The following is a 142300-nucleotide window of genomic DNA, read 5'->3' as shown; positions in this document are numbered from 1 at the left end:
TTCTGAGAATACCAAGTGTCGAGTAAAGGAAGCTGCGAAACACTATCATTTGAGAGGGAAGGCATCTACTTAGTTTCTGTTGGAAAATGATTTTCATTCTCAGAATTGTTCAGACCATTAAAGATTGTGGAAAAGTTCAGGAGTGTTTGGATGTATGCTAAGACATCAGGAATGTGTGAAGGAGTTGATTCAAGAACTGGGGTCAATCCAGTGCTCAGTATCATCTGGTGGCATTAATGAAAATGAAACCACTTGTCTTTAGTTGCACTAACTTGTGAGGAGAATGGAGAATGCTGCATTCAAGCAACTGCTCTATGTGAGCTTAAATGGGGAATACACAAACAGGGAGGGCAGAACAAATGTTTTGAAGATACAGTGAGGCAGTCTCCACCTGTGAACTATTGGGAAACACTTAGCCTGATCTACAGTAATCCTTAACAGAGGCTTTGGGAAAATATGGATCCAAACTGGCAGTTTGGAAAATAGGGGCAGGCTAAGTGCTTGGTTGTGTGGTGTTAAGATTTAATCAGGGAAGGCTTCCCAGAGGAGAAGAGATTGTGGGAGTGAGCCCAGTACTATAGACTTAGTCTACAAATAATCTGGACCACCTTACATCTGCCGGTTGGGAAATCCAGAGATCCCCGCTTAGTACAATGCTCTACACGTAGTAAGCACTCAAATATTATGAATTGATTGTTTCCCAATCACCTTTATTAGTGGGGTACATTGGCCAAGGCAAAGGAAAGTTTCAGAGAAGGAGATGCTGTCAGCATCACTGCAGTGCTTACCCTTCTGATGAGGGTGTTGGACCTGGGATAAATGTCCCTTTAGCCAAACCATTTAGATGCCCCAGGGAAATTTTCAATATCAGTACAGATTTAAAACGTGTCACTGACCCTCTATAATCTGGTTTTAACTCTCTTCACTCCCTGAGACCATTCTCTCCAAGGACATCAATGATCTCTTTCTTGACAAACCGAAGAACTCTATTCCATCCTAACCCTCCTCAGTCTTTAAGCCACCTTAAATGCGGCAGAGCATCCCCTTCTATAAACACCACCTAACTTAGTTTTTCTGAAAAGGTCTTCTCCTGGCTCTCCTTCTACCTCTCTGGCCAATCTCAGACTCTTTCACTGGCTCTTATTGTCAATATTAGTAATAACAGTATTTGTTAAGCCCTCACTATGTGCCAAACATATTAAGTCCTAGTACACTGTACTAAATCCTAGTTTAGACACAGGATAATCAGATCAGAAGGAGTCCTTGTCCCACATGGGGTTCACTGTATAAGCAGGTAGAAGAACAGGAGCTGAATCCGATGATGAGGAACCTGTGGCACAGAGAAGGTAAGTGACTTGCCCAAGGTCACACAGCAGGCAAGTGGCAGAACCGGGATCAGAACTTGGGTCTCCAGACCCTGGTTCTTTCCATTAGGCTGTACTGCTGGCAAGGCAGGAAAGTACTAAAATAAATTAGAGAGGAGAAGGATGGAAAAGGGGATACGTATCTGAATTAGTGAATTACTAATAGGGCATGTAAGATATGTATATAAGTGTTATGGGAGGTGTGAGACACTTTAGAGAGGAATAAGAGACCTCGTAGTCTTTACCACATCAGTAACTGGCTGCTGATCCTAGTTGTTAGACCAACGCAACATATTTGTATTCTGGGTTCTATTTTTAAACTTTGGTTTTGGCCTTGTTTTATTTTTTGGTTCCTTGGAGACAGAGTACAGATTCTTTAAAAATGTGTCTGGGGAAAATTAATCTTAAGGAAACCCCAACTCACACAAGTAAATAGCAACTATGTTTAGAAATGGCCCTGGTCAGAGGATAAATTTGTTATACAGTCAGGAATCTGCTGATAGAACAGAATTTGAACCCCAAGCCCACCATTCCAATTGAAAAATCACCTCTTCTATAAAGCCTTCTGGATTGCTCCTACCGAGCTCTGCTCCCCTCAGTCACGTTTATCAGAGAATATTATAGTGCTCTGTAAACAGTAAGTGCTCAGTTAATACGACTGAATGAATTCATGTCTCTGAAAATATAGGTTTCCTTTCTTTTGCATTTTTCAGATGATCATCCTAGGCCTCTGATCTTGGGCTTCTCAGATGAAGAGGTTCAAAGATGACTTTACTAATGGAGAGATCTTATCCATGAGACTGTGTTAAGGCTGATGATTGACTGACAGGTCCTTTTGAAGACACCTCAAATTGTCTAGTAGTTGCCAATCTAGTCGTTGCCAGAGCCCTGATGTGCTGAAGGTACCTCTGGACCAACAATCTAACACCAGGAAAGCCTGGCTTTTCATCTACTTTGTGCTCTCAACCAGATTCCTCTGAAGAACACCTTCTCCTTGTGAAGTGGAGAGGGAGCAGAAGCGTCTAACCCCAGGGAAACAGAGAAAGCAACTAGGTTGCCATTACCATATATATGTCTCTGTCTGTTCTATTGTGTCCTCTCCTTCAGTCATTTCACAAACCATTCCGTAAGTCAAGGCTGGCTGAGGAGCTCCCTGCCAGTTATCTTCCTGACAGATGGCTTTCCTAGGGTGAGGGAGCAGAAATACCTGCCAAGGACATTCCCTCAGAAGCACCATTCCCTCCAGGGAAAGATGCCAGTTAATGGGCTTGAGAGTGGATTGCAGAAAAAAGTCTCCATGGGAATTTCCCCACACATCCCTCTCAGAGACGGGAAATAGGAAAAATGTTCCTTCCCTTGGGCCCACCCCCTCCGTGTGAAATTTACACGTGATTTACATTCTATATGGAGTCTTCCTATGTTGACTTAGTAGTCTATTCTTACGCAGTTTCTGATGTAAAAGGGGACTGCTTCCCCAGAGATGACCATTCCTTGATTTCCCCTTTCTCTTTACCTCTTTATCTGCCCTGTCACTGAGCCAGCTCTGACACTGCCTAGCATAGACATTCTACATTCTCTTGGGGAAACTTCTAGCAAAGAAGTTTGTGTGGGGTCAGTACCAGGAGAAATGGGACAGGGTCATTCAGGAAGTAATGCCTGGCCAATACTGTCCCCTGAATAATAGTTTGGTTCTAGGAATCTTTTCCCTAAATAGATGTGTTTTGCCTTTGAAGACCAAGTGCATCACCTGTTCTGCCTTCAATTATTTTGTCTGAGTTATGCAAACTAAGGCTCAGAGTTGGAAGAACAGCAGGAGGACAGAATTAGATACATTGTTGCTGACTCTACAAAAAACTGATTAAGTTCGTGTCGGAAGGATTTTATATTGTCCCCTCCAACACACACACACCCATCCCACCTTCCATTGTGCCCTTCAAACCTCAGCTCTTGCAGTAACACTCTGTTTGTCCAATCCCTTGCCTCCTGCTGATGCGGAGGCTTGAGCTTCTGACAAGAGGGGAAATATTTCTGTAGCACGTCTCTGACACCTCACTCACCAGGCCCAGCCAGCTTGAATTGCTTGCTTTCCATTCCCTCAGCGGAAAGCTTATGCTGTGTGCTAACAGAGCTGTGATAAGAGGAAAGCTGTGCGCCAGTCTGTTTGGGACCCTGAGGACAAGTCCTCAAATTCCTTTGCAGACCTGCTGCCATCTGGGAAACAGCTCTGATTTCTAATGAAGAAGAAGCCACAGATAGAGTTGGGGGCAAAAGCTTTCAAATTTCCCCATCTTCAAAGCCCTACTAAAATTCTATCTCCTCCAGGAAGCCTTTCCTGACTAAGCTCTCATCTATCTGGGGCGTAGGATTCAGGGAACCTGGTTTCCAATTCTGCCTCGGCCATCTGCCTACTGTGTGACACTGGGCAAGTCATTTAAAGGGAAGCAGCGTGGCTCAGTGCAAAGAGCACGGGCTTGGGAGCCAGAGGTCATGGGTTCGTATCCCACCTCTGCCACTTGTCAGCTGTGTGACTGTGGGAAAGTCACTTAACTTCTCTGTGCCTCAGTTCCCTCATCTGTAAAATGGGGATTAAGACTGTGAGCCTCATGTGGGACAACCTGATTACCCTGTATCTACCCCAGCGCTTAGAACAGTGTTCTGCACATAGTAAGCACTTAACAAATACCAACATTATTATTTAACTTCTCTGTGCCTCAGTTAAACTCATCTGTAAAATGGGGATTTTCTGTTCTCCCTCTCCCTTGAACTGTGACCCCTTTGTGGGGCAGAGATGGTATCTGACCTTGTAGCTATAGCAGCTTGTAATATAGTGCTTGACACATAGTAAGCACTTTAAAAAAATCCCACAATTATTATTACTATTATTTCCCTCCTTACTTCATTTCCTATGCACTTGAGAGCTTAACCCCTAAGCACTTACCCACCCCCACAGCATTTATGTATATACCTTTTTACTTGGTTGCTTCCTCCTACCCATAATTTATTTTAAATGTCAGTCTTCCCCCACTAGATTATAAGATTCTTGAAGGCAGGGATCAGGTCTACTAACTCTACTGTACTCTCTCAAGAGCTTAGTTCAGTGTTTTACCTAGAGTAACTTAAAACTGCCTTCCTGAAAATGACTCTCCTTTTCGATCATTAACATTCTTCCTCCTTCCCACCCAGTCCCATTCCATCAACTGGTTTCTGGGTGTGGCCATGTCACCATTTTGTTAATTCAAGAGAATTGACAGGGTGAATATAGAAGGCAAGAGTGTGGTGAAACAGGATCAATGTATGTAGGACTAGGAATTAATGAAGCATCTTTGCTTTAAGAATCTCCAAACAGTAGGTAGGTATGTGACCCCCACATCCACAATCCCAGGAGGGGAAAGGATGGAAGATTACTGAGAGCTTGATAAATTTGAGATATTTTAGGACTAGACCTAAGGAAAGGACCTAATCCTGCCCATTAGAGAGTAAATTCCCAGTAACAGAGATTGTTTCTTGTGCTTCTATTGTACTTTCCCAAACATTCAGTACAGTGCATTGCCCTCAATAAATGTTCAATAAATACCATTATTACTCTAATCTCTAGACTGAGTAGGATCCTAGACTCACCTTCTCCTTGCATTCTCCACCCCCAGACTAGGCTACACATGAAACCATTCTGGTTGGATGGGGAAGTATTCTCTTTTTAAAAATGTCTGGGAAAAGTTATTTCCTAGGCCACATTAGCCACCTGTTCTTGTTCTAAAAATCCCTTCCAAAACAAAGTTCTCCTTAGGTCTTAGTCCCAGATCCATTCTAATGCAGCCCTAACTGGGCACTTAGGAGAGAACACCAAACCCTCTTAATTAAATCGGGAAAAGTATCGAGACTCTTCCTAAAGGAAGATAACATCCTGTGGAATAGTACACATGGGAAAATCACAGATCCTCCCCCAACAAAACAAAAATCTCACCAGCAATAGTTGGGAGCCCATATCCACTTTTCTCTCCACAGTTCAGTTTGCCCATATAACCGTACAACTAAAGAATATTACACATTAAGGACCCAATACAAACACATAAAGGCCCCGGTATAAAATCCCCCAATAGTAACGTAATCAGAGTCAACTAAAACAGACAAGGTAGTTTCAAGAACTGTGCTTGTACAACTCAGTAGAAACACTAGAATACTGTTACTAAGATCCAACTAAATCTTGGAATATCAAGTCACAATGCATTAACAATGGTAAGTGGGTTTGAATTACCCAGAAAAAGAGGGATATAAATAAATAGGAAGGTATATTTTATTAATATGAAATATTTAAAGTATAAGAATTATTTTGATAGGATGGGTGTTGCTAAACCCTATTCTTTTTAATTTAGCTCTTTTTACATGCTGCCTGTGACAAAATGAGTAATTCAAGGAAATGAAAGAGTTGACATACTTACTGTACAAGATTCTTGGTTCAAAACCATGTATCTGCATTGAAGACTCCAAGAATGGCTGGGACAGAGAGATGTAGGCCACACCTTGGTCTCATTTCCAAAGGAATACATCCTCTTAACTAAAAAACAACAGATGCTAAGTCACATCTAATTTGCATGATCATTCATTTAATGGTAAGATGCCCAGAAATCTCCCACAAATGATGCTCATTTCTGTGTCAACAACTCCCAGTTTCTGTGTCAGGTCAAAAAAGCCCAGCAAACCTCTACCTGGGAGCATCTAGTTTTGACTGTATTATTGCTCTAACTAGCATTCCCATAACCACCTGAGGCTCATTGGCAATCCACTGCACGAAGGGAAGTTTTCCTTCAGAGTTGATGTCAATGTGTTTTCACTTAGAAACATAGTTTTCCCTCTGCTTTTCATAGCCCCAGAACTCCAGATACAGTGAAGCTTAAAAACTATTTCCAGGCAAAATCATGGTGGGTTTTGAAGGGTTTTTTTTCCTCCTTTTCTCTTTATTCGTTTACTAAGTATGTTAACCAATGTAATGTGTCATTCTGGGGCTGGCAATTTGAGGTGCTAAGATGGTATTTATGACTATGGATTGTTTTGACAACCCAATATAGGGAAGTAAAGTGGAGGCGGAAGCTATTGTTCAGATTCCCACGACTTCAAGAAATAACTCTTCTATTTAGATGGCAAAGGTGGAGAGTGAAGAATGGTGCTTGTTGCATATTTTTTAAGTAAGTGGGTAACTTTAAGGGGGCATAAATGGTGATTATACACCATCATCGATATTAATAATTTAATTATGATTAGGTAACATTGTGCCTGATTTTATTAAAATTTTCATTATAAAATTAATTCAGTATATTTAATTTTTCATGATAATTGTGTATATGCATAAAAACAGAGTTTACTGTCTGACATAAGGATATCAAAGTATTTTGCAACTGTTAACACAAATGTTTCTGCTTATTGTTGTATTCTCCCAAATGCTCAGTACAGTGCTCGGCACACAGTAAATGCTCAATAAATACTATTGAATGAACAAATGAAGAAATGAGGAATAGCAAGTGAGAGTCTTCCTGGGATGATTAACAGGGTGTAATTTCCAATGATACATAAATATGCATCACACTGTAGATTGGAAATTTGCTTCCCAAAAGCCCTTGTCCTTAGTGAAAACTCTCTGATGAATAAAAATCAGGAAAGCTCGAAGCAAAGCTGAAAGGGTAATGCTGATTGATATGCCTGGTGAGACCACTTAAGAACAGCCTGACAAACAGAAGTCAACTGGAAACACTGTAAATTCAATTTCATCGCTCACAGTCTTTATCATCTGATATACAAGGGCTTCAAGCTGGTTAAACAAAAAACAAAAAACTTTGTTTCCAGAACAGACCAACCCCTCCCTTAAAAAAAAATTATCAAGGGAATTTGCCATAAACAAAGGAACTTTCTCTCAGTAAACTTGTGACTGGCTCCAGTGCTTGGTTACATGGCCACGTAAGATCACAGTGCCACTTGAATAACATGTTGAGAATTTCCTGCCTTAGAGCCAGTCAGGCATTACTTACAAAGATATAACTATATGAAAAATAATGGAAAATGTTCAACCAGGAAAAGGCTCAACAGTTCAGAATCTTGCTGCTGGAATAGGACAGTTTTATCTGCCCTTTGGAGAGAAAAGGCCAAATATAAACTCCTGAATTTATATTAGTGAAGCATTGTGGCAAATTAAGTAGACATGAGCAGCTACCACTTTCATTTTCCTTTTTTGGGAATTTCAGAATGCACGGCATTCCACTTCATGTCCTATTTTTAATTCGGCTTGAGGGAAAACCGGAAAATGAAAAAAAAGTCTTAGTATCTTCAAACAAAACTGACCCCTGGGAATTTGGAAAAAGTATTTTCAGATATGAAAATAAACTCTTGCCACTTTATTCTTCCTTAAAAATCTCAGTAAATCTGAATGATACCCTTCTAAGTGGTGAGGACTGATAGGTGCTAATCCAGACTGTAAACTCGTCGTGGGCAGGGAATGTGTCTCCCAAGCACTTGTGGGACAAGGACTGTGTTCAACCAAATTATTTTACTTGCACATGGTTCAGAGTAAGTGCTTAAATAAATACCATGATTATTTATCTACATTTTGTCAAGGAAGCAAAAATGAGTGACAGTTTCCAACTTTGCTTTTTTGTTCTGAAAATTTCATATCTTCTTATTCTATGTTATGAACTAAAATGATATTGGATTTGAGACTATGCATTGTTATGCTATTTAAGCACTTACTATGTTCCAGTCACTGTACTAAGCACTGGGGTAGATACAAGGTAATCAGGTTGGACACAGTCCATGTTCCACATGTCCCCATTTTACAGATGAGGCACAGAGAAGTTGTGTGACTTGCCCAAGGTCACACGGCAGATGTGGTGAAACCAGGATTAGAATCCAGATCCTCTGACTTGCAGGCCTGTGCATTATTCATCTGACAGTGTTATATTGAGGTTGGTTCAGAGGACTGTCTCTAGAACTTAGCTAATGGTTGGCAAAGTTTCCCTTCTGTGGCTTGATTCCTAACCACGTTCTTCCTCAAGCTGACTGTTAATCCTCAGGGCTGTGCTGATTCGTCCAAACTATCCTGGTTTGCTAGCATGTCTTTCCGTGTGGGCTTCAGGACAATCTAGGAGTTTCTGGATGATGGGTCTCAGTTTGTTGAGCTGGAAAAGTTTCCATGTGGACAGAAGTATATTTTGATAATGAGTTTCAGGTTTCTCACTGCAAACTTGAACATGACTGCGTAAAGAGAGAAATCAGATTTTTATTCAGCACTGTTTCCTTGTTTAGGAAGACAGAAGAGGACTTATTAAAATTTTAGGACTCTCATTCTGAGGACAAAGTGTCCCAAAAGAGAATGGGGTTGGGGCAAATGGAGTCAACCCAAAAAGGAATCATGCAGGAGAACTGTGGAAGCCCTGGCAAGGAAACGGACATTAAAGGAAGTGGAGTGGGCATGGAATTTGACAGCAACCCTTACTGGTGGAAAAAATACTTTGCCAAACTTCCTGCCCACAACAAGCTTATAGTCTAGAGAGGGAGTCAGACATTAATGTAAATAAATACATTGTTGATCTGTACATAAGTCATAGAAAAAAAACCAAGAAACTTCTGATCTGCCCTAAATCCATCTTGTTACATTTTGAGCCCATTTCTACTAGCTTTGATCTCCAAAGAGATAGAGAATAGCTGATAGGGTCCCTCCCAGAACTGGGGCTTGAACCCAGTTACTTTTAGCATCTCGAAGTGAGTGCTTAAGTGCTTAACTTAATGTTTATGGAGCATCCACAGCATATACAGAGCTAGCGAGGACAAACAGGGGCATGATCCAAGGGATCTAAAGTTTAGTCCTGTTGGTGTTTGAAAAAGAGCCTCCTTATTTCCAAATATTTAAGGAATCTGAATGAATAGGAAGTGACTTGGGAGATAAAATCCTGTTTATCCAAGGAACAGTCACAGAAGCTATAAGCCTCAACCCCAACTTCAGAAGACCCTAGGTGGTGAGGGTATGGCAGTCTTTGTCCTGCTCCTGTCTTGGCTTCTCAGGGTTCTGCCACATAACTTGGGTACTAAATTGTTGGGAATGTCAAAGGGTCCTGAGAGGGAAGAGGGAGAAGTTATTGGAGGAAAGTGACACTACAGAATTGCTGCCCTGTTCTTTGATGTCACTAGGAGTTATCTGTGTCTCTATCTGTCCTGCCACGCTGATGCGGTGGCAGTTTTAAATTTTGAGTGCTAGAGTGAAAAGTGGGTAACGATTTTAGGAGAGATGAAGACTGGGAGGAACGGACTTCCCTGCTGTTAGGCCAGAAGTCCACCGTTTTGGATATTTTCTGGTCTGGTAGGAAACTTTCAGGTCTTGTCTTTGAGCTGGTCTAGGAGCCCAGCTCGAAAAAGCTGAGGGGACGGTTTCCCCTACTGTCCCTGTGAAAGTAGGGAGGCCCTGGAGGGAACAAGTCCAAAATGAACTTTTCAATTGTGAAAAGATCACGGGATGGGAAGTCAGAAGACCTAGGTTCTATATCCATTGTGTGACCTTGGGCAACTCACTTAAGCTCTCTGGACTTCAGGTTCCTCATCTGTAAACTGGGGATGAGAGTTTTTGATCTGATTATCTTGTATCTACCAATCCTTTGGAGGCACTGTGGAGGAGTAATGGGGAAATAGTTGTCAAACCTTTGGAGTCAAACTTGATTTGAGAGACCTTTCGGGAGCACTTACGTACTGGCAAACTCCTAAGCAAACGCCTCAAAAGCATGATCCTTAATGAGAGGGCTACATTTAAATGCAGCTGCAATTTATAAGGTTTGTTGGCATTTTTGTTAACATATTTTCCTCATTAGTCATGTCCAGCTTGTTCCATTGTTTATTTTTCAAGGATTGTTTCCAGAGAATGGAAGGCAAACTCAATGGAAACCTGGTTAGAATCATATTACCGTGGGGTTTTTTTTAATCTTTTCAAAAAACCTCCTTTGATATAGATTGAAAACTAGTGAATTGGAAGCTCCCTGAAAGAAATGGAGCATACAGTAAAATGAACCATCTGTGAGCAGTGTGAGATTATTAGGGTATGAAGTGAACCTGAGATCACTGATGGTGTCAGCCAGCAGGGAGGAGTAGTCATATAAATCAATTAAGATTGGAATAATTAATGGTCGAAAGAAAAAAACACTGACCAGAAAACACATGGGCTGCTTTTGTCATAATTCTGTGGTTCTTCTCATCAACACCTTCCCATTAGCATCCCGTTTCCTCCCATTCTCCTTCCCCGCCCCCACCGACCCTCACTATTAACTAAATATAAAGCAAATCCATTTTTCCCTCCCCCCCCCAGACTACAAAATCAACTCCTCAGCCTTCTCTAGGTCCTGGGGGCTCTAGTGGGGTCATGAGGTCCTCAGTAATGAATCCATTACGAACTTTACAATGATGTTTTTTATTATTATTGACAATAAAAAAATTGTGGGATTAAGCACATTACTAGGTGCCAAGTGATCAATCGTATTTATCAAGTGCTTACCGTGCAGAGCACTGTAGTAAACACTTGAGTCCTGTCCTAAGTGCTGGGGTAGATACAATATAATCAGATCAAAACTCTTTTATCCCCATCTTACAAATGAAGAACTTGAAGTCCAGAGAGGCTAAGTGACTTGCCCAAAGTCACACAGAGGGTGAGTGACAGAGATGAATTTAGAGCCCAGGTCTCCTGACTTTCAGTCCCAGGCTCTTTTCTCTAGAACACAGATGAAAAGATCACTTTGGACTTGTTCCTTCCAGGGCCTCCCCCTTTTGAAGAAATTGTCCCTATTCATTCAATCGTATTTATTGAGCGCTTACTGTGCAGTAGTCCTTTAGACAGGGAAGTGACACAATACCTATATGCCTGTTTTCTCAGGGAGGGTCTGCTCTTGAACAGGAAAGTTTGTTCCCAGAAATCTCCCTACTGATGGTGGTCTTCTCTACCTTCTTAGATCCTACCAACTCCTTGTCTGCTTCTTGGTCCTTCCTTTTTATCTGCTCTTTTGACCTGCCAAGCTCTATTTTGGACAGAGTCCTATCATTTGATTCGTGTATAGCTTAGAGGAAAGAGAAGGGACTAGCAGTCAGGAGAGCTGAATTCTAGTCCCAGCTCTTGTCTGTTGTATGACCTTGGACATAGTCATTTAACCTCTCTGGGCCTCAGTTTCTTCATTTATAAAATGGGGGGATAAGGTACCTGCTCTCTTTACCTCTCAGATGCCTGTGGAACAAGAACTGTGACTGATCTGATTACCTCGTTTCCACCCCAGAGTTAACCATAGTGCTTGCCCTATAATACATGTTTTATAAACACCATTATCATTATTATTATTATCACCATATCAGTAGTTTAAAATAGCCAAGAACTGCAAGACAGGATATTTCTTACTTGAATGTATCGAGGCAAAGGTGCTTAAGCCAGACACTTTCACCATAGTTTGCAGGTTTCTCATTATTATTTTATAAAGAGTCTGAGTGCCCGTGAAAAGTGTTGTCATCTTAGCACCCAGAGGGAGCTCTGGGAAATAGTCAATTTAAGTTCTTGGGAAATTTGGCGTGAAACAAAAGCAGATTTCTAATTTACCCTCAGCTCTCTAATCACGCCTACTAAAGTACATATTATTTGGCATCCATGTTACTAATTAGAAAGTAAGAAGACAAAACATCATTCCTTTCTTTTGCCCTTCAGCGGGATAATCTAATTCTTATATAGACGAGCCAAAATGGCCTTGCACCCTTTCTAATAGATCTGAAGGTTTTTCATGTTTGGTCTTGGATTGACTCAGTCAATCAATGGTATTTATTGAGCACTTACTGGGTGCACAGTATTGCATTAAGCTCTTAGGAGAGTTCAACAGACTGTAAGTAGTCACGATTCCTGCCATCATGGAATTTACACTCTAGTGTTTTGAATGAAGTGGCATGTCCTAATAATAATTATTACTATTATTATTATGGCATTTAAGTGCTCACTATGTGCCAGGCACTGTACTGACCTTCTGACTCCCAGGCCCGTGCTCTATCCACTACGCCAGTGGTGGAAGTCAGAAGGTCCTGGGTTCTAATCCCAGCTCTGCCACTTGTCCGCTGCATGACCTTGGACAAGTCACTTAACTTTTCTGTGCCTCAGTTACCTCATCTGTAAAATGTAGATGAAGACTCAGAACCTTTTGTGGGACAGGAGCTCTGTTCAACCTGATTATCTTCTATATACCTGAGTACTAAGTTCAGTGTAAAAAATATATATTTTTAATGCTACTTAAGTGCTTTCTATGTAGTAGGCACTGTACTAACCACTGGGGTAGATCTTGTGATAACCAGGTTGAACACAGTCCATGTCCCATATGGGGCTCACAAATCCTAATCCTCTTTTTATAAATGAAGTAACTGGCACAGTCAAGTAATTTGCCCAAGATCACACAGCAAAGTGGAGGAGCTGGGACTAGAACCCAGGTCTTCTGACTCCCAGGCCTATCCCTTTCCAGGAGACCACTCTGCTACTCAGTGAGTGAGGTTGATCCTGACAAACCACTCCCACGCTTTCAGAGATAACAGTTTCACCCCACATTTACGTGACTTCTCCCCCACGATCATTTGGACACATTCCCAACATGGTGGAACACCTGATGAAGTCTAACCCACCAAAATGAATTTTACATTCCCTGCCCATTGTAGAAATGACCAATACGTGACCTCAAACAACTCGGTCCCCCTGTGTCTCAATTTCCTCAAGTGCAAAATGGGGGTAGTGACCTCAGGGTACTTGAGGTCATTAAGCAGTAATGGCTGTTTGCCCTTTAGAAAAATGGTCAGGGAAGTAATTTTTAAGTGCAAAGCCCAATTATGACGTGGCTGATGCTCTATCATTTGATAGCAAAGATCTCGTTTAAGTGTGCCTGGCCTACATTCTCTGTAAAAGCGGAAATCCAATTCTCTGGTTTCTGAAGCACTTTTTTCTAAAAGTGTCCATCTTCCGCAAAGCTTTGGTAAGTACAATCAATTTAAATTTAGGAAGAGTGTTTTATTTTCCCTTTCGATTCTTTTCAGGAAACTATTACTCTCGAAATCAAGCAACACCTTTGGCTCTTGAGCAGCAAGGAAGATTTTATAAAAATACATGCTACAGCTGTTTGGGGGAGCTAATATTTTGCACTTATAAGTCACTTTTCATCTATGGATCTTACAGCACTGCGTAAACATTAATTAAACCTCACAGGTAGGCAAAGTATTATTATCCCTATTTTACAAAGGAAGAAGCAGACACCAAATGGTTCCTTGAATTGCTTGAGGCTGTAGAGTAAGTCAGTCGTTGAGCTGCAGTTTACAAGAGTAAAGTTTACAAGTTTACAAGAGGAAACTTGTCTTTGAAAGTGACCTTAGGAGGTGGGTTGAGGTGAACGTTGACTATATAGCATACTTTAATATGACTTGTGTTATTGTTATATTAATGGCAGTTAAATTAATATACATAATTAGCTAGAGGTCTTAGTGAACTCGGGATATAATATAGGCTGCTTGTTGGGAAGGGACTGGGTGGGAGGAGAATTACCTAGGGAGGCAGGATTGGAGGAAGAGTTTGCCAATCCCAATGCCTTGGCGGTATTTTATTCATAGAGAAACAAGTTGGTCACACTCAGTCAATCGAGTAATCAAACGATGGTATTTATTGAGCGCTTACTATGTGCACAGCGGGAAACTGAGTGCTTCCTTTGAACTTGACTTTCCTCTGGAATTACTTCGGAACAGAGGCTTCAAGGATGCATTTCTTAAAGAAATTTGGATTGACTTTTTGTTCTTGTTCCATTTAGCTAGTTCTGGTGGTTCTTGAAAAATTCAGTGTTGGCAAGTGAATTCTTGTCTCCATGTGGTTGCTTGGGTTGCATTTTAATTGGAACTGAGTGTAGGAGAGACCAGTGGTAGCATCCAATCTGATCCGATTCAATACCCGTTCTTCCTCCTATTTAGACTGTATGTTCCTTGTGGGACAAGAACTGTGCCCAATGTGATTACCTTGTATCTATCCCAGTGCTTAGTACAATGCTTGGCACATAGTGTGTGCTTAACAGATATTACTATTATTATTCACACAAAGCAGACTTCCTGCCGCTTTGTCTGCAGGCTCAGATTCTCCAGGAGAAGTGCAGGCAGCCATATAGCTCAAAGTTTGAATTCTCTTTCCAAAAGCTGAGGTCCAACTTTCAGACAGTGAACCTTTAGTAATCGTATCTCTTGAGCATCTACTATATGCAGAGCACTGTAACTCAGTGCTGGGAAAAATACATGGGGGAGAATTAGACACTGTCTCCCACACCTATGGGAATAAAGGAAGGGGGAAAATAAGGATAAGAAAGGGAGGATTGGTGATGGACCTATTAAAAAAGCTAAAATGATAAAATTACAGCACATCATAGATGGTAAGGAAAATGCAAACCCAACTAGAGTAGTGAGGTACTGTGGTTAAAGTAGCAGAATTTCAGGTTCCTCCTACCTCAGAATCTAAAATTCACGATAGTCCCAGCAACAGAGCAAAAGCCTTTCCAACATTCTAAAATTTTGAGGAAATACAGCCACTGCTGACACGTCCCCACCCTGATAATATTTGTTATTATTATTGCTACTGATAGTTATAATAATAGTAGCTTTTACTAAACACTTGTTATCTATACCAAGTACTGTACTAAGCACTGGGTAGATTCCAGGGAATCAGGTTGACACAAACCTTGTCCCATATGGGGCTAACGATCTAAGTAGGAGGGGGACAGGGCATTGAATCCCCATTTTACAGATTTTAAGGAACTAGCTCAAGGTCACACAGCAGCTAAGTAGCAGAACTGGGATTAGAAAGCCGTTACTCTTTCCACTAGGCCATGCTACTCCTCAGGTCAGGAGTGAACAGGGCCAATCAGTGGCATTCACTGAGAGCCTACTATATACACAGCATGGTACTAAGCGCTGGGGAGAGTACAATAGAGTTAGCAGACACCGTCCCTGTCATCAAGGACCTAAAAATCTAGTGGGAGAGACAGAGTCTGAAATGGTTGACAGGTAGGAAGAAGAGAAGTAGATTTATAAAAGAGTTAGGGCTTAATAGCTGGAAATGCAAGTCAAGATGCATGGAAGGTGAGACTGGTTGTAAGTAGTTGAAGCAGAAAGGAAGTCAGAATCGACCCCCAAATTGAAAAGATAAAACAGTTTTTCCCTCACTGGGCTGTGATTTCCTGGCTGATGCTTCTTTCTCAGTCAATGTGGATTATCAATGCATGAAAAAGCTATCTAGAGTGCAAGTTGCTTCTTTCCTTCAAGGGGAAGGCCCTTCTGTACACAATCAACTGGTCACTGAGTTGGAACACAGGCAGAAGAACACACCCTGTGTATCACAAGGCTGAAGGAACTAAGACTGCACTTTATGGGATTCAACGGAGTATCTATTCTGGGCCACCTAGTTCTGGTGCCAAACTGGGGCCTGGGCATATATAGTTCACTCTCGATTAGCCCAGTTCAAATGTAAGCTCAGGTAAAAACACAGATAATTGGAAAAACTTGAATAGAGACCACATTTATAACCCAGCCAACCAACACAGTAAAGTATTATGTGCCGTATTGTACTATACTGTACTGGGGCTTTTTTCATTTTCTGGCACAAATGTATTGATTTAGTCTCTATATGCATTTTTTAAAAAATGAACAGTGAAATGAGATTCAGAAATTTGAAACAAATCCTTTCAGAAAAATTGTTATGGATAACCCACAGTCAGATCACTGAGAGTATGGAATACACTTAATAAAGCATAAGAACAAGATCTCTGTCTGAGTAGGTAGTAAAGATTTCTACCTACCCAGTGACCTTTTGATCCTTAGCTGAACTTCTACTGGCCATCAAAATGCACATTTAACCTTACTGATAACTAAGCCAAGCGGCTCATTAAATCACTACCTTCTGAAGTAACTGCAACTGACTTTAGGTAGTCGACTTCTCCCTGGGATAATATTGCTCTGATACTTTCCAGAGGAAGAAAACCTAGGAATCAATCAATCAGTGGTATTTCAATCAATAAATAGGATTTATGGAGCACTGCACTATGGGATTGGGAGAGTACAATATAGTAGAGTTGGTAGCATGTTCCCTGCCCACAAGGAGTTTATCCTTTAGAAGAGGAGACAGACACTGAAATAGTTATGGATGTATACACAAGTGGTGTAGGGCTGAGGGTCGGGTGAAGAAAGGGTACAATCCAAGAGCAAGGATGATGCAGAAGGCAGAGGGAGTAAGGGAAATGAGGGCTTAGGGAAGGCTTCTTAGAGGAGATGTGATTTTAATAAGGCTTTGAAGGTAAGGAGAGGCATTATTTGTCGGATATGAAGCAGGGGAGGGAGTTCCAGGCCAGAAGCAAGAAAGAAAGTCTTCTTAAACCAAGAAAAAGATTCTAGACGAAACATAAAAAGAAACCAGGCAGGAAGAATTCATTTGCAATGTTGATTTTCTTGCGACAGGATGCCTTTATCCCCAGATGAGTCCAAATAGGAACTGTGGATTCACGTACTGGAACGTTTTTCCACACCACCCAGATGCTTCATTCGTTCACTCATTCAGTCGTATTTATTCTTTGGCTTGGTTCAGCGCTTACAAATGTTATCTTGAGGCTGGGCTGGATTCCGATTGCAAGGCAAGTAGAGAGACACAAGTCTCATCTTGTAGGAATGACTATCATAAAACATTTGACAAGGACACAAATGAACAGAGAGAAATCGGTCAGTCTGCAGGATTTATGGAGCATGAACTATGTTTGAGGACATATGGAAAAAAGATCACTCAGGTGCTGACAATGCAAATCGAAAGAGGAGTATTACCAAAAATCTTCAAAAAGTGAGGAATTGGGGCTAAGTAACCAGAATTTCTGGGTTAAAATCAAGCTGATTAGTAGGAGTAACATAATCGTGGTATTTATAGAACATATACCAAGTGTAATTCACTGTATTAACCACTTGGAAAAGTACAACCAAAGCTAATCCGAGATAAGAGTCTTGTTGATAAGGAGGAGAAGGACATAAAAACTATTTACAGATGGTGGGAATCAGAATAAACAATTCAACGGATGATGGAATATGCATATTTGTACAAATGACTTCGTTGGGTACAGAAATACAGGCTACAAAAAATAAATACAAAATGAATAGTCAAAAACTACCACTGGGGTTATGCCCTTGAACTAAGCATGGTCTGGTTATCCTGCCTCAGGCTCAACAGACAATACAAGTGGTAAGAGCTCCTACTGCACTTCTGAGCAGCACAGTCTCCCACCGTGTCCAATTCCTTCCTCTGCATTCTTTCCCAGTGCTTAGTACAGTGCTCTGCACAAAGTAAGCACCCAGTAGATACTATCAATACTACTACCGTTTTGTAAGGGTTTGTTGTCTACTAGTGAGGAAACTGCCCACTTAAAGGGCAACAGACACAATTCTCTTCTGAACCTATAGGTAGTAGGGGAGGTTGGCCAATTTATAGCATTTTTTCCTACCTACTTCCCATTTAGAGTCAATACTGCATTCCAAAATGGGGTTCTTTCTGAAACCCCCAGGCACCAAATTCCACCTTTTACTCTTCAGGAAGAGAATGACTGAATCCCTTGCAGAGAGCTTTGGTTTAGCACATCCAGGATACCCTGTCATTTGGGCTGGGAATATGTCCCCTTCTCTCCCCCTACTATCACCAGCATACTATTGCACCCTTTCTATTTTCTGCCGCTGGCTGGCATTCACCCTGGGATCTCTGAACTTTTTTCACGTCTCCTGCAAGCTCCTGGATCTGGCTTTTCTCTTCTCTCAGGAAACCTCTGTTTTGAGATTTCCCTCCAGGGCCCCAATAGCTGCCCACAGTCTCCAGGGAGGAGAAGGAGAAGGGGGAACCCCTTCTCCTCCTCCCTCTCCAGCATTCTGGATCAGGAATTTCTGCACCCTTCTCCCAAACTCCACAGTCTTCAGATCTGGGGCTTTCTGCCTCCCTGTCACCCCTCCAATCAATGCTCCACGGCATAGCGGCTCTCCTTCTCTGCTGCCCAGGCGTGGTGTTAGCATTTAGGGGAGGAAATGGTGGGAGTATTCAAATTGTTCAAATAAATAGATCTAGGGTTATGCCACTGAGGCTGGTGAACCAAGGAATCCCATGCCACAAAAGGATGAAACAGCTCCAAAGATATTTCTGATTCACAGAAACTATTATTTAAAGCGAAATTCTGTTCTTCCTAGGATGGCAGGTGGTGACCCTAGAATTCTATTTTCCTTGCATGCACAGAAATCATTTAATGAAGGTTCTTCATGCAATGGGAGGTGGCATTTTCAGATAAGAAATCTGTTCACTGAAACCAGCGGGAGAGAGACGGCTCCCTTCCCAAAGGCTCAGAAAGATAAGAGTTTGCAGACAGTAAAAAAAATAATCAATTTCAAGTCCCTAGCAGTCCATTAAACATTTAAGTCTCCAATATAAATGTAAGTTTTGTAAATAAAAATCAAAGGTCCACTGCCTAATGTAAATTTGCTTAACAATTATGGCAAACACCATTGTGGGGACTATTCAAAGCAAATGGTTAATAGACACTGTCTAAACTCCAACTGTTCTGACTTTTGAGGTTTCTATTTGATGCAACTACCAGATTTCTATTTGATGCAACTACCAGAATCTTCCTTCGGCCTGAGCGTAATTGCTCAATTTTGGGCCACACAGAGAACTATGCGAAGCATTTCAGTATGGCATTTCCCCAAGAAGATGTGCAACTGCCCTTTGGCTTTGAGCAACAAGAAATGTCACAGGGCCAAATCTGTGTTACCTAGAGATAGCGGACCCCTTAGAAGAATTCAGAAGCACTCAACTTTGTACTGTGCCTTCCACCTTTGAGGGAGGATTAATTTGCAATAATCAGTGTCTTGAAATGCCTCACAGACATTGACAAAATGACAGCTTCCTGAAAGATCACGTAGGTGAGAAACAGAGTTGTAGAAACCTTCATATACGTACATTATTATATTTAAGTGATGCATATTTGTTAGAGAATGACTAAATTCCCCGGGCATAGTACACCATAGGTCACACGCGCATCTTCGCTTTTTCTGATTGTATCATCACAGGTTTTTGTAGACCATCATCTTGTTAAAATAATAACGGTATCTGTTAAACCCTATACTGTGTGTCAAGCACTGTGTTAAGAAGCAGAGCCGATAACAGTATAGTCAGACTTTGTCCGTGTCCCACGTGGGGCTCACAGTCTAAAGGGGAGGGAGAACTGGCCTTAAATCCCCATTTTACAGAGAGGAACCTGAGGCACAGAAAAGTCAAATGACTTGCCCATAGTCACACAACAGGCAGGGTCATTAAAACCGGTCTCTCCTGACTCCTAATCCCGTGTTCCTTCCTCTAGGCCGTGGGCATGCGAAGTTAGACTTTCTGTCACAGGTACACGCGTATACGATCCGAGGCCAACACAACCACGGGGATGGTCCGTAGTATAAACACAAGCACAGCGTTCGGAGATGGAGGTGCGTGTGTGTGGGAGGGGCTGGTCAGAGTAGCTTGAGGGGTGGAGGGTGATCTTACAGAGTAGAAGAGGGAAAGGTTGCCAAAATGTGAATGAGAAGGGGGGAACGTAGGGAGGAATCGGGGGTTATTGAGTTTGGGGCTGGCAGACTGACAGATAGGTGAGACCAGGGTTATTGGAGCTCAGGGGAAGTGAGCAGGAATGGGGTTACTGGAGGTTTGGGAGAAATGGGGCGCCTTGGCCACACTCCCAAGCCTGCTCCCATAGGAAGTGGAATTGAGGATGCAGCAATGGCGGCCTGGTAAGCGGTCACAGGGAAGACTGTCACTGGCTCCCTCAGAGCCACTGTGATCTCAGCTGTGCACCCTCCAAACCCGGGACCACAGCAGGTGGGAGAGGAGCATCTTAGGGGGTGGGGAAGGCCTCCTCATCTCCCTTCCCCCACCCAAGCCTTCCTAGTCAGTCACAGCATGAGAGCGACCTGCAAACCAATCACAATTCTTTGTGATGACCCAGACAGTCACTCTCTCCTCTTTTATATATATAGATGATGCTAATAAACCTGTTGTCTTGGTTACTGAGCATCCCGTTTTTTTACTCATGTATTACATAGTAAAAAAAAAAATCCCAGTTCTTCTCAGGGTTTAATCTAATCTAATTCAGGTCTTTCTTCCTTTATATTTTATTTCCAGCCCAGATTCTCCAGGCCTTCCCTGGAGAGCCTTTATTAGACAACATTTTGCAAAATGCTCTGATGGGATTTTCTCCATTGCAGCTTGTTCAGTCTGTGGAATATAAAAAAGAAGTGTCTCACCTCTCGTTATACAGGAACTCAAGTGAATTTTCAGAGTTTTGAAAAGTGTTGCATGGACGATATTGAGATTATTGTCTGTTTCCTAGTTATATTTACTAAACATACTACACAAAAAGCCACTCAGGGAGATCCCTCATATTTATTTGACTGGTCCTGTGATGCTGCTTCATGATGTTCAAGCAATAGTATTTACTGAACGCTTACTGTGTGCAGCATGCAATACTAAGCGCTGGGGAGAGTACAATATAACAGGTAGTAGACACCTTCCCCTGTCCACAAAGAGCTTGCCCTCTAGACGTTGTTATATACTTGTGTGGTTATAGCTGTCTTTCTGTCTCACGCCTTTGCGAAGACTGTCCTTGGCTTTGTTGAGCTTATTACAGTGCTTGCTACATAGGAAGCACTTAACAAATACCACAATAATAATAATAACTATTATTATTATTGCTTCCACTCACTGGAAGTAGAAGAGAAACCTGCTTTTTTTTTTTTAAGAAATTTCCTGACAGAAAAATCGGTTGGCTTTTTTTTTCCTGATACAATCCAGATACAGCTGTTTTGACATCTCAGTCAAGAGCAAAGAGACTTTTAAAGGAACTGCTTCAGCAACATTTGCTGCGTTTGTATCTGAAATGTAGAAGCCTCTTTACAGGTGTCCCCTGCCCTCTCTCTTCTCGTAAATTTATCTTTTGGGCTATTATTCTCAAGGTCATTATACTGCTCAGGCACAGGAAGCAAGATAGCCTTTCTCTATTCACTGGTGACCTTAAAGAAGCCTTTACCAAATTTAGATTAAAAGGCAGTCTGCCACAAGCCACTGTCAGAAAAATCTATAGAACAGTTGTTTTTGAACATCCCATCCCTATAATCCTCTAACTCTGGATAAAATAAACCTGTAACAGCTGGACTAAGCTATGAATTGAAAAAGCTGCCCATCATGTAACGTAGGCTAAGGGATGCTTGTGCTGTAAAATTAAAAAGTCATTTTATTATTATGACTAGTAATAATAATAATAACTACCGCTGTGTTAAGCACTTACTATGTGCCGGGCACTGTACTACATTGGGGTGGAAACAATATGAACAGATAAGACATAGTCCCTATCTCACGTGAGCCTCACAGACTAAAGGGGAGGGCAAATAGACATCTTATCCCCATTTTAGAGATGAGGAAATGGAAGGATGGAGACCTGCCCAAGGTCACATAGCAGGGAAGCAGCAGAGCAGCCAAAGCAAGAACAGTGGTGGTATAGAGCCAGGAAGCAAGCTGGTTTGTTCCTTTTCCATTTCCTTCTCTGCTTTCACCATCATCATCTTCATCACAGTACTGATGAATTTATTTATTGAGTGTCCACTGTATGCAGACCGCTGTTCCCACATTTGGAAGCAGAGTTCCCAATGGAAAGAGCACAGGCCTGGGGGTCAGAGGATCCGGGCTGTAATCCCAGCTCTGCCATATACCTGTTGTCTGTCCCTGGGCAAGTCACTTAACCTCCCTGTACCTTGGTTGCCTCATCTGTAGAATGGGGACTCATTCTAGACTGTGAGTCCCATCTGGGACAGGGACTGTGTCCAACCTGATAAATTATATCTGCCCCGTGCTTAACAAATATAATGATAATAACAATAATAATAACTCTGTTTCCACTCTTCTGGCCTTTGGGGGTAAGCCAGGGAACCACCCAAACAATCAGTCAATGGTATTTATTGAGAACTTACTGTGTGCAGAGTTCTGTACTAAGCCCTTGCCCAGAGAGAAACACAGCCGAGGACAGGAAAGGCCTGTCTGTCACAGAAGACTTGCTGACATCTGGCTTCCTGGGGTGGCCTTTATGTTAGCAAAAATGTTTCCCAGCCCTTGATATATTTCTTCTGTCTGCACCACGCTCTCCTCCCAAATGACGATTTGGCCCTGAGGACTGAGCATTAGGTGCATACCATTCAGGTTCAGGTGAGGGATAGATGTTTCGTGCAGGAAATCATTCATTCATTCATTCATTCATTCAATAGTATTTATTGAGCGCAGAGCACTGTACTAAGCACTTTGAATGTACAATTCGGCAACAGATAGAGACCATCCCTGCCCAATGAAGGGCTCACAGTCTAATCGGGGGAGACAGACGGACAAAAACAAGACAACATAATCACGATAAATAGAATCAAGGGGATGTACACCTCATTCCACGTTCAGTTCTGGGCCCAGGAGCCAAGAGTCAAACGTGGGAGAGCAGGCGAGTCATCTGATCTTTTCCTGATCTACAGATCCCATGAACACGGCCCTGCCTCTGAGAACGGCAACCTTCCTCCAAGAGGGTTTGTCGCCGGCAGGCCTGTGAGGGCTGGTTATGGGAGAAGAAATACTGCTCGAAGTGGGGTGGAATTATTCAATATCTATAGAAGGTTGTGAGGTCTGACCCCCTCATGACCACAATGGATGGTTGCAGCGCAGCTCGTCACAATACAGGGCTTCGGAGACTTAACGCGGACCTGAAAGAGAGGGTTGAAGGGAGTGACTAGGAGAACGGAAAAGGAAAGCTGAGTGATGCACTTCCATTTTGAAAAATGGTTGGAATTTGTCAGCTATTTCCTGTGTTTGCCATTTTCTGTTTCTACTTAGACTGTGAGCCCCATGTGGGAAAGGGACTGTGTCCGACCTCTATAACGTGTATCTATCCCAGCACTTAAAACAGTGCTTGGCAGTTAGTAAGCACTCAACAAATGTAATAATAAGAATAATGCATCTGGAGCCATGGTTAATCTACATCTCCCTGAGGCCTGGCAGGATTGTATTTCCAAGTTTTCTGTCTCTTTCTTTCTCTCTCTTAGACTTCCCCTTCTACCCTCACCATGCTTCACACACCCCTCCTTCCTGCCCCACACTAATTTGCAAAGCTTCCACCTCCATGACCTAAATCCTTTGGAAATCTAGCCCTTGGCAACTACCAGCCCTATAATTATGGTCTTTCATTAAGTGTCTACTATGTGTGAAAGGACAGGACTCAGCACTGGAGTAGATGGAAAGTAATCAGAACAGACATATTCCCGTCCCACCTGGGGCTCACAATCTAGGAGGCACAGAGCAGATATCTGTCCCCAGTTTACAGATGAATAATAATAATAATAATGTTGGTATTTGTTAAGCGCTTACTATGTGCCGAGCACTGTTCTAAGCGCTGGGGTAGACATAGGGGAATCAGGTTGTCCCACATGGGGCTCACAGTCTTAATCCCCATTTTACAGATGAGGGAACTGAGGCACAGAGAAGTTAAGTGACTCGCCCACAGTCACACAGCCAACAAGTGGCAGAGCTGGGATTCGAACTCATGAACCCTGACTCCAAAGCCCGTGCTCTTTCCACTGAGCCACGCTGCTTACAGGGATAGAAGGGCCTAATGGATAGAGCACGGGATCTGGAGGCCAGAGGACCTGGCTGCTAATCCCAGCTCTGCCCCCCTGTCTGCTTTGTGACCTCGAACAGGTTACTTAACCTCTCTGGGCCTCAGTTATCTCATTTATAAAATGGGGATGAACTACTCTTCAATACAATAACAGGCAGGAAAACAAAAACATTCTGTTCATTGTGGGCAGGGAATGTTTCTGTTTATTGTTCTACTGTGCTCCCCAAAGCGGTTGGTACAGTGCTCTGCACAACGTAAGCACTCAGTGAATACGACTGACTGACCGACACTTAGAAATGCACTCAACTACCTCCGAAAAAGGGCAGTTTCCACACTTTCGAGGAAACAGAAAAATATCCTTTCCTGATAAACAGCAACACTCTCTTTTAAGAGAGTAATGTCAGAAAGCCATATCATGAAACACTACTGATGTAAATAAAAATCATACCTGGGCCACTTAGGAGAAGCAGCGTGGCCTACTGGAAAGAGCACGAGCCTAGGAGTCAGAAGATCTGAGTTCTAATCCCTGCTCTGCCAATTGCTTGCTGTGTGACCTGGGGGAAGTCATTAACTATTCTGTGCCTCAGTTTCCTCAACTGTAAAATGGGGATTAAATACCTGTTCTTCCTCCTTCAGCGTGGCTCAGTGGAAAGAGTACAGGCTTGGGAGTCAGAGTTCATGGGTTCGAATCCCGACTCTGCCACTTGTCAGCTGTGTGACTGTGGGCAAGTCACTTAACTTCTTCTCTGTGCCTCAGTTCCCTCATCTGTAAAATGGGGATTAACTGTGAGTCTCACGTGGTACAACCTGATTACCCTGTATCTACCCCAGCGCTTAGAACAGTGCTCTGCACATAGTAAGCACTTAACAAATACCAACATTATTATTAATGGTATTTGTTAAGTGTTTACCATGTGCCAAGCACTGTTCTAAGCGCTGGAGTATATACTAGATAATCAGGTTGTCCCATGTGGGACTCACAGTCTTAATCCCCATTTTACAGATGAGGTAACTGAGGCACAGAGAAGTGAAGTAACTCGCCTACAGCATCGCTAAAATCCGCCCTTTCCTCTCCATTCAAACTCCTACCACATTACTCCAAGCATTTATCCTCTCCCGCCTTGATTAGGATATCAGCCTCCACACTGACCTCCCTGCCTCCTGTCCTTCCCCACTCCAGTCCATCCTTCACTCTGCTGCTCAGATCATTTTCCTAAAAAAACATTCAGTCTGTATTTCCCCACTCCTCAAGAACCTCCAAGGGTTGCTCATCCACCTCCGCATTCTACAAAAGAGAGAGCTGACACACGGAGAGGTTAAGTGATTTGTCCCAATCACACGGCCGATCAGCCACACAGCTGAGATTCGGACTTAAGTACCCTGACTCCCAGAACCCCTTCCACTACGTATTTAAATCACTTGCTCTTCCTTCCCAGCTTTTTGTAGCCTTTTCAGTTTAGTGGGTTGAAATGAAGAACTTTCTTTCCATCCTCTCTTCTTCGGTAGCAGGCCTCCTATCAATTAATCAGTGGTATTTATTGATTGCTTACTATGTGCAGAGCACTGTAGTAAGGGCTTGTGGACTAGGATACTCCTAGTACTTTGAATTCCCATTTTAGTTAGCCTCAATCTATCCCGATTTTCCCAAATATGCATATAGTCAGTACTTCTGCTTTTAGTATCTTGCAGGATCAAGTACGTGGTTTTCTACCAGAGTTGTCTAAATACTATAGAGTTGTCCCTGGGTTCAAAAATGACCCAGCTGGTGATGAGATTGTATTCATGAGGGTGAGTGTCACACTACTAACACAACTTCTATGCCTTGCCACACCTAAACTGCCACAACCTGTAGCATTGAGTCCACTCAGTTAAACATTATCTCACCAGGGTCTCCCCAGTTTCTTAGTGCTGCTTTCTGGATGGTGGTTATTATTAGCCCAAGAATACCATCTTCCAGACAGGATTTTAAATGCCAAAATTTCCTCTCCTAAATAATCAATCGTATTTATTGAGCACTTACTGTGTGCAGGGCACTGTACTAAGTACTTGGGAGAGAACAATATAACAGAGTTGGTAGACGTGTTTCCTGCCCACAAGGACCTTACAGTAGAGAAGGAAATAAAGAACCCTTCTCCGACCTCTCTGAAAAAAGGAAAATAAAACTAAACACCCAATTACTCCCTAGATTGGAGTGTTCGAAAGGAGACTTTGTAGGGTGGGGGAAATGACCTGCTGGGCCTTTAGCCGGTCCTTCTTAAGAAAGGAACATTCCAGGGGTGAAAAATTGCTCTGTTAAACCAGAGTTACGAAGCAGGTGCTGCATGGATGGTTTAGTGACCAACGAAACGGGTAAGTTGGAAGGGATGGCAAAATTGCTCCATTTTCGTTAGAATTCTGTGGAGAGATCCCGACTTTCCATTTCCTCAGATCTCGCCATCACCCCCACCTCACTCTTCCATCCCAAGTGTCTGGGACTGTGCTAAGGCCCCCACAGATGTTCAGTAAAAACTCGAAAATCGATAGATGCAAGAAATTGTGGTGGGGGGAAAAAAGAGCGAGACAGAGAGGGGAGGGACGGTTGGAGGCCTGGGTAGACCGAGAAGATCCCGTAATCCCGTAATTCTTTCGGGGTGGATGGAATGGGCAAAACTAGAGGGGAATTGAGGGAGAGGGAGAAGCAGTGTGGTTTAGTGGATGGACCTGGGGGTCGGAAGGACCCGAGTTCTTATTTCTGGTTCTGCCATCTGTCTGCCGTGTGACCTCAGGGGAAGTCGCTTAACTTCTCTGTGTCCCAGTGACCTCATCTGTCAAACGGGGATTAAGACCGATAGCCCCATGTGGGATAGGGACTGTGTCCAACCTGCCCAGCTCGTAACTCCTCCAGCGTTTGGGAGAGGGGTGAGGAGAGAGAGATGTCTAAGGGAAAACGCTCCTCCCTCAACCGAACAAAAGGGAAGGGATTTCTTCTGTCTCCAAAGACATCTCTTATGCCCGCTCTGGGGTTGGGCTGGGGCGGGTGAGCGCCATAATGGTGCCCGGGTCGACCCGCATCCTTAATGCGGGATTGGACGGAGCGGCCGGCCAGCCCACCGTGGCGGCCAAAGTGCCTTCCACAGCCACGCTCCCGCCCCATCCTAATGTGGAACGGCTGCTGTCCCTTTCCTAAGAGGCGTTGTTGGTGGCCGGGACGGAGGGAGCCGGTCCCGCCCCTCAGGGCCGCCCTTTCCCTCAGGCGGGCCGCTCCCCTCCCTCAGGCAGGCGGCCTTTCCTTCAGACAGGCCTCCCCTTCTTCAGGCGGGCCGCCCCTCCCTCAGGCAGGGCTCTCCTCTCTCAGACAGCCGCCCTCCCCTCTGACAGGTCTCCCCTCCTTCAGGCGGGCCGCCCCTTCCCTCAGCCGGCCGGCTCCCCTCCATCGGGCGGTCTGTCTTGTCCCTCAGGAGGCCACCCCTCTCAAGCAGGCCTCTTCTCCCTCAGGCAGGGCTCCCCCCTCTCAGGCAGACGCTCTCCCCTCAGACAGGTCTCCCCTCCTTCAGGGACACCGCCCCTTTCCTCAGTCGGCCCGCTCCCCTCTCTCGGGTGGGCTGTCCTGTCCTTCAGGCGGGCTGCCCTTTCCCTCAGGCGGGCCGCCCCTCTCTCCAGCAGGCCTCTTCTCCCTCAGGCAGGGGTCCCCTCTCTCAGACAGACGCCCTCCCCTCAGACAGGTCTCCCCTCCTTCGGGGGGGCCGCCTTTTCCCTCAGCCGGCCCTCTCCCCTCCCTCGTGTGGGCTGTCCTGTCCTTCAGGCGGGCCGCCCCTCTCTCCAGCAGGCCTCTTCTCCTTCAGTCGAGCCGCCCCTTCCTCAAGCAGGCCTTTTCTCCCTCAGGCAGGCCTTCCCTCTCTCAGACAGACGCCCTCCCCTCAGACAGGGCTCCCCTCCTCCTTCAGGCGGGCCGCCCCTTCCCTCAGCCGGCCCGCTCCCCTCCATCGCGCGGTCTGTCCTGTCCTTCGGGCGGGCCTTTTCTCCCTCAGGCAGGGTTCCCCTCTCTGCCAGAGCGCCCTCCCCACAGGCGGGCCGCCCCTCTCTCAGGCGGGCCGCCCCTCTCTCAAACCACCCGCCCCTCCCTCAGACGGGCCACTCCTTCCCTCAGCCGGCCCTGTCCCCTCCCTCGGGCGGGCCTCCCTCTCCCTCGAGCGGGCCACACCTTCCCTCAGCCAGCCGTCTTCCCCTCCTTCAGAGAGGCCTCTTCTCCCTCAAACGGGCCACATCTTCCTTCCTTCCTTCCTTCCTTCCCCACGTCCCGCCCTCCCCTCAAACGGGCGTCCCCTCCCTGAGACGGGCCGCCCCTCTCTGACAGCCCCCTCCACCCCTGAGCGGGGCCTCGGGGCTCCGACGAGGCAGAGGCGGGCGCCGCCCCCGCGGCCCGTGTTTGCGGAGGGCGAGTGGAAGGGAGGAGGGGTCGGTCTGTCTATCTATCTGTCTGTCTGTCTGTCTGTCGGTGTGCCCGTTTTCCCGGGCCGGGCGAGGCGGCGGCTGGATGCCCGGCGGCCCGGCCGGACGCGCATCTGAGCGGCAAGAGGGCGAGGGCGGCCCCGGGGGCCTGTCCATCCGTCCTCCCGCCCGGCCGGGCGGCCGGTCCTCGCGGCCCTGACTTCACCTTCAGGGGGGCAGCCATGACCCGGACAGACTAGCGGGAGCGGCTCCGACGCCGGCCCGGCCTCCCCGGCCGCCCCGCCCCGCCCCTCCCCTCCATCCTCCCTCCCTCCCGGCTCCGCTCCTCTCCTGTCCGCTCCCGTCCGCTGTGGGCCCGCCCTCGGTGTCGGCGGGCCGGAGGGAGCCCGGCCCGGCCCGGCCCCCGCCGCCTCAGTCCCCTCTAGCCGGCGGCCACCCCCCGGCCCGACCCCGCCGCACCGACAAAATGTCGGCCCGGACGCCATTGCCAACGGTGAACGAGCGGGATACGGAGAACGTGAGTCACTGAAGCCGTGGGGGCGGCTGATGCCCCTGCTCCCCCTTCTGCTCCCCCCTCCTCCGCATACTCACTCTCCGCCCTCTCCTTATTCCCCCTTCCCCCCTGCTCCCCTCCCCTCCCTTCTTTTCCCTCCCACTTCTCCCCCTTCCATCTTCCCACTTCTCTCCCCCCTCCCTCTTCCCACTTCTCCCCTTTCCATCTTCCCACTTCTCCCCTTTCCATCTTCCCACTTCTCCCCTTGCCATCTTCCCACTTCTCCCCTTGCCATCTTCCCACTGCTCCCCCTTCCATCTTCCCACTGCTCCCCCTTCCATCTTCCCACTGCTCCCCCTTCCATCTTCCCACTGCTCCCCCTTCCATCTTCCCACTGCTCCCCCTTCCATCTTCCCACTGCTCCCCTTTCCATCTTCCCACTGCTCCCCTTTCCATCTTCCCACTGCTCCCCTTTCCATCTTCCCACTGCTCCCCTTTCCATCTTCCCACTGCTCCCCTTTCCATCTTCCCACTGCTCCCCCTTCCATCTTCCCACTGCTCCCCCTTCCATCTTCCCACTGCTCCCCTTTCCATCTTCCCACTGCTCCCCCTTCCATCTTCCCACTGCTCCCCCTTCCATCTTCCCACTGCTCCCCCTTCCATCTTCTCACTTCTCTCCTCTCCTTCCTCCCACTTCTCTCCCCCCTCTCTCTTCCCACTTCTCTCCCCCCTCCCTCTTCCCACTTCTCTCCCCCTCCCTCTTCTCTCCCCCCTCCCTCTTCTCTCCCCCTCCTTCTTCCCATTTCTCTCCCCCTCCCTCCTCCCACTTCTCTCCCCCTTTCCCCTTCTCACTTCCTTCTATTCCATCCCTCCACTTTCTCCTTTGTGTGTGTGTGTGTGTAGATGATGGGGGGCCCACCTACCACCCCTGCCCCCTTCCTCCTATAGACATTTCAGTTTTTGGGACTCAGGGGAAGGGGCTGTAAATGGGAGATGAGAGCCATCTAGACTGTAGTACAGGGATGTCAGAAAATGAGATCTATACAAGAGCTTTTGTAACTCGACATATTGAAAGCATGTTTGTGTTAATGCTACAGATGATATAACCTACCTTCTTTCTCTTTATTCTCCATACACACACAGACACACATATACACACACATATCCTCCCGCTCCCCCCCCCCCATTTCTTTCTACCTCCACCACCCATTGCCCAGAGAAATTACCCGTTGTAACATCGGTTGCATTGGAATATTTTTTAATATACAGGGAAGAAGGGAAAGTGGAATAAAAACAACAGTGTGGGGGGTGTATGTATGTGTTTGTGCGCATTGAAATGTACAGATTTCTTGGCCTTGGGATTGGAGCAGAATATTTTAAAGCCATATAAGACCAGTAATGCTTTCAGTCTCCTAATCAAGGCGCTTGATTAGGATTTGATTAGGGATTTTTTGGGGTCAGTTTTTACTTAAATCCCTCTCCCGTTCGGTATGTCATTATTGGAAAGATTTTTCCATTGTCATTAGGTATGTGTCAGTGATCAAACTGTCCTCTCGGGAATATTTCTGAAGGTGCAGCCTTCTATAATGAATAAACTCGCGAAAACCAAAAGAGCTGTCATTGCTCCACCTTCTTCGGGAATATCATATTCGTTTTTCAAGTGTGTTTGGTCCTACAAAGAGCACAAAGATAATGGCGTTTCCTGTAGACTTTTTCCTGATTCATTGACTAACTCTGCTTTAGCAAATCACTGCTAGTTACTTCATTTGCAGTTCATATTAGACCATTTATTAGCAACCTCATTGCGATTTGGTCAATTGTCATTTGTATTTTTAACGTGCTTTGAGATGCTGAGAGAAGAAATTAAGAAAATATTACTATTAAAATCACAATTATTATTGAATTATGTTTAATGCATATTTTCTGACCAGTTTTATTGAAATGAGGTTTAGATTGTGAGGAGAGGGGCAAGAGGATAGGATTTAAAAAAAAAGTTTAGTTTTTTTGTAGTGCCTTAGATGTTAGTTTTGGTTGTTTAGTCTAATGGGCTCAGAGTATCCCTGCCTAAATTCCATCGATAGGTAAGATAAGACAGGAGGATCATTTTTCTTGTAGCGAAATAGTTTTTGTTACCAGGTTGAGGCAAGGTAAATAATTTGCTGTAGTCCATCTTCTGTTGAAAGTAACTGGACATTTTCTGCCAGGGTTTGAATAATGTTGCTGCCCCTAGTTCTTGAAAGGATTCTTGTTATAAAAATCAGTCATTGGTATTTATTGAGCCCCTACTGTGCACAGAGCACTGTGTTAAGCACTTGAGAAAGTACAGTACAACAGAGTCGGTCGACACAATTCCTGCCCACAGGCAGCTGCCAGTTCACATTCATCCACGCACGGTAATAATAATAATAATAATGTTGGTATTTGTTAAGCACTTACTATGTGCCGAGCACTGTTCTAAGCGCTGGGGTAGACATAGGGGAATCAGGTTGTCCCACGTGGGGCTCACAGTCTTAATCCCCATTTTACAGATGAGCGAACTGAGGCACAGAGAAGTTAAGTGACTTGCCCAGAGTCACACAGCCGACAAGTGGCAGAGCTGGGATTCGAACTCATGAGCCCTGACTCCAAAGCCCGTGCTCTTTCCACTGAGCCACGCTGCTTCTCAGAATGGTGTCCCGAGGAATGTCGGTTTGTTTAAAGTCCAACAAATCCATTTTTAAATTAAGCGAAATTATACCAACAGGTGTACGATAACTTGGTTAAAATTTGCGTACTTTAAGGAAAATATAATATACATATTTTAAAATTAAGATGTGATGAGAAGAGCCCATAAGGGTAATTTTGTCCTAATGCTGTACTAAAATCTTACCAGAGCAGTTATACTGCAAAATGCAGTGCATAGTTTTAATTATGCCAAAGAAGATGGTTGAATAAAGGATTGAGTAAATTCTTCCATCCTCCTTTTCCTCCCTCTACTCTCATTTTTTCCCCAGTTGCTAAGAAATTAACCAGTATGATTTCAACTCTAGGGCCATTCTTAAATCAACTAATCCTTTTCTTCCTCCTAAAAATATTTGCCAATAAATGAAATCTATTCTTATTTCTCCCAAGTTCCCCCGAAACGGTTTTGTTACGTATGTTTAGTGTTTTTGCCAAGTGAATAGTTATACATTTCTGCTATAGATATCTTCATTCAGTTTAAATCCTTTGAAGAATAGTTGTTGTGAGAAGGTCCCAATTGTTCAAGTAGGCAAAAAAGAATCCCCAAGCATTTTGAAACCTTCAAGGTCAGTTGGGGTTTTGTAATTGAATATGATGATGGAGTTTGGTTACCCATTTTAGAAGTAGAAAATTAACGAAAACTCCTAGGAAAGCATGCTTTTGTATTTTGTGTCCTTTTCCACATTGGCTCCTAGGCAAGCACGTTTTTATATTTTGTGTCCTTTTCCACATTTTTATAGACTCTTGGTTTGCCATGTTTGGGTTAATTCTGTGTCCTTGTGAACTTGAGATTTGGGGAGGCATTGTGTTTTTCCTTTCAAATATTTTGAGTGTGTATGTACTTTTTAAAAAATATTTTCTTTAGTTGAAGGGCTTGTGTGCATATTGTTCCTAATAGGATATAAATAGTTAAATGCAAATACCGTAATTAGTCTCCCAGGCAGTGAAGCCCAGAACAGGAATTTGCTTAGGCCAAACCCTGATTTTTAGTGACTTTTCCATTTCCTAAACAATGTGCATTTAAAAGATTTCCCTCACAATATAGCAAATATGCTGTATGTGATTGCTTTATATGGTTATGTATCTGCACCCAGGCTGTACTTTTAAAAAGAGGTTGATTCCATGGAAAAAACGGACAATTTAATAAAATAATATTAAATAGAACAAAAGGCGGTGAGTGAATAGACTATATTGGTTTCTCACAGGTACTCTGCTAGTGGGCAGAGTTCCTTTGGGGGCAGGACCAGTTGGCCGTGAATAGTGGGGAGAAAAGGCTAGATGACCTTAGGTGAGAGAGAGAGCTTGAGCAAAAGATCAACAGAAATGTTTGAAGAAAGAAACAGTGGTGTGCAAGCCCATGTATACAGCCATGTGTGCCTGCAGATTTAATGCAACACAAGTTTTCCCTAAACATTTCGGGCTAGAATGCAGTGGCAGAATTAGAGAACGCTCTTCTGACAGCGGGAGCCTGTCTGGAGACAGCGGGGCATCGTGATTTTGGAAGAAACGGTTGTGTGCGTTTTTCATGCCAGATACGGTGAGCATACCATGCTAAATTTCCCTAATCTGGGGTTCTGGGAGAATGCAACCCCTGCATTTTAGGAGAACTGGGTGTACCTTCAGATTCCCAAAGATGAACCCCTTTTCTCCCCCCCCACCCCAAGAGAGGGGGACACACTCTCATTTTCTCTCTGTCTCTCTTGCTCTTTGTCTCTCTCACAATCCCCCAGAGAGAGAGAGGCCCTCTCACGCACTCACCAAGATAGTCCACCCCTTCATCTGTTGGTCACCTCAGTCAGAGGAGAGAGACAGTGGAGATCACATTTATCCCTACTCCTCCCCCCCCCCCCACATTCCATTTTGATAACTCGCCTCCTCACTCAGGGCTGGAGATGCCACTGCTGATGCTGGCAGAGGTTGCTCTCTGGGGTTTCCAATTCTTGGGGGAACTGTGCCCAGAGACCCATCAGCCTAATCTAGCACTTATGGACTTATTTGCACACATCCTTAGTCAGTGTCAGTCAGTATATTTATCGAGTGTTACTGTGTGCGGAGGACGATACTAAGCGCTTGAGAAAGTACAATATAACAGACGCGTTCCCTGCCCACAAGGAGCCTTCAGTCTAGTTGAGGAGACGGACGTTAATATAAATAAATAAACTTACAGATATGTGCATCAGTGTTATGGACTGGGAGGGGGGACGAATAAAGGGTGCAAGTCAAGGAGACGCAGAGGGAGTGGAGAAGAAGGGAGGGCTTAGTCAGGGAAGGCCTCTTGGAGGAGATGTGCTTTGAAGGAGGGGACAGTCATTGTCAGGAAGAGGGAGGGTGTTCCAGGCCAGAGGCAGGACGTGGCGAGAGGTCGAGCTGCAAGGTAGACGAGATGGAGGTACAGTGAGAAGATTGGCATTAGAGAAACGAAGCGTGCGGGCTGGGATGTAGTAGGAGAGTAGCAAGGTGTGGTAGGAGGGCCAGGGGAATTAAGGTAGGGAGTTTCTGTTTGATGAGGAAGTGGATGGGCAACCACTGGAGGTTCTTGAGGAGTAGGGAAATGTGACCTGAACATTTTTGGAGAAAAATGATCTGGACAGCCGAGTGAAGTTTGAACTGGAAGGGGGAGAGATAGGAGGCAGGGAAGCCGGCAAGGTGGCTGATGAAGTAATCCAGGCGGGATAGGATAAGGGCTTGGATTAATGTGGTAGCAGTTTGATGGAGAGGAAAGGGTGGATCCTAGCGGTGTTGTGGAGGTCAAACGGACAGGATTTAGTGATGGATTGAATATGTGGGTTGAATTAGAACCTACGTACTTCTGGCATTCAATTGTCTGTTCAGTTCACTACTTTGATAACTTTGTCAATATTTTCGCCTGTCACCCCCATTAGAGTGTAAGTTTCTTGTGGGCAGGAATGTCAATTTTGGTACTTAAGTGCTTAGTAGAGTGCAATGAACCTAGCTTAATAAATACTACTGCTTACTCGCTCACACTGTTCTGGTTTGGAACTCCCTCTCTCCCCACATCAGATAGACCCCAGCTCTCCCCAACTTCAAAGCCCTCCCTAAAATCCCATCTCCAAAAAAAAACAAAACTTTCCTTGATTTTTCCCAGCCCCTTGAGCCATATTATCCCTTCAGCCAACTCACTATCCTCATCGATGGTATTTATTGAGTGCTTACTATGTGCAGAACATTTTACTGAACACTTAGGGGAATGCAGTACAACAGAGTCGGCAGACACATTCCCTGCTCACAACCATCTTAGTCTAGAAGGGGAGACAGACATTAAGCAACACTCAATAAATACGATTGATCAGGGCAATTGTGGGTGACAATGTAAGGTTCCTGTCCAGTGACTCCTTCCCCTCCACCCATCTCTGCCTCATGTTCGGTTGTCAGAATCCAAAATATTTCCACTTGTAGTACCAGCCAGAAAAAGTTTCCTTTCCACATTCGGTCAAAGCTTTTCCTTGTCTTGGGTATACTCTACATCTTAGCACCATATTCAGGGTAGAGATGTATAAAATAAGCAAAACTAAGGACGTGTCAGGCAATACAAGCTTATTTATTTTGTCTTCATATATAACTTCATTTAATGTTCTTTATTAGCTCTCCTAGCTAAGAATCACTTAATGATAATCCTGTAAATTAGGCATTTCAAACCTTGAGCCAGTGGCACAGAAGAGCCGGCTATTAAGATGGGAGCATGAGGAAAGGGAGAGATCCGGGTCACTACCAGAAGGCCAGCTCCTTGCTGCCATTACTGAAGCCTTCTATAGTGGTAATTTATTAGTATAGTAGTAATTTATTGAGTGCCTCCCTTAGAGTGCACTGTACTAGTTCCTTGGGAAGTGGAGAAAAATGAAGTGTCCCATTCTTTGTTGCCTTAGGGATGTGAACTCTAACAGGGGAGACAAACACATTCACAAAATAAATCAAAAGGTCAGTCAATCAGTGATATTTACTGAGTGCTCGCTGTGTGCCAAGCCCTGGACTAGGTGTGTGTATGTATACTTGAGTACCAAGAAGAGTATTTTCCCGTGGTCTTCAAATCACTGGTGTCTTCAGCTAGGTAGATGCAAATCAGAATAGCGGTGGGGTGGGAGGATAACTCTGTAACCACTGTAGACCCTTGGTGCCTTGGTATCTACAGGTGTTCAGGGACTGAGAGTCAGGGTGCATCCCTGTTCAGTCTGGACATTTAGGGGACTTTCCTGAGCCCATTGCAGTCTTTATGGGAGACTCCTGGAATAGCCTAATACCTCCCTCCTTCTCCCCACCACCCAGATCTTGGTTCAAAGAACGGTCAGTCAAGCAATGTTATTTATTGAGCCTTTTTTTGTGACAGGCACATACTGAACCCTTCCAGTGGCCCATAGCCTCAAAAGTTGGCAGGTTTGGGGGTTTTAGCTTTTGGGTGACCAATAGGTAACTTGATGTTGGCCAACCAGTGGGCAGCTGGGGGTCTTCCCCAACTTCTGGGAAAGTGACAGTTTGTTTTTCATATTACAGTGCAGTTTTGTGAGACACTTCCAATTCTTTCTAGTCTTTTTTTTCCCTTTGTTTCCGCCTCTTTTTTTTTAAGATGAGGAACTCGCCAATTGTATATCTTGGCTGAATTCCAGGCAGGTAATTGAGTGGTACAGTGAAAACAAAACTTATTTTTCATCTACTTAAGGGAGTGAGTGACACTTAGATTTTCTCACACTTTCAAATTTTATAGCATTTATTTTTGTTAGATCTATTAAATGCAGTCATGGCTTGAAGGCCTCTAGGGCAATGAATAAAAATACTTAAACTAAATTAAATCCAGTGGTTTAAAGCTTAAGCCCCTGTACTTTCCTGGTGAAGACGCGTGTGTACACTAGGAGTGTCGAGAACTTAAAACTACAATTTGGAGTCACGATTACAAAGGCGAAATCCAGAGTGGGATTTTCGAGTTTGGTTTTTTGGTTACAGATATGACTCTTTAGTGAAGGGATGGGACTGAATTTTCAGTTTTACGTTCCTATGTTCAAGGGTTACCTGGGTTATAATATTCAAAAATTTGATTTCCTGAAAGAATGCACTTCCCTGAACTGTCTCAGAAAATTTAAATTTTTGTCTTGTCTTTATTCAGAGTTTTGTTCAAGTATGTATACAACACAGTCACATATTCTGTGTGATTGAAAATGATGCTGACAGTGAAATTTGACGACGGTTGGCTGGACAGGCCAGTGCAGGACAGACAGTCCTGCCTCTAATGCATAGACAGATATTGTATTCTGTACTGTTTGGTTTGTTTTCGGTGCCTGACCTCATTTTCACTTTTACTTCTCTGTCACGATCCTTGCCGGACACAAGATTTTTTGTGCATTAGGTTAAATGGGGGAGATAGTTGATCTTTGTTGCTTTTTTTTATATGGATATAGTTCCCAATTGTATGTATTTTTGACATTAATCTCCTCTTACCTACTTTTATATATCTAAAATTCAGTATGTGCCTTTAACTAGTTTTATAAAAATTTACACCAGTAGCTTAAAGTGCAAAAAAATAATAATCTGCAAGTGTTAATGGCATATCATTGTGGACACTGGGGTATAGAGTTTCTATCCATTTTCTCTATTTTGTATGATTTTTACAAGGAATCAGTCTGTCCTCCCCTGAGTATCTTTATCTTTATCTTTCTCTCTGACCTCCCTTCCTCCTCTCTCGCCTCGCTCCGGTCTATTCTTCACTCCGCTGCCCGGCTCATCTTCCTGCAGAAACGATCTGGGCATGTCACTGCCCTTCTTAAACAACTCCAGTGGTTGCCTATCGACCTCCGCTCCAAACAAAAACTCCTCACTCTAGGCTTCAAGGCTCTCCATCACCTTGCCCCTTCCTACCTCTCCTCCCTTCTCTCTTTCTACCGCCCACCCCGCACGCTCCGCTCCTCTGCCGCCCACCTCCTCGCCGTCCCTCGGTCTCGCCTATCCCGCCGTCGACCCCCGGGTCACGTCCTCTCCCGCGGTCCCGGAACGCCCCTCCCTCCTCACCTCCGCCAAACTGATTCTCTTTCCCTCTTCAAAACCTTACTTAAAAATCACCTCCTCCAAGAGGCCTTCCCAGACTGAGCTCCTCTTCCCCCTCTACTCCCTCTGCCATCCCCCCTTTACCTCTCCGCAGCTAAAGCCTCATTTTCCCCTTTTCCCTCTGCTCCTCCACCTCTCCCTTCCCATCCCCACAGCACTGTACCCGTCCGCTCAACTGTATATATTTTCGTTACCCTATTTATTTTGTTAATGAATTGTACATCGCCTTGATTCTATTTAGTTGCCATTGTTTTTATGAGATGTTCTTCCCCTTGACGCTGTTTAGTGCCATTGTTCTTGTCTGTCCGTCTCCCCCGATTAGACTGTAAGCCCATCAAACGGCAGGGACTGTCTCTATCTGTTGCCGACTTGTTCATCCCAAGCGCTTAGTACAGTGCTCTGCACATAGTAAGCGCTCAATAAATACTATTGAATGAATGAATGAATGAATCTTTTTTTTTTCCGGGATTACTGGCCCGTGTCTTGATTAAACTTTGGTACCCCTCTAGTTCTTTTGGGTTTTGGAAGATATTGACAGTGCATCACCTGATTTGGTGCACAGCCTTTCATAAATGATGAGACCCAGGTGTTAATTTGTTTCCAAGGTTTTCACTGATAATCACCTCCCATACTGTCACCCCTCATGGTACAAGTCCAAGTGTTTGCCATATTAGTTCCCATAAAACACTGGGTTCCCTACAGCTAACCTCCACCTCTGTCAAATCTACCTCACAGCTGCTTAAATTGGAAGCGTAATTCTATATCCCAGTGCCTTTTGAACTAAGCACAATGGGATTGTTCCCTGGCTTCATACCCATAGTAGTTTACCTGCAGTGAAAGAGCAAAGTGTTCTCTGTGGTGAGAACTCAAGCTTTATTTCATCACTCTTGGCACTTAAGAAGTGTTTATATATGGGCATCCTTTGGACTTGTAACAATTGCTTCCTGAAAACCGCATCTTAAGTCAAAACGTTGTAAGGCAGAACCAATTTTCTCCAAGGAACAATGTTATAAATAGGGGGTCGGTTGATAATCAAGGTCAAATATGCTATTTTTACCAAAATTACCCAGGATTGTGTACTCCAGTTTTTTATAAATGATCATAGTGTGTTTTTATCAAGTTAAGTTCCTTTATGAACTTCTTTGGTATTTAAATGAACATGTTGACTCTCCTTCCTGGTGATTCCATCTGATGATCAGGTAATCCCCCTCCTCTGACCCTTTTCAGACTGCCTCCCTGCCCTCTTTACATTTTGTTCCTTTCCCTCCCCCATTTCCCAACTGAATTTAGAGAACAGTTTTCTCATTTCCACACAGACCCCAGCGTAGTACCGAACCGGAGCTGGTAGATTGACCGAGGAGGCTAGTGTTGTAAAGTTGAACCCAAAGCATTGTAAAGTGGAAACTAAATTTAGAAGCATTATTAGTGGCTTTCATTCTTATTCAAAATGTTCTAAGCTAAGGACTGCCTGCCCGTGGAAAATAAATGTGACTTTGTCCATTGAGATTTTAGGTGAGCGGCATAAGAATTGTTACATTTAATTAAATGTGAGAGAAGGTGGACCAGAAGTTTCATGGTTACAGAGCAGTTTGAAATTGCAACTAATATTGCAAATTCCTGGTTAGAAAAGCAAATTCCCAAAAGTTGTGAGTACCATACCCTAAGGCGTGTGAAGTGATAATGGAAGGTTGTGATTTGAGAGAGGCCATTCCTAATTATTCTGGCTCTGATTGCCCATACTCGGCTCATTTCTGCTTCAGGAACAGACATTTATTCAGAGCACCTTCAATCAGTCAATCAGTGGTATTACTGAGCGCTTCCTGTGTGCAGAGCGCTGTAGTAAGCTCTTGGAATACTACAGTACCACAGAGTTGGAAGTCACCTTCCTGTTCATAAGGAGCATATGGTCTAGAGGTGCCTTTTCATGTTGAGTGTGAAGCAAAGCTGGAACGGTTAGAGGAAGCATATTTTGTTCCCAGGATTTTCTGACTTGGGATAAATGGCCTGGCCTTCCAAGGAGCCATTTGGAGGGAAGGGACTTAAGAGAGTTAGTGACAGGAGACAGTGCCCAGCTGATGTTTTAGCTTACAGCCCCCTGCTGCTGTTGTCCGGCTCAGTACCAGGCATCCCAGGGTCCTGGCCTTCAATCTGACCATTCCAGTCGCAGGACCAAAAGCAAGACTTCTGGTGGTTTTGCCAGCCTTCACCCTGGACCTTTATCCAGTCATGGTGAACGATGCATTAATGAGTCAGTGGTAAGTGGGTTCGGTGCAGATAATTACAATTCAGCATGAAAGGTTACAAATCACTTAAGTTGATATTGTGCAGTGTACATTCAGTAACGTTTCTGAGTTCATGTCCCGATTGTCCCAAAGTCTGATGAGTTGAGTGCCACCCAGGATTAATGGCAGGGTGGCATTTTGTCCCTCTCTGCCCCCACCCCCTCTGGACTCTAAAGATTGCCTAGTGTAACTGTGGTTGTGGGGTAGTGAATGTGGATGGGGGGTGAAAAGGCCTGAAATAGAGCCTGTCAGTCTAACTGGAGTTGCTGCCAGGTTTCCACCTCCAAGCAGCCTTGGGGATTCAGGCAGACAGGATCAATGCTTGTGGAGCCACTTACCCTGGCACAGTGCAATCTGTAGACTGATGTATGTTAGCTTTGCTTAGTGCATTTGAGTGCCCAGAGCAGAATTTTCTACAGGAAAACCCTCTTCAAAAGATGTGCTTAGCCTGGCAAATGGGGTTGGAGTGGTCGCTCAGGAAAAGGAGCATTGGAAGTCCTTAACTCTTTTAGTCAGTACCGAACGTGTCACGGATGTCCTTTAGGCATAAACTAGAAAAAGTGTCCATTTCTCCCACTAATTCATCACGTTGGAGATGGCTGGCCGGCTCCCAGACACCTTCACGATCTTCGACTGTGGGCAAAGTGGGGCTGTGTGCCGTGTGCTCCTGCCGGATACAGTGGTCAGTCGTTATCCAAGATGACGCTTCTGACCGAAGCTTTCCTGTGGGTGCCGTTGTCCCTGAGGCTTCGCTTTACCTCTTCCTGAAAATGTTCTCTCCGTCCCCCTTGCTCTCTTCCCAATTCAGCTCCTATATAACTTCCTAAGCTGCATTGAGGGGGATCGTAGCCTCAGTGCTGGTAAACTGACTTCATTCCAGGATTTTGATGTTTGTGAGCACCACCGCTGCAACCTAAGGGAGAAGGGTGGGGGAAACCAGTGCTGAGAGGGTGTGGACGATGTGCCGGTGGAGGAACCCTGTTATCCTATTATAGAGGTGCATTAGCTGGTCACATCACTTCCAGAGTTCAGGTAGGAGTGGAAGCTTGGAGGGAATAGGGAGAAGCCTAGTCGGGGGGATGATGGGATTGGGACAGAGGCTTGTCTAAAGGAGTCTAGAGGGGATGGAGGGAGGAAGAGAGATCGGGTGATTGCCAAAGTGATGGCCCCTGATGGAGAGGTTAGTGGGAACTGCCTTTTTTTTTAATGTGGGTGGGGATTGGGCAGGTATACCAGCCTGGTACTTTAAATTGCACTGCTTCCATCTCACTTGCAATTTCACTGTTGGAAAGCAACAATATCGGTATCTGTAGCTTTCGTTCTGCCATGATAATGAGTATTGTTCCCTTTCTGATGTCCTAAAGATTTCCATAAGTTGTTCTTTATTTCTCCTGTCTCACCATAATAAGATTTGCTTGGGGATGGGGGGAGGGAAATGATCAAATCACTCTCCAGAAACCAATTCCTGTATAATAAGGAGAAAATCTTAGCAATAAGCAACAGCCTAGCCTTAGAAATTTCACCCTCTGCTCTTGAAATCCCGACTGAGGTGAATTCAGTTTCGACTCTGCAGATTCAATGCCCGGGAAAAAGTCACTGTCGATTTTAGTAGAGGTTTAAGGAAATAGGTAATATTGGAACTGGGACCTGTGTTCCTGGGGCAGGCTAGCCAATGGGCCCCTCTACCTTGGGACCCTCCCACCTTAAATGGCTCTTCCCTACCTGGGCCATTAGTGGTGGCAGAGGAGGGAGGGGAGTGGGGAGGTTTACCTTTGCTCTCGGCTGCTATAATGTTCACTGGCTGCTAGCGCTGCTGTTCCAGGACCAAAGGATGCCCCAATGCCCCCCTCCCATTGGGGCTCTCATGGCAGGGGCTCTGCCTGCCACAGCTTCCCCAAGCATATAAATGGAAGTTTGCTCTTGATTATACAGTTGTTTTCTCAGAGTGATGGTTTTTATCATGCTAATCCCAGACTGTGTTAACCTCAAAGCAAATATATGTATCCCATCTAGTCTTCTCCAATCTTTTGTCTTCCTCGCTTCCTCCCGACCCACAGTTTTGATCTTTTAACCTTTTCTCTTCCCTCTTAACTACTCTCTTCCAAGATGTATAGCGTGATCTAGGGATTTAGACATCAGAAATCCCCACAGCCCTTGTGTATATATGTACATATCTATAATTCTGTTTATATTAATGCCTGTTCACTTGTTCTGATGTGTGTATATGTCTATAATTCTATTTATTTATATTGATGCTATTGATGCCCATTTACTTGTTTTGATGTCTTTCTCCCCGTTCTAGACTGTGAGCCTGTTGTGGGCAGGGATTCTCTCTCTCTTAGCTGAATTGTACTTTCCAAGCACTTAGCACAGTACTTGGCACACAGTAAGCGTTCAATAAATACGGTTGAATGAATGAAGTCACTGATTCCTTTACCTACTGGGACGTTGGGTGAATGGTTTGATTCCTGCTAATGGTTAGTTTCTTTATCTTGTATTTATTTAGGTGATGGGAACGAAAAGAGGCTTGACCGTGCCGTGAGGGTTATCTGATATCTGGATTTTTAATATTTTTTGCCGTTAGAGTAAACAAATTGTGAAGCACAGTGAAAATTGGTTTAATTATCCCTCCAGCATTTGTGTTCATGTTACAGTTATTTTGATAAATTCTTACTCTAAAAAGAATTCCATCCATCTTCCTATATAGACTAGCTTTTCAATCATTTGTCCTTTGGAAAAGGCTAAAGTTGTCATTACATTGCCATATCATTTTGTCATTATTTGAGTACAATCTAATCTACCTCTTTGCTGAAAGGAGAAAGGTCTTATGATTTTAGAATGTCCCGTCAAAAATGTCAGACGAGCCCTGGTCATGTCACTGCTAGTGTTTGGTGAGTTGGGCAGGGACACAAATCGGACCCTAGACTGTGTATGGGAATGTTATCTCTGGTTGTTATGCAGACTTAAAGATGTCTTTGGCCTAGCCCGTTTCTCTTTTAATGTGGCAACGCATCTGTCCTCAAAAGACTGATTTTCCGAAGATCAGATCTGATGCCGGGCGGCATGTTTTGTGTCACAAGTTTCCAAGCACCTTTGTCAATGGAGCACACTTTGGAATCGGTTTGTACCTTTTCCACTCTCCACCTCTGAAGTGTGTCCTGGTGCTAAGTTCTCCATAAAAGATTTTCTGGGATACCCAGTTATTGTTCATCCAAACTCAGTTTCTGCACTTTTGCAGCTAAGCTCTTGTCATCATTGTCTTAGTGTCTGCCATCCTGCTCTCCTTGGTTTTCGGGGTGAGTTCTAATTGTTTTATTCCAACTCTCCACCTTAGCAAATGCAGAGGGGATTGGTTATTTTATTTGCCATTGGTATGGTGTCTGCCTCACCAACATATAATAATACTGGGGCAATAGCAGTATGGTAAATGACAGTCTTCGCCTTTAGGCTGACTCTTTAATTTACAGAGCTCATACTCCACCTTGCCAAATTCTGGTAACGCCAGTATGTCTTTTGAGTATGTAGTTAGAGAAGCAGCGTGGCTCAGCGGAAAGAGCCTGGGCTTGGGAGTCAGAGGCCATGAGTTCAAATTCCAGCTCTGCCACTTGTCAGCTGTGTGACCGTGGGCGAGTCGCTTCACTTCTCTGTGCCTCAATTACCTCATCTGTAAAATGGGGATTAGCTGTGAGCCTCACGTGGGACAACCTGATTACCCTGTATCTACCCCAGCACTTAGAACAGTGCTCTGCACATAGTAAGTGCTTAACAAATACCAACATTATTATTATTGTGAGGTTGTCATCTGTAATGGTATTTCATGAGAGCATGCTGCCCAGATAGTGGAATTTTTCGGCAGCTTCAAGCTGCCATCCGTCCCTGGATGCCATCAGAATAGGTGCTGTGGTGTTAGCTTTCAGGACTTCGATCTTTTTCAGAGTGCTTTTAAGTGATTAGCAGCTCATGCAAAACATCCAGTAAGCAATAAGTGCTGGCAGCTACTGCATATCGTCTGCCAGTTGCAGTTCTTGGGGGAATCTCTGCCACCTTTGTCTTCGTACGAAATTACCGCAAATTTGAGAGGTGGTCGTGTAGTCGGTATTGTATGTAGACCCCCATTTTCCAGACCTTTGAATGTATCGGTCAGCAAGGCAAGGAATGATACAGGGGGGAAGAACGCAGACTCGCTTGAAGTCGTTTGTGACAGCAAAACGGGTAGGGAAACAGCCTTCGTCAAGAACACTGTCATCAGCCTGGAATGACCTTGTAAAGTGGATATTTTTTTGGATAGCCAAACTTTCAAAGAATGGCCCACAAGCCATCTCTATTTACTGAATCGGAAGCTTCTGTGAGATCCGTGAAGACTAGGTATGCGGCCTGGTGTGCACTCTGCATTTTTTCTGTAGCTGTCTAGTGTCAAAGATCATGTCACTAGTACTGGGTCCAGATTGAAAGCCGCATTGGCTCTCAGGAAGTATTTTTTTTCTGCCAGCTGGTCTATTGGATGGTCTTACATTACTCTGGCTAGCAGTGGCCGGGAGAGAAATCCCATGACAGTTGATGGCCCTGCCTCTTCTACAGATGGCCAACGCATGCATCGTTGAACTCCTGTGACAGTTCTTCCCATTCCCAGATAATGCACAATAGATCTCCAAGCTTTCCGGTGAGCTTGTGCCCGCCATAACTGTTCAACTCCACAGATGTGCCATCTATACCAGTGGCTGATCTGCTGATCCACTGAAACGTGGATCAGTAGCCTTCAGCACTTCTGACGTGGTTGAGGGAAGAGAGATTTGTTTAATGGTAGGAAACTGCTCCAGATCACCTGGGCAACAGAATGAGGGGTGGATTTGAGCAGGGAGAAGCAGGAGAACCCTAAACTCTAGTTTTCTGTGCCCCCTGAGCGGATGGATTTATTTCCTTCACGTCTAGCTTATGTGATGTTTTGAAGTAAGCTGTGATATTTCAAGCTGAATGAAAGCACATGTACTTTTTATGTTTGCATCTTTATTGTGGCCTGGACCAATATTTGCATCTGAGTTCTTTTCTCATCCCACTTTTTTGTTCTAAGTGGTCCTTATTATAGTCTCATTGCAGCATTAATGAGCTAAATTGAACTTGGACCCTCTAGGGACTCTAAGGCTAGCTAAAAGCCTCTGACCGTCAACAAGATCTTTGGCCCCTAGATTTGAATCGGCCAGCTTCTGCCTATAAATCCTAAACAGTGTTCCTTCTAAGGTGAGATGCAGCATGGCCTAATGGAAAGAACACAGGCCTGGGAGTCAGAGGACCTGGGTTCTAATCCCAGCTCTGCCATTTGTCTGCTTTGTGACCGTGGGCAAGTCACTTCATTTTTCTAGGCTTCAGTACCCCCATCTGCAAAATGGGGATTCAGTTCCTGTTCTCCTTTCTACTTAGACTGTGAGCCCCATGTGGGACTGATTAATTTGTCTCTCCCCCAGCACTTAGTGCAGTCCTTGGCATGTAATAAGGACTTAATAAATTCCATATAAAAGGATGCACCAGGATTAATCAGTAAATCACATTTATTGAGTTTATACTGGGTGGAGAGCACTCTACTAAGCACTTGGGAAAATAAAATAGAATTAGTGGACATGATTCCATGCCCTCAAAGAGCTTTCAGTCTAGTTGGGGGGCAAATATTAAATGAAATTTCAGAGTGGAAGAATGGAAGGGAACTACATTCGTGAGTTAATACTTAAGCAATAAGGTATGTGGGATAAGTACACAGTGCTATAGGAAGTGGTGAGTAGTTAAGTGCTTAGAAGGCACAGAAGACTCAAGCAGGCACAAAGGCGTTTTATTGTTGAAATTGCTGTGCATCAAAAACACCAGGGTGGGGAACACGGGGAGGTGGTGACGCAATAGGACGGGCCTCAAGAGTCAACACCCATGTTACATCAAAATGCGAAAGATCCCTGAATGTTTTCAAAGAAGAATGGCTTTCAGTATGTATCCAGACAGCCACCATCACAGTTTCACGAAGGAGACTGTTGACATTGGGCTACCTTTTTTCACCATTTTCTGTAGGTTTTGAGACCAGCATTTTAACTGCATTCATGTAGATGTATTTATGTAGTAGGAAACTTGGAATAGGTTAATTCATGGAATCTAGAGAGACTCGCGGGGGAAAAGATGGTTGAAATTAGGAATTTGCCGTAACAAATCTAGAGCAAAGTGAATGTGCTCTTTGCTGTAAGAATGAAGATAATGCAGCCAGTATAACCAGTGCATATCATTTGGCAACATCTTAGGCTTTCAAGTAGCTAGAGAAGTAAAAACTAGTCATTTGAAATTGAGCAGTGAATCAGTGCTCCAGTTCAAAGTGACTGAAAAATTTGCAAAAGCTAAGATTTGAATCGTAATCATCAGTGCACATTGCAGTGCAAAAAAAGTTAATCCTATACAATGACATCATCCTGACCTCTATACTTAATCACAAGCTTGTATTTTTTAGCCAATTGATGATTTGCAACACTCAGTGTATTATGGATACAATTAAACATGAATCATAAATTGGACTTTTGGTGACGCATATGTAAATCAGCACCTCATCAATGCTTGGAAAGCAAAATGGATTTGCAGTATTACTTGGACAGACCATACCACATCTAATGAAAATAGCTGCCTAGCCCATGCTTGGAAACTTGTGCCATTGAGAAAAGTAGTTGAATTTTTCAAATGGTTTGTGCAATGGACAGTAGTTTATCAGTGAAGAAAATCTGAAGATTTTGCTAATGTTTTGGAAATTACATTGTGGTACTAAATATATGGATTATACAAAGCATCTGAGGGCTAATCTTGAGATGGGGAGAGTGAGAGAGTCCTCTGCAAGAAAATTGATGGAAGAGAAGAGGGGGAAGATAGGCCAAGGGGACCCAGGTGGCTTGAGGAAGGACAAGCGATTCTAATGTAGATCTCTGCCGATTTAAAATAAGGTTATGGGTAGAGGAAAATCCTTTCCACGCCCCCTTTACCTTGATATTCATGGCAAAGTGTACCCTTGAAAATAAATTCTTTATTGGTAATAGTTGTAGTAGTAATATCCATTAAGTGCTTACTGTGTGCAGAGCACTGTACTAGGCACTGGGAAAAGATAAGCAGGTGGGAATTAGATGTGGTCCCAGTCCCCATCGGAGGTGTTTACAGTCTACAAGCCTATAGGGCTCCCAGTTCTAGAACTCTCACTCAACCCTAAACTGACAAAGTCTTGCAGTTAAATCCAACAGACCCGGTGGGATTAGGTTGTGACAAGAATGCTGGAAATTCATGTAGGATTATATGTTTCTGTCTGGCTCTCTAGGCCCTCACTGTGCTCCTTCAAGATTCCTCTGTGACTAGTTTAGTCTCTTCAGACATGAAATTAGGATACTCATTGGAACTCCCCAGATCATGTTTTTCTGGCTGCCTTCGTAATAGCCATTAGCCGTAGATAACTGTGTTCTCAATATCCTTAGATGCCCTGTTAATAGGAGGATTAGAAATTTGGGTTGATAAACTGGAATGGTCTCCTTTACATTAGTTGTAGAGAATCAATCAAGCAGGGGTATCTATTGAAGGCTTACTAGGTGCAGAGCACTGTATTAAGCACTTGGGAAGAAAGTACAGTAGATAAGAAAACTTGGAGGCCAACAAAATATTCTTCTCATCTCGTCTCTTTTTCTAAAGAAAGTTGTAAACATTAGGAAAGCGTCCAGGTAGAAGAAAATGCATGAGTTCTGCTTTTCATTGTTTTGAAAATGAAGTTTGAAAGCTCCCTTACCTTAGAGCTCTAAAAAAAAATTCTTGATATCAAAAATGTCCTTTGTCAGATTGACTCTTTGGAATGATTAAAATGCAGGTCTAAGAGGGAATGTTGGTTGTGTTGAGAATTGTTGTGAAAGAACCAAGAATGCCTTTTAAAAACCAAATGATTTTTGAAAAAGCATATGATAGAAAAGAGGAGCCGCTATATGTCTTTGAAAAACATTTTTCATTTGCAAATTTCATCTTTTCTGAAGATGGAAATGATTTATCCACCTGAATTTAAGTGAAACAGGTGGAAATCTTTTTTTTAAAATCTATAGCAGCCACCTTGCATCTTGTGCAATAATTTCTGGCTAATTTCATTCTTAGTCAAAAATCATATCATAAAGTGTCTTTTTAAAAAATCTTGTACATTTGCTAACCTAAATCTTTCTTTCATTTTTCTTTCAGCATACATCTGTGGATGGATACACCGAACCACACATCCAGCCTACAAAATCAAGTAGGCAAAATGTCCCCCGGTGTAGAAACTCCATTGCATCAACAACAGATGAGCAACCTCACATTGGCAATTATCGTTTGCTAAAAACGATAGGAAAAGGAAACTTTGCAAAGGTGAAATTAGCAAGACATGTTCTTACAGGTAGAGAGGTAAGTTTGTATTAAGGATTTTTACTGCATTTCCTCAAGTCATTCGTGTACCTGCTTTTAAAAGCTTTACTGTTACTCCTTTGATGGGGTCTTCATTGCTGAAAATGGCAAAATAGACTAGACTATAACTTATGAGAGTTTTGTTTTGAATTTGGGCATTTTTAAAAGGTTAAGGTAAAATATCAAAAAAGAATTTCCTAAAATTCCTTGACACCCACAAAAATAGGATTCCATTTAAAAATACAAGCATCTGCTTTTAGTGGTGATGGTGAATAAGGGTAAAATTAGAACATGCATTGTAGATGACGGTATGTATTTGGTTATGTTTCAGTTCAAATAATTTTCTCTTTTATTTAAAAACATAATCTTTTTTCAGCTCTAAGGAGGCCTTAATTTGCTGGGGTTTGCCGGAGCTCAGCCTCGATCCTTCTTAGGTGTACGTTTGCTCAGAACCTTCTTTCAGAGGGGGAAACTAGAAGAAGAGCTAGTACCTGGAGCTCTAGAACTCCTTCCAGTTCAAATTGTCCTATATTAGTAATTTCTGGGATTTATTAAGTGTTTTCTATGAACCAAAGCAGTGCACCGAGAGTTAGGTAAAGGTTGGTCAGATTAGACACAGCTCCACTTCCCCACAGGGCTCACAGTTTAAGAGATTGGGAGAACAGGTATGTTTTCTCCTGACTTGCAGATGATGAACTGAAACCCCAAGAGGTTGGGAGATACCCAAGGTCAGACAGCAGGGCAGTTTCAGGGTGGGTAGTATTGGGATTAGAACCCAGGTTCCTGCCTCCCAGATCCGGGCTTTTTCTAGTTGACCACACTATTCCCTTACCTGCAGATGCAAAGACAAAGAAAAGCACACAGGTATTTCACATATTGGGTCTGAGGCATTGATTTTATTCCCATCTTGTCACCTATGCATTTAACTGCAGGTTAAAAGGACTGGTTTGTATTGAATTAAGTAGTGATTTTGCTGGTTTGGTGTGGATAGAACATGGTGGTAGAATTAGGTAACATTCTTGCAGTAGGGCATGTCTACATGATGCAGTATTGAAAGAACATGATGCAGTACAGAAAGAAATAGTATTTTAGACTTCCACAAAACTCAATCTCTAAATACTGTGCTACAGATGTGGCTGTCTTTGCTTTCTTGAAGAACCCCCACATTAAAGAAATTTTTCACCATGTCAATGGTGTTTATTGAGTGCTCACTATTTAATTTTGCAGGTTGCTGTGAAAATAATAGATAAGACTCAGCTAAATCCTACCAGTCTACAAAAAGTAAGTATTTTTCTTACGAGTACAGATTATCAGAATTATTTTTCTGCCTGTGGTGACATTTTAATGATTTACTTTGAGTGTAACTCCCATTGAGTTGTCCCCAGTACCTCAGTTGCTAGGAGAAAGATATATAAAGTATTTGTCATGTATCATGATGAAATAATGTGTGATTTTTATAAAAATAATTTGAAATCTCTTCCCTTCAGATGCATAGTCCACTGCCATGAACCTTTATTATTCAGCAGCGACCTATTAATAGAAGGATTTAAAAATAATAATGTATTTCCCCTGAGCAGTATGAGTGGGAGGTCATTCTAAATTTAATTTTAGGTACCCATATTTCATACTTTTAATAATGCATATTTATTTTAATTGTATTCCAATAGAGTATCTCAAAAACTATTTAAAATTGCTCTGCACATAGCTTGTTTGCCTTATCAAATTTGTTAAAATCGCTTTGGCCCGAAATCTCTCTTAGGCATCATGTATTTCATATCTTTTGAAAATGTGTTTATTCAAAGGTGCCAAGCCAGAGAAGTTTTGGACTTGGATAGTATTTTTGCAGAATCACCCGATGATTAAGAATATTAAGTTGTCTTGTTGGGAGTTTCATGAAGCTTTCTATTTCTACAAGATGATGCAGCGTGGCTCAGTGGAAAGAGCCAGGGCTTGGGAGTCAGAGGTCGGGGGTTCGAATCCTCGCTCTGCCACTTGTCAGCTGTGTGACCGTGGGCAAGTCACTTAACTTCTCTGTGCCTCAGTTACCTCATCTGGAAAATGGGGATTAACTGTGAGCCTCACATGGGACAACCTGATGACCCTGTATCTACCCCAGTGCTTAGAACAGTGCTCTGCCCCTAGTAAGTGCTTAACAAATACCAACATTATTATTATTATTACTCTCAATTCCTGGTGGTGGTTGTATTATGGCCTGGAAGACTAGACTTTTTTTTTTCCTTTTGTGACCAAAATCTAAATATGTCCCTATTTTATAGTTTTACAGCCAACATTTTTAAAGCTGCCCTTCGGTAGTCTTGTGTCACTTCTCACCTAAGCTAGACTTGGGCAGACAGTTCCACACCAAGTTCTCATGCCCGGTCCACAAGACTCTGCTTACACTGTGAGCGTCAAAGCCTCCTTCCCCTCCCCTTTCTGTCTTTCACGCGGCCATCTGGAAGAGGCCCATTTCATTGGCCAGATATGATGTTGTCCAGAGTGAAGCTGGCCCTTGTCCCTTCCTCAGTTCCTTGAAAAGGGCCATCCTTCTTGGCCCCGGGGTGTTGTGACTAGAGCAGCTACCACAGCTTCCATGGCAGTTCTGGGAGCTGAGGTAGGAGAATGAGAAATTTAAAAAATGAGATGAAAGAAGAGCAGATGAACATCTCCCGGGGGTTGGGGGTGGGGAGGGGAAGGGACAGCTGACTTTCCAGTCTCTTACTTTTAGCCTTTGCTGAAAATAAAGTTCTTGGGTTAATGAAAACCAGTGTGGGGCTACAGCTGCAGAAAAGGTCCCTGCCATTTGCAGAGGGACTGAAGAGGCTTTTAAGACTCTTCTTAATAAATGGCTGTGGAAGAGTTTGTTTTTTTTTAGCCTTTAGCCATTTGCGAAGTGGCCCTGCCTGCTTTAGAGGCTCTAGCCATTTGCAATAAAGCTGGGGCAGCTTTGGGGATTCTGGCCATTTGTCAAATTATATTGATAGAGATATGTTGATGATTGGGCTTCCTGGTGTTTGATTTCGATCTTTGAATTGTTGATTATCTGACTTTACCAGTGGTCTTTAAATGCTTCGTTTTAGGAAGTTTGGAACTTTCCCGGTTTTTGTTTCTTAAAAACCAGTATCCTCCTGAATCAGTCGATCCATAGCACTTACTGTGTGCAGAGCACTGTGTGAAATGTTTGGGATATTTCCATACCTGAGATTAAGGAGCCAGGACTCTCGAGAGCCTACGGCATGAGGCATGTGGAAGGAAGAGAGTCCTGGGGAGCAGACTCCAGCTTGACAGAAGGCTATGTTTGCGGGGGAGGATAAGACCCTGCTTATGGAGCTTCTTCCCAGTGTGGACCACCTGGAATAAGGCCTTGCTGGCCTAGGAGTCACTGGTGTCAGGGCGGTAGCCAAAATGTTTTGGGATTTGTCCCTACCTGCTGATGAACGGCAATGACAGAAACTTTCCCCTCGGTCATGTCCTCTTGTCTCAGTGGCTGCCTGTGAGACATGTTAATGCATAGGAACGTATCCCGATTTCTCTGGCCAATCTCAGTGTTGAGTAAACATTCAAAATTTCCTACGTACAATATGGTGACAGTGGTTGCTAAACATGGGGGTGAATGTGAGTGGAAAAACTGTTGCATCACTAGTCAGTCCCAGCATACTGTGTCTGTGTAAATAAATACCGTCCGCTGGCTTGTGGCTGCAGTCACCACTGTCATTTCGCGGTGCAGACTTCAAACTGCAGATTTAAAAAAATTTTTTTTTTTGATTAATGATTTGACCAGAGCTGGAGAGTCAACCCATTCACAGATTCTGGAACATGTTTGCTTAGTGCTCTGCAATGTTAGTGCTCTGCAACAATGAGGTTGCGCATTATTCTGCAGCATGGTAAATGTTTTAAAAGTTGTTATTTCTCACCTGGCCTAGTGGAAAGAGCGTGGCCTAGTGGAAAGAACATGGGCCTGGGAGGAGAGGGCCTGGGTTCAAATCCCACCTCTGCCCCTTGCCTGTCCTGTGACCTTGGGCAAGTTACTTAGTCGATAGTATTTATCGAATGCTTACTGTATTCAGAACACTGAACTAATAAGAACTAGGGAGAGTACTTAATTTACCTTTTCCCCTGTTTCTTCATCTGCCAAAAATAGGGATTCAATACCTGTTCTCCCTCCTCCTTAGAAAGCGAGACCAATGTGGGAGAGGAACTGTCTGACTTGATTATCTTGTATCTAACCTAGTGCTTAATACAGCACATGACTGTTGTTGTTATACCTCAAGGAAAGTACAGAAATTCCCTAAAAATAGAAATCAACTGCATAACAAACCAAATATGGGCTTCTCCCTTTCACTACTGAAAACACTGATTTTTGTATTGCAGCTCTTTAGAAAAGGCTTGAGAATGGCTTTATACATAATAGTGGGCCAATATTGATAGTGAGCAGCATGGTCTTTGACCCATTCAGAAGACCAGAATACAATTTTGCACAGTTTTAATCTGGTTATTAACCCGAGACAAGGTCTTTAATGCTGATACTGCATCTTATAGCCAAAATTTTAATAGTATATGGCTGGAAAAATATTCCATGTACTTTAAACAGCAATGGGATGCTTCAGTTTTCATACTGAAGGACAATCCTTTGTTCTGATAATTCCCACTAGGCGTGTGGTTCCATTAGTAAGCGTTGTATGGTGGATTGGTGTTCATCTGGGAGTGTGAAATAATTTAATGGAATAGTGCACTCAGAAATTGTCTGCCTGAAAAATGTCCTGTACTTGAAGGCATCAGGAACAAAGCATTTTGGGATGATTAAAAGAATTGTTAAAGTTCCAAATTTTGCAAAATTGGTCAACCAAAGAAAATTGACTTTTTTTAAATCCCAAATTGCCTCTAAGCCTTTTAAAATTGTTCTTCAGCTACTTCTATCAGCAGTGAAAGAACACAACTTGTTCTTTGGAGTCTCTTGATGCTATTTTCAAGCTACAACTTGGCACTTCAAGCAGTTAAAATGAGAGGACTCATCTTGAAAATAGGGATGAGAGGGCAGTCATTTGTTATACTTAAGATTGTATTTTCCTTTGTGGCTACTGAACTATCGTGTAACATTACAGATGTTATCTGATGATATCAAGCTATAGTGTTCAATTTTACTGAAATAAATATTTAGCAGTTTGCCACCATAATATTAAAATGTAGTCTGTTTTCACTTTAATGAATACCTGCATAGCTTTGCAATATGCATTTTATCTGTTCAATCCTTGATCCTTCAATTCCACTCTACATTATATAAAAAAAGTATAGGCACCTCTTTAATATTTTATTTATGGAGTACTTTATAATGCCATTTTTTCTTATTTGGAAAGTCAGTATCTTGTTTTTAAAGAAGTATCTCTTTTTATATTAATAGTGGAATTATTAGTGCATGTGGTTTGGAACGGTTTAAATTGGTGAGGTAGAAAAAACCTGCCTCTTGAAATTCATCTTATTTATGAAAAATTCTACCAAGTCCCTGTCAGCACAGTGCAGAACTCGTGAGTTAAGGCAGATGGATCCTAGAAGGGAGGGAAGGAGAAGTCAAGATGGTGACTCTCCCAGTGGCTCAAGGTGGCAATTGTGAATTTTTTGCTACTGCGCTTCTTGTTGGTCTCCAGATCTAGGGAAGCCCAGCAAAAATTGAAATAGCAGAGGCAGGAGAAGGTATGAACACCGACTCCAACCACAGCTGCCGCGATCCCAGCACCTGGTTCTCTAGGGCTTGGTTCTCTACTGGGAGCCTGGCTGAAAGAAAAAGTAAGATCAGTGGACACAAGGGAGGGTCTAAGTCAGTTGTATTTACTGAGCACTTACAGTGTGCAATGCACTCTATTAAGCATTTGGGAGAGTACAATACAGTAAACAGACACATTCCCTGCCCTGGCTGGAATTTGTCTTACCTACTCCTGCTTCTCCTGGTCTGGGTGGCGGCAAAAGAATCAGATTTGAAAAAGTCTTTGCCTCCTTTTCCTCGTCCTTCCCTTCCATTTGTTTCTTCCTAATTTGGGAGAAACATTGGACAGTACTAATATTTTTAATTATATCAAAATAGCTTACTTAGTAATTGGGGGATCAGTTAATATTTAGTTGTGCTCTTTACAAATAAACATATTGGAAAAATGATAGCTACTTCACCCTTCAGAAATAGAGGTGCCATAGGGAGAAAGAATTTGAAGAAGTGGCTTATTCATTCTTTTTATGGGAGAGAGTATTGGTGATTTCTTGTTTGAGAGAACCCTGAGAACTTATCACTCTTCCTTTAATTTTCTTCACCACTTTTCAGTTGAGGGATTTTTGTAATGGATCACAACAGGACTTTAAGCATGTAGGTTTGGAAGATTAAAAGCTCTTGAAAGACATCCTTCAATTTTTTTGCATGAAAATACTAAAAAATGATATTAGAATTTCTTAATGGCATCATTTGTCTTAGTGAGCAAGAAATCTAAAACATTTCCATATTATTCTTGCTTTAAATAAGTAAGTAGCCCAATTACGATAACTGTGAAGCACTTTTTCTTTCAGTGTTGTTTTTAATTACTCAACAGGCCAGAAATATAAATGGATTGAGGAGACATTATCAAATTGTACTCACTTAGATGAGTGGTTTTTTTTTAACTTCATGTGTGTAATAGTCTAGGTGTACTAATTTAAGGCAATCGAAGTTATTTTACAGGTCAGATTCTAAGGAAACTAACCAAATATGCAAAGTCTGGTAGAATTTAAGAAGTAGGTTGAATGTTTCCCCAGTCTACTAGGACTAGTTTGTTTTTATTGGTTTGGAGACAAACTCCTCACCTCAAATGCAATCATGTCCTGAAGTAACTTCAGAAATATACTAATTTTCTTTTTCCTTCAACAGTTGTTTCGAGAGGTACGAATAATGAAGATATTGAATCATCCCAATATAGGTAGGAATTTTCGTTTGGGGGGAGATTCTTAGAGATTAACTCACAGAGCTATTAAGTTTATGGGCCTGAAAAATAATTTGAGTTAATTGTTGGGGTTTGGGTGGGGACTGACACTTCTTATGGCTATATACTGGGAAAGATGGTGAGAACAACCCTGCCACTTAGGAAAAGAATCAGCCAGTGTCTCCCGCAGAAGCTGACACCTTACCTTTCGATAGCATTTTTTAGAAGCACCACTATGGCCACAACACTAACTTCTGGTGAGAACAATCCTAAATCTGGCTGTGTTTACTCTAATAGGCCCCCTTAACCAATAAGTCAAATGGATAGAGTTGTCCTGGACAACAGCGACCTCAGATAAGGCAGTTCCTGACCACATTTGGTGCTTTTTCTCCTTGCCCCACTGTGATGACCACTTAACGTGGCAGGCAGAGGTAGAGGGCAAGTGGGGAAGCGGGTAGGGGGAACTAGGCCCAAAATGAAGGTGGAGGGAGGGAATTCCCCCTTCTGACACTTTTTGTCCTTCCTTCCGATGTCCTCTTTCCCAGGGCTCACAACAGGGAATTCCCCCTTGGTCTGGGCCCAGTTGAACACCTTGACTCCATGGCAGTGTGTTTCTAGCTGTTGCTGCCTTTGTCCTCCATCTTGGAACTCCCCTGAGCCCACTGGATCCCAAGGGTATGCCACAACATTCCAGTGTGCCTTGGGACTCAAGAATTTCCAATAGTCCTGTGGGAGCATGTATCTGTGCTCAGGGATGCTCCCATGTAAAAGAAAATACCATTCTGGAATTTAGTATCTTATCACGCAAAGAGCAGTCTGAACAGCTGTCTCTGAACCTCACCCAACTTCTGGTTGGAGGAAAGCAGAATGGCCCTGCTCAATGGGCTTGGAACTTGTCCCAGATTGTATTCCCATCACCAGCCTGTGTATTTCCAAATGCTGATATTTGTGTTAAATTTTTAGTTCTTGATTATTTTTAGTTTTTATATTAAATACAATAGCAAAATGTAAACTCCTTGCAGGCAGAGAACATGGGTCTAACTCTCTTATTTTGTACTCTCCCAAGTGCTTAGTAAGGTGCTCTGCTCACAATAAGCACTCATAGATGAATGGTTGACTGAAATAATAGCCTTTTGGATAATTTCTGTTGTTTTTATTACACTACTACAAACTCATATTGCGTATGAAAGCTTAAACGTTTTCAGAATCTTTGAACAGGAAGGTTGGTTTTCTGAAAAAATAATTTGAATTCTGATCTTGTGAAACTAGATATTAAAAATTCTTATTGAATTTTATTCAATGTGCACCTGCATACTTTCTGATGGCGTTTTGTTCACATGATCTGTACTTTGGTCACTTTTAATTTTCAGCCTGTTAAAGTTCTGTGTGGCATATTCTGATTTTGAAGGTGGTTATAAAATTATATGTTTCATTTATTCTTTCAGTGAAACTATTTGAAGTTATTGAAACGGAGAAGACACTATATTTAGTAATGGAGTATGCTAGTGGAGGTAAGTGTGATTTGAAAAAAATGCAAAAACTATTCTTTTGAACAAAGATGAGCCCATAAGAGTTACATTTTGTCTCTTTGGTTGCAGTTGAGTTTATATTTGACTACGGATACATTTTTCATTCTTCTGTTGCATAGGCCTCTTACCTCTTCCTGTAATCTCATAAGAGGTTTTTTGAAACAGTATTAGAAGCTACTATTTTTCCTGTGTTTTTGCTTTTTGAACCACCTCCCATCATTTGAGGGATTCAGATAATAATTCAAAATTGTTTTATGAAGTTAGCCATTTTCTATATCAGTTTCTTAAAACAGGGATTAAATACAGTATGCTTCTGGAATTTAGCTTGTTTTTAAGTAATCTACTGATGAAAACTTGGTTTAATGTTTCCAAATGAAAGGACAGTATATAATTTTAAAACTAATACCAAATAAAGTTTTTGTTTAAAGACAAAAATGAGATTGCCTAGGTCAAGTTGTTTGAGACAAAGGGAGGGAGGAAGGAAGGAATTGTGTGTGATTGTATTTTACTACAATAGTTATTTTTGGAAAAAAAGGTTTTGCTGACCACTGTTAATGATCAAATAAAAATCAGTGAGACAACAGTGCAACGAATGGGTGATTACATTTCTCACCTAGATTAGATAATAGTTATTTTTGTGAAGGAGACAAATTAACAGACTAAACTGGCATCCAACATGCCATTTTCTAGAAACGAAATCTTTTGGATAATCCTGAAGTTCCAGATAGAGTGACCGATTTAAGTTAAGTTAAATAATAGTTTCCTGGGAATTTTAAAAAGTCAAATAGAGAAGCATTATTTAGAAAATTCTTATATTGAGGATTGACATTCCATAACTAGATCTGTTGAGACAGGTCTGTCTTTTCAGTTAATACTCTAGCAGGCCCATGAGTGTTGATGCAAGTAAGAATTGTGAAGGTTGGCACTTACAAATGAGTAATGCTTTGAAATTAAATAATTCAAAGCAATGAGAAGGTATAGGATTTTTTCTTTGATTTTAAAAATTGCTCAGTAGATAAATGGACTAAAAGGGAAGCCAAAGTAAATTAAAATAGTTGATATAACTTATCTATATCTATTGGTTTTAATGAGGAGGAAATAGTCCAGTACCTTTCATGTTATGGGTATGATTTAGCAGTATCCAAGTAATTTGAAAATATATCAATTTAACATAACACTGGCGAGATTTACTGATTCTCACCATGGTCTTGGCTTAAAGACTGAATTTCTTCATCTGTGATTAGTAGGATTTTAAGATGAAAATAATTCAGCAAAATAAAATAAAGTAAAATATTCATGTGTAAAAATATTGACAGTTAAAGTTAATCTTTTGTTAATTGAATATTAGAGTGGATTTGTTTTGGTTGATTTATATTTTACTGGAAGTATGGATCTGTGCAGTTGATTTTCTGATCGAGAGTCACTGCTTTGCCAGTAAATACCTAACATCATTGTTAAAAATGAGAATGTAAAATTAAAATACTAAGCTTAGATCTAAAATCACATATATTAGATCAAACGTCTGCAAGTGGGCCTTTGAAATAAGTCTGTATTTTCTTTCTGTCATCAGAGGTGAGCTTTGAGGGTAATTGGTTTGATCCATTTTCCTTGTATTTACCTTAGTGCTTAGTTCAGTGCTTTGCACACAGTAAGTGCTTATTAAATTCCATAACTGCTACTACTAGAAAGTAGAAAGGGGTGGGCTTGGTAAAAGGTCCTAATCCCCACTCTAGACTGTAAACTCCTTATGGGCAGGGAGCATGTCTATCAACTCTGTGATAATGTGCTCATCCAAGCACATAGTGCAGTGCTCTGCACACAGTAAGCACTCCAGATATATGATGGCTTGATTGATAATTGCATTGGTAAATGCAGGTGTGGAGGATGGGTGAAAAGCTTTTTTGGATCCAAGTATTTTTTTTTATAACTTTTCAAGGCTGGGCTCATAGGAACATATAAAATATTATCACCCTTGGGTTTTGTCACTATCAGTTCAGAAACCCAATGCTGAGAAAACTTGAATAAAGTGATCAGAAGTGTGCATTATGCACACTTGGTTCCAGGACAGGAGACCATCATAGTTCCAAGCTAGTCATAGGAAAGAGATACAGGTCCAAATCATGGTGAGCCCAGAAGTTCTCTGGCCTACGGTGGCCACCGTCAAATTCAGACCCGGCCTATCCAAAGGACTCCAGGGAGAGCTTGCGAGACCTAGCTCCTCCACGTGCGCCTGGACTGAAGCCCACATGAGAACAGACTTGATGGGACCCATGATTATACGGACTGGGGTTTACCAGCCTGATCTCAAGGCTCTCCCCAGTCCAGACCCATAAATTTGGGGAGAAGTGATGAGGCAAACTCTCATCACCTCTGTTTTTCTTGCCAGCCCATGATTATGTGTTACCTGATGCAAAGTTTTTGAAATATGTTGATTTTGATTTGTCTCACAGCCTTCTGACACTGTTTTGTGTTCTATTTTTAATCTGATTTTGCTAGATACTTAGACTAACCATATCATTATATATTATAGAGTAACCCTTTCATCCAATTTTTCTTAGATGGTCATCTTCTGACATTATCCAGTATGTTGCAAATTGCAACAACTTTTTGACCTAACCTATTTGCTTGGAAAGGATGTTATTTTTAGTTTCTCCTCAGTCCTTCCTCAACACAATATTCCAGGAATAATAGTGCTTTAAAGAAGTGGACAAGAAGATTACTCTCCTAGAACACATACCAAAATATTTCAATATATTGAGTACCTGTTTCGTAACTAAGCACCTAAAATATTTTTCTTCTTTTTTTTTTTTTGGTATGCTGCTGGCAGACTCAAGCATGAAAACCATGTAACTAGCTTTGTTTACAAAATAATAATAATAATAATTCAGGCCAACCACTGATGAAACTTTACTAGGGAAGCCAGAACTTTCTATATTTAATGTTGCTCATAGGACAAAATGCCCTGGCAAGCTTTCCTTATTAATTTATTCATCCCTTTATTTAAAATAAAATGTAAGTTGCTGATTACTTTTAAAAACAGCAGGCAGTTTTTCACTCGAGTATATTAATTTATAGATCAATGTTATTATAAGACAATTTTTTAAAAGGAGGCTGAAAGATTTCTTTTAAAAATTTCTTGATATTGCATATATACATAAATTGAAAAAAAATGTTTATTTCACTGCCTGCTTTACCTTTCTGATTCAGGAGAAGTATTTGATTACTTAGTTGCCCATGGAAGAATGAAAGAGAAAGAGGCTCGTGCAAAATTTAGGCAGGTATGGAAAGAAGTTACTTTTATTTTCCTCATATTTTTAATGATGAACAATGGACAATATCAAGCATAAGCTTTAAAATGCAAAAGACGTATTTTTAAATGAAAAATTCCTTCACTAAGATTGTTTTATAAAAACATGACAAAACTTGAAGAACATATCTCGTTCCCAAATATAAATTAAAAATGTTTCAAATTGCTATTTTAAAGCCTCTGATAGTCTGAAGGTGCTGTATTTGTGTGGCTGTGATTTACCTTGTTAGAAGGTACATTTTCATCTTGAGGGTGATCCTTCAAGTGGCCTCTTGTGCAATTGTCATAAATAGAATACAGAGCTAGATGGACACCTTGTGTTCTCCAACTCTACACGATTCATCTTGTTAACTCTGAACAATTTGGAATGTAGACAAGACACCTAATCCCGATGCTCTACTATTTTACATATTGCAATGAAGCATTTAAGATTGTGGCATTGGCTTTTAAAAATGGAATCTTGAATTCCATATATACTTAGCTGAACTGGTGAAAATCCCCTGCTTCTAACGGGTTTTACTGAACTTGGCAGTTTTGTCTATAAATTGTTTATAAGTATATTTGAGTATTCTATATGTATACAAAATTGCCCTCTTTGAGGATGTCATGGCTGATGGTTTAGTGTCTCTCTGCTTGGTTAAGAAGAAGGAAAAGCTGACCAGTCCTGTTTACCCTGGAAAAAGCTGGGTTTGGGATCTTCTATGAAGGGTTAATGTGATAAGGAATATAACAACTTTAACTTGAGCTCAGATTGTTGCTCATATCCAGTTAATGTTTAGATTCCGCTATTCTTGTTTGTTGAATTAGCTTTTCTGTAGGTAAAATATAGGTGTTTTGTATGCTCCGTTTTACAGTTTAGTGTAGAAGTACAGTAACTATGATTAAATACCAAATTAATTACAAATTCCTCCGTAAAATTAGCATAAGGTTGGAAAAAAATTAATGAAGAGAAATGCTTCCCAGATATTTTATTGCAGTAGACTTGATGGCCTTCATAAAAACTTGACTTGAGAATTCTTCTATTAGATGCATTCGTTTTGAGAGACGAGGCTACCTTCCCTAGTAAGAGAAGCAAAAAGAGCCCTTCGCCGATCCAGGCATTCAAAAGGAATTAAGGAGATGTGAAATCTGTCCAGCATCCCAAAGTGAACTCTGCCTGAGTGCTTTGAAGAGTAGTGAAACGTTTCTGCTAACATACTATTTTTTATTGGAGGTATAGTTGTTAAAAATACTAAAAGGAAAATCAAATGGAGATTTAAACTGGAAAACCCCCAGAGATCACCAACCCCACTTCTCTGGCCTACCTTCTCATAAGCTTAATTAGGTAATGAAGATTCTTCTTACCATGTGGAGCCTGCTTTTGAGAGCTGGAAGAAGACAACCTCAGGGGCCCAGAATTAAGAAAAAGAAAGAGGTTTTGTCTTTTCCTCGGCTAAAGAGAACTCTGGGGGCCTGGCTCCAGCTAGAAGAACCACTTACTGTTGCAGAAAATAGTCAGTGCCTTTGGTTCCTGGAAAATGTAGTTTCTCTTTTCTCTGCAATTCCGTTTGGCAACTTTCAACAGGACCTCTCACTGAAGACTAACTGTAATGTAGCACAGTCTGACAGCTTTCTAGCAGGTATTACTTGTAGCATTATTAAAGCTTACCCTTTTGAACATTAATTAAAAACATATAGTCATGTCCCCAAAGCAGGTACTTAATATCATTTTGATTGTTTCTGTTAAAAGTTTGTATTTTCATTTCTCAATTTGGATAGAACGCAGTGGAAGACGAATATTTTGTGCCATAATGCTGCCTTGATTTGGTCATAACACAGTTGACCTGTGCCAGAAATGCCTTCATTAGCAATTACAAGTGTTTAAGGTTCAGTTTTACCATATGTTTACAGGAAAGAGTGACCTTTAAGCAGTTACAGATTAATTCTCTGGAAAATGCTAATGAACGGATGTGGTGTTTCTGGTTCAGAAACATAATGCAGACTTTTTAAACTTGAAAAAAATGCCCCCTCCATGTACTATTTCAATTTTTCTCAGACTACCTTCCCCCAACCTCTTGATTTCCACTGCAACAGTGATTGACACAATGTAGGTGTGTGTATACACATGGGGGTGTGAGTGTGTGAATATACTCATGGATTTTCAGTAAAGCAGTGATGACTATTTCTTAAATATCTTTTTCTTTGGGTTTGCTTATTGACCCTGGTTCTCACAATAAGTGGATTACTGGTAGATATTCAGCAAAAATCTCTTGATTTCCTATATGCTGGGATTTAGTTCGTTTCTTGTTGATTATCTTTGTCATTTTAGATGTCATTTAGATGTGACAGGATTTTGTACGTTGAGTTGCATTTTCTTCACTTTTTAAATTTTCTTTCTTTGCCATTATAAAACTTGACTTGCCATCCAGTAACCAGTTGGAAAAGCATGACTTCTCCTGAAGTCAAGTATTTTAAATTTTCTACTGGGAAAGTGCTAGGTTAAAAGTAATGTTTCTTCCAAAAACATTTAGGATAACTGCTCTGATTTGTTCCTTTGATTCTCCAGTATGCAGTTCTGAGTGGGGTCCATTATTTTCATCGATGAAATTCCTCAAGCGTTAATTTTAAGCAGAAGGTCCCTAGGTATTTTATAAAGTGTAAACTGAATTGTATTTTCCCTTGCAATAAATACCCTGGGAAATAGGAGGCAGATATTTTTCTGACAGTGGATCATATTAGGTCCAGAGATCATTGGCCAAGCAACCATCACGTTCCAGCAGTCTCAAGCACTTGTGAATTTACTCTATGCTGTGGGGGTGTTCAGGGGAATACTGAACCTACTCTCCTCTCCACTTGGAAAAATCCAGTTTCAATCATCTCACTCAAGGCACTAACACCTCCTGCCTTCTTTTGACGATCTCTGGTTATCTCTGACAAGGACCAGAGTGAGAATTTTATTGCAGCTTCAGGGTATTTTATGAAGTCTTCAGCAGTAAGGAAATGTCTTTTACATAGGATAAAAAAGAGAAGTGTAGAATTGAGCAGAAATTACTTTATCTAGAACTGATGATTCTTGCATTTCAATTTACTGCCCTCTTCTAATCCTGTCCTCATAAGTACTTTCTGAATCTGTCCTGGCCTTGCCCTTCTTCACACCCCCTTTTCCCCTCTTACTGATCTGGGGAGAGAGGGGAGACGGCTGTGTACGGCTAAATGGCAGGAGGGGATGAAATGAGAAAACTCATTATAGAACAGATCCCACACCTTGACAATGCCGGAGGATTGTACGTTCTCAAGCTGCTTGAAAGATGATAAAATTACATTTTTCATGAAGTCATGAAAAAGCGATCTATCCACTTATTTAAGACCAATTCATTGAGCATTCTCGGGAATAAGTCAGGTCAAGAAATTTTGAGAAGTCATTCATTTTGTCATTTTTTATTCCCTCTGTCCTACCATTTTAAAATCCTTTCTCTACGATTGCCAGCTAATGAAAGCATTAAGATATATTTTCATTTTATATTTTCAAGTTCCAAGTTAAACCAGGTATTAAAATTATCTGTTTCTCAAAGAATCCTTACCCAAATTTTAATGTGATGCTATAGATTAAAACAATATTTAATCTAGACATTTCTCGTATGCTCTGTTCATAATTAGATTTTTACTAAGCATTATAAATGCCACTTCAATAGGCATAGAGCTACACGGCTACTATTCATGAGGTCGCTGCTATCATTTTGTAAATGAGACAGGCAGAGAGAAATTAAATACCTCCCTCAGTCAAGTGAATTAATAGCAAATCTGGGACTAGAATTCCTGCCTTCTTTGTTTCCGAATCATTCAATCCACTCCCTGCTACTAGAAACATTTTTAGAGCAAGTTATTGTTTCAGGACTTAATGCGCTTTTCAGGATGTATGCCTATGAACAAATTATTGGACAAGGTCGAATTACCATTGAAGAAATTTGGGCATTTGACCATTGACCTACAGAGTAGTGTAATCTTTGCGTAGGGGTAGAAAATCAGTGGAAGAAGAGCACCCTATCACTTCATGTTGTAAAGCAAAAGTTCATCCCTGGAAACGTTGTTGGGTAGGGACTGTATCTGTTGCCAAATTGTACTTTCCAAGTGCTTAGTACAGTGTTCTGCACACAGTAAGCACTCAATAAATACGACTGAATGAAAGCCCCACTCCCACAAATCCCACCTCTTGAAAAAGTCTTTAGCCAGTCATCTAGCATCCTGGCAGTGTCACTGGCCTACCGAGTAAAGAGTAGCCCTGCCCCGGTGTTAGATTTTAATTTATTCTTGTAAAAATCTTTGTTTCACCATTCTGGCACAGGCCAGTTCAGGCTTGTGGTGGGTCCTGAGCAATGAAAGTCCAGGAGGGATCCTACATCAAATTTGCTTTCTCACAGGTGTACGCCCTTCCTTCCCTGCCAGACCTGACCGGGGCTTAGTTCAGGTTAGATTGGCAGCCGTGGTTAGGAGAGTGTGTTGAAGGAGATGTTCAAGGTGCCCTCCCAACCTGGATGGCCTGATAATTAACTGAAGATGAGAAGCAGTATCGAGTGGATTAGAGCATGAACCTGGGAGGCAGAAAGACATGGGTTCTAATCCCAGCTCCACCACTTGTCTCAAGACCTGTGTGACCATGGGCATGTCATCTCACTTCTCTGTGCCTCAGTTTCCTCAAATGTAAAATGGTGAATAAGACTGTAAGCCCCATGTGGCTCGAGGACAGTGTCCAACCTGATTATGATTACCTTGTATCTACCCCAGTACTTAGTACAGTGCATGACACGTAGTAAGCGCCTAACAAATACCATTTAAGAAAAAAAAGTTGGAAAATGTTTACCCTGAGCTCATCTGCTGTGTCTCCTGTAAAATAATTTTCTCTGAATCTGTGTATATTATTTGGGGATTTTGTAGATTGATTCTGGAGCTTTAAGTCTGAAAATACACAACCACGTTTTATGACTATAGACCCTAACCCTAGTTGTTTAAAAATTTTTTAAAAATTTAGATTAAAAAAAAGTAGAAGACAAGTACGTATAGTCAGGTAACTAGGAACAGTCTGCAGGGTTATCGTGTGCAAAGGAATAACTGTGGGAGAATGTTTGCATCCATAAGTCATTGAAAACGTGTGTTTCAGATTGTGTCTGCTGTACAGTACTGTCATCAGAAGTGCATTGTTCATCGTGATCTTAAGGTAAGCAAGATTACACTACTATGCTTAGAACAGTACTTGGCACATAGTAAGTGCTTAAATACCGTTATTATTATTATTATATCTTAAAAATCCAAATGTAATTAATAATTCATCTTTTGCCTATTTCTGTCACAGATAAGGAGCCCATAATCGGGTGTGAAATATAATGCTCTACTACTGTAGCCGTTAACGTTCGAATTGGTTCCCAGAAAATAGTGTTCAGGGAAAGAGTGCTAACTAAATGTAATTTCCCATAGAGGACAATGTGATGTGAACTAATGCATTAAAGTACATTCTCAAGATCCAAAGAATTTTCAGAAAATATTAATATACTAAACAATATATTTACAAGATCAAATAATGTAAATATGTGCAAATACAAATTTTTAAGTGAAATGTTTTTGTGTACATGGGTAAATACAGTACTTCATTTTCTAAGTGTTATCTCTTTCATACCGTATTCATCAAGAAGGTACATTTTACCAAGAGAATAGATACCTGTCATGTGTATGTTTTATCATTATCTAATAGAAAAGGGATTTAATCACTGTAAAGATTCAGTCAAAATACCTCAAAGGAAAGGGAATTGTTTATGGCAAGATACACTTTGCAGTGCATGAAAAAATAGCACTATCAAGAAAGATTACTAAAAAAAGCATGATATAAAGGCATGGTCACACTTGTAAACACAGTGTTTTGGTAGAACAGAAAAAGGAAGTTCTTAAATTATGAAATTTGGGATATTTTCAAATTACACAAATGTGTTTTCTGTAGCTTTATTTTATAAAAGTGTAATTTTTTTCCTCAGTACATTGTTCATGTTTTATCCTTAATATCTCTTTCCTAGGCAGAAAACCTTCTCCTGGATGCGGACATGAATATAAAAATAGCAGACTTTGGTTTTAGTAATGAATTTACTATTGGAAACAAATTGGACACTTTCTGTGGAAGCCCACCCTATGCTGCTCCTGAACTTTTCCAAGGAAAGAAATATGATGGACCAGAAGTGGATGTATGGAGCCTTGGAGTCATTCTTTATACATTAGTCAGTGGGTCACTGCCATTTGATGGGCAGAATCTAAAGGTAACAGTAAGATTGAGATGTCGTTTTCATTTTTAGACTCTTCAGCATCAGTAGTTACGTGACTCTCTTTTTCTTTTTCTTTGAAAAGGAATTACGGGAACGAGTCTTACGAGGAAAATATCGTATTCCATTTTATATGTCCACAGACTGTGAAAATCTTCTCAAAAAATTATTGGTACTGAATCCTGTAAAACGAGGGAGCTTAGCAGTGAGTATTTTACATTTTGGGGCCCCAACTTCAAAGTATTAAGTGTAAGAGCACCAGTGAAAAGGTGTTTCTACTGTTGACATTTTCTAGAAAAATCGACAACCATCTGATTGTGACTAATGTTGACACCCCCCTCTGCCAGTCTCCCGGAGCATGTATTTGTGTTCTTGATTCAATTTCCTCCCTCGTTATATACCCCTGCATTACTGGACCCTCCGTGATGATAGGAAACAGACTTCAGAGAGTGGTCTTCCTCACAGTTGCTGATGGCAGTTCTTGGTTGTGTAATTTTCTGGCTACAGGTTAATACACAACCTTGAGCTTCTTCTATCTGCTTTTCAGTCCCGTAAATGGTTTACTGTGAAGATAAACCTCTTCTTCACGTCTGCTTGAGCGTTTGCTTCTAGACACAGTCATCAGCATATAGGAATTCCTGTATGAGTGATTTCAAGGGCTTTGAGTAACACTCAGAAGCTATCAAGTTTCCTTGAGGATTGGAACCTTTTTCTGACATGTTTCCAGGTTGCTTATATTGTCATCACACAAGGTTGTACAGGAATAGGCTTAATACACAGCCTTCTGTATTCCATTGTTGAGAGGAAAAGATCAGAGAAGACCTTTTAAGATTTGGATATGGGAAGCCATATCCGTTGGCAGTAATTTTAGGATCTTGAAAACTTCTCAAGGCAGCCCAACCTTTTTTCATAGTTACTAAAACTCTGGCTCATATCAAATGCCTTTGCATGGTTTATAAATATAGTAATAATAATGACATTTAAGTGCTTACTATGTGCCAAGCTCTATATTAAGCATTGGGATAGACATAATGCAATCAAATCAGATACAGTCCCTGTCCTACATTGGGCTCCCTGTGTAGGGTAGAGAGAAAAAATGAGCATTTAATCCCCCTTTTACAGATGAAGGAACCGAGGCACAGAGAAGTAAAGTGACTTGTCCAGTCACAGCGGTCTGATCTTTGCCGCACACCAGCCAGGAGCAGTGTCAGGAACCCCATCATGTCCACTGGGCTTCTCTGAGTAGCAAAACATTTGCAGTTCTAGAAGCACATGTTTAACCATGCTATTCACTAGTCGATCCAGAAAGATCCTGCGTAAGAGCTTGCCGGTATCAAAAGCAGTAAGATCCCACAGTTTCTGCAGTCAACTCTGTTTTTTATTCTTGATGTTAACTGTGGGTCTTTATAATCCTGTAGCATTTTCTTGGTTGCGGAAGAGCCTTTTTAGGAGTTGAGAGGAATATCTCTCCCTGCTAGTAGATCTTGGATGGTATGCTATCCCATCTGCTTTCTAGGCCATTATTCATGACTGATTGCAATGGAGGCTTACTAAGTGTTGGAGTGAAAGCCATGTCTTCACACATTGGCGGGGATTTTTTTGGAGGGGGTGCGGGGTTATTTTGGAAAAGCTTTAGATAGGTGGAATAGCAAACAGCTTGTGTTTGGTGTGGAAAGTAATAGTGGTTACTGGGGCTGCCATTTGTGTTGAATGAATGATAACAGAACGCCCCAGCAGCTTGCTACATGTTGGGCAGCAGTGGGGTGACTGAAATACTATTGAATGAATGAATGAATGAATGAATGAAAACAAGGGGGCAGAGTAAATGCTCTAGGAATGCCTCACACAGAGAAGCATGACACGTATGAATGAGGGAAGACACGTATGGCAGACAGATCAGCCTGGCATATTGTGCTCCGGAAAGGAGTGGCAGATTTTGAGAGGCTGAAGCAGAACCGAAACAGCGCCAGGTCCTGCCTAAAGCAGATACAACAGAGAACCATTTTTGTGGGTGCGGGAGGTAGTGGAGACCGTTGGTCCCAACAGAGGAATCATTTACATATATGAAGGACAACCACTACTTGATCCTTTGAGCCACTGCAGACCTATGGACAGGAGGCATGCGCCATAGATCGAGTCATCATTAGATACAAGGAAAGCTATAAATATGTGTGTGTCTGGATTTGAGAGAGAAGATGGGCAAACAAATGTTTTCCACCACCCTCAGAGTAATCATCATTAATGTCATGTAAAATTAAAGACACTTATTCATAAGACAGTAGAATTTTGATTGATAATGCTTCATGTGTTTTACTGTTGTCAGCTTATATTTTCCTTCTAAGAATTTTATATCCCCATTTTGTTTTTCAAATCATTTTATGTTCTTTTCCTAGTGAACCTTGCTACCCTTGAAAATTGCTGTCGTGATTCCCAGGGTCTAAGTGATTGTCTCCTCCTACTCCATTTCTGCATATAGTTCTGCATCTTTGTCCTCCTTTGTCCACCCAAAAGGAATCAGCCCTATAAATAAATTTAAAAGATACATGAGCCCCCCTTTCCCCATGAAGGCACACTATTAATAAAATGACTAAAATTATTTTATTACTTACTTGCCCGGCATCAGTTGTTCTCAATTTGAGTGAGTACGAACGTGACTCCTTATTTCCAAGCTACATAAATCTCTCTGTACATGAGTGATTTCCCCCAAAAATATTCCTAGTTCTCTCCTGTAGCTCAGTTCCTCATGATTTCTACCCAGGAGGATTTTTCCTTTTGGTGAGAGTGTGATGTATTTTTCTGTGATTCCATGCCACAAGAGTATTTCTTGAAAGAAGTAACAATGGGCATTCTGTAGTTTGTGAATCTTCAGAGATAAAAGGAATTTTTAAATAGAATTATAGATGCATACATAAGTGCTGTGGGGTGGGAGGGAGGGGCAAAGGGAGCGAGTCGAGGGTGACACAAAAGGGAAGGGGAGCTGAGGAACAGGGGAGAAGGCTTCTTGGAGAAGGTGTGCCTTCAGTAGGGCTTTGAAGTGAAGAAGAGTGATTGGCGGATTAGAGGAGGAGAGGGCGTTCCAGGACAGGCAAGATTGAGGCACAGGGAGAAGGTTAACACCAGAGGAGTGGAGAATGTGGACTGGGAGGTAGAAGGAGAGAAGGGAAGTGAAGTAAGAAAGGGCAAAAAGTGCTGGAGAGCTTTGAAGTTGAAGTAAAAAAAAAATTGAAGGTTGATTTCAGTTTGTTATTTGCTCAGCTCGCTTTGGCCTGCTCTAATGCTCATTGTAGCACTCACTTTTAACCCTATGTGTATGTGTGTTAAGAGGGTGGCTAACTTTAAATCAATTAGGAGCTGAAAAAAAGTAGGAGACTAGTAATGAGGCATGCTGCCCACCAGAATCCCTAATGTTCTCCTTCCGCAGTGCTTAAAACAGTGCTTGGCACATAGTAAGTGCTTAACAAATACCATCATTATTATAGCCAAGAAGAGCAGAGCTAGGGATTGTTCCATGGTCCTACTTTAACTGAACTACTTTTACTTAGAACATTAAGTTCAGAGGAAAAGATTCAGAGCTGCCATCCAGCGACACTACTCTGATTTTTCTCTGGCTTGTCCTGATCACAATGTTCTTGGGATGGTTGTTGCTGACTTAGGAGCATTTTTCCCGTCTACCTGCCATGCTCATGGAAAGGCAACCGTATGGCAGCTTATGCACATTAAGCATATGCATATCCATAAGCAGTATCACCCTCCCCCTTTAAGAAAAAAAAACACCAAACACGTCACTACTAAAACTGGATAGGAAGGAGCTGGAAGGTTTTGACTGTATTTGAACAGGTGATAGTGACTCGTGTGGCAAGGTTGATTACCGTTATTTTGTTTTACAACCAGATATATTATACTGTGTAAACTATCCATAGCTTGTTGGCTAAGCTGTTCCATAATTTTGTAAAATTCACAGACCTACCTGTGAGTTGAGCGGGTGCATTTCTTGTTCCTAATTTAAAATTGAAATCATAAAACTGATGAAATCTTCATATTAAAAAGTAATGTAATGTTCATTCTCTAGCAAATAATGAAAGATCGGTGGATGAATGTTGGTCATGAAGAAGAAGAATTAAAGCCATATCTTGAGCCCGAGCCAGATTTCAATGATACAAAACGAATAGGTAAGCATTTCCAGGCGATGCTGACTCTAAAGTTGTGTTGCAAAGAAAACCACTTCAATAAGACGATCACAATAAAAATGTATTTACTCTATGTGTGCTATGTTTAATGGGAAATTATTCAGTAAAATATCTTCCCTTAAGGTTTCTCTTTTCTGTTTCAGTGTTGTCTTCACCCTTCACCTACATTTTTCTGCCTCCACAGCTTAGTGTACCTGTCTCAACTCATAAATTTCTTTGCTCTCACTCTCTTCTACTCTCACTGCTGTCTTCAACCTCTTTCATTCCTCTGGCTCCTTCTCAGCCTTGGAACATGTTCGAGCCTCCCCAATATTGAAGAAAATATTCATTTTTAATCTCACCATAATCTTCAGTTACCTCCCCCTTTCCCATTTTTGTCTAAGCTCTTTAAACGGATAGACACCCACTGGCTTCACTTCCCCTCTTCCAGTTAAGTTTGGACTTTGTATTCCTTCAGTCCCTTGAGACCACTCTCACTTAACTCTTTAGTGACCTCCTTCGTGCCTATTCTAATGATCTGTTCTTCATTCCAAGCCTCCTTGATATCTCTCCACTCGTTTAAACATGGTTGTCTGCGTACTCCTCCTGGAAACACTTTTTAACCTTGGCAAAAGCCAAAACATTTGTTCTCTGGTTTTCACCCTATTTTTCTGACTGTTCCTTGCTCAGTTTCTATTAACCTCACACAAGCATATCTACAACAGAACTCATCTTCCCTCCCTAAACCTTCTACTCTCCCCAGCTTTCCTACTCTATCACCCCCTGGCAAGTTTGGGGTCATCTTTAATTCTTCTATTTTCCCTCCCACATTCAGTCTGTGGCGAGCCTTACCGTTTCTGCCTTTGTATTACTTGGAACTTCTTCTTCCTCCCCACGCATAAGCCACTACCCCAGTTCTCTCTCAGCCTCTTTGCTAATCCCCCTGACTCCACTTTCATCTTTAACCTACCCTACCCTCCATCTTTGCAAAGCACCAAATTCCCTTATTTAAGACTCTCCAAATGGCTCCCCATTGCTTTTCACATAAAACAAATTTTCCTGATGCTTAATTTCAAGCATTTTTATTTCTGGATTCTTCTTACCTAACTGCCACTCTCTCCCCTGTTGCAATATCTTAGTTTACACTCTCTCTGCCTCCCCCAGTACATCTCCCAAATTGTCTCTTGTCCTTGGCTTTCTTCCTCTGACTGATTGTTCATGCCATGCCTCTCCCCTGTTTCAAAGCCCTCCTGGAAGACCCCCCTGCCCCTGAGAGGCATTCCTTGATCAATCCTCAGTGATTCTGGGCCTGCTATCCACTCAGTCACTTCAGTATTCGTATATCATCATCATCAGTGTTATTTGAGTGCTTACTGAGTGCAGAGCATTATAATAATAATGTAATAATGTTGGTATTTCTTAAGCGCTAACTATGTGCTGAGCACTGGCGTAGATACAGGGTAATCAGGTTGTCCCACGTGAGCCTCACAGTCTTCATCCCCGTTTTACAGATGAGGTAACTGAGGCACAGAGAAGTCAAGTGACTTCCTCAAAGTCATATAGGTGGCGGAGCCGGGATTAGAACCCATGACCTCTGACTCCTAAGCCCGTGCTCTTTCCACTGAGCCATGCTCAATAAAGCTGGTAGACACGTATGCCGCCCATAATGACCTTATGGTCTAGAAGATCACCTTATGAAATCATTTCTTCTTTTTACTTCCCCTTGTGCTTGTGTTTATTTTTGCCGATGGTCTTAATTATTTTTCTTCAAAACCATGTGTCTATTTGTTTCCTCCATTAGATTATTCCTCTTGAACTCAGGGTCCATGTCTTTTAGTCCTTCTGTGTACTTGCTAAGTGCAAGCATGTAATAGGCCCGCGGCAAATACGTTTGATGCCAAAGATGTTGATATGTTCATGCATGGTGTAGGGGAAGACCACTGGTCTGGAAACCGGAGGACCTGGGTTCAAGTTCAAGCTCTGCCACTAGCGTGCTGTGTGTGACCTTGGCCAAGTCACTTATAACCCAGTTTCAGTTTCCTCATCTGCAAAATGGGGATAGTAATTCCTGCCTTTCTACATACGTTGCAAAATTGCTATGAGAACAAAAGTTAGATAAATAATGTGAGTGCGTGTCGAGGAGAAAAGCCCCATGCAAAAACAGAAGTATTAATATCACTGCGCTTTAAGTCGATGCTTCCCAGTATCTAAATTTAGGGGGACACCGGTTTTGGGTCATTCTGTCTTGTCTTCTAATACACTGGAGTCTAGAACCAAATGCACTCATGCTGCACTTAACAATGGCAAACACCCTAGAATTTGGAGCTACTCTCCAGGTTTTAACTGTGCTTATGTGGGTTTGTTTCCAAGCTTGGTAATGAGCCCACGTAACAAAAGCTAGGGATGTTAGAGTATTAGTTCTAATCATTTCTCTTTTAATTTATGTTTATCTAAAGATAATGTCAGTTAATATTGATTTTTATGACTTTTTCTTTAGACATTATGGTCACTATGGGTTTTTCAAGGGAGGAGATAAATGAATCATTAATAAATCAGAAATATAATGAAGTCATGGCTACTTACCTGCTTTTGGGTAGAAAACCACCTGAAGTAAGTATTTCATCTTTGATTATTTGTTCTATTAATATCATTACCTCTATTAGTACTGTAATAATGTAGTGAGTTTCTGTCAATTCTGTCGAATAAATTGTTCTCTCCCAAGTGGTTAATACAGAGCTCTGTGCATTAAATACTCTTGATTGATTAGCATCCAAGTGACTTTTAGAGATCATCTGAGTCTTGCTTACCGAAATTTGCGCCTCAATGCTGTACTTTTGAATTGTGCATTATTTTGCATTGTAAGTACGTGATTAGTGCTGGCAACATGTTTTACATCATTTTGATTTGGAAAGAAAGAAATGTACTGGAATTTATGGAAAATAATGTATGAACCAATTCCTCAGCCTTGTGAACTGTGGTTCAAGTTATGGGGATGTTTCAGTTTTATTGACCTTTTTTAAGGGGGCAGTAAAAGGCATTTTATAGCTATAACTACACAGCTCTTTGCTCATCCCTACAACTTCATGATTGAGACTTCCTCTGACCTGCCATTGCCTTTATTTCAATAACAGATGCACTTCAGTGCATGACACGCTCTACGCTTCCTAAACAGGCATATAGGTTAGATTTTTATCCCTTTTCTGTAAAATGGATACCACAGTACTGTAATGCCAGTTGTGGTTCATTCATTCAGTAGTATTTACTGAGCGCTTACTGTGTGCAGAGCACTGTACTAAGTGTTTGGAATGTGGTGTTAAGGAAAGTATGTTACCTATTGGCAGAACCAGAACTTGATTACAGTATTTCTTCCTATACGATCTCCTCAGGGGATATATTGCAAATGTTTCGTCCCGAGGAGTCTAAGAGCACAGGTCCCATAGGAGGAAAGGTCATTTTCTCTTTGTAAAATCTTCCCACTTGAAATGATTTCCTATCTGTGATACTAAATAGTCAGTGCTTTGGGTTTTTGTTCCTTATACAAAACTCTCCCTTACCTGTCCATTTCCATATCCAAAATAGGTTTGGAACTGAGGGTAAAATGCCTCAGTTAAGTTGGCCCGGATATTAAGGGGATTGATAAAGTGAATTCTGAATAATGGGTTTCACTTTATAAAAACCATCACCTTCCATTTATCCTTTCCTTTCCTGTACTACTCCTCTTGTTGCAGACTACTTGTTGGCTATTAAGTACTTGCTATGTGCTTTTCCCCTCCCCATTAGCAGAGGTACCAGAACTCCATTCCTGGATGTGAAACATACAGATTAGTGCTTTAAACGTTGGACAGTGGAAAATTTGATTGGCAGGCTAGGAAGCCCAAAGCTACTGCAATTTAAGACACCATTGTCATTATTGTCCCGCTGCTGCTTTCTGCTGCTCCTATCCCACTTTACACTTAGCTTACTTACTTGGTGAGAAGTAAGAAGGTGTGGGCAAATGAGGGTGACATCTTAGAAGCCAGATTTCTTTGGTAATTATTGTGGCACTAAAATGGCATGATAATGAAGCAGATCTGCATGCTACCGATTTTGGATCACTTTAAAATAAAATCTTAATGGCCTTTCTCTTTATGCTAATAGTTTGAAGGAAGTGAGTCTATGTCCAGTGGTAACCTGTGCCTAAGATCCCGACCCAGCAGTGATCTCAACAACAGTTCGATTCAGTCTCCTGCTCACCTGAAGGTCCAACGGAGTATATCCGCAAATCAGAAGCAACGACGTTTCAGTGATCATGGTAGGGGTGACATTCAAACAAAGTAAAATGTACAATTTTGATTTTGAGTATGCAGTGTTCCTTAAACTTGACTGGCTTATCTCATTTTTTGGTATTTGTTAGGTGCTTACTATGTGCAGGCACCATATTAAACACTGCAGTAGGTACAAGATAATCAGGCTGGACACAGTCTCTGTCCCACCTAGGGCTCACAGTCTAAATCTCCATTTTACAGATGAGGTAACTGAGGCCCAGAGAAGTTAAGTGACTTGCCCAAGGTCATACAGCAGACAAGTGGTGGAGCCAGGATTAAAACCCAAATCCTCTGAATCCCTGGCCCATGCTCTTTCCACTAGGCTACGCAGTTTCTCTCTCTACACTTGGATTGTGCGCCTCATCCCTCGCTTCACAAATAGTTTATACTATCAAGAGTGGCAAAATATTTTTTTTTTCATTTTAGTACTATTTCTGAGTACTAGCTAATTTATCAATAATAAAACACTGTTATGGATCAGTAATCTTGGAGTAGAAATTTGTAAGAACTAATTGCTTTTTACTTGTTTCTATTTTGGAGGAATTTAGTTAAAGCCATTTTTATATTGTTTTGAATATTAGTTCTTTAATAAATGAATAACATGGTGCTTTTTAAGGCTTTTTTTTTCAAGGATCTGCTTTTGTTTTCACCATTTCCCAGAGAGAGGGTAAGGCAAGAGTCATTTAGATCATTTCAAAGATGAGGAAACTGATCACAGAGACGTTAGGTAATTTGCTTGAGATCACACAGCTGAAACTAGAATCTAGGATTTTTGTCTCCTAGATACCCACATTCTTTCGGTTGGACCTTGCGGCTCCCTTTGAAGCTAAGGATCCACAGATTTACTGTTTTACTTCAAAGTATGGACTGTTTACATTTAGAGATTTGGTGACACTGAATCTTGTGAACTGAAGATTAAAAATAGTTACCTTAAGAAACCAGACAAAAGACAATTGGTGTGGTATTTTAAAATGCCTCAGTTTTCTTTTGTGAACACCAGCATCTGCTTCCCTAGTATCTTGGGACTAAAAGCCACTCTTCATCTGCCCCTGAGCCGAGCAGGAGTGCTGCATCGAGGTTTTGTCCTTGGGAGGCTGTCCTCTTACCAGATGTCTGCTAGCTTCTTTGCCTCCCATTGCCCCTTAACTTTATCATACGTAGAAAAGTATAATAGATAGTGGGCGGAAAAGAATTGAACTATATAAATACCTGATTGATTCAGTGTATAAAAATGCATCCGTTTCAGTAGAGTATGAGTATATAACCCTTAGCTATATACGGCCTGCCTTAAAGTGGCCCATAAAATTTTAGCTTTTAAAATTAGAGGTAATTAGCACAAATCTATATAAAAAAGAACATAATGAAGGGCTCTTCTGAATTTTTTGTAGTTACATCGCTTGAAGTAAAAGTACGTGATTTGCAAATGATTTAAATGAGAGAGGCTTTCAACTCGAAAGGAAATCTCCTTTGAGTTGTTTGCAGAGGAAAACGTTGCAGTTGTTTTTCAGCTGATAAGGCATTATTTCACTTTATAGCCGGTCCAGCCATCCCTCCTGCTGTATCGTATACAAAAAGGTCCCAGGCAAACAGCGTGGAGAGTGAGCAGAAAGAGGAATGGGACAAAGACGTATCACGTAAACTTAGCAGCACTACAGTTGGATCCAAAGGGGAGATGGCCGTAAGTCCTCTTGTAGGACCAGAAAGAAAAAAGTCTACAATTCCAAGCGTGAGTGTATGTTCGTTACAACTATCAGGAAGTACTGTGGTCATTACTTTAAAGACTGTTGTTCAAAGTTGAGGAAACTTTTGTTCTTGAGTAATCACTATTGTTGGCTTTTATTGAGGGTCTGCTGTGGGCCGAGCACTGTACTAGGTGCTCAGAAGCACAATAGAATTACAAGTCACGGTCCCTGCCCTTTTAAATATCACTGGGTTTTAATAAAGGAAAAATATTGGCCTAGAGAAGTTGTACAGAAAAAATAGAGGAACTTCAAAAGCTTGCTGGTTTTTCCTTCAGTTTCACATATATTACTTGGGATCATCTGAACTGCTTATTTGAACAGACGCTTTGTTTAGGGACAAGGTAATAGGATATCCCACTGTCAGAAAGGCGTGCTCTAAAATTGTGTCCTAGTAGTGGTGGTGATTTGTGCAGCTCCATGCACACTCTCTCTCCTGGTCCCCTAGAACCAACAGCAAAACATTGAGAGATGGCTGATCTGAGTGAGGTGTACCGTCTACAAGCTCTAGACTGTGAGCTCATTGTAGACAGGGAACATGTCTCCCAACTCTGTTACATTGTACTCTTCCAAATGCTTAGTACAGTGCTCTGCACACTAAGCGCTTCAAAGCGTACAGTTGACTTTGACCATGAGACAGAATATCTCTGTGTCTCCTGCAGCAGCAGACACTACTGGGACTTCCTCTGCAACTTAGACAGTTGTAGAGTGTGGAGCTCACATCCTCCTTGTGGAGCATTGGAGTCTCTTGCATATTCAAAAATAGTGCCATCTGCTGATTTAACTATTTACCAAAAAACCATTGCATTAGAGATAGTGGGAGACCTGTTACTTCACAGGCGGACAACTACAGCAAAAAGGTTTTGCGCTAATTAGAAATAAAAAGGTGAAAGAGAAACAACACGGTGTTTATTGAAAGGGAAATGTACAGGTCCTCATATACAAGTTGTATGAACTAGTGTACCATTCAACCATTTTAAAAACTGGACAAGAACCTCATTCTAGGAAGTGAAAACTAAGGTACTATCAGATTGACTGTACCAGAGATCAACATAAGCAGTGTTATAGCAAAGATTGTATCCTAGACAACTGTACTATAACAATCTTGGCCCTGCCACTTGCCTGCTGTGTGACCTTGGGCAAGTTAATTAACTATTCTGTGCCTCAGTTTCCTCATCTACAAAATGGGGATTCAGTGCATGTTCTCCCTCTTACCTGGACAAGTGGGACAGGGACCATGTCCAAATTGATTTTCTTGTTATCTACCCCAGTACTTTGTACAGTGCTTGGCACATAGTAAGCCCATACTTCAAAAAAAAGAAAGAGAAAACACTATATAAGGTAGGAAAGGAAACACATGGTTGTTATTACCCTATTTTACAGATGAGGAAACTGAGTCACAGAAAAGTTGTGACTTGGCCAAGTTTGTATAACAGACCAGAGACTGATTAGAACTAGAATCTAGGTCTCCTGATTCCCACATCCATGCTCTTACCTCCTGCCTGCCTCTCTAGAAAGAATTTGAAAATATTTGATGTGAATTTTGAAAGAATACTGAAATGCTTTTCATGACAAGTTTAAAAGTTACTTGTGTTCCGATTTTCCCAAAAACACAATTGAAATTGAAAATGACCTGTTTTCCCATCATACAGAACAATGTATTTCCTGGTGGTGGCATGACTAGAAGGAACACATATGTATGTGAACGTACTACTGATCGCTATTCAGTAATACAGAATGGAAAAGATAGCAGGTATGAAGACCGAAAAAAATGGAAGTACGTATAGAAGAATGAGGAATCCATATTAATGCATTCTCAATTCATTGGTCTAGCACAGTGAGTTGAGCTCTCCTGTCCAGCAGAAGATGAATTGTTGGCTTCATTTTGGGTGATAAAGAGTGAATGTCCCACCTCTTAGCTCTCCCTCAGCACCTCTGACATTTTCACTTTAGGCTGGGATGTATTAAGCATTTTGTAGAAATTGTTTATAATCCTTTATAATTCAATGAGACGGATCTGCAACGTAAATCACCATTCTGATCCAGAGGGTTGGTTTTTGTAATGAGATTTTTCGACTCTGTGTCTAGACTTAACCCAATAGTGCTCAACTAGAACAGAGACATTTGATGCTGATGTCTGGAGGGCTCAAATCCATTGGTGACAAGCTAGGCTGCATGAGTCCATTCAGGAGCTTCTATAACATACATTTGGTGGGTTCTGAGTGTTCTCCTCCCCACATTGTACCTATTTTAATCCCTACCGAGAGTATCCATTTGTTGAACGTCAATAGGCTAAATTGATAAAGGGATAAGATCCTGGCTATTAATATACTAGTGTTGGTACTCTATAATACCAGATGATATTTTAACTCTATGGCTACACATATCAGAATGACTTTATGGTAGAAGATGGGACATTCTGTAGAGGGTGTGTCCATGGAGTTGCTATAGGTCGGAAATGACTCTGGCATTTGCGGGAGAGAAGATATTTTAGAAGCATTTTTGTGAGGTTCATCATCTCTTTAAGAACAATTAGCCACGGTGGCTTAGGATCCTGATCTTCGGTTAGTAATTGTTACAGTTCTTGGGTCTACTAGGTAAAGCATTTTATTTTGTAACACATTAAATGTTAACGGGAAATTGATTTCATATTTACTCAGTTAAGCCTGTAGGCAGCCAGCTAAAATAATAGCTTTTCTGTGGTAACTGATGATGAAATTATGCTGACGCGAATACAGCATTAATTATGTTCCTTAGTCATCAGTAACTGTACGCTAGTTTCAGAGTGTTTGCTACCGACGGTTTTATTCAGTTTTGTTGAAATGCAGTGTTTGATTCTAGAGTAATTAAAAAATTGCTCCTTCTTTTTCATATTGCTGTGGCCCCTTATCGCTGAAAGTCTGATGGAAATGTCTGTAAGTGGCACCCCTTCCGCAGGCTCTGCTGTTGCTTCAGCTATACCCTCCACTCGACCTCGACACCAGAAGTCCATGTCTGCCTCCGGTCATCCAATAAAAGTTACCTTGCCAACCATCAAAGATGGCACTGAAGCTTACCGACCAGGGTAACGTGTCCCGTGCATTGCTTTCCATTTTGTGTTAAGAAATCTGTGATCCTATATTGGCTTTACAGATACACCCATTTTCTCTCAAGCTAAGCTGTTTTGAAAAAGAAACATGATTTCTGATACATTTCTGGAGTTTTTCAAAGCCATGCTAATGCATATCAATTCAATGTTACTAAAAAAAATTGATTAGGTATTTAGCATTCACGGGCTTGGATGATATCATAAATGTCAGCATAATTGCAGATGAAAGATGGTAATCCTTTTGTGTAACCCTGTTTTTGTTAATAGCACCTACAGTCCAAAAAGTAAAGTTTTATCAATGGTGGCTATTCTTGTTGGTTAGAAGTCGAATATGTCTCTTCATAATTTTTCTAAGAAGTTTACATGAATATAATCACAAAATTGCTGTCAGCTTTTTTTTTTAATTCCTGCTATTGAAAAGTGCATATTAAGAAGAGTTGAGTATTTGAGTTGATAATTGTATTTAGGATCCTAACAGTTTTATCAAAGAAAATTAATGTTAAGAATAAGCATTCGCAGCATTCTGTTCTCTAGCTGTAAATATGAAAACTAAGTGGGAGATATTGTTATTCTGAGTAATATATACTGAATATTTTTTTCCCAGCAGTGCAACTCAGAGAGCGCCTGCTGCTTCCCCATCTGCTCATAGTATTAGCACGTCTACTCCAGACCGAACCCGATTTCCTCGTGGGAGTTCCAGTCGAAGCACTTTTCATGGTGAGCAGCTCCGAGAACGACGCAATGCTACTTATAATGGACCACCTGCCTCACCGTCACATGAAACTGGTGCATTTTCACATGCCAGGAGGGGGACGTCAACTGGTATAATAAGCAAAATTACTTCCAAGTTTGTCCGCAGGTCAGTATCGATGCAGTGTTGTTTCCATGCCTCACTCGAGTGTAGGAATTAAGAGGAAAGTCAAGCATTTAGCATTTGAGTTGGCTTATGCCATGGTCCTGAAATCAGGTCTTAATGCAAAATTTAGTAAGGTGTAAATAAAGCCTCTAAATAAAAATCACAGAAGAAATGGGACCAGGGAGACAAAAGTAAATAGACTAGCAAGACAACTTGAGCTATAAAATGCACTGGAGTATTATTTGGATTTTGAAAGCTAGAATCATCATATAAATTTAACTGGAATAAAATGCTTACTTTAAAAATTATACCAAACACATCTACTGTTGTTACTCAGAAGAGTGGTCTAGCCCCTCCCAGCTGTTACATACTTATATTTATTATTTTTCTGAACAGATTTAAGACTACGTTATATTTGCATCCAATTGCTTATATTAGTTTTTCCTTAAGTCGTTCATTACAGCTGAGGACGCAGGCATTGATAAATTAGTTAGCGTCCCCCACATCACACAGCTAAGTTTAAAATTACAACCCTACAATCGCAAGCAGGTGGCTTCCCCCCAAAATAAGCAATGCTGTCTGTGTGAACAGGAGGTTTTGGTCCCACTTTGTTCCTGTAGTATAAATTCTTGAAAATTGAACAGATCCTTGCTCTTGCATTATTCCTCCAATAGTACATTCTATGTCCTCATAGGGAGAAATTTCATAATCAACATTCCTACATTTCCAGTAATAAGCAGCTCAGGGTAATACTGGAAAACTAGTTGGCAAGGTGAGAGAGATGAGTGACATATTGCGTTCAACCGCACTGGGACAGATCTGACCATGTTTCCCTTAATAACCCATTTAACTGACAAACATACAATCTTTAATTTTCCAAATGCCCCCTGCAGCGAGCACATGATGATGCTGTATAACCTCTCAAAGTTCCTCCCAGAACAAGCCAGACTTCCTCCTTGGAGAATTACATCCGGCCAGAAAATAGGGTTTCAAAAGCTTATTCTGCTGAGTGATTTATTTTTTTAAAGAGTATGGGTGCATAGTTTCCAAGGGCAACTAATCATTTCCCCAGAATAAATGCCTAGGGTGTTAGGAAGCTGGAGCCCCTCTATGCTGTCACCAGTTTTTCCTTAATCCTTTCCTCCCTTCCTCCCCAATTTTTTTTGGGGGGGGGGGGGGTTGTTATTTTGGGGGTTTTTTTGGTCAGAGAATCTTGGAATCCTAAATCTGGAAGGGACTATGAAAGTTCATCTGGTCCCATCTTCTGCTTCTAGTCAGGCAGATGATAAACCATCCACGTCACAACTTTGTGGGTCCAAATGAAGTTTCCTTCATGTTGACTTTGATTTAACTTTAAAAAAGCGGGTATGTTTAAATGAACCAAGTTATCCAAAAAGAGGGGTGATTAGATTCCAAATCCCTTTGGGTGATTAAAGGCCTGAAAGGACTGGATCTTTTTTCTGTGTGAAACCTAAAATTAAGACTTTATTATTCAGAAAAGGGGAATTACAGCTCACATTTCTTTAGGCTATGTAGAAGCAGCATGTATCCTCCTGAGTAACTCCAGGTTCACTTTATACATGCATACACACACAGTTGGTAGATTCAAATATATTACATTGCCCCTTGGGCAAAGGTGGAATTTTCCAAACAATGGCAAAAAAGGCTGTGTTTTGCGGGGAAGAACTAGGGCAAAATTGCAAATCCTGACCACAGGTGCCGCAAAGGGGTGAAAATTAAAGCGAATAATAGGTAACTTGGAACAGTTAAAAAAGGGGAGCCCACTTGATTTTGTAATTTGACATCAGGAGCCAAAGTGCAGAGTATATATTATATTCCAATAAATAGTAGATTTTGTTCAAGTAACCAAGGGCAGCTGAAATCTAAGACTCAAATTGTACATCTGTGAAACATTCTGTAAACTCAGATCTGTTCAGGAAAAAAAAAAACCTCATAAAATGGATAAGACCTGTGATTGGGGGCATCAGATGTGTTAAAGAATTTCCATAAACAAACAAATCAATAAAACAAAATTAGTATATTTTGTAGAGAGGTTTAATGGTACTCTTGTTTATTTTGCTTAAATTATATTCAAGTGCATTTGCAGCTGCTTTTGTCAGGGGTAAGATTAAGCCACAGATTTTAAAGTTCAGAGTTTAAAAAGTGGAAATACAAATGGCTTCATTGTGTGATTAAAGGATATTTTAAGTGTACAAATATATTGACATTTGTTAATTGTCTTGTCATTTTTCCTGTATCAACTTACCTCTGACAATCGTAGGAGCTTTTAAAAAGATTTTCATAAGAGCTTCTAAAAAGAGTTTCCTAGGAGCTTTTAAAAAGATTTCCATAAAGCTTTAAAGAATATTCAGTTAAAGGATGGCTTGAAGGATTTTAGTCCTATTTTCTCTATATTGGATGGGGGTTTTTGTAGATAGTACTGTTTTCTGCCAAGTGAGGAATGGTGAATTAGCATATATTAAAACTATTTTAAATTACCGTTAATACATTTTAAAGAATATGTAATATATAACATTGAAGGTTCTGGTATGCTATAATTGAACTCATTTTTATAATATTTGTTCATTACTATTACTGCCTGATCAAATGATTTAAAATGCACATAAATGAATAACCACTTATTAGTGATGTCAGGCCTTTGCTATTTTGTATGTCAGCGTATGTGTGTTTGGTTTTTTTTATAGTGACCAAGGCAGCTCAATCGTTGGGCATCGATTTGCTTTCTAAATTGAGCAATCTAAACTGTTAAAAAATGCATGAAGTCAGATGTGGCTGTTACTGTGAAAACCGCTCCAAACTCATTAAAAACATTATCTTGCATATTTTGGTTTGGGCACTTGGAAGATTGTGTCGTAGAAATGCTGCCTTTCATGTGGTGCCACAAATCTAGTGGGCACTAAAAAATGTTAGTTGGAAACCTGGAGGAAAGTAGCATTAGGTGTTGGAAAACTGTTTTGGTAGAAGTTTGCTCAACAAGAAATTATTTTAATATATCTTTAGATGTAGGTTCTCTTGATTAATTTTTCTTTACTTTTTATCATTAAATCTCAACCTTAACTTTGTTTTGAGGGATCCAAGTGAAGGCGAAGCCAGTGGCAGAACTGACACCTCAAGGTGAGAGCCACAATTAATACTTGGCTGCTAGGTCCCTGTGTATGAAACGTTTATTTCTTAAAGGCATAATATCAATTCATAAAAATGAATATTAAAGAACTAGTAGCTAGATAACCTGTATATTTTAGACAGTTTCCGCTTTTGAATGAATTGATTTCCCTTTAACCTTTGAAACCCTACCTAGTTTCTTAACTTTGTATAATAAATTCAGTAAGTTCTTATTTTCCAGACGATATAACGAACTGTATACTTTGGTTTAAAAAAAATTAAATTATTTTACGGCAGAATTAAGCTCATTTGAATGTATTTAGGTCATCATTTATTTAGTATCCATGAAAATGTTGAAGATATTATCAAAGCAAAGCTCAAATATATAGAAAGATGTGAAATTAGTAGTTTGTTCCAGGAGGAGGTTTGAGTGAATCAAAGTGCACACTCTTTTGGTATGACTCAATACCTGTTTCTTGGCACCATACTTTACTAATCCAGATATTGATACTTAAGTCCAATTTTAGTGACAAAAGAAATTGAATACCTTGCTCAAGTTTCTCTGATAGTCATTGATAAAATTTGAAAATAAACCTAATACCTTCACCAATCCATAATTCAACACCTAGACCATAACTGCAAACATTTCAAAAATGTGTTGACCGACTTTCCCATAGTGACTTACCGTGGAAAAATGGTTCTTCAAAATGAATGCTTTCTTATATGCCTGTGTAGCTCTCTGAAAAGACCCTTCTCATAAACATATACTTTTATTGGTGATTTAAAGATTTGTTTAAAGTGTCACCTCCTTGCTTTGCCTGGGCTATTGTGGAGATATGTTTGGGGGGGGGGGGTCAATGTATTAGTCTAGTTCAGTCTAATAAATAAGGAAAAGGAACTTGAGTGGACAGCCTAGACTTCACCTTTATACCACAGACTTTATTCCTTTTCCCTCATCCCTCTCCCCCACAACCAAAAGGACCATGCCTCGGTCCTCTAACATAAGCCCTGTCAAGTAAGACTCCAAAAGAGGATAGGACTTCTGGATCTGAAGCACAGAGCATTTGCATTGGAAGTATAAGGAGTTACCTTCCAGTGCCCTAGGAATACAAGAAACTGCTACATAACCGTAAATATACTGCAAACCTCTTGTCCCAAGATATGCCATTTTAAATAAACCCAGAGAGAGATTTCAGAACTCTAAAACACATTTCAAAGTTTGGGGTTAGTTGCAAGGCAAATGCGCTGTCTCTCTCCCTACTTGGTGTTTATGAAGAAAATGATAAAAAGTCACTTCTGCGAATGTAAATATGAAAAAAAGACGTAGGGGAAGAAGAGAAACTTGTACTCTGTATTTACGTACTACTTTTTGAATACTTTTAATGCTTGAGTTGTTTCCCCCAAACATTCATTTAGATCATTTTGCATTGTTTTAGAGCTGGATGTTATGGAAATTACTGAGGGAATAACTGGTGACTAAGTAGGTAGACTAACTGAGATAATGCCAATTTTTAATGATAATTTTACTCAGTGTAGATTTTTTACATTAGCCTTCATTGTGTTGCTAGATGGTCATTTACCCCTATCTTCCTACAGGAGTACTTCTGGGGAACCAAAAGAAAGGGAGAAGGAGGACACTAAAGATTCAAAGCCTCGTTCCTTGCGATTCACTTGGAGCATGAAGACCACCAGTTCCATGGACCCCAATGACATGATGAGAGAGATCCGAAAAGTATTAGATGCAAATAACTGCGATTATGAACAAAAGGAAAGGTTTTTGCTTTTCTGCGTCCATGGTGATGCCCGACAGGATAGCCTTGTTCAGTGGGAGATGGAAGTCTGCAAGTTGCCCCGATTGTCACTCAACGGAGTCCGCTTCAAAAGAATATCCGGGACTTCTATTGCATTTAAGAACATTGCATCCAAAATCGCAAATGAGCTTAAGCTGTAAGTGAAGCTGAAGTTCTGGGATCGGGGAAGGCAAAAATGATCTCCCCCTTTGGAATGTACTGGTAATGCCTAATGTGATTGGCTTGTGAAACTCTCCTGTAGAAATTGCCCATATCGCAATAAGGTTATACATAGTTATGAAATGTAAAATTAAAGTCATTATGAACTATATTAAATAACAGTAGGTAAAAAAGTTATGTTCACATGTACAGGTAAGTATATAGATTATTCTGTTCATTTTCTGTTTATAGTTGTACAATAAAAAAATGCTGAAATACAGATCATGTATAGTTGTCTAGATTTCTGCACAAATATGTATGTTTAATGCTTTGACTTAATGTTCTTCCCTATTATTTACATTTTGGTGGGTTTTTTAAATTCTTACCTCCATCAGGCATTAAAAAAAAAAAACTGTCCATTCTCAGAGTGCACAAGAAAAGTCTTCATGACTGTAGCCTGAATTTTTTTCAGCTATTGAAAAACCTTACATAAATTTGATTTAAAAGTTGAGAAATATCAGCTTTCGTTGTACTCCCAGTTTTTTGTTCTTATCTTAAGCTTTTATCTTTGTTATTGAACAGTGTTCAGTTGAAAAAATTTGAAAATGTTTACAGTGTTGGCACTTAGAGTAAGAAAATAAATGAAAATAATTTATTTGTCTCGGGCTAACTAAAACTGCTGGAGGGGAAAAAAAAAACGCATTTTCTGAAGAATTTTGAAATATTTTTCCTGGCCCACTAATATATGTAGCATCCAAATTTTAAGAAAAATAAATATTCCATTGAGTATCATGGTATATCACTTAGGCTTGCTGCTTTCAGGACATTACAGATTCCAGTCTGTGGAAATATGATATTGGTACTGTTTCATAGCACAAGCTCATTTTTCAAGTATTGATATGTGCATCAGTTAATGATTAATGCCACCTCAGGAATTAACTGGCGTTTGAAACTGGCGTTAGCGCCTCCCGGTCTCAAATCCCATTGTGACTCCTTTCCAATCCCCTCCTCCCTTCCACAGTATGTGTAATTACTTAAGAGACTTGACAGCAAATTGTTTATAACCATAGATTTTTGGTTTATGCTTTATGTGGTTGTACAGTTTGTTTCCATGTAACCTGTTTGTGTTTAATATTTTACCAGATTTCTTATATTTATTCCACATCATTATGCCTGTATTGTGCAGTTTGTAAGGCATTCGCCTATTTTTTAATTTCATAACTAGTGATATAAACTATGTAAAACCACTAGTACTGGTACATTTTAATACTTATTTTGTACTGAATTAACCTTGGAGGTTGACTGTGCAATGTTATTTAATGTAATTACTGTAATATCAACATGTGGGCCCCATCTGCACAATCTTGTGAGGAGTAGAAAGTTCATGGAAAAACTTGTTGATTTTAAACATTAAAAAAACTGTGATAAATTTTGTTTAACCCTAACTTGTTAGAAAGCTGTAAATGTAGATGGTTGGCCACTCCACATTGGCTTGCCAAGATGGAGTTTATATGCTGTACTGTTCTGTGAAGTAGCTTTTTTATGTAACAGTTCTGTTCTGAAATGGACGTGTATTGTTGCCTTAGAAAAGGGTGGTGTTTGGAAAAGACGTACTGTAGCCCCTTTTTACCCAGTGTTCATAAAAAAAAATACCTGATGCAAGTCATCTTTTCACTATCATTGGTGCACTCTTAAAATTTACTTGGAACCGTTCTCATAATAAAGCACTTGTCTTTTGCTCTTTATAAAAATGTGAAGTCACTATTTCCAATAGAGAAATGTAATAGTTGTTGATAATAAGTCTTTTGTTTTCTAAAAAAAAAAAGGTCAAGCCCAAATAGGTGCAGAATGAACCTTTGTCCTTCCTCAATCTTTGGGAAGTTCATTTTATTTGGAAACATTATCTGTATGTGATTGTGTTGACTATGTATAGAGATTTGTTCCTAAAACAGAGATCAGGGTCTTCAGCCCTATAATTGAAGCTGATATCCAATGTATTAAGGAGTTCTTTCTCTACCCTTCTGGTACTGCAAGTGGAGAGTGAAATAATAGTATTAGCATAAACGTTTACCGTTTTTGTGTGTTAATCATGCAAGACTATCATGTTTTTGAAAATTCAGAAAGGCTTTACAGTGTGTTTGCATAAATAAATTCCAGTTATGTCGAGATTGTCAAATCTTGAATCATCTTAGACCACAAGTACTTGGAATTTTTTAATAGATTTCTGGCGGATATGGTATTGTTTGATGTGAGAACTGCCATGGAAAAGGTGTCTTTTTGGGAAGGTAAGCCTTGCATACCATTTTCCAAAATAGAAAAAGAAATATTAGGCTGTGTTCCTATCAGGTAGTTGTGATCAGGGTCTTTCGTGATCATGATCTTGGTCTTTCATGATCAGGGTATTTCATGATCACGTAAGCCACCCGTGTTATCTCAGGGTTCTTCTTAAAGCATTCCACTCCTTCTCCACTGAGGACTATCTCCCAAACCAGACTCTAGGGAGCAGAGCAGCAGCCAAGAGAGCAGTTGTTGCCCAATGCTTGGCTGTAGAAGCAGGCAGCTGTGGCAAAACCAGTTTCTCTTCTCAGCAGCCACTGCTGTAAAGACCAGATCCCCTACAAGTCTTGGAACAGTTTTTTGAGTCCCTTCAATCAGAGGGGTTACTCGACAAGCCCATTGTCTGAGCAGAAATGTCCATTAGCTGTAATGCCTATTCAGAGTATGCGTGACTTCAGGGTAACTTGTGACTAAACCCTTAAAAACTGATGTAATTATAGGAGATGAAATGTTAGACATGAAAAGCTTTACACTATGCAAAGCAGAACTACTCATCTTATCTCCTGAAGCCCATCTTCCTCCTCCTAACTTTCTCCTCTGACTTGCCCCAGACGGCAGCCAGGGTCATTCCTTGACACCCTGTTGTCTTTCAACTCTGTTATTCAACATACTTCCGGATCCTGCTCGTTCTCCCTACACAATATTTCGTGGATCTTCCCTTTCCACCCAAACTGCTATCTTCCTGGTCTTGTTGCAACTAGGCAATTGATTGACTGATTGATTATTTGTCTCTCTCTTGGTCTTGCTACTTACAGACTCTCCCGCTCCAATCTGTACTTCATGCTGCCACTTGCATTGTCATCTTGAAGTATCCCTCATCCCGCATTTCTTCTCTCCTCAAATCTCTCCTCTGGGTTCCTGTGTCTCCTCATCAAACAAAAACTTCTTGCAATCAGTTTGAGTACTTCACCAACTCATCTCCGCTAATTGTCTGATCTCTTCACCTGCTACTGCTCAGCTCTTTTCGTTCCTTCTTAGTTAATCTTACAACTACACCTCCCTCTTGACTCCTACCTTCATCCTCTCATTTTCTCTGTCCAGTTCCATCGGGTGTATTCTTTCCCAACACAATGCGTAGCACACAGCAAATGCTTATTCAGTATTATTACTATGGGTTTGAAGTCCACTGCCTCCAATGGCATATGGTGTGACCTTGGGCAAGTCCCGTAACATCTCTGAGCCTCAGTGTCCTCATTTCTTAAAATGGGGAGAATACAGATTGTGAGCCCTGCGTGGGGCAGAGTGAGTACCTTGTATCTATTCCAACCCGTAATACATAGTTAATGCTTAATAAATGCCATTGTAATTATTATTCGTTAAAAGTCCCAAGATTCTTACCTGCCAGAAGAATCAAAGTGCCAATTTTTCATTGTGAGAATGGGGACAAAAAGTGGGCAAGAATTTTGGGGGCATGAGGATTGGAAGGGGAAAGATTCAAAGAGCTAAGTGGTCAGGAAACTGCCATTTTGGGTTTTTTCAATCAGTTATATTTATTGAGCACTTTTGTGTGCAGATCCTTAGATTAAGCTCTTGGGAGAGAACAATAGAGGAAACAGAAAGGATCCCTGCCCTCAAGGAGCTCAAGGTCTTGGGGGTTTACAAATCTGCCCTGTTTGCAAATTCTCAATTCTTGTCAAAGATTTAATCAAATCTGGGAGTTCAACTCAGCATACTCTTGGGGCAATTGCGTGTATGGGATAGGCATCTGCAGCTGCAAATTCAGTCAGTTCTGTTCTAATGTGTATTTTCACTGTATGTTTTGGATAGAAGACAGTTGGAGGATTAGGGAAGGTTCTTCCATCAACAGTGCCACAGGGTGTGGGAGGAAATGTTTGTGCATATAGACGTGAGTACTAAAACACCCATTTTCCGTAACCTTGTGATGTTTCAAAGAAACAACAGTGTTCTAGGAGCGTCTTCAAACCCAGATGTGGACCTTGTAATCTGAAATGGTATAGGCATTTGAGAACAAAGGCTACCAGTAAGTGACTGTCTTATTTCATCCCTCATTATTTTCTCTAAAAATTGAATACTTTAAAAAAAAAAAGTTTATCAAACATTTAATAGTGTCCATCTTTCCCCGAGATACTCCTGTTTTCCCACTCTACCCTGTATTTCAGGTTTAGCAGTTTCTAAAAGATTAAGTCCACAAGTCTAAGAACCTATAAAAACTGTATCGGTACAGTTTTTAAATTGAATAAATGAAAGTGATAAGTTGGACATGGACATTTTGAGGTTCAATTTCCCGTGAGACAAGTATTCAGGTAGGACTATGGTTGCAGTGTGGGTTTTTTGTTTCATTTTTCCAAATGATGCCATACTAGATTGTGATTAAAAACTCATTTTCATGAGGCGTGGTACTTAATAGAGCCACCCAGTTTTTCTGACTTACATTCAGGAATCTACATTCCAGGTTTAGCTTAACTTTAACTTAATGGCTGTTAGGTTACTGTTCAGTTAAACATTTACTCTGCCAGTCTAGAAACAAAATTCATGCTTCAAAAAAGCTACCTCAGCATGTCCTAACATAAGAGATGATATACTCAATCTCTAGACTACAAACTTGTTATGGGCAGAGAGATTGTTAATTCTATTGTACTCCCCCAAGCACTCACTACAGTGCCATGTACTTAGTAAGTGCTGAATAAATACCATTGATTGATTTAATGATAATAGTTGTGGTACTTGTTAAGCACTTGCTGTGTGCCAGGCATTGTACTAAGCGCTGTGGTGGAAACAAGTAAACTGGGTTGGACACAGTCCCTGTCCCGCATGGAGCTCACAGTCTTAATCTCCATTTTACTGATGAGGTAACTGAGGCACAGAGAAGTGAAGTGATTTGTCCAAGGTCACACCGCAGACAGATGTCGGAGCTGGGATTAGAAAACCCATGACCTTCTGACTCCCAGGCCAGTGTTCTATCTGCTATGCCATGTGGCTTCCATATTAAGTTGGTCATTGCATGGGTGATGGTTACGACTAGAACCACACTTGTCTTTGTGCATAAATTGTGCAAGGTTTGCAGATACTTGAAGTAATGAGATGTCTGAAGCTGGTTTTCTACTTTTTGCAGAGGTTTTTCATTCTTGAATGTGATTTGTGTGTGTGTGTGTGGTGCCTTTCTCCTTTGAAGTTTCCTAAATACTCAGAAGAACTCTATTAAAAATAGCCACAGCATAATCTCCTACTACAGTATACAGATTAGAAAAATAGCTTTTGAAATTGTAATTAAGGGAATTTCTCCCATTGAAAGATATGTATAAACATTTTAATTTTACAAATAATGTTGCTGTAGGACAGTCACCATTCAGACATGTTCCCTATTTCACTTGTAGTGAGAAATCCAGCAACACAGGGAAAGGTCAGTCTCCCAAGTGCTTAGTACAGTGCTCTGCACTCGGTAAACTCTCAATAAATACGATTGAATGAAATGACAAGCTTTTCCTAGGGAGGATGGAAAGGGCTAAAGTCACCTGTTGGACTTTCCAGCCCCACCCCCCTCATGGATGAGTCATCAGTCTTCATCTTCCAATACAAAGTCCAGTTATACATTCCTATATATGGAAGGGGTGGAAAGTATCACTTAATCCTTTGTCATTCCACAGATGTGTTTCTAGATAAACTATCTCAAGGTAGGTGCACTTACAGTATGGATAGCACAAATATCCATATTGCAATCATGAGACTGCATAAACCAACCTTCCTTAACCCCCATTCTTATATTTGGGAATGGAGGGGGGACAAGGAAGGCGCCCCCCACCCCACCCCCCCCCCCCACATATACACACACACAACCGTATTTTGCTGCCAAGTCATTTAAAGAACAAGTAGCACTGGGGACTTTTTTGTTGCAGATTTGGTGGCTTGAACCAGTCACTTGATGTAATCAATCAATGGTATTTGAGTACTTACTGTTTGCAGAGCTCTGTGATGTAACTAAACAATCCCATATGTAAGCACAGGCACTGGCAATAATTTCGCTGCATTTGTATTACCAACTTCAACAATTAAATTATTCCATTGATTCTTACCAGAATGTTTTCTCTGCCATTCCGTCCGGAATTTCAATCGATCAATCATATTTACTGAGCACTGTGTACAGAGCACTCCACTAGGTGCTTGGGAGGGTACAATATAACAAATTTAGTAGAAACGTTCCCTGCCCACAAGGTGTTTACTGTCTAGAGGGGAAGGCGGATGTTAATATAAACACATGAATTACAGATATGTACTTAATTACTTACAGGGCTGAGGGTGGGGTGAATAAAGGGTGCAGATCCAAGTGGGAGGGTGAAACAGGGAGTGGGAGAAGAAAGGAGGAATTTGTATTATAAAAATCATCCTTTACTGTTTTTATTTGAATTTTTTTCAAAGACCTATATCACCAAACACTTGGATCAGGGTCGTATTTAAGTGCTTATTATGTGCTGGGCATTGTGTAGGCACAAGGTTATAAATCTTACCCAATCCCTGTCCCACATGGGGCTCACAATCTACCTTATCCCTGCTTTAGAGATGGGGTTACAGAGCAGTTAAGTGCCCAAGGTCACACACAGCAGGTAAGTTGCGTGTTGAGATAGGAGCACAGGTCTCTTGACTTCCAGCCTACTGCTCTTTGTTCCTCGGTCACAGGATCAACCACAAGGCCTTTGCACTTTGGTGTTTGTGATTGTGGGGGAGGAGAGGAAGAGTTAGTCTGGATCCCAATCCTTCCTGATACGGCCCCGCATCCAACTAGCAACCAGGCATCAAGCCCGCTTGGGGCTGGAGTAAATAGTCACTTGATGCCCGAGGGTGGTACAGGGATTCCGGGAGCTGAAGTTTGCCCCCAGAAGCAGCGTGGTCTAGTGAATAGAGCAAGGGCCTGGAAGTCAGAAGGACCTGGGTTCTAATTCCGCCTCCACCACTTGCCTGTGTGATCTTGGGCCTCTCCCTCATCTGTAAAATGATTAAGACTGTGAACCCCACGTGGGACGAGGACTAGATCCAACCCGATTATCTTGTATCTACCCCAGTCCTTTAGTACAGTGCCTGGCATGTCGTAAGTGTTTAACGAATGCCATAAAAAAAGAAAGTCGTGCCAAGATTTTGTAAGCTAGGCGGTGGAGCCGTGTGGGGGGAGAAAGTGCAAGGTTAACTATTGTTATTATTACTAATCATATTTATTTGAGTGCTTACGGTGTGCAAAGCACTGTACTAAGCTATAACATCAAACATGCCCTGCCTACAGTGAGCTCACAGTCTAAGAAGGGGAGACAGACATTAATATAAGTAAATAGATAAATTTTACAGATATATACATGTGTACTGTGGGGAAGGGAGAGAGGATGTCACTCTAGAGAGGACCAAGTATGAGCGGCTCAGACCCTTCCCCGCCCAACAGCACTTGTATATATATGTACATATTTAGCATTCTATTTTATTAAATGATGTGTACATATCTATAATTCTATTTATATTGATGCTATTGATGGCTGTTTTCTTGTTTTGATAACTGTCACCCCTCTTCTAGACTGTAAGCCTGTTGTTGGGTAGGGATGGTCTCTATTTGTTGCTAAATTGTTCTTTTCAAGCACTTAGTACAGTGCTCTGCACACAGTAAACTCTCCATAAATACGATTGAGGGGGAAAAAAAATACAGCAGGCGCCCAGTAAATAGGATCAAATGACTGCCTGAGTAAGGGAAGATAAGCAGCGTGGCTCAGAGGAAAGAGCCCAGGCTGGGGAATCAGAGATCGCAGGTTGTAATCCCAGCTCCGCTGCTTGTCAGCTCTTGACTTTGGGTACGTAACTTCTCTGGGCCTCAGTGATCTCATCTGTAAAATGGGGATGCAGACTGTGAGCCCCATATGGGACAACCTGATTACCCTGTAATAGTAATAATGTCGATATTTGTTAAATGCTTACTATGTGCTGAGCACTGTTCTCAGCGCTGGGGTAGATACAGTGTCATCAGGTGGTCCCACGTGAGGCTTACAGTCTTCATCCCCATTTTACAGGTGAGATCACTGAGGCACAGAGAAGTGAAGTGAATTTGCCCACAGTCACACAGGTGGCAGAGGTGGCAGAGGCGGAATTCGAACCCATGACCTCTGACTCCCCAGCCTGGGCTCTTTCCACTGAGCCACGCTGCTTCTCTCTACCCCAGCACTTAGAAGAGTGCTCGGTATATAGTAAGCGCTTAATAATAATAACGTTGGTATTTGTTCAGCGCTTACTATGTGCAGAGCACTGTTCTAAGCGCTGGGGTAGGTACAGGGTCATCAGGTTGTCCCTCGTGAGGCTCACAGTCTTCATCCCCCTTTTGCAGAAGAGGTCACTGAGGCCCAGAGAAGCGAAGTGACTTGCCCACAGTCACACAGGTGGCAGAGGGGGGGATTCTAACCCGTGACCTCCGACTTTTATTGCTATTGTTCTTGTCTGTCCGTTTCCCCCGATTAGACTGTAAGCCCGTCAAAGGGCAGGGACTGTCTCTATCTGTTACCGATCTGTACATTCCAAGCGCTTAGTCCAGTGCTCTGCACATAGTAAGCGCTCAATAAATACTATTGAATGAATGAATGAATGAATGACTCCCCAGCCAGGACTCTTTCCATTGAGCCACGCTGCTTCTCTCTACCCCAGCGCTTAGAGGAGTGCTCAGCACATAGTAAGCGCTTAATATATGATTATGCTTATCCTCCCCAGCGCGTGGCTCAGTGGAAAGAGCCTGGGCTGGGGAGTCAGAGGTCATGGGTTCGACTCCCGGCTCTGCCACTTGTCAGCTGTGAGACTGTGGGCAAGTCACTTCACTTCTCTGGGCCTCAGTGACCTCATCTGTCAAATGGGGATTAAGTGTGAGCCTCACGTGGGACCACCTGATGACCCTGTATCCACCCCAGCGCTTAGAACAGTGGTCGGCACATAGTAAGCGCTTAACAAATCCCAACATTATTAGTAGTAGTAGTAAGGGTTTAACAAATGCTATCCTGGTGACGAGGCGGGCCGCGGGAAGGGCGCCGGAGGGGGCGGGGCGCGGTGCGGGGCGAAGTTTGGGCGAGAAGAGCGGCCGGACCGGGCAGCATGACGGTGGGCACCCGGCTTCGTGCCAAGCTGGGCCGCCGCACCTCCGGGAGGCGGGAGGAGGAGGGCACCGCCATCCTGCCCCCCCAGGACCAGCTGGAGGACGAGGAGGAGGAGGGCCCCGCCATCCAGCCCCCCCAGGACCAGCTGGAGGACGAGGAGGAGGAGGGCCCCGCCATCCAGCCCCCCCAGGACCAGCTGCAGTTGGAGGAGGGCCCCGCCATCCAGCCCCCCCAGGACCAGCTGCAGTTGGAGGAGGGCCCCGCCATCCTGCCCCCCCAGGACCAGCTGCAGTTGGAGGAGGGAGCGGGACTCGGAGAGCAGCCGGGCCGGTCCAGGGCTCCCCGACCCAAGAGGGTCCACCTCGCCTTCCTCCCGGAGAGGTACGAGCTGCTGGAGGAGCAGGGGGCCGCCCCCGCGAAACCCCCCAAGAAATATCGGAGGAAGCTGAAGAAGTACGGCAAGGTAAGAAATCCCACCCGGGAGACAGCACGGGCTTGGGAGGACGAGGTCGTGGGTTCTAATTTAATCACAGTAATAATAATGTGGGTGTTCGCTCGGCGCTTACTAGGTGCCACACACACTTCTAAACGCTGCGCGGGGATTGCCTCTAAATTATCCACTCCAAGCGCTTGGTACAGCGCTCTGCACGCAGTAGGCGCTCAATAAATACCATTGAATGAGTGAATGAATGAATTCCGGCTCCACCGCTTCCTTGCTGGGTGACCTTGGGCAAGTTTGGTTTGGTTTTGTTCTGTTTTGCTTCGCTGCCCGTCTCTCCCCCGTTTAGACCGCAGGCCCGTTATTGGGCAGGGATTGCCCCTCTCTGTTGCCGAATTGTCCATTCCAAGCGCTTAGTACAGCGCTTGAATGAATGAAGTCACGTCTCTGGGCCTCAGTGTCCTCAGGTGGAAAATAGGGATTAAGACCGTGAGCCCCATGAGGGACAGCCTGATTACCTTGTATCCATCCCAAAGTTTAGAACGGTGCTTGGCACATAGTAAGCGCTCAACAAATAACAGCGGCCTCCCACCTTCCTCACCTACTCCCTCTCCTCCCCTCTTCTCCCTTCCAGGGGTCCCTCCTCCCCCGTCCCCGTCCCCCATTTCTCTCCCCTGTGTTTTGGGGGTCGGGGAAGAGGTCACCACCCCACCTGGGGAATTTACAACGGGATTTTCCCAATCTCCTTTCTCCTCCCTCCCTCCCCGACCCTAGGCCACTGAGGGGCCGAGCTGATCTAACCTGACCCGTTGAGGGCCAGCTCGCTCCTCTGACCATCTATTTCAGGATTCAGGCCGCCTGGACTCCCTCCCCATCCCCAGTACGAGGACCCAGTGATGCGATGCCCCCTGGCACCTACAGGTGCCAACTTTTCACCCCGAGAGTGGGCTGCTGGTGGGGAGCAAGTGTGATATACATAGGCTTGGATGTGGATTTGTACCGTTTAAGCAATCAGTATTTATTGAGTGCTAACTGTGTGCAGAGCACTGTACTGGGGGAGTATAATATATCAGAGTTGGTAGGCTCGTTCCCTGCCCACAACAAGTATTTGATATTCACCCCCTCCACAGCATTTATGTACATATCAGTAATTTGTTTTACTTTAATGTCTGTCTTCCCCTCTAAACAGTAAGCTCCTCATGGGCAGGGAACATGCCTCCCAACTTCTCCCTAGAAACTTCCAGATTTCTTCAGAAGAAGGTGGGATGAGCCAGTGGTTTTGCCTGGCGGTGAATAATAATGATAATGGTGGGATCAAGCTTTTTCTAAATACCAAAAACTGTTCAAATACTGGGGTAGGTACAAGATCATCAGGTTGGACAAGGTCCTTGTCTCATAGGGCTCATAATATAAGCAGGAGGGAGAACGGGTAATGAATCCCCATTTTGCAGATGAGGAAACAGGAATGGAGAAGTTAAGTGATATGCCCAAGGTCACACAGCAGGCTGGGATTAGAACTCGGGTGTTGTGACGGAGGACTTCGAAGTAGTAAAAGCTGATGGCCTGTAGTTTGAGTTATACCTCACTTTATTTCCTTAGTGAACTACCTTTTGGAGTGGTGGTGTGTGTTCCAGGTTTTTGGTCTTAGGCTTCTCCTATCACGCCCCACCTTTCATTTCGGGCTGCCAAATGGCTGAGTGAAGCAATCAGGAGCTCGCAATAAGGGGCTCGCAATCTAAGAGTTGAAGACATCCATGGAAACAATGAACAGTTTACCGTTAAACCTTTAAACCAATGCTAGGGAAGCAGCTTGGCCTAATGGAAAGAGCATGGACCTGAGAGTCAGAGGACCTGGGTTCTAGTACAGGCTCTGCCACTTGCCTGTGGTGACCTTGGACAAGTCACTCAACTTCTCCGGGCCTCAGTTTCTTCTTCTGTAAAATGGATTTAATACTTGTTCTTCCTACCTTGTTCGTGAGCCCCATGTGATGCAGGGACTATGTCGGACCTGATTATCTTGTATCTGCCTCATACTTAATATAGAGCTTGGCACATAGTAAGCTCCTGACAAATACCATAATTATTGTTATTGATATTATTTTTATTACTCAGACCTGCTTGGTGCTCTCTCCCCATCTCCCTGGCCGGTAAATAGAAAATACCCAGTGTTGTAAAGCTTGCAGTGGTTTCAGTTCTCCTTAACCTGCCTTCCACCCCTCCAGGGGGTGGGACACTGGCACCACCATGACCAGCAACTTGAGGTGGGTGTCAGGAGGAGGTGGGAGAGGAGAACAGAGAGGTTTCAGAGTCCCTGAGCAGCTCAGAGCCGGGGATGGGTACAAGGGCCCTGACCTTCGCCAAGGTTATAAGTAAAAAGATCAAAGAGAACCTGCCCAGTCCATCCATTAGCCACATCCTTCCCTTTCTTTAAGAGCTCTGAAAAATGCTCAAAAGAAAGGCCAGACCAGGCTAGCCCAGTGGTCTACCCTGCCGACTTCTCTCGTCTCCAACAGAATAACCAAGGGTGGCCGGATGAAAAATATAACGGGAGGTCTTCTTTCAATGGCTGAATCTCTTATCTGGCCCCCTGGCTATGTGTGGTTTTGCCAAAGAGAGGTGGATGAGCCTGTAAGTACCTCCAATAGATGTCCCTTGAGGACAGGGACTTTGTCTTCTATTTTAGTTATACTCTCTCAAGTGGCCAGTGGTCTGCACACAGTAGGTATAATCACAATTCAACGTCCTTTTGAGCTCTGTGATCCTGTGACCTTTAAGAAGCATTTCTGTAAACACCACCAAAGGGTGGTAAACTGATAGAGATTGTAGGGGGCGGTTAATTCGTTAAATTTTCCTAGCGGAGAGATCCAGGAGTAGCATTTTTATGGGGGCTAGCCCTGACCTTCATCGGAAGCTGCCAACTTCTCTTCTCCACTGTGGGATCCAGGAGCAGCAGCCGTGTACGTGGTAACTCATGTAGGAAGCTGGCAAGAATAGCTCCCTTTAATTTCCCTGTTTCATCTCGATGGGTCTGGAAGGAAGCAACGGAATTGTTCTAATCTCAGTCCAGGAAAACAAAATTGGGTAAATGACTGGAAATGATACTTTACAAGGCCACCCTGAGCCTGCTCCAGCACATGGGTAACTGAAAGACCTCATGTCTTTACCACCCTAACTCTGACTTTGTAAGTGGTGGAAACTACTAAGCAAGGCACCCCAAGGACCAGGGTCAGGATTAATGAAGAGGCCTTTGTATGCGTGTAGCATTTCTTTTCCTTTGTAGTTTGAAACACAATTGCCACCAAAGAAGATCTTTCTGAAGTGCCTGGAAATTTGGTACTTTGAAAAGTCCTGAGATTTTGCCACTTCCCTCTTTTCCCGAAAGTGTCAGTCTGGAAACTGCAGAGAAACAGAAGAAGCATAGAATAGTCAGACCATTCTCTTCAATCTCCTCAACTCTCGTCTTTGTCTATATTTCGTTTGTATTGGTGTCACTTTTGGGGTCTTTTTGCCTTATGGTTATTTTATTTTTGTGGAGATGATTTATGTTCTTGTACAGGTCCTGACTCTTCCTTCAGCCTGCGCCTCAAGTCAGGGGCCATGACACAGACACCAGGATAGTACCCCAAGCAGAGGACCTGTTGCTCAAATGCCCACTGACCCATGTTCAGGTGATCTTGGCCCACTTAACCTCTCCATCCCTCAGGAATAATAAAGATAATACACCTTGCCCCCTCCTTCCCATGAGGGAGACAGTGATGATAACTGTATTTATGAAGCACTGTTCTAAACTCTGAGTAAATACAATTGGTTGTGGGTCAGGGATTGAGTCTGATCTGATTATCTTGTTGTTTTTTACCCCAGTGCTTAGCACAGTGTTTGGCCCACAGTAAGTGTTTAACAAGTATCACAATCTTAGAAGGAGCAAAGGACAGTGCTATGAGCACATTGGGAGTGATTGCTGTACCAACAGTACAAAGGTATAACTATCATCCTTCCAATCCAAAGGGTATCTTTCCTCAGGAAACTCTCCAGACCGATACAATTTCCAATTCTCACAAGATTTGGGCCTTTCTTTTAAGGTTTAGGGTTTATCTCCGCTCACAGTCACCTGCGCCCGTCAGTCCCCATCTCCGAGGGCTGGCCTGCTTGTTGCTGCTGTTTCCTGTCCACCCCTCTCTGCACGCTGAGGTCGTGCTCTGTTGAAAATGCATTCTTTCTCCTACCTGCCCTGCTTCCGGTTGCTCCACTTCAGTTAATTATTCAGCAGCTGCTTAAACACCCTGCACTCTAGTCGCAGATCGAAAATGCCACCTTCCAAGGAAGGACTACAGGGGTGCTATTTGTACCATCTCCAAATTGCCCTTATGCTAATGAAGCAAACATAGGTGTGATCCATAGTAATGCTCAAGACACGGACAGAATCCTCTTGGGATAGTGCGGTTTAAAAATAATGATAGGGCATAATAAAGTTAGCTTCCTTTTCCTTCGGGGGGCCTGCTAGAGAAGCAGCTTGGCTCAGTGGAAAGAGTCCGGGCTGGGGAGTCAGAGGTCATGGGTTTGAATCCCGGCTCTGCCACTTGTCAGCTGTGTGACTGTGGGCAAGTCACTTAACTTCTCTGGGCTTCAGTTACCTCATCTGTAAAAATGGGGACGAAGACTGTGAACCTCACATGGGACAACCTGATTACCCTGTATCTACCCCAGCGCTTAGAACAGTGCTCGGCACATAGTAAGCACTTAAATACCAATATTATTATTATTATTATTTGACTTCTGTCCCCCTTCTTCCAAACAGAACGTCGGCAAAGTGCTCACCAAGGGATGCCGCTACTTAGTCATTGGCCTGCAAGAACTAGCCAACGCCTACTCGGCCCCCTTTGGAGTGGCCGCCACCTTGGCGTCATTGGTCCGTTAAGGGGAGCAACGAAGGCTGGAACCCCATCAGTCTCAGGACCGGAAGGCTTGGATCTCCAAACCCGATAAAGTGAACACACATGGTTTTTTTGTTTTTTGTTCTGTTTTTTAATGGTATTTGTTAAGCGCTTACTATGTGTCAGGCACTGTTTTAAGCCCTGGGGTAGATACAGAGTAATCAGATGGAACACAGTCCAAGTCCCACATGGGGCTCACAGGTTTAATCCTCACTTTGCAGATGAGGGAACTGAGGCACGGAGAAGTTAAGTGACTTGCCCAAGGACTGTTGTTGCCAACGCCTACCAAGTGGAAGAGAGGGAGCAGGTAGGGGGACAATGTCTTTGTCGAATTGAGTATCGCTATTGAATCCACCTCATCCCCCTCCTCAGGGCTTTTTTTTTATCACCCTACACCCATACCCAGCATTAAAATTCAATCATGCAATTAAGTAGAAAGGCCATAGGAAAGAGATGAGGTTTATCACAACCAAGATTCAGAATTATAAAATCCTGAGTTCCAAGTGAAGTGAAGAGCACATAGGCAGGAGGAGAAGCTAGAAGAGTAGAAGGGGAGGTGAATGTCCTGAAATGGAATAGGAAAGAACTATTGTGATGTCATGGCGGGGAGAGGGGGAATGAGGAGGGGAGTTTATCCTCACGATTCTGAAGGCGGAAGGGGAAAATGTGACCGTCAATCAATTGTATTTGTGTGCTTACTGTGTGCAGAACCCCAGCACTCATAGCTCATGCAGAAGACTCAGAACACTTAGGCCAGTGCAGATACTTGAGCAGAATGAGGCCACACCACATTCATCCTGCAATTCAAGTTAGGTTCCCACTACTTCTGGAGATCAGCTTGGAAAAATGAAGGCAACTTAATGAAGAGATCATGCTCAGAGTTAGAATTTGCTACTGCCTAGCACTTGAGCCATTCGCCAGGACATGAATGAGTCGAAGTTGGCAAATGTCTGGCCCACAGAAGCTGATTGGCCAGTCAGGTTACTTCCAAGGAAGCAGTTCTTGGAATCAGTCCTGGGGATTAAGCTGGAGCGCTGCTTAAGCTGATTGATTTTTTTCCCATGTGCTTCAAGAGGACGAACTCTGCAAGAGAGCAACTCAGTGAAATCCCTCCAAATGAGGGTGAGAGAACATCTACAGCTCGAGGGCTGGAAGATGGACTTCTGGTCCACCTCTCCTCTTGCAAGAAGGGGAGAGGAGGAGGAACGAATGGGGGTTTGTTGCATTGGGAGGAGAGAGAGGGACCAGGTAGAACAAAGAGGAAGAGTTGGGAAGTGACCAAGAAGTAAGAGAGTGGTGGGTCATGGAGGGATAGATTTGTCAGAGGCAAGAGAAGAGGGAAAGTGAGGCAGAAAGGTGAAACTATGTCGGCAGACAACTGGGAAAATTTGGGGATGTGGTCACTACCTTCCTAGACTTTTAAGTGGGGAGTGGGGGACATTTCAGTCATTGAATGACACTCAATTTCTGGATCGTCCTGGCCAATGTGGCTCCTTAGGGAGAAGGAGAAAACAGAGGGAAAGAGAGCAAAGGAGGAAGAGAGAAAATAACAAGGGGGAGAAAAAGCAGCAGATGGTTTTGCCAGGTTTTTAATTTCAAATTCTAACCTTCAAGTGAAATGAAGGCAAATTTGGACCAATTTCTTGTACTACTAGCATTTGCATTCTAAAACAGAGCAACAAAAGACTGTTTGCCAAAGTAATGAAAAGAATTCAGGTTAGAGGTTTTACACGTGGTAACACTGGCAGACTGAGGGACAGCAAGGGAAGAGCAGGGAGTGAAGAAAGAAGTTGAACTGAAAGGAGAGGAAAAAATAATACAAATAGAGTGAACAGAAGAAAATCCAGAACGGACAGGCACGAAAGCCCAGGATTAGGTTAGTTGGATCATCATTGCATTGTTGTGGGCTAAAGAGATTTTGTTGACAACACTAAGGTCCAGAGCCCCCGCCCTTTGGAGCCTGGATCTGCCAGGCCTGGAACGGTTAGTTCCTTGAGAAACTCTTGGATTAATAATCTGTAGGGTGTTCCCCATTTCCTGGTGCTGCTCGAGGGAGTGTGCTCACAGGAACAGCAAAACAATAAAACACAATCCTGCCATGAGTGCCTATAAATAATCCTCAACCCCCACCTTCAGCCCCCTACCAAAAAAGATCTAGTATAGAAAATGATCTTCAAAGCCTTGTCTTTCTTAGATTTACACACAATGACTGCCATTTGAAAGGAAGATTCACTTTTTCAGACCGTTTTCATTCAAATGAGTGATCTTTATCTGAGAACAATGCATCTCTGTTTTCCCATTCTTGTTTCTCTCAGAATCAGGAAGCTGAGCTATTGCCTGAACATTGCAAATTGTTTTTTCTGCCAATCCCAGACTCTGCTCTCGAGAGCAATCTGAGGAGTGGTTCTTCCCCTTATACATGGGGTGGGAAGGAGAGCATGCCAGATATCAGGTCTTACGGCCTTTGTTTTTGGGTGACCTGCGTAAAATAAACACCCAGATTTATTGAACCTGCATGTGGAAAATCTGTTTGTTGTTGTTGTTGTTTTCCCCATGTAACAATTCGGAGGAGAGTGCTGATGAAGGGGGTAATACCCAAGTGCCCTGGGTACAACCGCCGGTAGCCAGGGGCCAAATGAGAGCTTCGATTCAAATAGACTGTGTACTCACACTCACATTCACTCTCTCTGCCCCCCTCTACTCCAAGGTTACACTCTAGTGGGGATAAGATATAAAAATTTGCTGTTCCCTTGATTATGCTAAAATATACAAGTGGTGCTGAAGAAAGGTATAGATAAAGAGGTAAGTGCTAGGAGCCGTGGCCTTGGGCAGTGCCAGAGAATCGATGCAGCTTGTTGGAAGCCTCCCATGAGGAGAAGAGGAGCCAGCTGGGTATCCAGTGTTACCACCCCGTCGGTTCAACGAAGGTAGGTGGTCCAGGAATCGCTAGTATATTGAAAGCCCCAGAGGCCAAGAGAAAGGAGAGAGGCAACCTTAACTTCCTTCTCAAGCCCTATCCTTTCTTCTGGCATCTTCAGTCTTTCCTGGTTGGGCCTCAGCCAGTTCCCTGGCTCCTGGCCTTAATGCAGAAAACAGCCCCACTTGGATGATGAGACACTAACTAGGTCTGATTTTAGCATAACAGGCTCTGATCTCGGACTAATGAGGCTCCTAAAAAAAGGAAATCAATCTTCCCCTCTCTTCAGGTTCCTGTATTTATGGGTTCCACATCTTACACTCCAGTGGCCTGTGCTCTGTCTGTGCATGTGGAACCACCAGAAATGTTGGGAGGAAGAGGGTCCCGGGGGTGAGAGGTGAGAAGAGAGAATTGCAGCTTTCAAGTGTTGGGGTAGGGTGGGGACTGAGACATTTGTGTGCATGGGTGATCCCACACATGCTGGAGAGCTGAGCTGAGGGCGATGTGGAGAACAAGGACGGGAGGGGGCCAAAACAGGTTAAGTGAGGCAGAAAAGAGAAAGTCAATAGAGTGGCCTCTTGGTAAGAGCACGGGCCTGGGAGTCAGAGGACCTGGGATCTAGTCCGGGATCCATCTCATGCCTGCTGTATGACCATAGGCAGTCACTTAGCTTCTCTGTGCCTCAGTTCCCTCAACTGTAAAATGGGGATTCAGTTCCCGTTCTCCTTCCTACTTAGATTGTGAGCCCCTGTGTAGGACAGGGAATGTGTCTGATCTGTTTATCCTGTATCTTACCTAGCACTTAGAACAGTGATTAGAACATAGCAAGTGCTTACAAATACCACAATTATTATTATTATTATTATTATTATGGGAAAGAGAGAAATAGGGGAAGAAGTCTGTTGGGAAGAATAAAAGAAGAGTTTATAAGAGTTTATAAACAAAACAGAGAGAGGAGCATGGAAGGGAAGAAACATAAAATATGGAATTGAGGGAGACAGACAAAAATTCTAAAATAAAACGAACGAGTCACAGGTGGAAGAAGAGGTGAGGTTTTGTAACTGGCCCCAGTTGGAGCAATAATTCAAATTTCAAGGTTCAACCCCTCAGGAAAACGCTTAACCCTTTTTACTTTTTTTTCTTTTTTAGGGGGCTGCTAAACTCATAGTTCTTGTCTAACCAGCTCTCCTTTCCATGCCAGAGTCAGGCCAGCAGTAGCCACTGGACCTGACAAAAAAACGGGCCAGCAGAAATACCATCTCTCCTCCTGGTAGCACACTCTTCTCTGGCTGCTGCTGCTGCTCTGGCATCTTTCCCTGGGGCTCAGCAGGATGCAGGCTGTAGAGATTAAGAGCAAATCCTTCAGGGAGAGCCAAAGTCAACAAGCACACAGCACAAACAACTAACTTCTGAGAGGAAGAACTGCGTGGCCTTTCTGTTAACCTGTTCCACACAGCAGTCACAGAGAAATGGCATGATGCCCTCCAGGTCTAATGGGGACAGACCAGTGGGATTCAGCTACTCAGGCAGAGTCAGTGGGCAGCTTGGGCCTTACAACCAGGTCCCCGGATGTCCCGCTTTCGGCAGGTTGGTCGTGCGTTTCAGGATTCTGTCCTGCCACCCCGAAGAGCTAAGGCCTTAAAAGGTTTGGGTTGGGGGAAACAGGACCCTTCCTCACAAGCCGCAACTATCATCCCTGTGGCTGAACGAGGTGTTCCGGGCCATGTAGAGGTGTTTCCAGCACAACCGAAACACACCACCTGGTTGCATCAGAAACTCCTGTCCATGACCCAGCTTTGGGTACAGCTTGGGTGCCGCTCTGCTTGGGAGGAAGCAGCCCTGGAAGTTGGCAACAGTGGCGGTTGCCCAGCCTCCTGACCCAAGCAGAACTGATGGCTCTGCATGGCAGCTTGGCCTTGGTAGAACAGCTGGGATCAGTGTCTGGGCAACAGTAGAGAAAGGTGGCCGAAAAAGTAAGCTCCCCACCTTGCATCCTTCCCTGACCTGACCTCTCCCCCTTGCCCACTCGACTTTCCCTCTGCCCTCCTCACTGCTTGCCTCTCCTCCTCTTCCTTAACAGTGCCCATATGGCACCAATCAATTGTCCCTCCGTTTGCATGGAGGAACTGGTTATTCATTCATTCATTCAATGGTATTTATTGAGCACTTACAATGTGCAGACCACTGTACTAAGCGCTTGGAATGGACAATTCGGCAACAGATGGAGACCATCCCTGCCCAACAACGGGCTCACAGTCTAAACGGGGGAGATAGACAACAAAACAAAACAAGTAGTCAGGCGTCAGTACCATCAAGATAAATAGAATCATAGATATCTATCTACACACCATTAATAAGATCAATGGAGTAATAAATAATAGATACACATAGGCACAAGTGTGGGGAGGGGAAGGGGGTAGAGTAGGCGGAGGGAGTAGGGGGAATGGGGAGGGGAGGAGGAGCAGAGGGAAAGGGAGGGCTCAGTCTGGGCAGGCCTCCTGGAGGAGGTGAGCTCTCAGCAGGGTGCTCACTAAGCTGGTAAGTTTAAAAAAAAATGCTGGTATTTAAGTGCTTACTATGTGCCAAGCACTGCTCAGTGGAAAGAGCACGGGCTTGGGAGTCAGAGGTCACGAGTTTGAATCCTGGCTCCGCCACTTGTCTTAAGTGGGCCAGTCACTTAAGTCTCTGGTCTTGACTTAAGCGGGCAAGTCACTTAACATCTCGGGGGGCCTCACTTCCCTCATCTGTAAAATGGGGATGAAGACTGTGAGCCTCACGTGGGACAACCTGATTAGCCTGTATCTACCCCAGTGCTTAGAACAGTGCTCTGCACATAGCAAGCGCTTAACAAATACCAACCTGGCATGGAAAGGAGAGCTGGTTAGACAAGAACTATGAGTTTAGCAGCCCCCTAAAAAAGGAAAAAAAAAGTATGGTTTAAAGGGTTAAGCATTTTCTTGAGGGCTTGAACCTTTGAATGTGAATTATTGCTCCAATATCCATTGCCTGGGTAGGTACAAGGTCAACAGTTGTCCCTCTTGGGACTCACAGTCTTCATACCAACATGATTATTATCAAGTGCTAGGGTAGGTACAAGGTCATCAGTTGTAATGTAATGTTGGTATTTGTTAAGCGCTTACTACTGTTCTAAGCGCTGGGGTGGAAACAGGGTCATCGGGTTGTCCCCCGTGAGGCTCACAGTGAATGCCCATTTTCCAGATAAGGTCACTGAGGCCCAGAGAAGTGAAGTGACTTGCCCACAGTCACACAGCTGACCAGTGGCCGAGCCGGGATTCGAACCCATGACCTCCGACTCCCAAGCCCGTGCTCCGTCCACTGAGTCACAATCTTCACCCCCGTTTTCCAGGTGAGGTCACTGAGGGCCCAGAGAAGTGAAGCGACTCGCCCACAGAGGAGACGAGTGGCGGAGGTGGGATTCGAACCCACGACCTGCGCCTCCCCAGCCCGGGCTCTTTCCACTACGCCACGGGGCCGGGGAGCGGGGAGGGTGCGGGAGGGGGGGCTCGGGGTCCGCCCGCCGCGCCGCGATTGGTCAGGAGAGCGCGGCCGCCCGCCCCCTCCCGGGATCGGGGAGCTGCGATTGGCTGAGCCCCCCGCTAAGCCACGCCCCCAGGAGGCCACGCCCCCAGAGGCCACGCCCCCGGCTGCACGGGATCCCGGAGCGGGTTCGGCGGAGGGGAGTTAAGGGCTGGGCCGGCCGCGCGCTGTCCCGGCCTCGTGCCCGCTCCCCCGGTGCAGCGGTGCTGTGCGGTGCGGTGCGCGCCATGGGCTGGTCGGTCCCGTCCGGGCTGGTCCCCTGGGCTGGGCCCCGGGCCCGGCTGGTCCTGGCGGCGCTGGGGGCGGTGGCGGGGGCGGTGATGGTGATGTGGGCGTCGGGGCTGGGCGGCCGGGGTCGCCGGGGTCGCCGGGGTCGCCGGCAGGTGGGCACGGTGGCGCAGCTGTGGATCTTCCCCATCAAGTCCTGCAAGGGGGTGTCGGTGCCCGAGGCCCAGTGCACCGAGCTGGGGCTCCGCAGCGGCCCCCTCCGGGACAGGTACCCTCCCCGCCCCTGTCCGCACCCCCGACACCTCCTGCAAAAACCACGGCTCCCACCCACCCGCCCGGTGACCCTGGGCGAGTCGCTTAATGTTGGCGTTTGTTAAACGCTTACTAGGTGCCGAGCACTGTTCGAAATGCTGGGGTAGACACAGGGCCCATCAGGTTGTCCCACGTGAGGCCCACAGTCTTAATCGCCATTTTAATAAGGTTGGTATTTGTTCAGCGCTTACTAGGTGCAGAGCACTGTTCTAAGCGCTGGGGTAGACACAGGGTCATCAGGTTGTGCCAAGTGAGGCTCACAGTCTTAATCGCCATTTTACAGTTGAGGCCACTGAGGCACAGAGAAGTGAAGTGACTTGCCCACAGTCACACAGCTGACAAGTGGCAGAGGCGGGATTCGAACCCATGATCCCTGATTCCCAAGCCCGGGCTCTTCTCTAACCCCAGCGAGCCGCAGTTTCCTCATCCGTAAATGGGGATTACAAGCCCTCCGACTCGTCCATTCATTCAATAGTATTTATTAATAATAATAATGTTGGTATTTGTTAAGCACTTACTACATGAAAGAGAGAGGAGGGGAGGAGGCTTTAATATTCACGGTGTAAGCAGAGCCTTGTGGACCGGACATGAGAACTTGGTGTGGAACTGTCTGCCCAAGTCTAGTTTAGGTGAGAAGTGACACAAGGCTACTGAAGGACAGCTTTATAAATATTGGCTGTAAAACTATAAAATAGGGACATATTTAGATTTTGGTCATAAAAGGAAAAAAACCCCTCTAGTCTTCCAGGCCATAATACAACCACCATCAGGAATTGAGAGTAATAATAATAATAAATAATGTTGGTATTTGTTAAGCACTTACTATGTGCAGAGCACTGTTCTGAGCACTGGGGCTGATACAGGGTCATCAGGTTGTCCCCCGTGAGGCTCACAGTCTTCATCCCCGTTTTACACATGAGGGCACTGAGGCCTAGAGAAGTGAAATGACTTGCCCAAAGTCACACAGCTAAGTGTGACTGACCCATGACCTCTGACTGCCAAGCCCGTGCTCTTTCCACTGAGCCAGTTGCTTCCCATTGAGTGCCTAGTATGTGCAGAGCACTGTACTAAGCGCTTGGAATGTACAACTCCCAGACCCAGGCCCTTTCCACTAGGCCGCAGTGCTTTTCAGAGACCATAGGCGGTCGGTTAACCGCCCACCCCGGGGCGATAGATTTCAATTTCTCTGGCCTCCGTTCTCCTCCCATGCCCCACTTTAATACTTACTGGAGGAAGTTAGGTGATAATCAAAGGCATTATGAAATAATTGAAGCAGTGGTGTGCTGCCAGCCGAAAGAAGAACCCTAAGGGTGTCTTTGGCCATGAACGTGGAATAGTAATAACGTTGGTATTTGTTAAGCGCTTACTCTGTGCTGAGCACTGTTCTAAGCGCTGGGCTAGATACAGGGTAATCAGGTTGTCCCATGTGAGGCTCACAGTCTTAGTCCCCATTTTACAGATGAGGGAACTGAGGCACCGAGAAGTGAAATGACTTGCCCAGAGTCACTCAGCTGACAGTGGCGGAGCTGGGATTAGAACCCATGACCTCAGACTCCTCGGCCCTGGCTCTTCCCACAGAGCCACACTGCTTCTCTATCGTAAGAGTAGAAATAGTATCAAGTACAGAATAATCCCAAGTACTGAGCCTGGCTCACCTCAATACCTAATTATCCCTTGCTTTCGTGGGCCCCAGGATTCAGGGGCAGATATAAAACGTGCAACCACTGATGACACACGCGGCTCTGCTCTGGAGAATTACCAGCTCAGGTAGTGTTAGGCCCTGGAACTGAAATCTCCTGGGCTCAGTTTGGGGAGGAAGCATTTAAGGAAAAGTCGTGCTGAGGTGGCCTTTGCCGTCACTCCAAACCCCCTCCCACGGCCATCTCGGCTGCCAAGAGCGACTTTGCCTGGCAACGCTGAATGCTCGAGCCTGCCCTGCTGGGTTTAACCCTTCTTGGTTCTTTCTCCCCCTCTAGACTGTAAGTTCCTCTTGGGCAGAAAAGATGCCTACGAATTCTACTCTATTGTGCTCTCCCAAGTGCTTAGGGAAGTGCTAATACAGTGTTCCGTACACAATAAGCGCTCAATAAAAACGATTGATTATGCAGGTTCTGGCTCGTGGTCAAGGAAGATGGGCACATGGTCACAGCCCGACAGGAACCTCGCCTAGTGCTGATCTCCATCACGTGTGAGAATGACCACTTGGTCCTCCATGCTCCAGGGAGAGAGGACCTATCTCTGCCAAGCAAACTGCCTGCAACCAACACCGTTCTCGACTGCAGGTGATCAGGGAGGGGCTGCTCGACGCCTGGATTTAGGCTGTCTCAGTTTCCTGAATCGCTCTTTTCTTAATCCCGGTGTAAAACCAAGACCATCGTTGCTAAAATGTGAAGGGAACACTGGAGAAAGAGTTAGTTGGGAGAAGCCTGGGAGTAAAGGATAATCATGGGACTGGTGAGGGAGGGGGGTCTCATCAGGGTACCTTAGTAGCAGTCCCCCATTCCTCGTTTTCCTCTTAGAAAAGCACCAGAATCAGAGACCCTGCAGAAGTGTCCAAATAGTGTGCTTCCCTCCCTGCCCTCCCAACACACACACCACACACACACCTGGCTGGGGGAGAGCAGAGTGTATAAAAATCTCCAAGGATCACCTTTGCAGGCATTCTGGGAAGGAGAATATGGCCTCCTTAGGCCAAACTCTTGGATTTATGGACCATCACAGGCCCCTGTGACAAAGGCACGTCCATAGGCTACGCAGGCCATTGTGTGGCACTCCTGAGGTGGGGGTGGATGTGTGTCCCCTGAAGATGATTTAACTATCAGTCTGACAGTGGCGACTCTGCTCCCTTCTACCTCCTTCACCACCAGCATGCAGTCGTTGTTAGTGATTCCTAGCTTGAAGTAAGCATCGACATGTAATCTTCTCAGCTTCCTCATCTGTAAAATGGGGATTCAATACCTGTTCTCCCTCCTACCTTGACTTTGAGCCCCATGTAGGACAGGGACTGTGTCCTGCGTGACTTGGGACTGGGGTAATGTCTGGGGATCCCACCTCCAAATGGGCTGGAGCAACGACACAGTACAGACCATCCTGTCACCACCACGGTGAAATGATTTTCATTCTAGGATGGCCATTCTGGCCATTTTTGTTCTACCGGAGTCAAGTTCTGGCCCCTTCAGGTTTATCTTGACTCCTATGTACAAGTAAGTCATTTTGTCTTTTTTTTGCTGTCTTGCACTTCTTCCCTGTCCTCTTTCATCTCCATTTGCCTCCTCACCCACCTTTGCTTATGTGATTCCCCCACAACTCCTTGTCTAGTGGAAAATGCATTGATGGACAGGGGAGGACCAGGTTGAAACAAAGCCAATAATCGAGGCAGTTATCCTAGCAACTCAAAGCACGAGTCTGTGATTGATCCCTTGGGCCTAAAAGAGAGGTTGGCTGGCTTCATGTGCATCAAATAGACCCTCTTCTATGTATCTACTTAGGCTACAACTTATGGGATGCCACTGGAGCAGATAGAGACCACACAAGGGTGTGGCTGGAAGTCAGGAGGACAAAGATATTGTTGCCCTCCAAGCCTTGCGCTATTTTAGTTTCCCTTATGGGTTTAAGTGTAAACAATTGTCTAGTCTGTTTATTCTAATTATCCATCATGGCCTAGCAGAAAAAGCACCAATCTGATAGCAAAAGGACCTGAGTTCCTTGCCATTTGCCTGCTGGGTGACTTGATGCCTTAGTTTCCTCATTTAAAATGGGGATTCAGTATCTGTATTTCCTCCTCTGAGCCCTATGTGGGACAGGGACTATGTCCAACCTGATTATCTTCAATCTGTTCCAGTGCTTAGTGGATGCTTGGCATGTAGTAAGTGCCTTAGCAAATATAACTATTGTTATTATTGTATTTTCAAGCCCGTCTCCCCCCCATTAGAGTATAAGCTCCCTGTGGGCAGGAATCACATTTCCTGTTTCTGTTGTACTTTCCCAAGAGCAACAGACTGACACTCTCCCCATCTTCAAAGCCTTACTAAAATCATACCTCCTCCAAAAATGCTCCCCTGATTAACCTCTCATCTCCCCACCCTATTCTCCCTGTCCTCTGTTTTGCCTATGCACTTGAGTCTGTACCCACTAAGCACCTCCACAAGCACTTATGAACTGATTCTTAAACTCTGTTGTTTTTCATGACTGTAATGTATTTTGATGTGTCTCCCCGACTCGCCGCCCCTCCCAATAGATAGTAAGCTTCTTGAGAGCAGGGATCATGTCTACCAATCCTGTTGATTTGTTCTCTCCCTAATACATAGTACAGTGCTCTCCGTGCAGGAAACCCTCAATAAATACCCTTGATTGCTTAATTGATTGATTGACTCATTACACCCTGTGGATGCTCAGTAAATTCCTTTACTGCTACTACCTCTGGTATTTTCTGGCTCCTTTCAGATGGATGTACCTGAGAAGCTTCAGGAAAGACATATTTGAAGCTGAAATCACCAGAACCAAGTGGTTTGACTCCATCTCACCGCTATACTCTCTTGTGCCTTTTCCCCACACCAGAGTGTTTGGCTCCGACATCCAGGGCAGGGACTGTGGACCCGAAGTAGCTCAGTGGATCACAGGCTTCCTGGCCAATGATGGGTACCGACTGGTACAGTTCGAGCCTCAAATGCTGCCCAGGCAGTCGAAAGACTTAATTTCCCAACTAGTCACCGATTACCAGGTGAGAATGTCTGTGCTCCGGTGCAGAGTGATTATCTGGAGGCTTTCTTATTCAGGAATAATTGTTGCAGATTTATTGGTTCTCTCAAATCCAAGGGACTCTGGAGGAAGGTCACTTTGAGGTGAGCAAGAGCTGAAGGGAGGAGAGTCATGATAAAGTGGATACTTCTCTTTCACCGTATGTTTTCCTTCTGCATTAATTTCGTGGTTAGGGGCAGCCACTAAATGATGTTGGATTCTGGCAAAAATACGATTGCAGAATCCTCTTTTCCTCAACCTTGAAAAGGAATTCTAAATTGCAAAAATAGCTCCATTCCAAAATCTCCCTTCTTCCTTTTTTCTTTTTTTTCAATACAAGTTAATTTGGTCAGACAAAGTCCCTCTCCTGACATGGGGCTCACAGTCTAAGAGGTAGAACAGGTATTGAATCCCTATTTTACAGATGAGAAAACTGAGGCACAGAGAAGTTAAGTCACTTGACCAAGGTCACACAGCAGACCATTGGCATAGCCAGAATTAGAACACAGGCCTTCTGACTTCCAGACCCATGCTCTGTCCACTAGGTCATGCTTCTTCCCCATTGCTTCCAAATGTCTTCCACCTCAGAGACCACCTTTTTAGTCAAAAAAACTGGAAATGAGATTTCTCAGTGTAAATTAGAGTGGGATTTTCAGTATCATCAATAAGTAAAGTTGGGAGCAGAAACAGGCAGTAATAATAATAATCATGGTAATTGCTAAGCACTAAATATGTACCAAGCACTATGCTAAACACTGGGGTAGATATGAGATTATCAGGTCAGACACAGTCTCTGACCCACATGGGGCTCCGAGTCCGAGCCGGGGAGAGAGAACAGACATTTAAGTCCCATTTTCTGAGGCACAGAGAGTGCAACGCCTTGCCCAAGGTCCCATAGCAGGCAAGTGGCAGACCTGTGATTAAAACAGGTCTCCTGACACCCAGGCCTATGCTCTTTTCCCAAGACCTAGGCTGCTTCAGGAGCCACTTTTACATTTTGGGGAGGTTGAGAAGAGAGTTCCAGAAGGGGAGGCCAAGGGATATTGGAAGGAGAGACACAGACAAGGAGGCAGACGAGGTGAGGGACAGCAGTGGGCTTTCCCTCTTTTCCCCTCCTCACCATCCCATCTCTCCCATCTCTCGCACCTTTTTCTTGGCTGAAGCCGAGCCCCAAGGAGTTCTAAGTGATGGTGGTGATGGTATTGACTGAGTAATGTACTGAGCGCTTGGGAAAGTACAACGGAAGCCTGAGACAAGGTTCCCACTGAATACAATGTAGTCGAAAGTAGTCAGGGTTCCTGTCCCACAGGGTTTGGTAACTGGAATTGTACATTGAGCACTAGGTTGGCTTCTGTGTCCTCCCTGGATCCGTGTTCTCCAACTTTGTCCCGGAGCCATTCTGACAGCGGTTACAGGGAGGGGGTGGGGCAGATGGGGCAAGGAGCAAAACTTGTTGCCGGTCCATCTGACAGCGGTTACAGGGAGGGGGTGGGGCAGATGGGGTAAGGAGCAAAACTTGTTGCCGGTCCAGTATTTCCCTCCACTGAGTCCGACTTTGGAGACCATTCATTCATTCATTCATTCATTCATTCATTCAGTCGTATTTATTGACCACTTACTGTGTGCAAAGCACTGTACTAAGCACTTTGGAGACTACAGTATAGCAACATACAGACACATTCCTGCCCACTATGAGCTCACAGTCTAGAGGGGGAGACAGACATGAATATAAATAAATTACAGATATATACAACTAACCTCTAACCTCTCGATTCTGCCCTGTGGCGGTTCCGTGTCTCGGTCCAGGTGGCCTACCCAGACTGCAGCCCCATCAATATCCTCTCTGAGGCATCGTTGGCCGATCTCAACAGCAGGCTTGAGAAGAAGGTGTCAATGAGCAACTTCAGGCCCAACATTGTGGTGACGGGTTGCAGCGCCTTTGAGGAGGTAAGCGGCATCTTCGACTGCTCTGACCCGGAATGGTTCATGCGGGAGTCTTGTTTCCCTAGACTCGGCAATAATAATGCTCAACATCCCCAGGATACTAAGCATGATTTTAGAGCATAAAAGCAGGTTGTACTCTGACAGTGGACCAGATGAAGGATATATGAGTGGGTGTATGTCTGGAGGAGAGGGTGACTGTGGTGGTGGTATTTATTGAGACCTTACTCTGTCCTATCCCCTGAATCAAGCTTTGGGATAGATAGAGTATACTTAGTTCTCCCAGAAGATGGGGTAATGGCTTGCAAAACCCTGCATTAAGAAAAGCCTATGCTGTGATACCTTCCCCTTCTGAGAAACAGCATGGCCTGGTGGAAAGAGCATGGGCCCAGGAGTCAGAGGACCTGGTTTCTAATCCTGGCTCCTCCTCTTGCCTGCATGTGAACTTGGGCAAGTCACTAACTTCCCTGTGCTTCAGTTTCCTCATCTGTAAAATTGGGGGTGGGGGGAAGGAGCGTGACTCAGTGGAAAGAGCACGGGCTTAGGAGTCAAAGGGCATGGGTTCTACTCCCGGCTCCGCCACCTGTCAGCTGTATGATTTTGGGCAAGTCACTTCTCGGTGCCTCAGTTAGCTCATCTGTAAAATGGGGATTAAGACTGTGAGCCTCACTTGGGGGACCTGATTACCCTGTATCTACCCCAGTGCTTAGAACAGTGCTTGGCACATAGGAAGAGCTTAACAAATACCAACATAATTATTATCATTATTATTATTCTCCTTCCTCATGTGGGACAGGGACTGTGTCTGACCTGATTGTGTTGTAGAGTGCTTGGCACTTAGTAAGCACTTAAATACCACAATTATCTTTAGTAGTAACAGTATAAAGGCTATTATTCTGTTGCTGTGCGCGTGTATCCAGATGCTTCTAATGACTGCATGTCACACTGTATCCAGGGCAGTTCATATCATCAGATGAACATTTCCTAATTCTGCTGTTAGTTTGGAAGTAGTAGTAGAAATAATAATAATAGTAATAGTAGTATTTGTTAAGCAAATTATGTGCTAAGGACTGTACTAACCATTGGGGTAGATACCATATAACCAAATGAATTAAAAGGGAGGGCTCTCTGCAAAACCTAAGGACACCCTCCCTGCCTTATCTCTCTTGAAAGTTGAAATTGGAAAGGACTTCCTAAAACACTGGATTCAGTATGAATAGTAATGCAGGGAGAAAGGTCACAGGGCGGGTTTGAAAACAACAAAGTTGTCAAGTTTCCCTTTGAACTTAAACAAAACTGTCTGTGTTTATCTGGGTCATTGTTTTCTCCTTTAAATTAAAAGGGTACTGTTGTTTTGCAGGATTAACTAGATACCTCCACACCACATACCTTTTGGGTGGCCCTGTGATATTATCTGTGGGTGAATGGAAAAACTAGTTTTGGGGCTTAATACTTGCTCCTCTGAATGCTGAACCTGTGAGGTAAGCAGCCGTTCTAGACTAGGCAGTCTGAGATTTTCCCTAGAAGCCCTGGATCCATCAGCTTGTTTTCCGAAAAACTCATCTTGGGACTGGAATCTTCCTTTCTCAGTTGCAACCCAGGGCTGAGTTGTAATTGAAAGTGTGAGCTGAGCATGGAGTCTTTCCTGCAAGGAGAGACCTAGAGCCTCGATTTTCTGGCTGGTGGTATTTTGGATTCTGAAAACTCAGCTGCTAAATAAAAAATAGATTTAGCCTGCGGTGAGCCCGGTTAAGGACTCATTCCGAGATAACATGGATTTATCCTTTTTTTTTAAATAACCAAATTCAAAATAATTTCAAGCCCACGTAAATGGTGCAACTGTAGTTTTAGCTTTGTTTTCCCGTACAGGATGGGGTTGTTTACAGAATCCTGCAGGATCTTTGAAATCATGGAACTGTTTATTCTTTGGTTGGTAGAAGGTGATTTTTATCTTTCTAAGGAGCCCCCAGGCCATTTTAAATTAAAAAGCCCTCCAGTAACATTTTGCTAATGCTGCCAATTTATTCCAGCTTTAGCCAGGAAGCGCAGTCGTTAAAGGTCTCCCGGTAGCATTAACTTCCCCACACGGCGCCATTGCGCAAAACCAGAGCTTTCAATTAGTGATGGTCCCATTTAATATTAATGTAAAATGCTAATACATATCAATATTTAATGTTCACGTTAGTAATCAAAAATAGCACTGCTCAGCAGCTGGGGAGAAATAGCACTACTGTAGGAAGCCTAACTCTTGGGCTTCCTAGTTCTGGGAATGTAAGAGATTCAGTAGGAAGAAGTGGAAGAATTGTGGTATTTAAGTGCTCACTATGTGTCAAGCTCTGTACTAAGCCCTGGGGCAGATACAAGATAATCAAGTCCCACATGGAACTCAGAGTCTAAGTAGGAGGGACAAACAGGTTTTAAAACCCCATTTTGCAGATGAGGGAACTGAGGCGCAGAGAAATGAAGTGACTTGCCCAAGGTCACATAGCAGATAAGTATTGGTGTGTGTGTTGCCTAGAGAATGAAGCCCGAGGAGAAAGAATCCCTGCCCAGACAGCCCAGGATTTGCCCTGAGGATCAAGGATTTGTCTACATACTTTTTAAGTGCATACTATATGCTAAGCACTGGGGCAGTTACAAGATAATAGCCAAGTTTCACAACCAGCCCGGCCTGTCATGGTTTTGTGGCTCTCCATCAGGTCTCCTCTCAGCCTCCATCTTTCTTGACGCCTCCATCTTTCTTGACTGAAGAAATCTTATATTTTTGGGTTACTGTCCTACAGATGTTCAAGAATAAAAATGGTCCCGTTACTCGGGAGCAGGGAGGAGAGGGGGACTTTCCTCAGCTCTTGGCATTCCAGTGAGTCTCTGGGTGTGTAAGGTCTACGATGGGCCTGGGATCAGAGGGGCTGACTGACTTCCCCAAAGATAACCTTATTTCCAGACCCGGGAAATATATATTATTTATTCTCAAAAATCAGCCAATAAGCCTGCCTCTCTGCCCACCAGAAGGCAGGGTGTGAAGTTTGGCATTTGGAGAAAGGGGAGAGATAGGGTAAGTGTGGCCAGGCTTCTGTCAGGTAGTCTCCCAAGTGCTAAGAACAGTGCTCTGCATAGAGTAAGCACACAATAAATACCATTGATTGATTGATTGATTTGCTGAGCTGCTCACTGGCCCAGATCTGAGCCACAGAGCCCTACCGATAGACATGACCAGGGCAAATGAGATGAGGCAGGGTACAGGTCCCCTATACTCCCCATCATGCCGACCTCTTGATGACCCCCCTCTCCCCCCACAAGCCTTCACTCATTCTGAATGCCAGAGAATCACTGTTAGTCACTGCCTGTGAGTGCAGAGCGGGACTCTAGCCATGGGTTACAGCCGATAGGAGAATCCAGGAGTCATTTCCCCGGCTGGCACCAATGAGGACATGTGCTCCCCTTCCTTGGGGAGACCTGAGCTCATTGGTACTAGCAAGACGGAGGCAGTGGGAAGAGCCTGGCATTTGGGGCTGTGCAGAAAGTCAACTCAAACTCTCATGGACCAGCTTACGCCACCGCTGAGGTATAAATTGAGGAGGAATAGGAAAGCAGAAGCAGGATAGGTCAGTGGCTAGAGCATGGGCCTGGGAGTCATAAGGACCTAAGTACTAGTCCCCGCTCTGCTGCATGTCTGCTGTGTGACCTTGGGCAAGTCACTTAACTTCTCTGGGCCTCAGTTCCCTCATCTGTAAAATGAGTATTAAGAGTGTGAGCTCCATGTGGGACAGGGGCTGGATCCAACCTGATTAACTCATATCTACCCCAGTGCTTAGTACAGCGCTTGGCACATAGTAAGCACTTAACGAGTACCGTAATTATTATTATTATTTTATTATTACTGTTATTCTAACTCCTCTGAGGAGATCATTGTGCTTGGACCCTGCACTTGGAATTTCCAGACCCCACACAGATTTGTCACTTTGAAATTTGGAGATGTTTTGTCATGTCCAAGAAGGAAATTCGACAGAGTTATGACATCAAGCACTTAGTACAGTGCTCTGCACATTGTAAGCGCTCAATAGATACCATTGATTGATTGGTTGATCAATCATTTGGCTTATAGCCCCGTGGCTCACAGGAAAGCATTTTCAGTGACTTTGTTGCCCTCCTGTGGTGAAATGAACGTCGTCGGCTGTTCTGTTAGAGGATCCACCACAGAGAGCGTCCCGTGGCATGATGCAATTGGCTATAACCTGGGATAAAGCTAGAGAGGAGGGAAGGAAGGGTAGTGTCTGTCTCCCCCAGCTAGAATGTAAGCTTCTTGAAAGCAGGGATTGTAATAATTAATAAGGATTATGGCATTTGTTAAGCATTCACTGTCTGCCAAGCACTGTTGTAAGTGCTGGAGTAGATACAAGGTAATCAGTATTGACGCAGTCTCGGCTCCTAAGAGGCTGATGGTCTAGATAGAAGAGAGTAGGATTTAATCCCCATTTTGCAGATGAGGAAACTGAGGCACAGAGATGTTAAGCATCCTGCCCAAGGACCCATAGCAAACAAACTGATAGAGCTGGGATTTGAACGCAGATACTCTGACTTCCAGGCCTGTGCTCTTTCCAGTAGACCACACTGCTTCTTCTTTCTTCCTCCTCATCCTCTCTTTTCCCGAAGCTTTGATTGGGCGTGGGGTGATCTTGTCTTCCCCCAGGGTCAGTCAGGAGTGGGGATCCACTCCTGCTCATCATACGGAGCCGGTGTACAGTGGCAGAACCACCCTGACCTAGACCAGGCTGCTTCTGGCAACTTGTCTGGGTTGGAAATGACCCAAACGGCAAGTAGAAGCCACAGTATTTATTAAGTTCTTACTGTGTGCAGAGCATTGTACTAAATACTGGGAAAGAATACACAGGTGGGAATTAGACACATTCTCTGTTCCTCAGATGAGGTGGTTTCATCGACTCCACCCAATTGGACGAGGTGGCAGAGCCCATGAATACCTTAATAAAAACGAGGACTTCCATATTTCTCCTAGGACTCCTGGGATGAGCTCGTCATTGGCAGTGTGGAAATGAGCAAGGTTATGTCCTGCTCCAGGTAAAAGGCAGGGGAACGGGGCATTTGGAGTTGATCCCGGTATATGGAAAAAGACCATTTTCTCACACCGTGTTTGTTCTATCGCAGATGTATTTTGACGACTGTGGACCCAGACACTGGCATCATTAGCAGGAAGGAGCCGCTGGAAACCTTGAAGAGGTAGTTAGTTAACGTGGTGAAAAGGCCTATATTTGGTGGAGTGGGTTTTTTTTAGTGGTTTTTCTCTGGGGTGGGGGAGGGCTGGGGGGAATTGTTAAGCACCTACTTTGTGCCAGACACCATACTAAGCTCTGGGGTAGATACAAGATAATCAGGCTTGGCACAGTCCCTGTCCCACATGGGACTCAGTCTAAGTCGAAAGGTAGAGAATTTAATAGCCATTTTTCAGATGAGGTACCTGAGGCACAGAGAAATGAAGTGACTTGCACAAAGTCACACAGCAGAGAAGTGGTGGAGCCGGGATTAGAAGTCAGGTCCTCCGACACCCAGGTCCATGCTCTTTCCACTAAACCATGCCGCCTCTCATTAGGAGAGGCATCAATGAGTACTAAGGCCTTGCAGTACAGGGATGATTCCCTCTGAGAAACTTTGGTAGTGCAGGAGCAAGAGAAATCACCTGTCACCCTCTTGCTTCACCCAGACCAGGCCAGACCAGCTCTGTTCCCCCAACTCTCATCTGGCCTGAGAGCCCAGCCCCCAACAGAGTGAACTCACCCCCTCTTGACCCCCTCCTCCCCAACTCTGAGAGCCTGGCTCAGAAGACTTTAAGTCCCATAATTATTATTATTATTATTACCCTGGTGGTTTGAGGACGCTGATCCCATCCCACCGCCCCAGCAGGGGGCACTCACTTCCTTCAAGAAAAGCCCAGTTTGGCAGAGCCACTGTAAATGGGTTATATCAATGAAAATCCTTCTGGGTGGTGGGCCTCTGGATCTGGAAATAAGGAAACAAACACCAGAGGAGCATAGGGCTTAATCTTCCCATTCTAACTTCTGACTGCTCAATGTTGGTATACCATCGCCAAGCCTGGGAGAGTAATAAGTGCAGCTCGTTAGCAGGTCCAGGCACACGTGCAGGTAGTAACACTGTTGATGGTAAAGGTCTTTATGAAATGTTTATTGGGTGCTGAACACTGGGGTTAGATAGGGATAATCAGATCAGACCCCGTCCCTGTCCAACCCAGGGCTCCCAATGTAAGGGATGGGGAGAGTGGGTATTTCATCCACAATTTATAGATGAGGAAACTGAACCCCAGAGAGGTTAACTGACTTGCCCAAAATCACACAGCATGTGGGTGGCAGAGAACCTTGCTCTTTCCACTTCTTGACTCAATCCTGTTTGCCAAGTTCAACCACAGAACTCATGCTAAAGTCCAGAACTGCTTCCTTCCTAATACCATTTGGTGTGGATTTTTCGAGGTTTCTCATTAAGGGAACTGAGAGAATCGCTAGTGCTGCAGAAGCATTAAGGCGTATTCTGGTACGTGTCATGGGTTTTAACTAGCTAGCTATAGAATCAAAAAGCTGAACAGGACCTTGAGAAGTCAACAGGGGTAGCCACCTGTCTTCAAGCAGACGAGGTACTAAACTATTCAGGGCAACTGGGTGACTCTCCTTTTTGAAGAGTACAGCTTTCCTTGGTAGCCTGTGAAGTTTTTATTTTTCTTAGTTGAACAGTTAAGAAGCTTTTCCATTCGTTCAACTGAAATCTTCCCAACAGCAATTTGAACTCATTTGTTTTGTCCCAGCATCGTTGGGGGTGGTGGAATTGTTATAAAAACCCTTCGTGTCTTCGAGTCTAGGTATTAAGTCACTCCCAGCCTCCCTTAATAGTAATAATTATGGTACTTGTTAAGCACTTACTATGTGCCAAGCTACGTTCTAAGCACTCGGGTAGATACAAGGTAGTCAAGTTGGACACAGTCCCTGTCCAACGTAGGGCTCACGCTCTTCAGTCTTCAGCCCCATTTTACAGATGAGGGAACTGAGGCCCAGAGAAGCAAAGTGACTTGCCCAAGGTCACAGAGCAGACATATGGCAGAGCCAGGCTAAGCAACCCAATTGCTTTAACCTTTTCTTAGGAAGCTGGCCTTCCAATCTTTTCCTCAGTTTTGTTTTTATTTCTCTGTATCCTCTACATCCTTTTTACCAATTCAGTTCCAAAACCTGACCCAGAACTCTGATGAAAGCCTGATCCATATTTCCCTTCCTGCCTGAGTCCCACTTCAGTTTATATATCCCAGTACCAGATTGGCTTTTTCACTAGCTTCAGTACGTGGCTCAGTACGTCCACCTCTCGGAGTGAGCCCTCTCTCGCAGTGTTCCCTTGCTGTTTGTCTCAGTCCTTATATGCCGTTCCCGTTCTGGTGAGCATTACTTGGAATTTTCACCATCAGTAGCGTTATCTAGGATGAAGACAGCATGGCCTCGTGGAAAGAACTTGGGAAAGGAAGTCAGGAGACCTAGGTTCTCATCCTGGCTCTGCCACTTACCTGTGAGGTGACCTTGGTCAAGTAGCTTAACTTCTCTGTGCCTCAGTTTCCTCATCTGTAAAATGAAGATTAAGTTCCCGCTCTCCCTCTCTCAGACTATGAACCCTTGTTACGGAAGAACAGCCATGAACACTTACATATATGATACCATATGCCACTATTTTAACATATTCAGAGTTGGAATCTAATCTAGTGTTATATCGCCCTGTTCTCCTCACAATGGCAGTGCTCTTGCTCTTCTCCAAGTTCAGTTATTTATTTTGAATGCTCCTGTAAGAATTTTTATGCTAGTCCACCCCACTAGACTCTTCCCTTGTGGACAGGAAATGTGTCACTTCTTTATTCCGAATCTCCCAAACACCTAATACAATGTGTTTTACCAAGTAGGTGTTCAGTGCTACTACTACTAATCATGATTTCTTGCCCCTTGCAGCTACCGCCTGTGTGATCCCTCTGAGAGGCACATTCACAAGACATCCCCACTCTTTGGGATGTATTTTTCAGTGGAAAAAATTGGAAGCCTGAAAGTTGGAGACCCTGTGTACTTGTTAGTGTAAGCATTGGAAAATGTAGTATGGAGAGAACCCTGGGGTAAATCTGATAAGAAAAACTTGCCTCCAGCTCACAGAACTGTGAAATAGGATTAGTGCACTGTTTTGTTTCCCGATTTCTTTGTCTTGCTTTTTCTTTTTCTTAGACCTCAGGAGGAGGAAGTTTCCCAGATTTTATTTGGGGAGTGGCAAAAATAGTTCCCATTTCTGTTGTCTGCTGGCATCTCCCAGCACTTAGTACAGTGCTGGGCGTATAATAAGCATTTAGCACATATCACAATTATTATTATTGATTGCAGTCCACTCCTCCTTGATTGCAGTCCCGTCCACTCCCCGCTCCCCCACTCCCACTTCTTTCACTTACTCCTCTCAGATTCATGCTTTCTGTCCTTCCCTCCCATATCTCTCTCTGTCTCATTCTCACCACTCCAACCCCACTTACCCCATCCTCTGCCTCTCTGCCTGTCCCTGCTCCACTAACTTTCCCCACACCAGTCTCTCTCTCTCTCTCTCTCTCTCATTTTCTCCCTTTCCCCAGCCATTCTTCTTGTAACCCCAGAACCTATCTTCAGTGAGATTTTCCTCCGAAACATGACACACCCAGCACCAGGCCCCTTGGCTCACTGCTGTAACAGATGAAGTGAGGTCTGAGGCTGCAGTGGCTCATGGATAGGAAAAGCCAGGGTCGTGGCAAATACTGACTAACATTGTTTTTAGCGTGGGCCCACTATAAGCCTTTGCTCTCTTTCTGTCCTGCTGTCTTGCAACCATTAATGACAGTTTCACCAGAGAGATCCCTTTGCCAGGGTAAGTGCTTCGACACACTCGAAGATAATTAAAAGCAACTCGGGGAACCTACGGTTTCTGTTCCCTGCATTCTGATTAGCTGAAGTGAAACTCTGTAGCCGTTATTCCCTATTTGTAGCTGGGCAGCCTCGGAAGTTGAAGAACCAGAAGCTGTAGTGATTCATTCAGGTCACAGCAGCTGGCAAGTATTTCCAGGTTTCCTATGCTTTAAAAAAAACCTACGGAGATGGAGACTACAGTATTAGCCACCATTAACCTGGCAATGTTATCTCTCTTCTGGGCTGTTGTGAGGAAAGGATAGGGATGAGTGGGGATTTGGTTCCCGATGAATATTTTTTCAGGCAATCAATACAGGTATTGTACTTGGCCGGTGGAGAAGTGATTTCATAAGGTTTTTAGCTCTGTTCTTCTTCCTACTTAGATTGTGAGCCCCATATGGGATGTGATTATCTTGGGCTTAGCACATAGCGCACCACAATTATTGTAATTTTAAATATAACTGAGACCACTGAATGTGCAAACTCCATGTCTGCAATCATTGTTGGGCAAAGGAAGCTTACGGGCCAGGGGAGAAATCATTAAGCCCTTGAAACAATGCAGATTTTGTTTTGCCTTGCCATAACCCCTGAGGGGAGAGATGGGAGAATTCAGGCACTTGTTCCTATATTGTGATGTGGAAAAATCCTAAACATATCTTAATTTTGTTTCACGTTTAGGATTTTTCCATGTCACAGTATAGTTTCAGCATTCTGATAACACCGTGTTTAGCAAACCATTAACTATTCCTATCTTGAGCAATTTAGCCCTGCCTTAACCAATGTGGGTTATTTTACATTTATTTCGTATTGCAGTACAATGTTACAACTCTCTTGGGTTTTGAAAGTAAATTGGGCTGAAGTTTGAACCCTCAGCACCCATAGGGATTCTGAGAAGCATGGAGGGGAGGAGAACGGAATTTAAATTGGAATGGAATTTCAAGGGTGGGGGTAAGCAGGAAGGGCACATATTTTATAAGTGAACATCACATTTTTCTTACTGATGAAATGTGCTGCTCTGGGATGATTAAGCATTATGTGAAATCTATTTTGAACCAGCTTACAAATGAGGTTACGCTAAGTCTTTCATCTGTTAATAAAGATAAATAAAAATTCAACTTGTCATCATGTGAAGTTGGTGGATCAGGTTGAGGGGGCGGGGGGAACATTCTTGTCTATTCACAAGCTGCAGTAAGAGTCTAATCAGCATTATTGATTTTCCTTCAGTTGTTACACTCACGTAAGAGCTTTTGCCCAGAGAGCTCTGTCACACTGAGTAAACAAGGGCCTTATATCACCTCAGTTGGTACAGACGTCGCGAGATGCCCATCCAGGCACAATGGACACAAGTGACTTGCTGCAGGTGGGTGTCTTAGAAGGCAGTGGCATGAGTCCACTGAGGAAAAGGAGCCTTGAGTTCCCCAACCACAGCTTTATCTTCAGCCTCCTCTAATAATAAAGAGTTTGACCTTTACCCCCAGTCTAGTGCCCTGAGAGTCATTCAACTCCTGACGAAGCACTGGTAGGGGGCAAATGTGAAAAATCAGGAGTTTTAGCCAAAGTAACTAGAGCTGGATCAGAGCAAAGAGGAGTTTCATCACTGGGTTTCCAATAGGTCAGTGGAGGTAGAGGGAAAAGGAAGAATAAAGGCCTCTGGGGATTTATGACAGGCCTCCTCCATCAAAATACCTACATAATACCCTCACTGAGAGGCAGTGTCACCTGAAAGACAGTGCAACCTAGCGGATAGAGCCCAGGCCTGGGAGTCAGAAGGAACTGGATTCTAATTCCTGCTTCGCCACTTGTCTACTGGGTGATCTTGGGCAAATCATTGAACTTCTCTGTGCCTGTTACCTCATTGGTAAAATGGGGATTAAGGCTGTGAGCCCCATGTGGGATAAGGACTGTATTCAACCTGATTATGTTGCATCTACCCAGCACTTAAGCACTTATGACTTCCTCTCCCTCCTGAGAGAAGCAGCGTGGCTCAGTGGAATGAGCACGGGCTTGGGAGTCAGAGGTCATGGGTTCTAATCTCGGCTCTGCCGCCTGTCAGCTGTGTGACTTTGGACAAGTCACTGAACTTCTCTGGGCCTCCGTGATCTCATCTGTATAATGGGGATTAATAATAATAATAATGTTGGTATTTGTTAAGCGCTTACTATGTGCAGAGCACTGTTCTAAGCGCTGGGGTAGACACAGGGGAATCAGGTTGTCCCACGTGGGGCTCACAGTCTTAATCCCCATTTTACAGATGAGGGAACTGAGGCACAGAGAAGTGAAGTGACTCGCCCACAGTCACACAGCTGACAAGTGGCAGAGCTGAGATTCGAACTCACGAGCCCTGACTCCAAAGCCCGTGCTCTTTCCACTGCGCCACGCTGCTTGTGGGACAACCTAATTACCTTATATCCCCCCCCCCAGTGCTTACAACAGTGCTTTGCACATAGTAAGCACTTAATAAATACTGCCATTATTATTATTATTGTTAGTGCATAGAGCACAGGCCTGGGAGTTTGAAGATCCTGAGTTCGAATCCCTGTTCTGCCACTTGTCTACTATATGACCTTGGGCAAGTCACTTCATTTCTCTGTGCCTCAGTTACCTCATCTGTAAAATGGGGATTGAGACTGTGAGCCCCACATGGAGCAGGGACTTTGTCCAGCTCGATTTGCTTGTGTCCACCCCAGCGATTAGTACAGTGCCTGCCACATACTAAACACTTAACAAATACCATCATCATTGTTATTATTAGAAGGCGTTTACCATAGCAAAGGGCAGAGAAGACAGTGGCATCACAGGTGTGATTGCCCTGGGCTCAGTCTGCCCTGCTCACACCTCCCTGGAGGGGAAAATGTTTGGGCAGCCCTTCCTCTCTCCTCCTCTTCCCTCTTCTGTCCTCTCTCTTCTTCTCTTCCTCCTCTCTCCCCTTCTGTTTTCCTCTCTCCTCCTCTATACTCCTCTTTCCTCTGTCCTCCCTGTCCCCTTCTGTCCTCCTCTCTTCTCCTCTTTCCCTTTCTGTCCTCCTCTTTCCCTTTCTGTCCTCCTCTTTCTCTTTCTGTCCTCCTCTTTCCCTTTCTGTCCTCCTCTTTCCCTTTCTGTCCTCCTCTCTCCCTTTCTGTCCTCCTCTCTCCCCTTCTGTCCTCCTCTCTCCCCTTCTGTCCTCCTCTCTCCCCTTCTGTCCTCCTCTCTCCCCTTCTGTCCTCCTCTCTCCTCTTTCCTCTGTCCTCCTCTCTCCCCTTCTGTCCTCCTCTGTCCCTTTCTGTCCTCCTCTGTCCCTTTCTGTCCTCTGTCCTCTTCTGCGGTCCTCTCTCGTCCTCTCTTGCCTTCTGTCCTCTTCTGCCTTCCTCTCTCTTCTCTGTTTCCCTCTGTCCTCCTCTGTCCTTCTCTCTCCCCTTCTGTCCTCCTCTGTCCTCTTCTGCCGTCCTCTCTCGTCCTCTCTCGCCTTCTGTCCTCTTCTCTCTACTCTGTCCCCCTCTGTCCCCCGTCCCCTTCTGTCCACTTCTGCGTGGCTCAGTGGAAAGAGCCCGGGCTTGGGAGTCAGAGATCGTGCGTTCGAATCCCGGCTCTGCCACTTGTCAGCTGTGTGACCGTGGGCAAATCACTTCACTTCTCTGTGCCTCAGTGACCTCATCTGCAAAACGGGGATGAAGACTGGGACCCTCACGTGGGACAACCCGATGACCCCGTGTCTCCCGCAGCCCTGAGAACAGTGCTCGGCACATAGTAAGCGCTTAACAAATACCAACATTATTCTGCCCTCCTCTTCTCTGTCCCCTTCTGTCCTCCTCTTTCCTCCTCTCCCCCCTTCTGTCCTCCTCTGCTTCTCCCCTGTCCCCCCGTGGGTCCCCCCTGTGTGTGTGTCCCCCGTTGAGTCCCCCCTCCTTGCGACCCCTGCCCTCCGAGCCCCGCCCCCTCCCCCGTCCCCGCCCCGTCCGGAGGCGGCGGGGCCTCCCGGGGCCGTCGAGCGGTGCTGTGCGGTGCGGTGCTGTGCGGTGCGCTGCGCGCCATGGGCTGGTCGGTCCCGTCCGGGCTGGTCCCCTGGGCTGGGCCCCGCGCCCGGCTGGTCCTGGCGGCGCTGGGGGCGGTGGCGGGGGCGGTGATGGTGATGTGGGCGTCGGGGCTGGGCGGCCGGGGTCGCCGGGGTCGCCGGGGTCGCCGGGGTCGCCGGCAGGTGGGCGCGGTGGCGCAGCTGTGGATCTACCCCATCAAGTCCTGCAAGGGGGTGTCGGTGCCCGAGGCCCAGTGCACCGAGCTGGGGCTCCGCAGCGGCCCCCTCCGGGACAGGTACCCTCCCCGCCCCTGTCCGCACCCCAGACGGGGGGTCTGGGGGGGCCCCGGGCCGCAGCGGGCTCCCACCCTGCTCGGAGATGGAAAGCGCTCCGCTCGCAGAAAACGCTCGCTCAACGTCGGCAATCGACGGGTGGCACCAAGGACCCCCGACAGCTTTTGTTTCTGCAGCCCCACCTGCTCCCTTCCATTCCCTCATCCTCATCCCCTGCCTACCCTAACCCTGCCCCGCTCTGTACTCCGACCTTCTCCTCTGGGCACCCCGACCCTGCTCCCTTGCATTCCCTGACCCTGATCCCCTGCCTATCCCATCCCTGCTCCCCTCTGTACCCCAGCCCTGCTCTCCTGCACACCCCGACCCAGCTCCCCTCTTTATCCCGACTTTGCTCCCCTGTATTCCCTGACCCTGTTCTCCTGCATACCCCAGCGCTGCTCCCCTGTGTATCAGCACACTGCTCCCCTGCGTGCCCCAACCCTGCTCCTCTGCATACCCCAACCCTACTGCCCTCTGTACCCCAACCCTGCTCTCCTGCATACCCTGACCCTGCTCCACTGTGTATCCCGACCTTGCTCCCATGGGTACCCCAACCCTTCTCCACTGTATTCCCTGACCCCGCTCCCCTGTGAACCCCGACCCTGCTCCCCTGTGTATCCCAGCCCTGCTCCCATGCATACCCCAACCTTTCTCCACTTTATTCCCCGACCCTGCTCCCCTGTGTACCCCGACCCTGCTCCTCTGTGTATCCCAACCCTGCTCCCTTTCCTTTCCCCCTGCCCAGGGGAAGTGTTACTGATAAGTCAGATAGGAGAAAAGTAGGCTTTCAGAAAAGCACAGGTGCTCACTCTAGACTGTGAGCTCATTGTGGGCAGGGAATATCACTGCTTTTTCTTCGATTGTACTTTTCCAAATGCTTAGTACAGTGCTCTGCACACGGTAAGTGCTCAATAAATACGATTGAATGAATGAAACAGGAGAAGAGGCAAAGAGATTGAAATGACCCCGAGTAGTTGAGAGTTTGGCAGAATTGGCTTCGTTTTGTACCCTGCCCCTGGGTCCGATGGGGGTGGAGGGTCAGGAGAAACAGCAGCTCACACTCTCGTAGCCCTGTCCGGGACTGGGTTCAAGTTTAGGCAGTATTTCTACCCTCCTAACCGAAGTGGGCCAGGGCAGAAAACCCGCAAGGCCTGGCTGAAGCCTCTGATGGTCAGGTGGCCGGCTGGGCATCTCGAAACCTAAATTACGTTAACCTGGGGGTCGGGGATCGACGGTCAGTTGAAAGAGCTCCATGGTGGGAAAAGAGGTGGGCTGAGTCAATCAATCAATCAGTCATATTTAATGGAGCTCCTTGCTCCCTTCTGACCTTTAGCTCCTCCCTGGAGCCTGGTCAAGTCACCCAGTGACCCCGGAATGACCATGGGGAAATATGTCCACAGGCTTCTGCTGCTCTCATTCTCACAGATCCTGTGCCCCGTGTACCTTCATTTAGAATTAGTGAATGTATTCCATCTCCCTCTTCAGAGGCAGGAAACTCTGTTTGTATTTTCTCTGTAACTCCCCCAGTCCAGGCAACAGTCTGTGTTGTGCTTCCTGTAGCACTTAGTAGAGTGCACTGCACCCGGGGGCACTCAATAAATAGTTACTTAGCACATAGTAAGTGCTTAACAAATACCATCATCATTATTATTACTGCTTCTGTTATTACTTCTACTACTATTGCTATTACTCAGAATTTAGTCAGGAGGCAAGAAAGCCTGTTGACTGACTTCAGTGTTCTCTGATAAGTCAGCTTCAATTTCCCCTGAAAATGGACATGTGAAGACTCCAGGTAAATAAAATCCACAGCTAACCTCCAAAATATCTTTGTGGCTGCCTCCCCCACCCCCATAAACTATTAATTTTTATCAGAGCCATGGTAAACTAAGAACCACTTCTTCCCCTCTCTTTTCCCCGTGCCCAGGGGAAGTGTGACTGAGAAGTGAGATAAGAGAAAGTTAAGCCTTGAGGAAGGCATAGAAGAAGAGGCAAAGGGATTGAACTGACCACTGAGTAATTGAGAGTTGGCAGAATTTGCCTGGTTTTGTCATCTGAGAGACAAACAGAAATTCATCATTGTTATTATAACAAATAGGACAAATCACCTTTCTTAGGCTATTAATCAATCCATTACATCAGCCAGGATCATGGGCTATGTATTTTTTTATTTATAGATTAAATGATTAATTCAGCTATTTCATCCTGCATTTAGTTGTATTTCTGATACTTTCTCCTTTTGTTTTTTTTACTTCCTAGCCTTGTTCTTCCTTCTGCTCTCATTGTTTGTCAATATTTTTTTATCCATTTCCCCCATTAGAGTGCAGTGTCTTTAAGGCAGGGAATGCTCATCTTCCTTCTGTTGTACACTCCTAAGGGCTTAGGACAGTGCTTCCCACTCCATAAATACCACTGATTGATTGAGAAGGGGTTAATACTAAATCAGTGGGACACACACAGATACCCCCAGGATATTTATGTAGAACCTGGTCCTTTGGGACCAAGTGGACACCTGCTCATACCCACTCACAGTTTATGCAGAACTCAGTCCCCTAGGTCAAGAGGGGGAGGGTAGGAGTGTGCCTTGTTTCCGATCCATTTGCTTTGGCAATGGCAGGTTTTGGATGGTGGTTAAGGAGGATGGACACATGGTCACTGCCCGGCAGGAGCCTCGCCTGGTGCTGATCTCCCTGACCTGTGACAGTGATTCTCTGACGCTGAGTGCTGCATACACGCAGGATCTGGTCCTGCCCACCAAGGTGCCGGCCACAAACCCAGTGCTCAGCTGCAGGTACGGCCGGAAGCGATTTTTGCCTTTAAAAACAATCTACCTTCCCGTTATCGTGTTAAATGGGTTTTGACATAAGGGCACCCACAAAAGAAGACATCTGAGGAAAATCCTGGGGCATCCCAGGAAGATATGAGGTCAGATCCAATGAGGACTGTCTCCTTCAAACTCTCATTATCCAAGGTGGAGGGGGTCGGAGTGGCATCCTGGGCATCTGGAGAGGATGGCAGCTTCTCTAATAAGCAGAAACTGAACAAGCTGGGACTACGGGTGGAAAAGCTTGACTACCTAGTGGGAAATGGTCAGAGTGGTCAGGAAAGCACTCTTCCTTGAATGAGACAGGGGTGGAAAGAACTGGCCTTGGGTCACACCTCCTCATGTCACTCCCTCCTTCTTTAGGTCTAAGCAAACACTGTAAGCACCCACTTTGTTTTCCGGCTTCAGGGACCCCTGCTTTTGTCGGTTAGAGAGTAGGTGGCCTTTCTTATTTATCAGGAGGGTCTGACTGTGTTTTGGGCCCTACTTCTGCAGACTACCTAAAAGCTGTTGCTAGGGAACTTGTAATCAAATGGTAGAGACAGAATTTTATTTGCTTTAAGATGTAAATTATAGAAAGCAGTGAAGATTGATTTGGGTGCCTCAAAGTATGAACAAGGTGAACAGGTTAACAGGTGGACAGTTCATCTTTCTACTGTCATTACCCAGCATATCGGCACTAAAAAAATTCAAGGATTTATTGAGTCCTCAGGGTGCAGAGCAAAACATTGAGCAAGGTAGCATGGGTCAAACCACCTCTAGATAGCAGGTTAGGTCAGTTCCAAGAACTAAGCTCTGTCAGGATTGGTGTGGTCCCATGTGACATCAGAGATGGGAAAGTTAGGTGCAGGTCAGAGAACTCCTGGACTGAGGAAAGGGCAGTTTACTTCATAGCCTCCTGGATAAATAAATGCCCACGTTCCTGAGATCTGGCTACTCTGCTTGTTCCTTAAAAAGTAATAATTCTAGCAATTTCCTAAGCACTCACTATATGCTGAGCTCTAGGGTAGATACAAGATATTCAGATCAGATCATCTCTGTCCCGCATGGGGTTCACGGTCATAGTTTGCTGTCTAAGGAGGGAAGGTGGATATTTTATCTCCACTCTACAGGTGAGGGAACTGAGTCACAGAGAGGTTGAATAACTTGCCCGTGGTGACACAGCAGGCCGGTGGCAGAGCTGAGACTAAAGCCCAGGTTTCCTGACTCCCAGACCTACACTCTTTCCACTAAGCCACACTGAATAGATATTCTGTTTGCCTTCAAGATGCTTATCATCACATGGGAGTGACCAACTTCTGAAGGATTCGAGGGAGAAATGGAGAGCAGGAGTTTAATTATTCTATTGTTCATGGGGAAGATCACTTGAAGATTTTGGGTAGCATCCTGTCCAGGGAATTGCAGACTGAAGCAGGAGTGGGGCTGTCACCCTGATCTGAGCTCTATGGAGCTCAGCTTTAGGAAAATTTCAAGATCCCTTCAGCATACCTAGAATTTTTAGTTGATCAAAGGGACAAAGTTAAACTACAAGCCACAGGAACAAGTGAGCATTTCGGGGCGGTGGAGCCAGCAGTTCAAGAATCATTTTTGTAATTAAGCATTGAGAGCAATATTTCAGATCTTAATAGTGATAATAATAGCAATATTTATTAAGTGCTTACTATGTGCCAGGCATTGTACTAAGCGCTGGGGTGGATACAGTCAAGTCGGGATGGACAAAGTCACCATTTTACAGATGAGGTAACGGAGGCACTGAGAAGTGAAATGACTTGCCCAGGGTCACACAGCAGACACGTGGTGGAGCCGTGCTTAAAACCCAGGTCCTTCTGATTCCCAGGCGCATGCTCTAACCACTAGACCATGCTGTTTCCCTAATGGGACTGTTCAGCCTTATCAAAGATGTTGGGGTCCAGAAGCACTCCATTTAGAAAACTGGTTTCTCTGCACCCCATGCAGAGTGCACGGCATGGAAATCGAGGGCAGGGACTGTGGAGACGCGGCTGCCCAGTGGATCAGCAGTTTCCTGAAGACGGAGCCCTGTCGCCTGGTCCAGTACGAACCACACATGCGTCCAAGGAACTCAAACCAAATGAAACACGGCTTCAGCCCGACTGATCAGGTGAGGGTGCTTCATGCGTTCACTTGGAGACTGTTTTCCTGGCAGAACGTTAAGCTGGATAGCACCATGTCACCATGCTGCGATCCATTAGTCAGGGTTGTTAGGATTGTAGCTAAGGTCGTGTCCATGGATTGACTCCCCAACATGGCCTAGTAGATAGAGTACGGGCCTGGGAGTCAGAAGGACCTGGGTTCTAATCCTGCCTCCCCCTCTTGTCTGCTGTGTGACTTGGGGCAAGTCACTTAACTTCCTTGTGCCTCAGTTACCTCATCTGTAAAATGGGGATTAAGGGTGTGAGCCTCATGTGAGACAGCGACTGTGCCTAACCTGATTAACTTGTATGCACCTCAGCACTTAGAACAGTGCCTGGCACACAGTAAGCACTTAACAAATACTTTTATTATTATTACCTCCACTCCACTGTCCAGAACCTTCTTCTCTGTTTGGCCACTTACATTCTTCTGCGCAAAGCATCTACCTGCACGTTGGTGCCAGAGTGCTGTAAAGAATAAGCTTACAAGGAAAAGAGTCTGCTGGGCTTCCCTTGTGACTAGGCTACATTCTTAATACTCTCAGTCAATCACTGGTATTTCTTGTGCAGAGCACTGTATTAAGTGATTGGGGGAGTACAATACAGTAGAGTTGGTAGATTATTATTATTATTATTATGGTATTTGTTAAGCACTATGTTCCAGGCACTGTACTAAGCTCTGGGATGGAATACAAGCAAATTAGGTTGGACACAGGCTCTTATCCCACCTGGGGTTCACAGTCTCAATCCCCATTTTACAGATGAGGTAACTGAGGCAAAGAAAAGTGAAGTGACTTGCCCATGGTCACACAGCACACAAGTGGCAGAGTCGGGATTAGAACCCATAATCTTCTGCCTCCCACGCCTGTGCTCTAGCCACTTCGCCACACTGCTTCCAAACGCTGCCCCCAAAGAGGCCTTGGCCTTGGCCTTGCTCTGCCTTCTGCTTCGCTCCCACCATTCCCACGCTGTAAGTGGACAGGTAAATGGGGAGCCCAATTGTTACTCAGTTTGAAAGCGAAATGCAAGTTCAACAAGTGTGGTATTAGAAAGAAAGAAAACGGAAATAGGGGAAATTTAAATTTGAGCTGTGGTTTCAGCACTTCTTTTCAGTACTCTCCCCTCTCTAGACTATGTGTTCCTTGCAGGAAACGTGTCTACCAGCTCTGTTGTATTGTACACTCTCTAATGCTTAGTAGAGAGTTCTGCACCCAATAAGCACTCAATAAATGCCACCAATTGATATTTTTCAAGCAAAACCAAGAAGATTTGCAGGATTTTGTGACTAGTGTTGGGGCTGAGATAGTTCCCAGCAGTGCCCCACCTCATTCATTCATTCAGTCGTTCAATCCTATTTATTGAGTGCTTATTGTGTGCAGAGCACTGTACTAAGCACCTACATTCGTGCTAACAGGACTGAAAGGTATTTTTGCAAGTCTATCTTGACAACAAGTTGTTTTTGCAGTCGTGTTGATGGTTTGCGCTGAGTCATCCACACTCTCTCACCCGGGTCCACTTGTGCCCAGCAAGTACTGCTGGTTGGGAGAATGGATAGAGTTGGCAGCCACAGAACAGAATATCTCTGAGACCTGGAGAGCAGCAGTCCTCGAACTGAAAGATTACTCCATCTACATCAATAGTAAAATACACTTTTGAATGCCTCCTATTTATTTTGCTCTGACATGACCCCTTCATTTGATTTCACTTTGAAATTAGGTTTGTTTTTTGGACTCACTCTCTGATAATAATAATAATAATGTTGGTATTTGTTAAGCGCTTACTATGTGCAGAGCACTCTTCTAAGCACTGGGGTAGATACAGGGTAATCAGGTTGTCCCACGTAAGGCTCACAGTCTTAATCCCCATTTTACAATTGAGGTCACTGAGGCACAGAGAAGTTAAGTGACTTGCCCACAGTCACACAGCTGACAAGTGGCAGAGCCGGGATTCCAACCCACGACCTCTGACTCCCAAGCCTGGGCTCTTTCCACTGAGCCGCGCTGCTTCTCTCCTGCCAGGCTAACAGGCCCACAAGTCTAGGGTCTGAAAGAAATGAGATTTGTTAAAGATACTGGGCTGAAAGCAAGGAAGTACAATAAACACTGATTGTGGACAGGGTACTTCTTCCACCTCGTTGCAGTGAGAAACACTGAAGTCTGGGCAGATAAGGAAATTTTGAACCCCGGTCGCCCTTGGACCGCCTGGTGGGCTCGAGAGTTGAACTAGCTAACTGGTGGCAACCCTTCCCTTCCTTCCTCTTCCCTCTACCCCCCTCCCAATATCTTTCCCCATTCCTGGCATCTTCCCCAGCTTCTGGCTCAGCCAAGGGCAACAAGAAGTGAATGCTAAGGTGAGTGACTCCTTTCTTCTCCTTTACACAGAGTTGTAAATATTTTAAAGTCTGTATCACCAGTTAAAAGGTAAGCTCCCTGTGGGCAGGAAACATGTCATTTTGTTACTATGTACATTTCCAAGCACCTAGTGCCTAATACCAAATGAAGCAGCATGCCTAGTGGATCGAGTATGGGCCTGGGAGTCAGAAAGATCTGGGTCCTAATTCGGGCTTTGCCGCTTGTCTGCTGTGTGGCCTTGGACAAGTCACTTCACTTCTATTTGCCTCAGTTACCTCATCTGTAAAATGGGGATTGAGACTGGGAGCCCTGTGTGGGACAGGGACTGTGTCCAACCCGATTATCTTTTATCTACCCCAGGGCTTAGAACAGTGCCTGGAACATAGTAAGCGCTTAACATCATCAATCCCCATCTGATCATGATCAATCATCATCATTCCTCATCAAATGGGCACTGGCTATATGCTCTTGCTGCTACAACTATGACTATTGCACTCTATTCTTCATCTCCCAGTTGGGCTGCTTTAGCATATAGGGGCACGACAGCAGCATGGGTTACTGGTGCCTCCACACCCCCGCCCCCCACCCCGGTCGCATGCATGATCCCCTCCTGTAGCAGCCGATGTGTGCTATGGTGGTCCCTGTCCAGAGTCTGCCATGGAATAGCCCTGGGCCCAGAGGAGCTACAGAGCCTCTGCAAACCCCTGAGGTGGGGGGGTGAAACCCTTCTGAAAGAAAGAGAAAATGCTCAGTTTGAAGGGATCTTTCTCCTCGAGGCCTTGGGCTCCCGGAGATCCTGGGAAGCAGATTCTTGGACCACCATATCACTCTCTCCATCTGAATCTCACCATGCAGATTGCTTACCCCGACGCCAGCCCTTATATGCTCCTCTCGGAGGCGTCCCTGGCGGATCTCAACTCCAGGCTGGAGAAGAAAGTCAAAACGAGCAACTTTAGGCCCAACATCGTTGTTTCGGGATGTAAGGTCTTTGAGGAGGTAAAGAATGTGCTGTGGTGGCTATTTGTCTGCTAATTTACCTTTGTCCAGGAGCCTGTTTCTGCAGGGTACTATAATAGAATCTAGTGTCTTCAATATGTTATTGACGGGCCTGAGCTTTTGGAATGATCCATTTCCATGGTAAAGTCTCTGAAGCCAACCAGTAACTCAGAGAGTGAAGTTTGGTAGCGATGACTCGGCATGGGGGAAGAAGCAAGTTCACATCAGCTATTGATGGTGCTTCTCATCAAATAATAATAATAATGAAGATAATAATGAGGATGGTTACTATTCAGTGCTATGTGCTAAGTAAGCACTGAGCTAAGAGCTAGGGTATATACAGTTTAGTCCGACTAGACTCAGTCCCTGTCCCAAAATGGGCTTTGCAGGCTGAGAGGTGAGGAGACAAATCATCCCATCGATGCTTTATAGAAGAGGAAACTGAGGCAGGGAGAGGTTTAGTGACTTGCCCAAGATCACCCAGTGATGGAGCTGGGGCTAGAACCTGGGTCTCCTGACTCTTGGTCCCATGCTCCTTCCACTAAGCTATTCTGCCTCCCCGATCACTGAAAACGTTACTTAGGGGCGTCGTTTTCAGCTTCGAGTGTAGACTGCAGCCACTCTGTGCTGCCTGGTATGACCAGATCTGGAGCTGCCGTTGACCTCCCAAACACGTCTGGCCCGCACGCTACCTCAAGGCAGGAGACAGACCAAGCAACTCGGCCTCCCCGCCATTTGGAACTACGTTTCTGGTTAAGTGTGGCCCAGCACCGGATTGATTTAACCTGTGTTCTGTTGGCAGTTTTCTATTTTCCTCCTAATAGTCCTGGGTTTTCTTCAGAGTATGAAGAATGGCGCTTTTTGAATGGCCACACTGCCCCCATGTGGTCAGTTCTGCATAAGGCGAGTCGACAGGGAAGGAGGTGGGACGGTCCGATGGAGGGGGAGTCCAATAAATTGACCTTCCCACAGAAAAGGGGGAAAGGCCCAGCAATGTCTAGACAGAGAGTCTGCTCACTCCTCAGGACCCTTCCCAGTCGGAAAACGGATTTACCTCGGATGTCAGTCACTCACCTTGGACATCAGCAGGGTGAGGGGCGAGGAATTGGGCAAAGAGGTGGGGCTGGGAAAGTGAGGGTGAATCCCAGAGCTGCGAGGAGAATTAGTCCTGCCAGGCATTCGACAGGGAGGCAGTTTACAGGGGAGACCGTGGGTCAGCAGGAAGAATGACCAGGGGAGGACCCGTGGACTGTTGGGTCACAGAGGAGCTACTGAGGGAAATCGTCGGGTGGGCCGGGCAGCGTCCAAGTGCTTGGGAAGAGCAGTGACTGTGACCTTTGCTGTCCCCATCCAGGATTCTTGGAGCGAACTTCTCATCGGGGATGTGGAATTGAAAAGGGTCATGGCTTGTGGAAGGTAGGGCTCCACGAGGAATGGGATTGCATGAGCCCTGTCCCCAACCATCAATCAATCGGTCCTATTTATTAAACGCTTAACGTCTGCAGAGCACCGTATTAAGTGCTTGGGAGAACTGGTAGAACTATTGCCTAATCCTTTCTGTGCCCATTCTAGGTGTGTCTTTACCACGATAGATCCTGACTCTGGAGCCATAAACAGGAAGGAGCCGCTGGAAACGCTTAAGAGGTAAAGACACCCAGAGACACGCAAAGTTTAATCATCTGCCTCAGTTTACCTTATCTCGCTGAGCCAGGCCGCTGCAATACCTCAGCCTGTTAGCTGTGAAGGCTTCTTGGCCCTGAGTGTTTTTGGAAAAAAATTCCCAGCTACAATCCTCTACTTCGATCTTGCAGCCAACCTTCAAGAGTACTAATAATAGCAATAATAATAATAATGGGTTTACTTTACGCCTAACACTCTACTAAGAGCTGGGGTAAATATAGTTCAATCAGATCTGACACAGTTCCTGTCCCACATTGGGATCTCAGTCAACTGGGGAGGTAGAAAGTATACTTAACTCCCATTTTACAAATGAGGAAAGAGACATAAAGAAATCAAAGTGATTTAGCCCAAGTTCAGGGGTACAGCTGGGGTTAGAATACAGGGCTACTGACCTCCAATCCTGTGCTCTTGCCATTAGAGCATGGGCTCACAAGCCATTGCTTGTTCATTCAAAATTCAGGCCCCTGCAGCCATATTGTGTACCCAGGCCTGGGCTCAGAGTTTATAAATATTAAAACATAGCGGTTTGAGCTGTTTCCCCAGGGCAGACCTGAGGTCCCTCCCATGTACCGTGCAGAACCACATGCATGACTGCAGCTGTCATCTCAGCACATGGGCCAACTTTTTATTTCCGTCCAGGAGCTAAATGGGCACAGAAATTTTAGGAGAGGATCAGGGTTGAAAAGCAGCAGGTTTCTGAAATTTAAAAGGCCGGGTTTGTCAGCTCGAAAATCTGTGGGGGTCCTTCATCATCTCTGTGGAGATTGGGTTTATGAGTCTCTCGGCCCTTTGGAGCCAGGAATCCGACTGCCACAACTCTCCCTTAGGGACCATTGCTGAGATCTTGCTTTCCTAGAGCCCTGGGGCCGGATCTTGCCAGCCAGGTATAACTACAAGTGCCTGGAGCTCTGGTCTGGCTTCTGGTGCCACAAACTCTTCCTCTTCCCTGCTGGACTTAGAAAGTTTTCTGTGGGGATGAGGCTGTCTGCCTCTCTTGAAGCATAAAATGCATCTGTACTGTTCCACTGAGGTTTTCTGCCGCTCTGTACTCGTGAGCTTGTGTGTTACAGTAGGATCATTGACAGCACGGAAGTGGCCTCAAGAAGGATGTGGTAATAGGCGGGTAGATCACCTATCCTGATGTATTATAGAGTTCTGCTTATGTCTTAGACCGGGGCCTAATTGCCTATAATACCCTGAGAAATCAGGCAGCAGCCTGAGGTATCTCTTGCCTATCTCTCATGGAGATTTAAATTGTCATAAATGTAGTCGTTTTTATCCTCCTCAAGACAGGTAGTCATAAATTGGGAAGAGAAAAGTCCTCTAGGATCACATGAATTACACGAAAGCTAAATAAATGGTAACATCAGCTACCACCAATTCAGGAGCTCCATCGCTCTTTGTGTCGCAGTTGATCTTTCCTCTTAATCCAACTTCTCCATTCCTGGGCCCCTCTGCTTGTCGTCCCTACCGAGCAAACCCAGTGCTGTGAAGTAATGAGAGGGAAAGGGTCAAAGGAGGAAGAGCTTAATAACTGTAGGGAGGCCGCCTGGTCTACTGGAAGGAGGAAACCTCCTTGGGAATCAGGACCAAGTTCTAGTCCCAGCTTCACCACTTACCAGTTGTGTGACCTTAGGCAAGTCACTAAGCATCTCTGGTCCTCAGTTTCCACATCTGTAAAATGGGGATAAAACACCTGCTCTCCATCATCATCATCATCATCAATAGTATTTATTGAACGCTTACTATGTGAAGAGCACCCTACTAAGCATTTGGAGGAGAGTACAATACATCAAAGTTGGCAGGCCCTTTCCCTGCCCACAGCTTGCTTACAGCCTCAAGGGGAAAAGACATTAATATAAATTAATAACATATATAATTCAAAGAGATATACTTGTTCTGCTCTGTTCCTCTTAGACTGTGAGCATCATTTTGGGACAGGGACTGAGTCCAATTTAATTCTTTTGCATCAATAAATACCATCATTATTATAGGGGCTAAGAAATAAACTGTGGGAGAAAGTGGCACAGTAAAGTTGGTGGGAGTGCAGTACGTGGTAGTAGATTAGCGTGGCTGAGTGGAAAGAGCCCGGGCTTGGGAGTCAGAGGTCATGGGTTCTAATCCCGGCTCGCCACTTGTCAGCTGTGTGACTTTGGGCAAGTCACTAAACTCCTCTGGGCCTCAGTTACCTCATCTGTAAAATGGGGATTGAGACTGTGAGCCCCATGTGGGACAACCTGATCACCTTGTATCCCCTCCCAGTGCTTAGAACAGTGCTTGGCACATAGTAAGCACCCAACAAAGGCCATCATTAATTAGTTAGCAAAATGGTAGCCATTCACTTGGCTATTTGGCCATTTTCCCAGGGTAACTAAAAATCTATGTTGTCTAGAGTAATAAAAAATGCTATTTATGATCTGGGATCCTGGGTAAAATGTTGGGTGACTGGTAAATGTGTTGTACTTATCTGAAAGGCTGGTCTAAACCAGGCCAGCAAAAATGAATAGGCTCCTTAGCTCAGTTCCAAAAGGGGTGTTTTTTTGTTTGTTTTGTTTTTCCAGTGCACCTTTCCTTGGAGAAGTTAATATTGTGTCGACCATTAATAGCATTCTAGAAATGTTACTCAGTCACCAGTAGTGATCAGCAATTGATTTTCTGCCAGTGTCCAATACATTGAGTTTAATTTGTCATTTTAATGACCAGAAAAGGCCAAAATGAACTCAATTTAGGATGTCTAATGGTTCACCTGCATGAATCACTGATGAAGAAAGAGCTACATTACCCTAGTGAGGATTTTATGTGTCTGCTTGATTCTTATTGGTTCTTCTCTTCTGGCAGTTACCGTTTGTGTGACCCGTCTGACCAGAAACTATATGGAAAATCACCTCTCTTCGGGCAGTATTTTGTGCTGGAAAATCCAGGGACCATTAAAGTTGGAGACCCCATTTACCTGCTGGGCCAGTAACAGGCTGATTCCCTGGGCCCAGGAGCTGTTTTGACTTCCTAGGAAATAACACAGCTCCTCCACACTGATGATCCCATATCATCTAATTTGGCTTTCCCTTCCAATCTAGGTTTTACATTTTTTTCCTCTCTCGACCTCCACAGGCCCATCCAAAGCTGCAAAAACATAGTTCAATCAATCAATCATATTTATTGAGCACTGACCATGTGCAGAGCTCAATAGGTGCTTGGGAGAGTACAATATAAAAATATAAACAAGTTGGTAGTCACATTCCCTGCCCACAGTGAGCCTACAGTCTAGAGGACTCTTGTGTTGACCCTAACAATCCTTATTTGGGGTCTCCCTTGAAGCTGGAGGTGGGCTGGGCATGCGTGACCAGTGTTTCCCAGGACCCCATTGCTTCCAGTTTGGAAGAGATAGAATTCTCCAGAATGTGACAGGAGGAAAGGTCCGCTGGCCCTCCCAGTCAAAGAGAACAGTCTGTCATGTGGCCCTGGGACCCAATAATCATTTAGGATCCAGCCAACCATCCAGTTGGGATCCCTGCTGAGCAGTTCCCCGTGGGCTGGGACATTCTGTGACACATGAAATGGAATGCCAACCACAAAGCAAACACTTTCTGGGTGAAAGCCTTGCTGAGACAGAGTGAGGAAATTGATGGTGTTTTTCTGAGAATTAACTGGCCAACCAGGAAGCCAAGTGAGGGTGATTGAAGAGTTCGGAGAAGCTGAGAGATAACTGAAAGGTAGCGTTTTGGTTAGTTTCCTAGACAATGCTAATGAACTGATACAGTGATTCTGACACCAAAACACATTGCGCCAAGGTTGAAGAGTTGATTTGTATTTGTGGTCGTGTTTTGGTATCCAAATCGTATATTAATGAGCCACCTTCTGGCAGGCTGCACCTAAATCCCGGAGGACCCTGTCTGGTTCCAGTAACTGTGCTTTTTGGTATCTGTGTGATCCATACCATCAGAGCTGATGGGTTAAAAAAGTAATGTCAGAAGACTTAGGATCCTGTGGGTGAGAAAGGATGTGGTGAAGCCATTAATTTAGCAACTAAAGCTACTTCAGGAGAAGTCAGGAGAAGAGAATGTCAATTTGTTTTTTAAGGTAAAATGTCTATTAAATGTCTTTCTATGAATTGAATTGTAATTCTTTGATATAAAGCTGGGGTATTTGTTAGCCTGTTTGTGCCCATGTTCTACACTTTGCTGGATGATTTATAGCTAAAACTTGCTTTCATTCTTAAGAAGCATTCTAAAACCAAATAAACAGAAGCAACTAAACTTGTTTTGGGGTCATGGTGGCTGCTTGGCAAGAAGAAGGGCTTTCAGGATTGGGTAAAGACTATGATTTTGACCACTTTGACCATCTGCAGTCCCCAAACTCGGCTCCACTCTCTCCCCACCCCAGTATCCAGGAGGGAAACTTGTTCTTTTCACACAGCTAATGGGGTAACATCATCGGATTTCCTCCTAGTGCTTCAGGGGCTTTCCTCCAAGTAATTGACTTCCACAAATCTCCTTTTAACAAGAACAAGTTCCCCAAATTTGAAAGTCTCTTCCAAAACCAAGCATCCTGGCTGTCTGAAGCTCTGATGTAACTCCTGTGTGTCAAGAATGGCTGTAGGATATGAAGTTTCAGCCATCAGCAAAGAGGTTGCTCACCCCCTCATCTGAGGACAGAGCAGTGAAACCAGTTCGTAGTTCCCTCAGGAATGTCTGTCCACAGTTCCAAGTAAACGGGCTCCTCGGCCCTTCCATCCCGGGAGTTGACACAACCAGGATGTTCCAGGATGAGATCAAACC

At 43.8% G+C, this 142300-nt stretch overlaps 4 protein-coding genes across 10 annotated transcripts; all 4 read left to right on the top strand.

The window, feature by feature from the left end:
- Positions 1-28929: 28929 nt before the first annotated feature.
- MARK1 (microtubule affinity regulating kinase 1) lies at positions 28930-87942 on the top strand. 6 transcript variants are annotated; one of them, XM_039914791.1, is made up of 18 exons: positions 28945-29063; positions 48305-48505; positions 49733-49786; positions 55386-55434; positions 56883-56948; positions 60174-60244; positions 65408-65464; positions 66312-66548; positions 66637-66756; positions 70621-70720; positions 73215-73327; positions 74855-75008; positions 76557-76747; positions 78413-78537; positions 79660-79824; positions 80456-80707; positions 83795-83839; positions 85424-87942. In XM_039914791.1, exons 1-18 carry the CDS (start codon positions 29013-29015, stop codon positions 85776-85778), a joined length of 2406 nt encoding a protein of 801 aa, XP_039770725.1. In that variant the 5' UTR covers positions 28945-29012; the 3' UTR covers positions 85779-87942. The 6 variants fall into 6 exon arrangements, with proteins under 6 accessions (XP_007670568.1, XP_039770725.1, XP_007670562.1 ...); XM_007672372.3 differs by having other exon boundaries at positions 80453-80707; XM_007672375.3 differs by having other exon boundaries at positions 28946-29063; positions 78413-78513.
- Positions 87943-95175: 7233 nt separating this feature from the next.
- Positions 95176-100616, top strand: C19H1orf115 (chromosome 19 C1orf115 homolog). Its single transcript, XM_001511721.3, has 2 exons — positions 95176-95640; positions 100412-100616. Exons 1-2 carry the CDS (start codon positions 95176-95178, stop codon positions 100529-100531), a joined length of 585 nt encoding a protein of 194 aa, XP_001511771.2. The 3' UTR covers positions 100532-100616.
- A 6522-nt stretch (positions 100617-107138) lies between these two features.
- On the top strand, positions 107139-141782 carry LOC100080974 (mitochondrial amidoxime-reducing component 1). Of its 2 annotated transcripts, none has more exons than XM_029047103.2 (8): positions 107139-107245; positions 127189-127490; positions 130142-130315; positions 132305-132467; positions 135705-135845; positions 137200-137261; positions 137418-137489; positions 140364-141782. In XM_029047103.2, the coding sequence occupies exons 2-8, from the start codon at positions 127213-127215 to the stop codon at positions 140488-140490; spliced, it is 1017 nt and encodes a 338-aa protein (XP_028902936.1). In that variant the 5' UTR covers positions 107139-107245; positions 127189-127212; the 3' UTR covers positions 140491-141782. The 2 variants fall into 2 exon arrangements, with proteins under 2 accessions (XP_028902936.1, XP_028902937.1); XM_029047104.2 differs by having other exon boundaries at positions 107143-107235; positions 127179-127490.
- Positions 107232-124321, top strand: LOC114805660 (mitochondrial amidoxime reducing component 2-like). Its single transcript, XM_029047106.1, has 7 exons — positions 107232-107518; positions 109671-109844; positions 112120-112282; positions 114106-114246; positions 119255-119316; positions 119404-119475; positions 122244-124321. The coding sequence occupies exons 1-7, from the start codon at positions 107250-107252 to the stop codon at positions 122365-122367; spliced, it is 1005 nt and encodes a 334-aa protein (XP_028902939.1). The 5' UTR covers positions 107232-107249; the 3' UTR covers positions 122368-124321.
- Positions 141783-142300: the final 518 nt, after the last annotated feature.

Source organism: Ornithorhynchus anatinus, chromosome 19, assembly GCF_004115215.2.
Source record: "Ornithorhynchus anatinus isolate Pmale09 chromosome 19, mOrnAna1.pri.v4, whole genome shotgun sequence".
In the NCBI taxonomy this organism is placed as follows: domain Eukaryota; kingdom Metazoa; phylum Chordata; class Mammalia; order Monotremata; family Ornithorhynchidae; genus Ornithorhynchus; species Ornithorhynchus anatinus.
This window is presented reverse-complemented; position numbering and strand designations above follow the sequence as displayed.

What these genes read in the sequence shown, in the direction of transcription:
- MARK1 (XM_007672372.3), top strand. Translation starts at nt 29,013, where the DNA reads ATGTCGGCCCGGACGCCATTGCCAACGGTGAACGAGCGGGATACGGAG. An exon ending in TTGATGGGCAGAATCTAAAG is followed by an intron (nt 66,549 to 66,636) that starts GTAACAGTAAGA and finishes TTCTTTGAAAAG; the next exon opens with GAATTACGGGAACGAGTCTT. An exon ending in ACGACGTTTCAGTGATCATG is followed by an intron (nt 75,009 to 76,556) that starts GTAGGGGTGACA and finishes TTCACTTTATAG; the next exon opens with CCGGTCCAGCCATCCCTCCT.
- C19H1orf115 (XM_001511721.3), top strand. Translation starts at nt 95,176, where the DNA reads ATGACGGTGGGCACCCGGCTTCGTGCCAAGCTGGGCCGCCGCACCTCC. An exon ending in AGCTGAAGAAGTACGGCAAG is followed by an intron (nt 95,641 to 100,411) that starts GTAAGAAATCCC and finishes TCTTCCAAACAG; the next exon opens with AACGTCGGCAAAGTGCTCAC.
- LOC114805660 (XM_029047106.1), top strand. Translation starts at nt 107,250, where the DNA reads ATGGGCTGGTCGGTCCCGTCCGGGCTGGTCCCCTGGGCTGGGCCCCGG. An exon ending in AACTAGTCACCGATTACCAG is followed by an intron (nt 112,283 to 114,105) that starts GTGAGAATGTCT and finishes GTCTCGGTCCAG; the next exon opens with GTGGCCTACCCAGACTGCAG. An exon ending in AAGGTTATGTCCTGCTCCAG is followed by an intron (nt 119,317 to 119,403) that starts GTAAAAGGCAGG and finishes GTTCTATCGCAG; the next exon opens with ATGTATTTTGACGACTGTGG.
- LOC100080974 (XM_029047103.2), top strand. Translation starts at nt 127,213, where the DNA reads ATGGGCTGGTCGGTCCCGTCCGGGCTGGTCCCCTGGGCTGGGCCCCGC. An exon ending in GCTTCAGCCCGACTGATCAG is followed by an intron (nt 132,468 to 135,704) that starts GTGAGGGTGCTT and finishes CTCACCATGCAG; the next exon opens with ATTGCTTACCCCGACGCCAG. An exon ending in GATGTAAGGTCTTTGAGGAG is followed by an intron (nt 135,846 to 137,199) that starts GTAAAGAATGTG and finishes GTCCCCATCCAG; the next exon opens with GATTCTTGGAGCGAACTTCT.